The sequence below is a fragment of the Ruditapes philippinarum genome, unplaced genomic scaffold (genome assembly GCF_026571515.1).
Source record: "Ruditapes philippinarum isolate M1 unplaced genomic scaffold, ASM2657151v2 ctg3668_1_1_1_1, whole genome shotgun sequence".
Lineage (NCBI taxonomy): Eukaryota > Metazoa > Mollusca > Bivalvia > Venerida > Veneridae > Ruditapes > Ruditapes philippinarum.
Window position 1 is genome coordinate 56398 of NW_026858450.1, and position 133603 is coordinate 190000.

The following is a 133603-nucleotide window of genomic DNA, read 5'->3' on the forward strand; positions in this document are numbered from 1 at the left end:
TCCTAGCTTTCTAATATAAGGATGTCAATCTCTGATTTCTTTTATCAAAAACATTATTTGCTTAGCCGTTAAAAATTGTGTATTGTTCGCTTCCTATATTATTGATAGTGTTTACTTAATCATAAGACAAACTTTGAGTCCGAGCCATACAAACAATTAAATGCATTTTCATGGTTGTAATATGAAACATAATTTGATACACACATGTCAATATCTCGTTCATATATTAAAAGAGTTTTTTCTGTAGATAGGTGCTTCTGCGCATCGCATTTTCTATTTGCTTCTGCGCATCGCATTTTCTATTTTTCTATCAGTATCACGTAGTAGACAGCACAAAAGGATTAAAAAGCTTAATCAAACTCATCGTTTGTTTATGTGTTTATGTTAAATGCACATTAAATTTTGTACACATATTTTATGTTGTTTGGAACATGGAAAACACAAACATCTAGTCACAGTTTCACATTTATTACGTCATGGTGTATTTAGAATTTTATCTACATGTATTTGAGAAACTAATATGTTGACATACAATCAGTCATTTTTTGATTGGGGTAGTAGAGGCCACTGAGGTTAGAATCTTAACGTAAGGTATTTTTTCACCCCCTCCCGATTTTTACCCCCCCCCCCTTTTTCACCCTTACAGCCATTATCCCTTTAATTCTCATATGGTCCCGTTTTAGTTCTTATTATTTCACACATAACGTGTCTCTCTCGTTTCGCCGTCCTTCAAACGACTGGGGCCGGCTATGAACGAAGCCATCCGACTATGTTGGTTCCCAAACTTAAAAGCGCTGCGCATTTTGGACACGGCAAAGCTGGGGCCACGTTTGAATTTATCGAAAGATTTTGTCAATGGAGGAAAACGGCGATAATCTTGATGTTTATTTCGGCTGTTGCGTTGTTTATATTACCGTTGAAGTTTAAAATTGACCATCATCGTGAAGAATTATATCTTCTGTGTCGATGCACCAAAGGATTATGTGAAAATATTGGAAATGGAATAAAATACATGGTGATTATGACGGTAGGGGTGCGGATTTTTCCGGCGAACATTTTTATCTTGTGTATTATTATAGATGTTGAAATATGATTTTTTTTTTTAAAAACGGCTTATTTTAAGTTTTTTGATATATATGATCAGTACATGTGCTGGGATTGACAAATATGCATTTTATTTGGATTTTAAAGGCGTTTTGAGCTCCAAACCCCAAGTGTCTGTGTACGAGGACACAAACTCTCATTAAATGAATGTAAAGAATAAACAAACTAAACCTGATCCTGAAAATTCAGACGCAGGTAAAACACTTTCGAAATTAAATGAGAGAACTATATCATCTCAGTTGAAATAATGTTTGGACAATTCTTTGTCAAAAAACGTGTAAAAAGCAAAATTAAGGATCAACAAGGTAACAGCAACGTTCACAGGACGCAGCCCCCAACCATCCCCGATACACTCAAACAAGGCACCCAGAAGGCACTATACCGAAAGTGGGAGTGGACACAAACTATTAAGCGACTTTATTGAGCTAAACCATTTACCGACTATGTTGAGCTATGTAATTTAAACAAAGTCCAGAGTCTAGACATTCATAATCTAGACAACTTACCTTAGTAACAGGTCCGCTACTGAATCAATTCTACTGGTGCATCATACCAGGAAGCAGATATTGTTTATGTAAGATTCAGGTCTGTTTCTCTTTGATAACAAGAGCCACCGCCGGGCGGGGGCAACGCTCGACTTTTTACTTTTTCTAAACGCAAACATAGAAAGGTTTGAACATATCTTAATGTTTCCTTTTTATAAATTTAGTTGGTCTGTCTCGTCACAAAAGTTTTGTTTATATATTTTGTATATATATATGAATAGAAACATTAAGCAAATTTCTAAAAATAGCAACATTACGCAATTTCTTAAAATAGCAACATGACGCAATTTCAAAAAATAGAAAAAATGACGCAATTTCTAAAAATAGCTACCATGACGCAATTTCTAAAAATAGCAACAATGATGCAATTTCTAAAAATAGCAACAATGACGCAATTTCTAAAAATAGAAAAAATGACGCAATTTCTTAAAATAGCTACAATGACGCAATTTCTATAAATAGAAACAATGACGCAATTTCTAAAAATAGCAACAATGACGCAATTTCTAAAAATAGAAAAAATGATGCAATTTCTAAAAATAGAAAAAATGATGCAATTTCTAAAAATAGAAAAAAAATGACGCAATTTCTAAAAATAGCAAGAATGACGCAATTTCTATCAATAGAAACATTGATCCAATTTCTAAAAATAGAAAAAATGACGCAATTTCTAAAAATAGCAACAATGATGCTAAAAATAGAAAAAATGACGCAATTTTCTAAAAATAGCAACAATGATGCAATTTTTAAAAATAGAAAAAATGACGCAATTTTTAAAAATAGAAAAAAATGACGCAATTTCTAAAAATAGCAACAATGATGCAATTTCTAAAAATTGCAACAATGATGCTAAAAATAGAAAAAATGACGCAATTTCTAAAAATAGCAACAATGATGCAATTTCTAAAAAAAGAAAAAAATGACGCAATTTCTAAAAAAAGAAACAATGACACAATTTCTAAAAATAGAAAGAATGACGCAATTCTATAAATAGAAACAATGACGCAATTCTATAAATAGAAACAATGACGCAATTGTAGTTGTTGTTGTAAATATATATATATATATATATATAGACACACACACACACACACACACACACACACACACCAATAAATATATAAATTATGGTCATTTAATGCACAAAATCTGAGAAAATTCAGCAATTTAACCTTCAAGGTCAAGGTCATTAAAGAGCCAAGCAAATTTGGGTTTGATAAACAACAAGGTCTGGTCCTTAAGAATGTTCTCTTATAATATGATCCCTTCAATAATAGCAAAGTTACAGTCAGTTTTACCGCCAAAACAATGAAAATTTCAATAATTTGACCTTTCAAAAGACAATGTCATTAAATGAGTGAAGGTCAAGGTCTTTCGGTATATTTTTAACAGTAATCTTTGAAGATTATTATGTTTCAAGTTTCAAGACAATCCATTCAAAAATAACAAAGTTACAGCCAATAAAAGCCAAAAAAATGAAAATTTCAATAATTTGACCTTCAAAGTCAAGGTCATTTATGAGTGAAGGTCAAGGTCTGGCTGGTTATTTTTAAGGGATATCCTTAAACATTATTATGTTCAAGTTTGAAGACAATCCATTCAAAATAACAAAGTTACAGCCTATAACAGCATGAACAAGCAAAAATTGGGACTTTTACCTTGAAGGTCAAAGGTCATTTATGGAATGAAGGTCAAGGTTAGTGTGGTCTACTGAAAGGTCTTGTCCCAAGGGTTGTTGTAGCCAAGTATGAAGACAATACACCAAGAAATAAAAAAGTTATGATACAGGTACAAGTTTGCGGATGCAAACGGCAACGCCGCCGCGACTATAACAGAACCTCTACTTTTTTTTTCAAAAAAAAAAAACGTCGAGCTAAAAATGTACCAAGTGGTGATGCAGCCACTATTGTGGGGTTATGCGAGATGGACTGAAACGTGTTGCTGTAAATCATAAAGGCAAGTCAGTTGGTACTGGCACATATGGTACTAGCACAATGTTAGGAGCCAGCTGATGGTTGGTATTTTTGGATTGCAGCAATAAATGAATATTATCCAGCTGAAGCAGTTCATCTGAAGAAGGCAACAGTATTTGGTATGCCAAGACAAAAAACAAGAAGTTTCAGCAAATTAACTCTTATACAGCTAGGTGACAAAACTTGGTCAACAGTCAAATCAGGTATGATTTAAGCCACCGAGGAATCAGTTGTACTTATGGTTGTGTCCCCAGAAAGTAATAATGAAGAGAAGATGAGTTTAGTCACAGATTTTGTTGACACTTTGAACATGTAAACAAGAATCAATACTGTGTGAAAATAGTAGCGTTTCTGTAGAAATAGATGTACCCGATAAACTTTGAGAGGTAGAAAAAAAACATAGATGATAATGACCGTTCTTACAGAGGGTGATTCTGATTTAAAGTAGAAATTAACACTAATTCTGATGTAAACAACAATGCCTCTGATTTTGAAACATATGAGATGCAAGAGGAGAACGTTGATAGTAACAGTCCTATTCCAGTTTTCCTACTAAAGCCACTCAGACGTAATCAAATATTTAAAAAGTTGAAGAAGCAGAAGAAAGTTATTATAGTGACTGTGACTTCCAGTGGTTCGAGTGGTGGTTCCAGTATTCCTACTTGAATACTGGGGGCGTCCGTTGCCGAGTGGTTAAGGTCGTTGACTTCCAATCACTTGCCCCTCACCGCTGTGGATTTGAATCCTATCCAGCTAGCTTACGGAAAGTCGGTGGTTCTATTCAGGTGCCCGTTCGTGCCTGTAATAATGCACGGAAGGCTCCACCAGTAAAGCTGGAACGTCGCCAAATGACTTATACTGTGTCGGTGTGACGTACAACCCAAAACAAACAAAAACACTTGAATACTGTATAATCACCCTGAGGACATGTTGCCTGCTTTTTAAATTGTCTTTTGACGTCTTGTCTGTGAAATGCAAGCTTCATAACCTCAGACCCCCTTTCAAAATTCCATTTTATTTTGTTCCGCCCATTGTCCTTCGTTTAGGACACATGCATTCTTTTATTTGGGGATCATACACCGATTTTCATTTTCACTACTGTGTCGCATTGAAGGTTCAATGCTAACCGCCGTATGAACACATCTGCGGATTTTTCTAAATTCAAAACTTCACCATTTTCGGGTTTAAATGTTGAATTCTGCTTTAGCCGGTGCTGGCGAGCGTGGGCGGTAACTTTCACTTTTCAGTACCGTCAATGAACAAGCTCAATCAAACCGAGCCTGCAACAATTTCAATTTCGATTTTTTTTGTCGTGATGACAGATTGTTTCCTCCCGGACTTTAAAGCATTTTTCAAAGACTTTATTCTGCTTTTAAATTTTGAATCCATTGCGTTACTGTTCTGTTAGCAATCTCAGAATGTCAAGAAACGCGGCACACTTCATTATATATTGCCTTCCCACTTAGTCCACATTTTGGACGAGCTTTTTTACAAATTTGTTCCCTTTTGTCACAACGTTTATTTGTCATTGCTTTTACTAAGCTACTCGCGTATCGTACTTTCAGACCTCTTTTAATTGTGTAATGAAAATCTGGAAACAAAGTGATCCCTCGGAAGCATTAATCACAACAAAATTACATAAGAATTGCAGACTCGGTTTGATTGAGTCTGTACATGAGGGATAATGAATAAGTGCAACATCCCTCACGCCCCCTAGCACCGGCTTGAGCGGTACTCAATTCTTAACACTCAATAGTGCTGGCATCAATGATCCCGAAGGACCAGAAAAATATAACAACACTGAAGTGAAGTACGGGGCAACTTTTTACAGCTGCCACACAGCACTTGACACCTGCTGTTGTGAAGTATAAAAATCTGGAAACAAAGTGATCCCTCGGAAGCATTAATCACAACAAAATTACATAAGAATTGCAGACTCGGTTTGATTGAGTCTGTACATGAGGGATAATGAATAAGTGCAACATCCCTCACGCCCCCTAGCACCGGCTTGAGCGGTACTCAATTCTTAACACTTAATAGTGCTGGCATCAATGATCCCGAAGGACCAGAAAAATATAACAACACTGAAGTGAAGTACGGGGCAACTTTTTACAGCTGCCACACAGCACTTGACACCTGCTGTTGTGAAGTATAAAAATCTGGAAACAAAGTGATCCCTCGGAAGCATTAATCACAACAAAATTACATAAGAATTGCAGACTCGGTTTGATTGAAATTCGGATATGGGTGTGTCATATACTGTTGGAAAGCTAACATATTGAACTTAAATATTGTATAACTTTGCACGGGTTTTATGAGTTACACGAAAAGTTTTAATGGGAGAGACAGTACATAATGAACGTCCCTCGTATGTACTTACCCGTTTATTCAATTCATCTCCTCTTCATATCGACAAAATTTGTCGATGGATCTTACTAGTTTGAAGATCGTTCAGCACGACATTATTGTTGTGCTTGTGGTATTTTTAGGTTCACTTTTCGGCATTTTCTAGTTGGGTGATTCCAATATTCCTACTTGAATAATGTTGAATCGCCCTTAGGATATGTTGCCTGCTTTTTAAATTTGTCTTTTGACGTCTTATCTGTGATACGCAGGCTTCATAACCTCTGATCCCCTTTCAAAATTCCATTTTATTTGGTTCCGCCCATTGTTTTCTCGTTTAGGGCACACGCTTTTTATTAATTGGGGACCATACGCCGCTTTTCATGGAATGGCACGGAAGTGTCACATTGAAGGTTCCATGGTAACCGCCGTATGAACACATCTGCGGATGTTTCTAAATTCAAAATTTTACTATTTCATGTTTAAATGTTGAATTCTGCTTAAGCCGGTGCTAGGGGGCGTGGACGGTTACTTGCACTTTCCAGTACCGTCCATGAACAGGCTCAGTCAAACCGAGCCTGCAACATTTTCAATTTTGCCGTGTTGAGCTTTCTTTAGGGATTCTGTATGTATCTATTTGAATATAAATTAGATGAAATATATTTACAGCGGCATCTCAAAAAGTGACTTGGAGTAAATAACACACAAATACTTCGTTACAGGCTAGTTTTTTATTACATGATAATTAACTCAAAAATTATGTTGTATAGAAAGATATTTGTTAATATCTCATTCAATTCATTGTTTGAATATAGAATGGATGGCTTAAATACGGCCTACAGAGCCACTATGCTGCACATAGAAGAAATAATTGCGAGCTACCGCCCATTAACTTAATCACCGGCTTGAAGTGGTCTTAATATATAAACATGAAAATGGTGTTTAATCTAGAATTAACAATCAATCACTCGTTTTGTGTTGTTTTAGAAAGTGAAATATTGTAAAAGACCACGCTTGATCAGGACTATCATCAGCTAGAAACATAGAAGTGAAATCATAGTGCCACTAATTCACAGTATAGAAACAAAATAGATAAATACAGAATCCCTAAAGAAAGCCCAACACTCTTTCTGTTATCGAAATAAATGCTCGAATTAAAATATATAGCTCTAAAGAAAGGTACAGTGATCGGTGAAATAACACGTGGTTCTTTGTTTGTTTGGTTTTATGGCGCATTTACATACGTTAGATCATATGACATCGAAACAGGAAAGATGATTTTGGCTTATTTCGTGCATAACAAACTTCAAAGTAATAACAGGGACCAAAACCACCTCACCTGCTAGAGCTTCAATGCGCATAGATTCCAGTACATTAGCCCTATCACTGTACCTTCGTGGTCAGGTGAGCTACAAATGTATGACAAATTAAACTGTTGCCATGTCATGACTGTTAACGAACCGAAAATGAAAAAAGTTTTCAGTTAGTAACATGTGCATTCCATGACTATTTAAGCCTATTTATTCTTTTTCCTTGCTTGGTGACAGAAAGAGTGGGAGAGATATATATTTAGTATATGAATGTGTGTGATAAGGAGTAGTTTGTCAACTTCAAACTTCTGAAGATAAAAAGACATAAAGACAATTACCACAATATTGTTTTTGTGTCGAAAAAAGTATACTATTTTTCTTCTAAAATATGATAAACAAGATCAACAAGGAAAGGCGGGATTCAATGAACGCAACCCCCACCCGACCCAGCAACAAGAGCCAGTGGCAAGGAGCCCAGGAGGACCCGAAAACAAAAACAAGGCAGGGCACAAGGGCATGGGCAGGCTAACCACTAAAATCATGTCATAAGTTACTGATAAGGAACTAAAAGAAAACAAATAAATGATTGAAAAATATGCCCTTAAAGCCAAGGGGCACAGGGGAAGAGGACAGGAGACCCGAAGAAGGGAGTGGATAAATAAAATAAATAAAAACTAGGGGCGAAGGGGAAGATACTTACCGTAGACGAGAAAACAACAAGGGACACAAGTGTCACTAAAACAGTATGAAACAACATAGACATACATCTGAGGAACGCAGGGGCGCCGCCTTGGAAATGGTCAGCAGCATAATAATGACTGCTGGGGAGTTTAAACCGGTTAATGGTGCACCAAATCTCGCTCTTAGCCCCACCATGTTCCTATAAACAAGACAATGTAAATAAAATGAATCCCCGCCAAGTGAAATTCTAATAGTTGTTATGGCTACAAAAGGTTAAATAAGTAAAACACCAAAATGATCATGTAGAAACATATAAAAGTAAACCCAATGACCATAACAAAAGTACTCTTCTAAGTCACGCCGGAAAATGTTATTATGCTTACTTTAAAAAAATCATAACGGAACTGTCCAAAGGAAAAAATTTTATTTCAAAAATTATAATTTGATTTTTATAATAAACATAGTTTTAGTTTGAAATCAAATGAACAAAATTTTAATCTACGCTGCTGTGGTTCTGTATTTTTTGTAACACACTAGAGGTCACATTTTTGACTAAATTGTCATACAAACTTGGCCAGGATGCTTGTCTAAGACATTGCTTGGATGTGGTTGATTGGAGCGATCTAGGGCCATCATGGCCCTTTTTTACAATGTATAAATGATTAATCATTAAATAAAAACAAAGTAATCTAAAATAACAACACTTTAAATTACATGTATAACAAGTGGTTTACTGTGTAAAACCTCGCCACTGACATTTTCTCTCATCCTTTTTGGCCTCATAAACCGGGCTTAAACTCTGTCATTTTGGTAAATGTGAAACGTTTTTTCAATAACAGCATGGAATAGCCCTTCAACCGGACATAACTAGTAATATGATGATTTAATGGAACACATAATAATTATTCATATTCATGCACACAATATTTATACATACTCGTATTTTAACTGTAAATTGTACATAGCAAAAGGGCTATTAGTTAATAATAAATAAGTTCTTATTTCAATCAAATTACATAGAAATTACATAACGATAGACAACATTTTATTAAAAATTAAAATAACGACTTTGAATGTCGGTTGAAATCGTATGGGTAATACACTTATTCTTTAGTTTGGTACAAATTCAATGGAAGTGGCGAAAAGAGAGTATTTTACAAGCTAAATGATAATGAAAAAAAAAATATGAACATGCAATGTGAATTAATATTAAGATTGCATATGCCTGATCAAATGCATGTTGTGATGAATTGAAGCATAAACATTACATTGACAAAAAACAATCACCCATGAGCGATAACATATACGAGAATTCAACAAACTTTATCTGAATTTGTATAAATGTAGTTTTCAAAATAAGATAAAAATGTGGAATTGGCAATAAACTTTGAAATATCAAATTTAAGTCGTAAGGTCATTCTTTTATCAAACTAATCATGCCATGTATAATCCTATTGAAGTTTAGTTCATATTTTCACATTATTAAACTGGAAGGGATTTTGAACCACACATTACCGAAAGCATTGCAATATTATAACGTTACATTTATTTTATGCACCATTTGGGCTGCCTTATATTTATAATGGTCCGCATGGTGTTCTGAAAAACCTCAATTGTATTGATAAGTTGTGCTGATGTTTTATTTAAGATACAAAACATGTATAGGTAATATTCATCTGCTGAACAAGATGACAGGCAAAATATCTACTTTCTTGTACTCTTGGATATACGTTTCCGGTGGAATATTATCGTTCCAATCTAGGCATTAAACTCTTTTTTTTGCAAAATACTTTATAACTTTAGTTGAATGAAAATAGAAATATGAAAATAGAATTTAAGCGTCAAAGAAGAAGAATTACCAACATAACATTATTAGTTAGCTTATTACTTCAAAGATTATCGATTCATATTTCATTTGCATTATAAACAAATGATAGATCGTTTGAATAATTTAGTCTTGTAATACTTTAAGGATTTCGTAGGTGGTATTCCACAGGAAAAGAAGAGCTTGCTAATGATTCGAAAAGAACAGTTGCTTTATAAATCGATTGGTAATTAAACAGAATAAACACGATGATGATAATGATATAAATATCGCTATAATGCCAATGACGATACGGTAGTTACATTACTAGTATGTATGGGGAAATCAATCATAGCCAAAATCGGATGGTTAGTGGATATACACATTTGTTTAATACATTAAATATGAAGTGTGTAAATTTTATTTATCTAACGCATTGCATAATACTGGCTATCAAATTTCTATGACAGCGTTAACTGTGTGTGTGTGTGGGGGGGGGATTCCTTTATCAATTAAATTGTATTTCATATGTAAATACTCTACGCTGACATTTCAAATGTCATTAAGGATAAGAAAAGTGGTACACCTATCAACCCAAAATATTCCAGTTTGTATAATTTTTAGAATATATTATAAACACTTAAACAGGGGTATTAAGTACGTTTACCAAACGAAAAGTTAACAAGTTTTTTTCTTGCATATCAGACTGGCGTTTCCGTTAGTTTTACCCATGCCGGAAATTTCATCTGGCATGGGGGGTTCCAGATGGGTCGCGTGCTGTACAATGGCACGAAAAAGATGACGTCATTTTACCGTTATGAATGATTTTGTAATTCATACGCTGTTGAATGAAACTTGTTACGGTTGTAATGACATAAATTTTCATTGAAAATAAAGGTAAAGAATTTAAAATATAATGGAATATGGTAGGATATGCAAGAAAAGATATCTGACATATATTTGCGGTTCGGATCGGAATATCCGTCCCTCGGTCACCCGCCCATGGGCGGGTCATCTCGGGACGGATATTTCGATCCGAACCGCAAAATATGACAGATATTGTTAATCTATCTCTATGTGACATATACTGAGTACATTTCCAGATAAAAGGGAATGTTAACCACAGCAGTTGAACAAAAGCAAACTCAATGGTGAACAGTCGATAAAAAGCCACATACTCGTAATTCATTATTTGCAAATATTTGCTGTTTTTGTTGTTCAAAGTGTCCTTTTGTTTATGCCTTCTATTTCAGTGTAGCTGAAAACTCATCAGCTGAAAAAGTAGACATAAGTATATGGTTTCTGAAAACTAAGTTAAATCACCATCAAATTTTGATGTAGCTTATTATAATAGTAAACTTGAGCACATTTATGCCATTAAACTTTCATTTTCACATTATGGCAAACACATAATATTCTGTGCCAAACGTATTATTTCCAAAAACACCTTATTTTATTATAACCAAACACATATAATACTATTATGCCAAACATTATTGCCGAAAACATATAATTATATAATGCTTAACATATTATTGAGACACATAACATATTTAATTAGCTTCTGATATAGAGGGTATTAAATGAGTGTAGTTCAATACTAAATTTATTGAACGAGTTGAATAAAATCATATTATGCGAGCCTCTGGCGAGCATAATATAGAGGATATTTGTTTGTTTGTGTGTAAGATGAAATTTTATTTCATCGAGTGGGCTTTAAAAACAGTATTCTCACGAGTGGCGTAGCCACGAGTGAGAATACTGTTTTTAAAGTTCACGAGATGAAATAAAATTACATCTTACACAACAAACAAACAAATTTTCTTTTTATTTTATGCTTAAAAACAAGTTAAAACGAAATTTCCTTAATATTTACGTTAATATTAAAATCTGTTTACCCCATTAAGAGCCTCAAAAAAGTCGAATTTCTCATTAAATACAAGAAGTCATGGGCTGAAAAATAAGTTCCACAATCAACGTTAAATGGTGGTGATAGTATTCATTTTATTAAAAAATATGTCCGATCGCTTGTTTAAATAATTAAAACAAACTATTCTAGTTGGAGAAAAAGTCCAACCATCCATCCATATTTCTGTTACTGACTGCGAATTTATATTAGACCTTGCTTTTTTAAATGTAAGCGGCCGCCATTTTTAAAGTTGTGTATTTCACTGGAGGAACATAATTGTGTTTGATTCAGAGGGATATCATTTGGATTTCTTAGTCATACACCTTTTTAAAAGAAAGAAAACTTATTTGAGGATTGTAACAGACAATAAATAAGTGTTGACAGATGTGTAAACATTCAAAAAAGTGGATAGAAATTGGAAACTTTGGAAGCCTTACGAACGCTGTTTTTTTTTTACATACAATGTATTCTTCGACTGAAAGCTGCCATTGCTTTTCAAGTTTTCATAAAGCATACGGCAGTTATTGCTCGTAGGATACTTAAATATTCCCAAATGTCATCAATAGCAGTTTTGCATGTGGAAGGAATGATTTTTCAGACTGTAAAAATGAAACAAAAAATTAAAGAGACGATATTTGGTGACTGGTATTTTGAATGAATAGAAGTAACATACTGTAAGTTTTCTTCTTTTTATTACTTTTGACATGTAAGTTATATATTAATTTCACTTTTGCTTTTCTTTAAACAGCCTGACATTATCGGAATAATCAGAACAAAAAAAATTGAGGTACCACATGGGGAAAATCTTAAAAAAAGTAGTTTCGTCATTGAAAAGTGTGAAATTATATTTTGATAATTTTCACTGTGAAATTATCAACTATAATTTTCACGGATAAATCAGTAATCCACTGAAAAGCATAAAATAAATTGTTTTATTCAACGAGTTCAATAAATTTAGTATTGAAACTACACGAATATTATATTCTTTTTAACACATATATAAAATAAGAACAGTAAACTGTTGAAATGAGTTATTCTTCAATGGGGCGTTTAAAGTGTAACGCCAACAGCGCGTTTTAACGCTATGTTTCTATATAGCGCAAATGACGTCACGTCAAAGTGTTATTACACTAGTTTAATATCGTTTTTATTAAATGGCTTTATAGAGAATAACAGGTTACTGTCTTTTGAGAAAGGGTTTCTCAGACGAGGTTAGACATATGGTCGCTGGAAGAGTGGCGAGGCTATGCGAGCCCTTCCGGACCATTATCTAGCCGAGTCTAGAGAAATCCCCTTCCTCAAAAGAACAGTAACCTGTTATTCTTTTTATCATGCCTGCTGTTATTATGACTTTGCATCTTTAATTTTTTTAATGTCGGGGCGCTAAATTTCTAGAAAGTACGGATAACCACAAGAGGGTTTTAACGCAACAAAAAAGTAGTCCGAACCAACACCACAAGCACTTTTACCAATAATTTTATAACACACACAATTTTTGGTACAATCTGTTTTACAATTTATTTATCTACATGTATTATCATAAATATTCCAGCAAAGTCAATTAAAACAATACCAACAATAAACATCATCAATGCTGATCTGGCGTAGGAACATAGTGTTCTCAAGTCACTGACTGAGAAAGGTTGATGTTCTCAGACAGGCTTTATCAGGCAGTTGTCATAGTAATGGCATGATAAATTACACTCCTGCGCCGCGGTTTATGTGATAATATACAGATATGTCATGAATACTTTGACCCTCTGAATGTTAATTGTTAATAGTTCTGACAAAACATTAATGTAAACATAATAAAGGCTACCAAAACCTTTTGTAAAAATGCACATACTAAATAAAGAAATATCGTATAATAAAGTATCCACTCAATTGGCGTATGTAATAAATAGAGGATATTGAATGAGTGTAAGTTCAATACTGAATTTATTGCACGAGTTGAATAAAATTATATTATACGAGCCTCTGGCGAGCATAAATATTATTTTAATTCAACGAGTGCAATAAATTCAGTATTTAACTTACACGAATCTTATATTCTATTTATCACATACCCAAAATAAAGACCGTTTAAAGTGAAATAATTGTCATTTTTCATTGACGCGCCTATAGTATAACGCTATCATTTAGCGCGTCTTTACACTATGTTTGTGTAACGCTAATGACGTCACGTCAAAATATATGCACAGCCGTGCAATACCATATTTACGGAGTCGCAACATCAGCACGGGTGTGTGATAAACAGTAAATTAAAAAACGTTCACAATTATGCTTTAAAAAGGATACTCAGGCAAATTAATGACAAACATAGAAGAATGACCTTATGTTCTCAAATCACGCTAAAATGACATTTTAAAGCCCCGCATGAAATTTATGTATACAATCTGTATATTTTGGACTCGAAGCGTAAATATATATATCTAAATTAAGACAGAATCACCGAGTAGTTTTAAAAACATGTCAAATGGCTTGAACAAATCCTGGAAGTTACAATAACTGCTATTGTGGATATTGTATTATTAAAAGTAGCCTAAGTTACCAATATGAAATATATTTATAAAGTTAATGTTTCAAGAGTTCACTGTGACTCTTTTTGTGAAATTGTGACTCTCTAACCGTACCCACGTGGGTCAAGTTAGGAAACTTTTGAATCGTTATATCGGCTTTAAGTTGGTACTATTAATGTTTGTTAGGCATGCTGGGTGTTGTATTTAATTGAAATATAACAAATTACAACGTGTTGTTGCGCTGAGATGTAAAACAAAACGTCTAACATAAAAGTATGATTCACTCTTTCATGTTTCGCTACTTTAAGTACAATAAGCAAAGAATTCCCATCTAAAATGCTTATTCGTGTATCTATGAAGGACCAAAAGGAAAAAAAGAACAATTGCACCTGGAGAAGATTAGTTTATTACTTAAACTTTTAATTATACAATAAAGTAATAAACTTAATATGATTAAATGATTTAGATTTATTTTCATTTATTTTATTACGTCGCAACGTATTACAATATATACACTACTGGACTTCAATTCTAATTTCTATGCTTTGACTGGATTACTTATATATCCATACAAATATTTGATAATTTCACAGCGAAAATCATCAAATATATCTCCACTCTTTTCAACGAAGAGACTACTTTTTTCGCCATTTAACACTCATTTTTTTTACATTTTGTCTTCATGTGATTTTGAGATAGTCGTCAGCAAACGGTGCCTCATGTAGGACAAACAAACTTTAATACGGTATTCAAGATAATTTAGTGAAATGTGATCTTATTTCCTCTCATTGGCTATGTGTTGGAATACTGTTTTGGAGCTCTCTGGATGAAATAGAATTTCATCATTCAAAAAATTAAACAATTATCCTGTATTTATTGTAGAATAATAATTCATCAATGTTATTATTCTATTGATAATACATCGTAGGCACGGGGGTGGAACCCCATATGAATCTCAAAAATGAGCATCGGTAAAAATGATATGTGAATTTCCGCTGCACCAGATGTGAAGCATAACACCAGATGTGACTGGAAAAATAGGCCGATCGCAGGGTAAGTTTTCATCTTTTCAAACATTTATATAAAATTCAATCCTTTTTTTAAGTAAATCGAAATGTGATTCTACCCTCCTGACTCTCCTCTTTTATTACCCGCCCTATTGTTTTGGGTTTCTATGCAGTCTTCATCGAGATATTTCTTTCCGTCGTGGGTTCTGGTGTGTCCAAAACATGCAATCTATGAATGAAGAAATGTCACTTAAACGGACTCGAAAAACATAGATTTTACGAAAATCTTACTACAGGTCGATGCTAAACATTCAAACAAATCCTGGGTAAATATTTATTGAGATTTGGCTACATAAAGGGAATCACTGCTCAAAATTGCAATTTGAGCTCCAGATGTGCTGAAGAGATTCATATGTGCAATAGCCATGAAAAATTAGCAACAATCTAGAATTATTCTATTGTGTATCATTCTGTAATAATTCTAATTAATCCGAATATAGACATCATTTTCACGAGACGAGCTTGAATGAACATAGTATCATAGAGAAAGAGATTAAGACATTCTGCATACGAAAGTTTTTAAAAATACGTAGATATGGTGGGAAGCCTTGCTTATTTTCACTGCCACCACTGCATTAATTAATTAATTAATAATTATTCATCGACTGCACTGTCTGCTTAATGGAGTAATGTGAAGCGTGTTGATCTTGTTATGATGCTGTAAGAAAGTTAGTGATAAATTTTAAAAAAGATCAAAGAAGTTGCATATTTAATTTCCACATTAAAATACGTCCCTGCAGAATATGTTACATGGTTCATTCATCCCACGTCGCAATTATGGGTCATTGCCTATCTGAAAATTCAGCCTGCTCTGTAATTCTTTGAACTGGTTTTAAAGAAACTTTTAAATATCTTAACATATTGAGGGAAAAAAAAAAAACATGCCCCCTGGGGTAAAGCCCCCTCCCCAATAAACGCACAAGATTGTTTCCTGAAAATGTTCAAGTACGCAAAAAGATCAACTGTATCTTATTCTCCTTTATAACTGTTATTTCAGTGGGAACTGTAAATTATAACACTTTCGTAATTCGTATTTCTTTTGTTATTTCAGAAAATGGGTCGTTTCTAGCAAAAAAGGAAAGGTTTAAAACTTTGCAAGAATAAAAACGTCACGTGTATCGTGAAAAGAAGGAAGATAAGCGCTTACATCTCCTTTTTCGCTTTTAAATGTTCGCCCATGTGTCAAACGATCGCGTAATCGCAGACTCCAAGTCCAAAATCAACCAGAAGTGGCATCGGTATTTACTTTTCCAATTTAAAAGAAAAAAGCTTAATATCAATTAACACTATTAGTCCATGAATGTTCTTCCACGAAAAGATTTGAAAAGATAAATAAAATAGTACAATGAACAGATAGGACATTATGATCGAATGGGTTACATAAAAGTAACCGAGGTTTCGGGGTGGGAATTTTATCTTCTGAAGAGAAGCGCATCATAATTGAAATTTTAATGTTTATTAAATTCTCATGTTCTGTTTATCATGCGATACAAACAGTTATAATATATCGAACTCGACTATTATGTAGAAATATCATACCTAGGGCGGCATCTCGGGTTTTCCTTACAGATCAATGTTCTCGTCCATATCCTTGTAAAGAAAAACCTTCGATGCCGCACCAGGGCCATGATATTTACACATAACAGCTCTGTCGATAATAACTATTAACTTGTGGAATAGTTAAAGTGATATATATTTTTATGAAATGTAAAAACATTATAAAGAAACATATATATGACACGATAGCTTTACAAAGTTCAATACTCTCCGTTTGGTTGTCCTAAGTTACATAATCAACATTTTCATGTACTCGGCCTTTTAGTATTTCTAGATGCTATTATAAGCTAGTAACTCTGTCACTCGTGGTAGATCAAACACACTAATGTTTACCATAATTAAACTTTCAGGCCAAAGATGCAAAACCTAATATTGTTTCTATAACATTGGCTATTCAATTGATTTATTATGGAAGCGTGGTCCGTAGTTTGTAGATGGTTTTCTTCTACAATCACTTTTATGAATCTCTTCAAGCAGCATCTGGAAGCTCAAATGCACATATTTTGAGCAGGATTCCCTTGTAATGTAGCCAATCTCAATAAATATTTAAACCAGAATTTGTTTGAAATGGTTAAAGCATCGACCTGTAGTAAAATTTTGTAAAAATCTATGTTTTTCGAGTCGTTTAGTGACATTTTTCTTCAATTCATATTGCATGTTTTGGACACACCACGAAACCCAACGACGGAAAAGAATTATGCTCGATGAAGACTGCATAGAAAATCCGAAAACAACAAGGGGTTAATATAGGAGGAGATTCTCAGGAGGGTATGAATCAACATTCGATTTTCTTAAAAAAAGGATTGAGTTTTATATAAACTGTTTAAAAAGATGAAAAAATTACCCTGCCGATCGGTCTTTTTTCGAGTCACATCTAGGGTGTTATGCTTCACATCTGATACAGCGGAAATTCACATATCATTTTTACCGATGCTTTCATTTTGAGATCAATGGGGTTCATTTATTGTTTTATTTATTGTTGAAAGCATATTATCAATATTTCTTATTATTGCTTCAAATAACATTTATCAAGATTGCTTTATTTGTTATTTCAATAAATTATCATTTGGATTACTTTATTTATTGTAAGCTAAATATCATCAAGATGGCCTAATTTGTTGTTGAAGTACATATCGTTATTAAATATGCGTCAATACAAATATGCATAACTACATTATCTTACTTTACACCTAATCACGCATGGTTTGTGGACATCTTTAAACATTTTACTTCAATCTTAAACATAATTATTCTTTTAAAATACTAATAATTGCCATGTTTTTTATTACATCAAATAAAATAAAATTTATATTTAAACATAGGCAATGTATATTAAATGGACTCTACTTTTATTAAAACATTTTATTGTTTCTGGCTATAAATATAAGATCATACTATCTAAATTCATGAACTTACTAATATTACATATCGTAAAAAGCATAATTATCTTAAAGGAGTTAAAAGATTGATAAACCTTGGTTAATTTCTAGTATGTTTGAATTTAATTTAACTGCTTGATTCAATGTTTGCATACTTTGTCTCTGGTATATTTATAACAGCTGTGACAGCAGTTCAAATTATTTCATATAATATCAGTATTCATTTAATTTTATCCATAAAATATGGTGCTATATCAGTCAAGTACATTTCATATTTTTTAAGAATGAATATGAAATATAAATATGAAAGTGGGCGGAGTCAAACTCATATTTATTTTTATGGACTTCTTTCGCCATTTTGTTTGAAAAAACTGATAAATACAAAACAACTTTTTGTTGAATTTCGTTTTGAAAACTATCTAGAATGATAGAAAATGGTCTAACTAAGAAAATAAATCCGAACACCAATATCTTTAATTCAGTCATTTATAACGCTTTACAGGCGTTTAAAAGGGTTGTTTACGTGACGTCACAATGTAGCGCCAAATATCGCGTGCAAAACAAGACGCATCTATATTACTGCGCGCTGTACAATTGCAGTTGCGTAGCAAGCAAGGGGGTTCGTAGCCATTTTATTTGATAATTAAATTAAATATGTGAAAATATGTGGCAATTGATCATGTTTCGTGAAAATATATTCCATATTTCACTCAGACGAAAAAATATCCTCTAATTATTTTACTTACCTAATCGGAATTGTGTTTTTCATAGATATTATTGGTTTTAACACTTATGTGGATGTGGTAATTTTTAGAATTATTAATTGTTGTAATAATTTTCTTGACATTAGTAATTTATTTCATCTCTTCCCTCAGATATTGGAATGTCAATATCTGATTGCTTGAACCAATACATAATTTGCTTAAACGCAATATAACCGGTATTGCTCATCTTGTATTTATTGATGTTGTTAATCAAAATATTGAAAAGCATGATATTGATACCACTTTCAACTTAATGAACTTTAGTTTGATATGAAACATTATTTATAATATGCCAGTATCTCGTACGAAAAAATTTTTTTTTGTTTTTTATATTTTGTACTTCTGTGCATCTCTAAATTTCTTTTCAGTATTACGTAGTTGACAACACAAAAAAGTAAACATTTTTAAGACCCAATCTTTTATTGTTTAAGGTATGTTTGTCCATTTATGTGTTTGCTTTTAGACAAACATAATGATGTTTAAAAGTGACAACATATTGCTCGAAGCCACAATTAGTTTTATTATTGTACGGATAATGCACGCATTTATCAATTTCCAAGTTCATTGAGGGCTAAAAAGTAAATTTCATTAATAGGAAACTGTGGGCGAGGAATTTCTGAAAACTATAAAATAAGATATGCTTAATCGTAAAGCACTCACTGAAGAAAACCACCTTTGTTCTAAAGGTGACATTTGAAAATAAATGACATATTTGAAATAAACACCTGGTGCTGTCTATGACATGGCTGTACCTTTGAAGTGCCATCATTGTATATTTAAATAACTAAAGAACTTGAAAATAATTATTTCCGTTAGTACACATAGATAAAGACAAAAAATAAAACCAGGAATTCATATACTGGTGGTTTAGGCTGTTTATTTCACAACCTAGCCTTTTGTTATCAGCCTTTGTAATACTGTTATTTTTATTGAACAAATATATATTATGTTCATATTATTGATATGATATTTATTCCAGATACAAAATCAACAGAAAGAAAGAGTCACATAAGATAGCGCATTATTTTATCTAGATATCTTGCTTTTCAGGCACATTTCAATCATTTTCCCCCAAACCGTATATTAATTAAAGTTAAATTGTTAGCACTCATTATTAAGATATACAATTTGTCATCCTGCTAAAATATGTTAACTAGCGGAAGTTGTTATTTCAAGCAAGATTATTTACTTAATTGTTTTTTGCGTGACTTCAAACCGGATATTGGACTTTTTTTTCGAAAAAGCATTCCTCTTGAATTTTATTTAAAACAAACATTAACCCTTAAAAATGAGTATTTTCTATTAAGAAAGGGCAACATGAGTTTAGAAATATACTTTAATAACAGATTAAAAGCATTTTGGACGACGATCATATGAAGAAAGGACAATTGAATTGTATAAATGGAGAGAAATAGAAACAAGGTTGTACATAGATTGCTATCATTATAAATGTACTAAATTATAATATTTAAAAGAAGGTTCAGCTATATGGGCTATTCAAACGTTTTCTGAAACCATAACAACACTCGAACAATAAACAGTTTTAAGAAATAATGTATTTCGTTTTGTAGGGTAAATGAACCTTCAATGTCAATCGTTTTATCATCAAAAGATAAGTTGACTATTCCTTGCTAACTTATTGTTTTATTATAAAACTGTAATTTTCTTTTTACAAAGTTGCAATAAAACAATCTGTAATCCCTTTCGTTTCTTTCATGTCCATTGTTTGGTGAATAAAGTGTTATCAGTGTGAACTACTTTATGTAGCATTGCTTACTATCACAACATTGCTTTAAACAGGCAAAAACCTTAATACAAATGATTCCGGAAATAAAGATAAGAACTGCTATTTTACAATTTGCAACACATGGGCAAATTTGTTTCCATTATCCATTTGGTACCAAGGCTTTGTTCAAATTATATAATTACAAAGTATTTGGCAGGAAAATGAATGAGAATTTCATGAATGTCTTATAGAACATGGATTATGCTTTATAACATAGTACATCCAATTATTATAAAACCAAAACTATTATGTATGTACATGAAAAAGGTTAAGATAATATGATGGGAAAAAGAACACCCATCCCCTAATAAAAAAAACAAACAATGCTTAGTACATTGATATTTAAGTTTGGCATCAATTCAGTGGAATTTGCGTAAAGAAAGTCTTTCATAAGCTAAGTGATATCGATACAAATGTAAATTATGTAAACATGCAATTTGATTGCATATTACTGATATAATGCTAAACTTGTATATTGTAATGAATTTAAGCATAAATATTAAATAATCGCTCATGAGCAATAACACACATGACAATTCGACAAAATGTGTCTAAATTTGCATAAATATAGTTTTCAAAATGAAATAAAAAATGTGTATTTGGTTATTACTGATTGTTTGAACAATAAACTTTCAAATATCAGATTGAAGTCGTAATGCGCTTTTCTATCAAACGCAATGTCCGATAAAATATTTTTGAAGTCAAGTTCATATTTTCCAATTATTAAACTTGAGGGGATGTTGAACCTTAAATTAACAAAAGCAATGCAACATTATAACTTCACATTTATTATATGGGTCAATATCTGGCATTTTTGGCCTGTCCTATACATGTGCCATGTATTTTAATGGTCCACATGGGGTAATAATTAGCTTCAATTGTATGAGTGAGTTATGCCGATGTTTTTATTTTTATTTTTTTGAAATAGAAAAAAATATATAAAGGCTATATTATTCTATTGAACAAGTTTACAAGCAAAATACTAGTAGCTATTTTCTTGTACTCTTCAATTAACGTTTCTGACAGAATATTTTCGTTTAAATCTAGGCATAAAACTTTTTTTTTTGCAAAATATTTCATAACTTGAATTGCCTATAAAATAATGACAATAGAAACAGGAAGATAAAAGCTAAGCGTCAAAGAAATGGAATAACCAACGTTACATTATTAGTTAGGTTATAAGTTTATCGATTCATATTTTAGTTGTATAATTAACAAATAATATATCTTTTGAATTAACTTGTTTTTGTAATACTTTAAAGATTACGTGGGTGGTATTCCATAGGAGTAGTGACTTGGTAATGAGTCGAAAAGAACGGTTGCGTTATAAATCGATTGGTAATTAATTTAACAGAATAAAAACGATGATGATAATGATATAAACATCGTTTCATGTCAATGGCAATACGGTGGTTACATTACTAGTATGGCAACATCAATTAAAATCAAGTAGATATACATGTCTGTTGCATAAATTAATCATAAATTGTGTAAGTTTTATTTATCTAAAGTGTTGCATAATTCAGGTTTTCAAATATCTAAGACAGTGTTAGCTGTGTATATGGTTTTCGTTTATCAATGAAATGGTATTTCATGAATAAAACTACAATGACTTTTCAAATGTCATCAAAGATGAGAACAGTCATACACCTATTCACCCCAAAACATGCCAGTTATATATACGAGGAAATATATGATTTTCAGAATAATTTATAAAATCTTACACACTGGTAATAAGTACGTCTGCATAACAAAAATTTCAAATCTCTATGAGACAGATATTGAGTACATTACCAGATATAAGGGAATGTTAATCACATCAGTTGAACAAAAGCAAATTCAATGGTGAACAATCAATAAATAACTTGTAAATATTTGTTGTTTTTACTCTTTGTACTCTTACATGTTGTTTGAGTTGGTAAACAATCTTTTACATCAAAAGTTTTTTTCCTATTTTATTTGGCTATTTCTATTGCAGTGTAGCTTAATATTCATAGGGATGTTACAGTAATATTCGACCTAAAGCGTATCGTTTCTGAAGATTAAGATAAATTCAAATTGCATGCACAAACACTTTTTTGATGTAGCAAAGTATATAAATGAACTTGATAACATTTTATGCCATTTACTTTCTCTTTCATATTAAGGACAATCAAATATTATTATAGTATGCCACGCATATCATTGCTTAACATAGTATTGCCCATATTAACCAAACATATAATTGCCAAACACATATCATTATATAATGCTTATTAATAAGATGTAATCGCCAAACATATTTTGTTATATTATGCTAAACAAACTGCATATTATTGCCAAACACATATTATTATACGGCATATACATGTTAAAACAGGTCATTGAACAGATTGGATAGAATTGTCAATTTAATTATATTTAAAACTCTGAATTCAATTTGTTACATGTTTTGACAATTGCGGCTCATTTGTATATTTATATATTTAAATTTCTTCCATTGCTCATTTATCACACTTATCACGACTGTATTGACTCTAACTTAACCTGATTAAAGCGAATGTGTGTAAAATTTAATGTTCTCAAAAAGTATATTGTGTGAAAGAAATACACGAGAAACTAAAAAGATCTAAAAACAAAATGTAAGAAAAGAAAAAATGCTTTTTTCAGGAATCGAACAAGGGTCTCTACACGGACGAAGCCAACACGTAAAAATCAATTTTCTAAACCGTTATAACTTTAACTTTAAATTGTACAAAATATTAAATAAATCACAGGTTTATTAAAGAGAATACGAAAAGACACAAAAATTACTGCACAATTGCAGATTTGAACGAGAAAAATAAATGACTTTCTAATAATCGGAACTCTCTCACCACTACGCTACTCAGTTTTATGTGTCCATGACCACTTTTTAACCAGGTTTTCAACGCAAACCGGGTTATTGTAATGCCGAGGTCAGCGTGCGGGCAGGCGGGTTGGTGTGCGGGCAGGAGCAAGGTCAAGGTCATTTGCTTACAAAAGAATTTTTAGCTTCTACCCAATACCTTCAGTGCACTTTGACCTATTGATTGCTGTCACATCAAAACTTGGTCGTTGTTGAAAATCTGGTTTTCGTCGCATAGCGGCGCTTCTTGTATTTTCCATATTGCAATAAAAATGCAAAATGTTATAACTGAAGAACTTCCTCAACCCATTATGTCATTATAGTACGACCGATTAATGTAAACGTTATCGTGTTCGACTTATACATCATTAACGATCATTTTGAACTATGTTTTGAGCTATTGTCTGACTGTTTGATTTAGAAAGTCCCTCTGACAATAAGGTTACTAGTAGGACAAACAAGCTTTCATATGCAAGATAATTTAAAGAAATGTGATTTAACCTTATAATTAAGGATACAAGTTTCTTTCATCTTATGACCTTCAGGTGAGAAAACTGTTTTGGACATCACTGGACCAAATAAATTTCATCTTACACAAAGACAAACAAATATCCTCTATTTATTGTAGGATTATAATTCATCAATTTTGCTTTATTTATTTTATTAATTATATATCGTAAGGATTGTCTTGATTTATTGTTGGATAGCATATCACCAAGATTTCCTTATTTAATGTTTATTAAAATATCAGCATGATTGTCGTATTTATTGTTAATTAAATGTCCCAAAGATTGCCTAATGTTTTGTTGAATAACAAATCTATAACCAAGATTGTCTTATTTATTGTTTGAAAAATATCTATTTAAATAGAAGTTTAATTGTTGGCACTCATTTTTATTTTCTTTATGAACACATTGACATCATGTTAAAGTACATCACAACACAGCATAGTCACTGTTTACAGCACAACAATTTCATAAACATTTCATTTGTCATTGGGCATGCATTAATAACAATATTTTGGTTCGGATTTGAATAGTCAAAATTATTTGACATCCTATGGAAAGCGGTGGTGTTAGATCTATACAAAAAAGAATAAATGTGCTTTTAACGTGAAAACATTGGTAGAACTACGCAAATTGGAGTTTTTATAGAAAATATCATGAATATGATACCCTGTGAACATATTCCTGAAGTGATTGAACAGTAATAAACCAAAAGTACTTAAAGCAACTTAAACATCAGTTTAAACATATTTACATATTTATTTCCTGAATATATACATTTGCATATATACATATATAATACAAATCAAACATTTCATATTCAGGAAAAGGATAAGAACGACAGACTAAGTCTTTAAAAATCCTTTTTCCTATAACATTCACTAAAAACCCAAAAAAAACCCATAACGTTACAAAACCAAAGGAACAAAGTAATTACAAAAAATATTTGATAGAATCAAAAACGTGTTAATTTGACAATACATTACATAGTTAGGTTTGTGGATTTATTACAATCATTATATATCAGGATGAAATTGTATTAAGCTTTTGCTTCATTACCAAACGTACGAGTTCACGAACGCATCAGGTGCTTCTTTAAAACAAATAACAGCTTCTCTGACTGCTGATTTATCATTTTCATATCAAACACTGTAGAAAACATCATAAACCGTACTTTATTTTCAATTGCTTTCATATTTCTGTCTGAATAATATCAGTAATACACTCCTAAAATTGTAACATCCATACTGTTTCATACTAGAAAACATTTAAGTTATTTAAATTGATTTGTTAAGAAATGTAAAAAAAGTTTAATGTATACATATGTTCTGATTTAAATCAATCTAGAAAATAAGAAACTTTTGCAGGAAATTTCAAAACATTTACAAAACTACCATTTATAACAGCTTCTCTGACTGCTGATTTTCCTTTTCTTTTAGAAATCATAAAACCGTACTTTATTTAAAATTGCTTTTATATTTTTGTCTGAATAGTAACAGTTATACACTCCAAAAATTGTAACATTTCATATTATTACCCCTCACTTTTTTCGTAATGTTAATTTCCCATAGGCCTATGGGAGTTATTCTTACTGTTAATGCAAGTGTACAACGTGACTAAGAATTTTGTACTGTTACATAGGTAACAGTATTTTTCAACAGTATAAAATCTGGTCACGTGGTCTATTTTCTAAATAAAATGAAATAAAATGGCCGCCATTTTTCTCTCGATTAATTCTTATTTTCGACGATAGGGCCTAGGGCATCACCAAAGTAACTATAACTCTCATACAATTTAGTTCTTTGCACCCTAGAGTTCTTTTCGCGTATAAAATATCTTTTTGTTGAATAGCCAAAAAGTAAACATCCGAGTTGGTGGACAGACATCTGTAGGACATCATCGTTATTTTGTAAATGCACTTTGTAAAAAAAACATGCGAAGAATATTCTGGATACAAAAGGATCAGATTTAGATTTCACAGATCATAACCTTATAAATTGGTTCGTGTTTTGTTTTGTTTTCTAAATAAATCACAGCTTATTGTATGTTTATGACTGGAAGATACCATTAATTGCTTAAAGAATAAAAGAAAAACAGCTTCTCAAGTATGCCTACAGTACACTTGCAATGTAAGGGCAGTTTAGTTATTGCTACTCTTGGATTATTTTGTTACAGTTAGATATGTTTACAAATTCAGATCATCTCAGTATTTGTTCGGGGTTATAAAATAAATAACTCATGGGTTTGTGTGTAACAGTAAAAATTATCATCCCTCGTAAAAGTACTTTCCTCTGTATGATATTGTTACTGTTACCCACAAACCCATGTGTTATTTATATACTGTTTCATACTGAAAGTTATTTAGGTTATTTAAATTGATTTGTTTAGAAATGTACAAATGTATACATATGGTCTGATTTAAATCAATCTAAAAAACAAGAAACATTTGCGGGAAATTTCAAAACATCTACAAAACTACAATTTATTTAATTCATGAATGTACTGGATTAGAAAAATTTCATATTAATTTACTAAAAATAACATTTATTTGACGTGAATTCAAACGAGGATATGACGTTTTATGGACTCAAAAGCATTCTTCTGAACTGATATTGAAAGAAACATTAACTCCTAGAAATTAGTAAATCTTTATTACGAAGGGCAAACATGTAATTAAAAATATATTTTAATTACGGATTACAAGCATTTTGGACGACAATCATGTGAAGAAAGTAGAGCTGCATTGTATAAATGGAGAGAAATAGAAATAAAATAGTACATAAATCGCTTTATTGATGTAATAAAGTATAAGATCCGAAAGAAATAAAAGAAGGTTCAGCCATATGGGCAATTACAACGTTTTCTGAAACAATTACAAATCTCCAAATATTAAACAGTTTTAAGAAAATGAAATATTTCTCAATTTGTAGATTAAACGAACTTTTTAATGTCACTCGTTTTATCTTCTCATGATAAGTTAACAAACTACTCCCTGCTAGAGTTATTGTTAAGATTATATTTCAAACACCTGAAAAATATGAAGTTGCAATAAAGAAACAATCTGTATTCGTCTTTCGTTTCTTTCATTTTGATTGCTTGGTGAAATACAGTGTTATAAGTGTGAAATACTTTAAGTAGCATTTTCTGCTATTAAGAACTTCATTTCTTTTAACAGGCAAAAACCTGAATACAAATGATCCTGATAATAAAGATAAGGGCTGCTATTTTATGTTTTGCGACAAATTAATAAATTTATTTCCATTATCCTCTTTGTTACAAAAACTTTAAATAAATTATATAATTACAAATCATTTTGCAAAGAATCAATGTTTAATACACTTATATTTAAGTTTGCTACAAATTCATTGAAATTGGCGTAAAAAAGTATTTTACAAGGTAACTTATATTACGAGTTGAATAAAATCATATTATGCGAGCCTCTGGCGAGCATAATATTGTTTTATTCAACGAGTTCAATAAATTTAGTATTGAAACTACACGAATATAATATTCTTTTTAACACATATATAAAATAAGAACAGTAAACTGTTGAAATGAGTTATTTTTCAATGGGGCGTTTATAGTGTAACGCTAACAGCGCGCTTTAACGCTATGTTTCTATATAGCGCAAATGACGTCACGTCAAAGTGTTATTACACTAGTGTAATATCGTTTTGATTAAATGGCTTTATTACACTCCTGCGCCGCGGTTTATGTGATAATATACAGATATGTCATGAATACTTTGACCCTCTGAATGTTAATTGTTAATAGTTCTGACAAAAGCTTAATGTAAACATAATAAAGGCTACCAAAGCCTTTTGTAAAAATGCACATACTAAATAAAGAAATATCTTATAAAAAAGTATCCACTCAATTGGCGTATGTAATAAATAGAGGATATTGAATGAGTGTAAGTTCAATACTGAATTTATTGCACGAGTTGAATAAAATTATATTATGCGAGCCTCTGGCGAGCATAATATTATTTTATTCAACGAGTGCAATAAATTCAGTATTGAACTTACACGAATTTTATATTCTATTTATCACATACCCAAAATAAAGACCGTTTAATGTGAAATAATTGTCATTTTTCATTGACGCGCCTATAGTATAACGCTAACATTTAGCGCGTCTTTACACTATGTTTGTATAACGCTAATGACGTCACGTCAAAATATATGCACGGCCGTGCAATACCATATTTACGGAGTCGCAAAATCGGCACGGGTGTGTGATAAACAGTAAATAAAAAACTTTCACAATTATGCTTTAAAAGGATACTCAGGCAAATTAATGACAAACATAGTAGAATGACCTTATGTTCTCAAATCACGCTAAAATGACATTTTAAAGCCCAGCATAAATTTATGTATAAAATCTGTATATTTTGGACTCGAAGCGTAAATATATATATCTAAATTTAGACAGAATCACCGAGTAGTTTTAAAAACATGTCTTATGGCTTGAACAAATCCTGGAAGTTACAATAACTGCTATTGTGGATATTGTATTATTAAAAGTAGCCTAAGTTATCAATATGAAATATATTTATAAAGTTAATGTTTCAAGAGTTCACTGTGACACTTTTTGTGAAATTGTGACTCTCTAACCTGACCTACGTGGGTCAAGTTAGGAAACCGCAAGTTTATTCTTTATAAGGAGAAAAGTTTTGTTCCTGTGTCTGCCTAGTGTATTCATTTGGAGGACATTTATAGAAAAATGACTGAAAAAAATCAAAATGAAGGAATGAAAACTTTGCCTGTGTCTCCCTTTAAAAGGTGAAGATGTATTCTAACTTTTGAATCGTTATATCGGCTTTAAGTTGGTAGTATCAATGTTTGTTAGGCATGCTGGGTGTTGTATTTAATTGAAATATAACAAATTACAACGTGTTGTTGCGCTGAGATGTAAAACAAAACGTCTAACATAAAAGTATGATTCACTCTTTCATGTTTCGCTACTTTAAGTACAATAAGCAAAAAATTCCCATCTAAAATGTTTATTCGTGTATCTATGAAGGACCAAAAGGAAAAAAAGAACAATTGCACCTGGAGAAGATTAGTTTATTACTTAAACTTTTAATTATACAATAAAGTAATAAACTTAATATGATTAAATGATTTAGATTTATTTTCATTTATTTTATTACGTCGCAACGTATTACAATATATACACTACTGGACATCAATTCTAATTTCTATGCTTTGACTGGATTACTTATATATCCATAAAACATATTTGATAATTTCACAGCGAGAATCATCAAATATATCTCCACACTTTTCAACGAAGAGACTACATGTTTCGCCATTTAACAATCATTTTAAAAAATTGTACTTTTTGTCTTCATGTGTTTTTGATATAGTCGTCAGCAAACGGTGCCTCATGTAGGACAAACAGACTTTAACACGGTATTCAAGATAATTTAGTGTAATGATATCTTATTTCCTCTCATGGGCTATATGTTGGAATACTGTTTTGGAGCTCTCTGGATGAAATAGAATTTCATCATTCACAAAATTAAACAATTATCCTGTATTTATTGTAGAATTATGGTTCATCAATGTTGCTTTATTTATTCTATTAATAATACATCGTAGGGATTGTCTTTATTTATTGTTGAATAGCATATCATCAATATTTCCTTATTTATTGTTCAATACATTATAATCAAGATTGCTTTATTTATTATTCAATAAATTATCATTTGGATTACTTTATTTATTGTAAGCTAAATATCATCAAGATGGCCTAATTTGTTGTTGAAGTACATATCGTTATTAAATATGCGTCAATACAAATATGCATAACTACATTATCTTACTTTACACCTAATCACGCATGGTTTGTGGCATCTTTAAACATTTTACTTCAATCTTAAACATAATTATTCTTTTTAAAATACTAATAATTGCCATGTTTGTTATTACATCAAATAAAATAAAATTTATATTTAAACATAGGCAATGTATATTAAATGGACTCTACTTTTATTAAAACATTTATTGTTTCTGGCTATAAATATAAGATCATACTATCTAAATTCATGAACTTACTAATATTACATATCGTAAAAGCATTATTATCTTAAAGGAGTTAAAAGATTGATAAACCTTGGTTAATTTCTAGTATGTTTGAATTTAATTTAACTGCTTGACATATTCAATGTTTGCATACTTTGTCTCTGGTATATTTATAACAGCTGTGACAGCAGTTCAAATTATTTCATATAATATCAGTATTCATTTAATTTTATCCATAAAATATGGTGCTATATCAGTCAAGTACATTTCATATTTTTTAAGAATAAATATGAAATATAAATATGAAAGTGGGCGGAGTCAAAACTCATATTTATTTTTATGGACTTCTTTCGCCATTTTGTTTGAAAAAACTGATAAATACAAAACGCTGTACAATTGCAGTTGCGTAGCAAGCAAGGGGGTTCGTAACCATTTTCTTTGATAATTAAATTAAATATGTGAAAATATGTGGCATTTTATCATGTTTCGTGAAAATATATTCCATATTTCACTCAAACGAAAAAATATCCTCTAATTATTTTACTTACCTAATCGGAATTGTGTTTTCATAGATATTATTGGTTTTAACACTTATGTGGAGGTGGTAATTTTTAGAATTATTAATTGTTGTAATAATTTTCTTGACATTAGTAATTTATTTCATCTCTTCCCTCAGATATTGGAATGTCAATATCTGTTTGCTTGAACCAATACATAATTTGCTTAAACGCAATATAACCGGTATTGCTCATCTTGTATTTATTGATATTGTTAATCAAAACATTGAAAAAGCATGATATTGATACCACTTTCAACTTAATGAACTTTAGTTTGATATGAAACATAATTTATAATATGCCAGTATCTCGTACGAAAAAAATGTTTTTTGTTTTTTATATTTTGTACTTCTGTGCATCTCTAAATTTCTTTTCAGTATTACGTAGTTGACAACACAAAAAAGTAAACATTTTTAAGACCCAATCTTTTATTGTTTAAGGTATGTTTGTCCATTTATGTGTTTGCTTTTAGACAAACATAATGATGTTTAAAAGTGACAACATATTGCTCGAAGCCACAATTAGTTTTATTATTGTACGGATAATGCACGCATTTATCAATTTCCAAGTTCATTGAGAGCTAAAAAGTAAATTTCATTAATATGAAACTGTGGGCGAGGAATTTCTGAAAACTATAAAATAAGATATGCTTAATCGTAAAGCACTCACTGCAGGAAACCACCTTTGTTCTAAAGGTGACATTTGAAAATAAATGACATATTTGAAATAAACACCTGGTGCTGTCTATGACATGGCTGTACCTTTGAAGTGCCATCATTGTATATCTCAATAACTAAAGAACTTGAAAAAAAACTAAACCAGGAATTCATATACTGGTGGTTTAGGCTGTTTATTTCACAACCCTAGCCTTTTGTTATCAGCCTTTGTAATACTGTTATTTTTATTCATATTATGTTCATATTATTGATATGATATTTATTCCAGATACAAAATCAACAGTAAGAAAAAGTCACATAAGATAACGCATTATTTTATCTTAATATCTTGCTTTTCAGGCACATTTCAATCATTTCCCCCAAAACCGTATATAAATTAAAGTTAAATTGTTAGCACTCATTATTAAGATATACAATGTCATCCTGCTAAAATATGTTAACTAGCGGAAGTTGTTATTTCAAGCAAGATTATTTACTTAACTGTTTTTGGCGTGACTTCAAACCGGATATTGGACTTTTTTTTCGAAAAAGCATTCCTCTTGAATTTTATTTAAAACAAACATTTACCCTTAGAAATGAGTATTTTCTATTAAGAAAGGGCAACATGAGTTTAGAAATATACTTTAATAACAGATTAAAAGCATTTTGGACGACGATCATATGAAGAAAGGACAATTGAATTGTATAAATGGAGAGAAATAGAAACAGGGTTGTACATAGATTGCTATCATTATAAATGTACTAAATTATAATATTTAAAAGAAGCAAAAGAAGGTTCAGCTATATGGGCTATTCAAACGTTTTCTGAAACCATAACAACACTCGAACAATAAACAGTTTTAAGAAATAATGTAAATCGTTTTGTAGGGTAAATGAACCTTCAATGTCAATCGTTTTATCATCAAAAGATAAGTTGACTATTCCTTGCTAACTTATTGTTTTATTATAAAACTGTAATTTTTTTTTTACAAAGTTGCAATAAAACAATCTGTAATCCCTTTCGTTTCTTTCATGTCCATTGTTTGGTGAATTAAGTGTTATCAGTGTGAACTACTTTATGTAGCATTGCTTACTATCACAACATTGCTTTAAACAGGCAAAAACCTTAATACAAATGATTCCGTAAATAAAAATAAGAACTGCTATTTTACAATTTGCAACACATTGGCAAATTTGTTTCCATTATCCATTTGGCACCAAGGCTTTGTTCAAATTATATAATTACAAAGTATTTGGTAGGAAAATGAATGAGAATTTCATGAATGTCTTATTGTAAGTTTGAATATAGAAATCAACTCCAGTTTCAATTTAAAAATGTAATTATTTTATTTGAACGTTTATACAACGTTTCGACTCAAAAGTCTTCATCAGGTATACTTTGTTTACAGGAAATGACGTCAACGTCATATGACGTCAAGGACAACAACGTCAAAATGTAATACATAATTTGGCGTATAAATGTTATATGTAGGATCTTTATAAAAGATACAAAACACTGGTGGAGATGCAGTAAAAAGCAATGTAAAATAAGAAAACCAGCATAAACTACATAATGACATGAACTTAGTTTTAAGTCATATTAAGCGGAACTCTCTCACCACTACGCTACTCAGATTTATGTGTCCATGACCACTTTTTAACCAGGTTTTCAACGCAAACCGGGTGATTGTAATGCCGTGGTCAGCGTGCGGGCAGGCGGGTTGGTGTGCGGGCAGGAGCAAGGTCAAGGTCATTTGCTTACAAAAGAATTTTTAGCTTCTACCCAATAACTTCAGTGCACTTTGACCTATTGATTGCTGTCACATCAAAACTTGGTCGTTGTTGAAAATCTGGTTTTCGTCGCAGAGCGGCGCTTCTTGTATTTTCCATATTGCAATAAAAATGCAAAATTTTATAACTGAAGAACTTCCTCAACCCATTATGTCATTATAGTACGACCAATTAATGTAAACGTTATCGTGTTCGACTTATACATCATTAACGATATTTTTGAACTATGTTTTGAGCTATTGTCTAACTGTTTGATTTAGAAAGTCCCTCTGACAATAAGGTTACTAGTAGGACAAACAAGCTTTCATATGCAAGATAATTTAAAGAAATGTGATTTAACCTTATAATTAAGGATACAAGTTTCTTTCATCTTATGAGCTTCAGGTAAGAAAACTGTTTTGGACATCACTGGACCAAATAAATTTCATCTTACACAAAGACAAACAAATATCCTCTATTTATTGTAGGATTATAATTCATCAATTTTGCTTTATTTATTTTATTAATTATATATCGTAAGGATTGTCTTGATTTATTGTTGGATAGCATATCACCAAGATTTCCTTATTTAATGTTTATTAAAATATCAGCATGATTGTCGTATTTATTGTTAATTAAATGTCCCAAAGATTGCCTAATGTTTTGTTGAATAACAAATCTATAACCAAGATTGTCTTATTTATTGTTTGAAAAATATCTATTTAAATAGAAGTATAATTGTTGGCACTCATTTTTATTTTCTTTATGAACACATTGACATCATGTTAAAGTGCATCACAACACAGCATAGTCACTGTTTACAAAACAATTTCATAAACATTTCATTTGTCATTGGGCATGCATTAATAACAATATTTTGGTTCGGATTTGAATAGTCAAAATTATTTGACATCCTATGGAAAGCGGTGGTGTTAGATCTAGACAAAAAAGGATAAATGTGCTTTTAACGTGAAAACATTGGTAGAACTACGCAAATTGGAGTTTTTTTTTTAGAAAATATCATGAATATGATACCCTGTGAACATATTCCTGAAGTGATTGAACAGTAATAAAACAAGAGTACTTAAAGCAACTTAAACATCAGTTTAAACATATTTACATATTTATTTCCTGAATATATACATTTGCATATATACATATACAATACAAATCAAACATTTCATATTCAGGAAAAGGATAAGAACGACAGACTAAGTCTTTAAAAATCCTTTTTCCTATAACATTCACTAAAAAAACCAAAAAAAACCCGTAACGTTACAAAACCAAAGGAACAAAGTAATTACAAAAAATATTTGATAGAATCAAAAACGTATTTGACAATACATTACATAGTTAGGTTTGTGGATTTATTACAATCATTATATATCAGGATGAAATTGTATTAAGCTTTTGCTTCATTACCAAACGTACGAGTTCACGAACGCATCAGGTGCTTCTTTAAAACAAATAACAGCTTCTCTGACTGCTGATTTATCATTTCCATATCAAACACTGTAGAAAACATCATAAACCGTACTTTATTTTCAATTGCTTTCATATTTCTGTCTGAATAATATCAGTAATACACTCCTAAAATTGTAACATCCATACTGTTTCATACTAGAAAACATTTAAGTTATTTAAATTGATTTGTTAAGAAATGTAAAAAAAGTTTAATGTATACATATGTTCTGATTTAAATCAATCTAGAAAATAAGAAACTTTTTCAGGAAATTTCAAATTTACAAAACTACCATTTATAACAGCTTCTCTGACTGCTGATTTTCCTTTTCTTTTAGAAATCATAAAACCGTACTTTATTTAAAATTGCTTTTATATTTTTGTCTGAATAGTAACAGTTATACACTCCAAAAATTGTAACATTTCATATTATTACCCCTCACTTTTTTCGTAATGTTAATTTCCCATAGGCCTATGGGAGTTATTCTTACTGTTAATGCAAGTGTACAACGTGACTAAGAATTTTGTACTGTTACATAGGTAACAGTTTTTTTCAACAGTATAAAATCTGGTCACGTGGTCTATTTTCTAAATAAAATGAAATAAAATGGCCGCCATTTTTCTCTCGATTAATTCTTATTTTCGACGATAGGGCCTAGGGCATCACCAAAGTAACTATAACTCTCATACAATTTAGTTCTTTGCACCCTAGAGTTCTTTTCGTGTATAAAATATCTTTTTGTTGAATAGCCAAAAGTAAACATCCGAGTTGGTGGACAGACATCTGTAGGACATCATCGTTATTTTGTAAATGCACTTTGTAAAAAAAACATGCGAAGAATATTCTGGATACAAAAGGATCAGATTTCACAGATCATAACCTTATAAATGGGTTCGGGTTTTGTTTTGTTTTCTAAATAAAACACAGCTTATTGTATGTTTATGACTGGAAGATACCATTAATTGCTTAAAGAATAAAAGAAAAACAGCTTCTCAAGTATGCCTACAGTACACTTGCAATGTAAGGGCAGTTTAGTTATTGCTACTCTTGGTTTATTTTGTTACAGTTAGATATGTTTACAAATTCAGATCATCTCAGTATTTGTTCGGGGTTATAAAATAAATAACTCATGGGTTTGTGTGTAACAGTAAAAATTATCATCCCTCGTAAAAGTACTTTCCTCGGGATGATATTGTTACTGTTACCCACAAACCCATGTGTTATTTATATACTGTTTCATACTGAAAGTTATTTAGGTTATTTAAATTGATTTGTTTAGAAATGTACAAATGTATACATATGGTCTGATTTAAATCAATCTAAAAAACAAGAAACATTTGCAGGAAATTTCAAAACATCTACAAAACTACAATTTATTTAATTCATGAATGTACTGGATTAGAAAATTTTCATATTAATTTACTAAAAATAACATTTATTTGACGTGAATTCAAACGAGGATATGACGTTTTATGGACTCAAAAGCATTCTTCTGAACTGATATTGAAAGAAACATTAACTCCTAGAAATCTTTATTACGAAGGGCAAACATGTAATTAAAAATATATTTTAATTACGGATTACAAGCATTTTGGACGACAATCATGTGAAGAAAGTAGAGCTGCATTGTATAAATGGAGAGAAATAGAAATAAAATAGTACATAAATCGCTTTATTAATGTAATAAAGTATAAGATCCGAAAGAAGCATACGAACCTTAAGCCATATGGACAATTAAATAAATGGACGTTTTCTGAAACTTCAAAAATAAACTATTTTAAGAAAATAAAATATTTCTCAATTTGTAGATTAAACGAACTTTTTAATGTCACTCGTTTTATCTTCACATGATAAGTTAACAAACTACTCCCTGCTAGATTTATTGTTAAGATAATATTTCAAACACCTGAAAAATATAAAGTTGCAATAAACAATCAATCTGTATTCGTCTTTCGTTTCTTTCATGTTGATTGCTTGGTGAAATACAGTGTTATCAGTGTGAAATACTTTAAGTAGCATTATCTTTAAACAGGCAAAAACCTAAATAAAAATGATCTGATAATAAAGATAAAGGCTGCTATTTCATATTTTGCGACAAATGATTAAATTTATTTCCATTATCCTCTTTGTTACAAAAACTTTAAATAAATTATATAATTACAAATCATTTTGCAAAGAATCAATGTTTAATACACTAATATTTAAGTTTGCCACAAAAGTTCATTGGAATTGGCGTAAAAAAGTATTTTACAAGGTAAGGTATATTGATAAAAATGTATAATATATGAACATGCATTGAGATTGCATCTGCCTCATCAAATGTTTAACTTACATGTTCGGATGAATTTAACATTACATTGACTATGATAAATAGCACACGTGAGAATTCAACAAAACATTTCTAAATTTGCATTTATATAATTTTCAAAATTGAATAAAGAATGTAAAATTGGTTATATCAGATTTGAGCCGTCAGACCCTTCTTTTATCTTAAACGAATAAAGATACAATTACAAAATATAATTGAAGTTAAGTTTATATTTCCCCATTATTACACTTGAGGGGATGTTGAACCTAACATTAACAAAAGCACTGCGATATTATAACTTTACATTTATTTTATGGGTCAATATCTGGCATCATTTGGCCTGTCTTATACATGCGCTAGTTCTTTTAAACGGTCCGTATGGGGTACTGAATATCCTCAATTGTATAGATGAGTCCTGCTGATGATGTTTTTTCTTTTGAAAAATAGAAAAAAAATGTAAAGGCAATATTCTTTTTTTTGAACAAGTTGACAAACAAAATAGATACTTTATGTCACTCTTGGATATACGTTTCTGACAACATACAAGTAACAAATGATAGATCTTTTGAATAATCTTGTGTCTAAGAATATTTTAAGGATTACGTGGGTGGTATTCCATAGGAGTAGTAACTTCAGAAAGAACAGTTGCTTTATAAATCGTCTGGTAATTAATTTAACAGAATAAATACGATGATGATAATGATTTAAACATCGTTACATGTCAATGACGATACGTTAGTTATATCACTAGTATGTATGGAAAAATCAATCAGAGCCAAAATCAGATGGATAGTGGTTAAACACGTTTGTTTGAAACATTATTCATAAGGTTTGTATGTTTTATTTATCTAACATGTTGCATAATGGTTTTTAGATTTCCGAGACAGAATTAACTGTGGCTGTGGTTTTCCTTTATCAATGTTATTTAATACGCTGACCTTTCAAATGTCATTAAAGATGAGAGCAGTCGTGCACCTATCAACCCCAAAACATACCAGTATATATATATGATTTTTAAAATATTTTATAAAACTCAGACACTTGCGTTAAGTACGTCTGCCAAACGAAAAGTTCAAACTTATATTATATTTCTCTCTTTCTCTTTGTGACAGATATTGAGTACATTTTCAGATAAAAGGGAATGTTAATCATATCAGTTGAACAAAAGCAAATTAATGGTGAACAGTCGATAAAAAGCCACATATTTCAAGACTTGAAATATTTGTTGTTGTTTTTTTCACAATTATTTATGCTCTTACGTTGTTTGAGTCTGTAAACAATATTGTACACCAAAAAGACACTTTTCCTTTTTTTGTCTATTTCTATTGCAGTAAAGCTGAAAATTCATGAGGCTGATATATTCGACTTGCAGCATATCTTTTTTAAAGACTAAGATAAAGTAAAATTGCAGGCACAAACACTTCTTTGATGTAGCAAGGTATATTAATGAACATGATTACATTTTATGCCATTTAACTTTCTCTTTCATATTATGGCCAAACACATATAATATTATACCAAACATATTAGTGTCAATCACACATTGTTTTATTATGCCAATCATATTATTGCTTAACATATTTTTGCCAAACACAAAATATTATATCATGCCGCCAAACATATCATTGCCAAACACATATCATAATATTATGCTAAACATGTAGCCAAAAACACATATTGTTATATTATGCTAAACGTATTATTGCCAAACACATATTACTAGTATTTTGCGACATAAACATATTAAAACAGCTTCTGATTAAGACATCAAAGCACTTTTTTTGAAATAGATATAATAGATATATTGACCTTCTCATTATTTAATTGTTAATATTTCTGATCAAAGCTTTATGTAAACATAAAAAGTCTACAGCAAATTTTGTAAATATGCACATACTGAATAAAGAAAATATATTATTAAATTATCTACTAAATTGACGTATGAAATAAACAACAAATAAACAACTTCCACAATACTGCATATATATTAGCAGACATATTCTAATCTTTGACAAGGCAGTTATATCCTGAAAGTATTTAATCGTTATGTCAGCTTTAAGTTGGTTAATATAATGCTTGTTGGGCGTACTTGGTGGTTGACTTGATTATAATATAAGAAATATATTACGATGTGCTGTTGTGCTGAGCAGTAAAATAATATTTTCTGGGATTAAGGAAAGATTCACTCTTTCATGTCAGGATACAATATGTACAATATGTAAAAATCGCATCTAAAACATTTATTCGCGTATCTACTCGAATACAGCCCTAAAAGGAAACAAAACAATAAGTGGACCTTGATAAGATCAGTTTATTACTTTTAATCTTATTATTATACAATAAACTTAATGCACTTAATATGATTATTTGATTTAGATTTCCATTCATTATATTACCTGATTATGTATAACCGAATACGCACTTCTGAGCAAAAAGTCTAATTTGTTAGTGAGTTTCTCCAGGAATTGTAATAGTGGTTTTTTACTTGTCTGCCTCCTAGATTAGTTATTGTGGTTATTTATCTAATTTTAATATCGAGACATTTCCCTTTAATTTTTAGGATAGCAATTTGTCACCAAAGAAATGTTATTTTGTTCTCATTTCAAGACATTTACAAAAATGTAACATACCTGTCTCAACTATAGCAGATGACACTACAGTTATGTAACAAAGCCAATCTATATCTTCAACATGAAATAATTTGCTACTGTTGGAGGTTTTTTCTTTATCATTCATATTATATAACAATTAGAATTTCCTCATATTCTATGCTTTGAGTAAATCTCTGATCTATCCATAAAAGGTATTTAATAATTTCACAGCAAAAATCATCTTAATATGATTTCACATTTTACCATGAAGATACTACTTATTTTTATCGCAATCTTACGATCATTTTGAACTTATATTTTGAGCTCTTTTCTTAATGTTTTCTAACTCTTCTTTTAGACATTTAGGATGATTTATAATTCAAACATACATAGGATGTTATGTGTTTAGTAAAATGAAAAGTTGTAATAAAACTATTTGTATTCCTCTTTCGTGTCTTTTATGTCGATCGTTTGGTGCATAGATTGTTATCAGTTTGAAATACTTGAAGTAGCATTGCCGACTAAGGAAATAATTGCTTTAAAAAGGCATAAAGCTAAATACAAATCGTTCCGGGAATGAAGTTAATAGCTCCTATTTTACAGTTTGCAGCAAATGGTTAATTTTCCCCTTTGCTACCAAAACTTTAAAGAAATTATGTAATTACAAACATACCAGGAAAATGTATAAGAGTTTCAGGAATGTCTTTTAGAAAATGGACTTCTCTTTTACATTTTGTACATAAATAAAGAATGATAAAAACAAAACTTATATTTTCCCTTACTTTGTAATGTGTTCATGACAAACATGTTATGATTCTTAATCTTAATAACGGTATAATAGTATCAATAAAATCAGAAATTAACAGTGTCATTGCCCTTATTTCGTTGCGGTCAAATCCTGAACTAGGCTTACATTCTGTCATTAGAGTAATTAATATTTTCTTCACATCAGCTTAAACTCAAAGCAGATAGTGAGAATTTGTAATCTGTTAGCATAATTAAAGCACGACAAGTGGTCAATAAATATGATGACTCTTTAGACAAAATATTTATTATTAATAAAAATGAAAATAAGTCATACAATTATTTTTTATCCAAATGTTCAGTTCTACAACTTAATTCAATTGATAATATATTGACTAGTTCCAATCAAGAAAAAATAAAGATAGACCTGTTTTATTTCCATTGCAAATAATACGAGAGCGAGTGTAAGCTCTGATCTTGTACTTCTATCATGTTTGGCCCCGAAGGAGAATTGGCGTATAGAAAGTATCATGTATGCTAAGTGATATCGATAAGAATATGAAATAGATAATAATCAAATGACGAACTTGCATGGTAGAATGAATGGAAGCTTAACATAACATTGATAATAAACAATCGGTCAAGAGCGATAGCACAATTGAGAATTCAATAAAACTTTGCATAAATGTATTTTTCAAAATTAAATAAACAATTATTGGAAAATATGTAAAATGTAATATTACTTACGAATTTAATAATATGTTGTTAAATCCTGAATTGTACGATTATTCATTTTTCAAATAAAGATCTAAACAAAATATTTGGTCATTTCTTACTCTAATAAAAGGCAAATTTTGTCTATTATTATCCTTGATTTTTCTAGAAAATAAAAAAATTACAATGAAGAACCGCATATTGACATTGGTTCATTGTTATGAGTTTAGATCAATTCACGTTAAAGAAAACAGGAATAACCTTATGTGCTTTCAGTTCGCTTATTAATGGCTTGATTGCGTAACAAAAATAAAAATCTATCAAATGAAAAACAATTAATTCGGTCATTTAATAAAAGTTCTTGTTGAACATTTCTGTGAATTTTCTTAGGCTACGGTATATATCACAATAGCCACGTGCAAAGTTTAATATACTTAATCATCATAGAAGACAGTTTAAAATCCATATAGAGCAGGGAAGCTATTTTTGCAGAATATTATTTTGTTAATTTTAAACAACCTGACAGGCAAAAAACTATTTGGGAAAGAATAAATTGCCGTTTTCTGGCAGTTTTGATTTAGGTTTCCGATAACTTGTAACTTTATGCACAACCATTTGCAAAAAAAAATATTTTTTTCGCAAAATCTTCATTTGCCACTAAAAAAATATATACAGAAGTAAGACGACAAACGCAGACTGTAAAAAGCTGAAAACAATAGTTTGCGTCACAGTTTAAAGAATGTGAATACTTGTATCACGCGCATAACTTACATATAGTATATATATTTTGTTAAAATCTTGAGTCTCAGTGAGTGTGCTATGCAAATTTTGTGGGTGGTATATCACAGGAAGTTATTGTTTATCTATGCGGAAAGAATAAGTGTTGCCAAATTATGGTAATTAGTTTCTCGGAATAAATACGATGATGAAAATGCTATTAGCATATCTGTACATATAAATGCAGATATTGGAGTTAAACACAAATATTGAAACCCGATAACAAATAATTGTCCTGTTTTCGATATTATTATGAAACAATCAATAAATAATTACCCGTACAACAGAATATTTATTTAGAAGTACAAAGGGCAAATTACAAAAAACGGCCTTTGGGTACATAGCCACAACTTATCGACTTATCAAAACTATTCAAATATTTCAATCTAAAGGATACCTTTGCATTCACGTTTTTTGGTTCTTTTTTGAGAAAAAGTTTAATAATGGAATTTATGTTTTGTAACTTTCAAATAAATTATGGTTGATACAATCTCCTGTACTTTATAATTAGAAATGTTAAACAAAACATTACAGATATTTCACAGAAAGAACAACAGTATTAGAAGAACACAAACGAACTGTCTTTACAATTTTATGATTGTTTAACCTAGCTCTTTAAATAAAAAACGACAAAATGTGAAGATTATAGCAATATTTTGAAAACAGTTGAAACAAGAAGTATCTTTAGAAAGATACTCCGTCAAATCAACATGTAAACCTATGCTATTTCAAAGTTTTCAATACAAAAAGAAATGTTCGCAATGCTTGCTTAATAATGACATAATAAACAATTCGTGTAGCTAAGAAAAAACCCATTTTGTAAACGTTGAAATAAAATTATAGCATATTGATATTGATATTTTTTTCAAAGTAGGACAACTTCTATTTAAGGTGTCCCTTTTAATTGTTTTATGTTTGTCTTTATAAATTTTGTAATCATTTACAAATTAAACTAAAAGATAAAGAACTATACTTATTCCTTTACATTTTATTTTAGAACTATCCTTTACATTTTATTTTATAGCCTTACATTTTATATAAGATCTATTCTTAAAATTTCATTTTAGAACGGTTATAACTATCCTTTTTTATTTTATTTTAGAATAGTTAGAACCGTCCTTTACATTTTATTTTTGAATGGCCAATGAGATTCACCGACTTCAGATTGTAATTTTAAAATGACCAATGAAACTTCTTCTCATATTTAGTACTTCCCTGTTAATTTTACAGAAAGTCAAACTGATAACAGATGGACTTTGTCCGAACAGTGTCGGATTTATATACATTTTGTACTTGAATTCGCAAACCTACCACGGCATGTATTTTTGCTATTATTTCAATTCACTTCAACAGTTTTATATTGCACCGAAATGGTGTTCCTAAAGAACAGACCTGTTTTTTTAACTAAACCACAAGGCCATGTTTGACATTTGCAAGGATTAGTTTTCTAAAAGATAAATACACTTGCGAGCTGCAGGTGGAAAATCAGCGAGTTTTTATATATTAAACATATTTCTTAGGAACTGTTTCTTTATAGAGAAAAATCTGATTACTAAATTGTTTTTGAATATAAATAAGGTGTGTTGAATCTTTAATAGAAAAAAAACCCACATTTAGATAATGTTCTTTCAGTAATAAGTAAACATTTATTTGATGAATGCATTGGTACATTGTATAGAAGAGTTGCGGTGTAAATATGTTGCAAAGCATTCATTATGAATATATATTTTCTGTTTTTTATATAAATATGGAATCAACAGAACTAGTTGAGAACAAATGCTACATTACGACCTTTCCGTTCTCGGTAAAGCAGGTTGATCTGGTTCTACAAATGAAGTAATCTAAAGTACTCTTATGTACAACATGTGATCTAATGTAATGAAGACATTGTGGTTAACTATTATTAGTTCAAGTTATCGTATACAAGAATGAAGCTTTTCCCTATCACGCTTTATATCTTAAATGTACTTGTCCAACTTTCATTCAGGACAAAACCATTTATCATTTTGAGCGACATTTTTTAAATAAAGAGCTTACTGTGTTTCCGTGATTAGACAGGTGCAGATAACCCGCCTGATCTAAGTCTGCAATTGTCGCATGGTTATAATTATTTGTCGGCAGCAAGTTAGAGGTTTGTGGGAATCATCAACCATGTTCTAAATGCACTAAATAATAGAAGTAAATAACAGAAAGAAAATGGTTAGTGTAATCAATTAATCAATCCGGTGCACGTGATTGCTGGTATAAAACAACGTAACATCTTGATGTCATTTCTGACTTTAAGTGTATCAGACATTCTGTTGATTCTCTTTTAAAAACAAATGTCCTTGACACTCTGTAGAACGTAGATTATGATAGGTTTTTTTAGGAAAGTAATTATAACTGGATATATAGAGCACCAATCTTGTTGTTTCTGAAATGTCTGGGACTACATTGCATTTCTCTTGATGTTATTACTTAAGCCAAAATCAGGTGAATAGTGGATGTACATGTATGTTGTACGCATGAATCATAAAGCTAGTTTGTAAGTTTTCTATGATCCTCGGTATAATTTATCAAGACATAGATACCGGTATTGATCACAACTTAGACAAACTTTGTATCTCTATCTATGTGACAGATCTAGGTAAAGGGAGTGTTAATCACATCATTTTACAAGTACCACATTTAATGGTGAACAGCTTAGTCGAAGATACGCCTTACAATTCATAACTTGTAAATGCTCGTTTTGTTTTAAAAAAGTATGTGTGCTTTATCATGTTGTTGATTCTGTAAAGAATGCCTTAAATACCTGTTAAAATGAATATATACCTTTCATTACATCAAAGTTTATTTTTGTATTTTACTTCTATTGCTAGTGTACTTTAAAGTTGATTACGACTGGAATATATACATAAAATCATATCAAATTGCAGACAGAAACAAATGTTTGTTCTGGCAATATACAATAATATACTTTACATGTTTTCATCTATTTAACTTTCTTATTCACATTATAACCGCAAAGCTCCTGAACAGCACTGGTTTAGAAATTATGTAAGACATTAGGTTTTTACCCTTCTGCTTATCTTATTGTTAATAATTCTGACAAAAAGGCGTAAAAAACATTGAAAAGTTACCCAATACTTTACTTCAGTGATGTTATATTTGTCTGATCTTTCGGGTTCTGCGGGATAACAAATGTGGATGAGGAGAAAGGAATTTCATTCCTTGTGTTAATTTATACTAAATAGTGTGTATTTTTGGTTATCATCGTTTATTTTTGTTATTTGATAGAATTTCAAGATCCGGTGGTTATTATAATGAAATTTCATTATTACTTATGTACTGACTCTAACAAACCAAGTCTGCAATTTTCATCAATTGTGTTGTGATTAATGACTCCGAAGGATTAATCTTTTTCTAGATTTCTTTGCATAAAACATTTCAAATTCAGCCAGTTTACAAATTGTGAATGCATATTGCGTTACTAAGTATTTCAAATACTGACACCATCTTAAACATGTTAGTAAAATGATATATGTTATAAACAGATCGGTTAAAGAATATTAAAGAATTCAACAATTCCTCATATAAAGTGAATTTTTTTTAGTTGTAATCTAACCTTTGGCAATTCAGGCATATGCTAAATGTATTGAATCATTATGTCGGCTTTAAATTGGTCATGCAATGTCTGTGGTGGAATTGATTAACATATCAGAACATGCAGATGTATAAAATATAATTTTCTTACATTAAAGTATGAATCACTCTTTTATGTCTTGGTACAATAATTAAAAAATTCTGAACAAAAAATGTTTATCCGCATATTAACAAAATCCCAACAGAGGACAAAACGACAAGTATTCCTTGGTGAGATCAGATTATTATTTTAAACCTTTTTGTACAATAAACGTAATATAATTAGATGATTTAGATTCATTATTCTTTTATTATTTTGCACTTTTGCACTAGGGTGGGTCAATATTTAATGTAATTCTAATTATTTTTCTAATTCAGCTATTGATTCTTGTGTCTGTGTGAATTATGCAATGCTTCAGAGCATCTGCTTTCTAATAGAATGATACTTACATCATGTTTTAGTCAACCGAAATAGAATTTTATTGAAATTTACGAATACGTTTCATAAGTAACTTCATGTAATACTACCTTACATAAAACCTCGGGCTTAACTACGAAAATTTGCTATTAATGTTTATAATGATATTTGTAGTATGTATGGCAACAATGAAGTATCGCATGCAACTGTTTCGATGTGGATGCATAAATTATATAAAAAAGTCACTAGTTAATTAAAGATGCCAGTAAGACTGGAAGAAAACGCCCCAAAGTTACTGACAAAAGCATTCATAAAGTCAAGCTTATCAATGACAAAGATGCTAGACTTTCACTTACCAAGATAGCCAATATAGCATGGATATCAAAAATATAACTCATAATATTCTGAAGAATCACGCAAATAACTGCCAGAAAGATACCTTCATTTGCTAACATCTGACCAGGAGAACAGCGAGGTTAATGTGCTCGAAAATTACTGAAAAATGTTTCCCAAATATGATTGTTGTTTTTTTAATATTGTGGCCGTTTCACTATTTTGTTTATTATCTTTTACTACTTTTAGTGTAACAATAAGATTAGGACCACCACAAATGTTCGTCGAGCATGAATGAACGACAATTATAGTGTGTAAACCCTCTAATGCAAGAAGTTTTCTTTAACTGATGAATAATAAAATGTATCTTAAAAAAAATACTCGGCAGAGGTAAATGTACTTTTTCTCTCAAAAATTTATTTTGGATTGTATATTTATGATGAAATGTAAGCAATGCTTTTTTGATGGTGTAATTATGACACTTATTACTTGTTCAAATTCAAAATTGTAATTGCTAAGCTCTCGGTAGGCCTAGTCTAACAAACTGTACTACGAGTTGATGTATTGTTTTTCATGTATGAGTAGTATCACTCTTATGGAAGCGATTTTCAACAGAGAACAAAACGTACTGGCTTTAAATATTGAAATATTGTGACTATCAGAAGGCCCTGGAGCTCATGGATCAATTACTCTTTGACCAAAGTTTCCATGAGTCAAATCATTTTTTTTTCATGGATGTATCTCAAAAGTCAACGGTTTTTGTTATATTTTTGACATAACGTTATGTTTTCTTATGAAAGCGATACTTATATTATTATTAATAATTATAATTATTAAACAATATTAATTTATTTGTATATTGAAACTCATATTGACGAATCAAAAAAAAATCTTTACCTATTATTCCATACAAACTTAAATCCATAAGCAAAGATCGAAGACGTCACCACGTTCACAGTTCGTTGATTTTAATAAGTTTATTTGTACTCAAAACAAAAAATGTCGCTGAAATTCGTGTATATCGTGTTTAGATGATGAATGTCTGGTTAAATCTAAACAGAATTTGTTTAGCAATGTGTGTATAATTCTGAATGTATTTTTAGATTTAAAGAGAATCGCTTTTACATTGAATTTTAGTAAATTTGAAATTTTAATAGTAAGTGTATTTCCGACAATAATACCGTAACCTTACTGTGTTGTCTTAAAACAAATACAACCATCAAAGGCAGTTATATAACTATTTTCTTAATATATTTCTTACATATGCAAAAATATATAGAGGATATTTGTTTGTTTGTGTGTAAGATGAAATTTTATTTCATCGAGTGGGCTTTAAAAACAGTATTCTCACGAGTGGCGAAGCCACGAGTGAGAATACTGTTTTTAAAGTTCACGAGATGAAATAAAATTACATCTTACACAACAAACAGACAAATTTTCTTTTTATTTTATGCTTTAAAACAAGTTAAAACGAAATTTCCATAATTTTAACGTTAATATTAAAATATGTTTCCCCCATTGAGAGCCCCATTCAGAGGGAATTACTCTTTAAAAACAAGAAGTCTTGAGCTGAGAAATAAGTCCGCCAATCAAGGTTAAATGACGGTGATATTTATTCATTTTATTAAAAAATATGAATGATCGCTTGTTTTAATAATAAAAACAAACAATTCTTGTTGGAGAAAAAGTCCAACCATCCATCCATATTTCTGTTACTTACTGCGAATTTATATTAGACCTGGCTTTGTAAAATGTAAGCGGCAGCCATTTTTTAAAGTTGTGTATTTCATGGGAGGAAAATAATTGTGTAAGATTCAGAAGGATATAATTTGGATTTGTTAGTCATACACCTTTTTAAAAGAAAGAAAACTTATTTGAGGATTGTAACAGACAAAAAATAAGTGTTGACAGAAGTGAAAACATTCAGAAAAGGAGGTAGGAAAATGGAAAACTTGGAAGCTTGCTAAGGCATTGTAAGGAACGCTGGGTTGTTTTAACTTATTTTACGAGTGATGGCTGTCAATGCTTTTCAATTTTTCATAAAGCATACGGCAGTTATTGCTCGTAGGATACTTTAATATGCCCAAATGTCATCAAGAGCAGTTTAGCATGGGGAAGGAATGTATTTTTCAGACTGTAAAAACGAAACAAAAAAATTTAGAGACGAAATTTTGTGATTGGAATTTGAAGGAAGTATTTCGCTTGGAAAATTATAAACTGAAATAAAATAGACAAACAAAGTTTTATCATCAACGTTTTCAAAATTCGTTATTCTCAAAATGTTTCTACAAACGGTAGATTTAACGACATTTTTTTTTCAACCCATTGGAACAGCCTTTAAAGAACGTTTCTATTGTAAACTCTGAGGCGAAAACAAATTTAACCGCCAAACATAAAGACCAACTTTATAATGATAATTATATTTTTTCTTGACGTGTTAGAATGGAAATAGATATTAATTCTTCGTGCATTATTGTATAATAATGCACGTTTTTCGTTCAAATGCTTTGTAATTAATCACTCAGGCCTATCGGCCTTCGTGATTATATTACTTCGCATTTGAACTCAACCCGTGCATTATTCTACAACAATGCACTCAGAATTGATATCTATTTCCTAACTATACGAAGATGTTGTCTAATAATTATAAATAACGTTCAGCATCTAAATAAATCTATACAGTATAATATTACAAACGATAATTTATAAACGGATTAATGTCAATAGATTCTTATTTGATACTAATACAAGGGGACAGAACTCGAATACTAATAAAACGGTCATTATTGACGGATGAGACGGACTTGCTTTATACTATCAAGTATGAATACTCTTTGACTTTTCAAATATTGCCGGTCAAATAACCGTACGCAACTGAATTTAACTGGTCGCCGCCCGTTTTATTAGTCCACGTGATCTAAAACAACCAATGGATAGAGTCTCAGAAAGAGGGGTGTGACCCTTCTAACCAATGAATAACTTTTCGGCCACCGTTAGCCAATGAAATCAATGAACGGTAAACGGCAGGAATTACAAGCAACCTGTCATTTTCTGAGACTCCTTACATGATATAATGACTTTTACCCATCAACAGTAAGTTATATGCATGTAAAACTTATAAAATACAATTCTTGGTAAAATAACAATCATTTTGATATACAACAGTATGACAAAAAGTGACTGATCTTCATATAATCAACGAAATAGGTTACTGAATGGTGGCTGAGTTACAGACGCTTTGCAATTCAAAAGCAAAATCGTAAAATATAACAATAATTCATAATTTCAAGTGACTGTGAAGTGTTTTTGAGACAAAATAATATTAAGGCATATTTTCTTAGGGCTAACTCAGTCCTATAATGATTAATTATCACATTAACGTAAAAATTGCAGAGTCACCAACTACAACGACAACAACAAAAATGTCAGCCTCCATACTCATTTTGTAATTGTTTTTCATTTTAAGAATTAAGAATGATTATGATTGCAACATTTATGTTTATTATCATTTAACACTAACACCAGGATTGCTTTATTTATTACTGAACTTAGATAACTTGATTGTTTTATTTATTTTTGGATAAAATATCGAAATATTGCTGTATTTGTTAAAAACTGTAGTCAATAAAACTACTGTCCTGTCTATCATATAAACCACGATGCAGAAGTGCAATAAACCCATTTTATAAAAACGATATTACACTAGTGCAATAACACTTTGACGTGACGCCACTTGCCTGATATACACACATAGTGTTAGAGCACGCTAATGCTAGCGTTAAGAAATAAGCTCGTTAACGACAAATGACCCTTTTTAACTGTTAACCGTTATGTTAAAAATAGAATATTATAGTCGTGTAAATTCAATCCGAAATTTGTTTAAATCGTTGAATAAAACCATAAACTAGTAACGCTCGACAGAAGTTCGTATATTATGATTTTATTTAACCTCGTTTATAGCAGCTTTTGTAAGGTCATGCTATTCGTGATAGAGAATGCTAGTAGTAATTCAGATAACATTAGGACAGATATATCAAAGGGATCTAAATATATGTTAAAATCTTTTAAATGGCAAATGTTCTTCATGTTCAATGTTATCTTGTTGCTGCTCAGCTTGTTAAGAGTTTATGTCCATATTGTTTGCTAATGCAACACAAAATTTAGACAAATTGGGAATAAAAACAACAGCAACAAACTCTAATCAGCTTTGTATCGACCTAAGATAAGTTTAATCTGATCTGAAAGAAGTGCGTGTAATTTGATAATTATGGAACAAACGCTTCTAACTGAGACCAATATCAAAGAATTTTCATAAAAATTTCCTTTATTGTCAACGTTTCTAGACTGTTGCACAGAATGATGTGCTTATTTGTTGTTCTTTATTGCGCATTTTAGTTGAGTAATTTACTGAGTTTTTAATAGGATACATACAAATTTTGCTGCAATAACTCTATCTGTATGGTTATGTCTGCAAACGGGAACAAAAAAATCCTCATTACTTTCCAAACAAGAATGTACGTGTCATTGTTAAGATGTGCAATATTGCAAGCAAATCATTGCAAATAAGCATAAAAACGTTTGCTCAGCCCATAAACGTCAAAACACAAATTATTGTCAAGTGACATTCATACATTAAACAGGCCCATGCCATGAATTATAGCAAATGAAATTCTTAAAGTATTTGATATAAATGAAATTTAGAAGATTTTAAATACTTCAATACCACGTTGCACAGGTAGTCTTATTTAATTGACACGATTGTCTTTGTATAAGTTAATTAAATAATACATTGTTTTTTCTTACAATAAATGAAATGTATCGGAATTATATGAATAGTATGTTCCATTACCGTCCATGAACAGACTCAGTCAAACTGAGCCTGCAACATTTTCAATTTTGCCGTTTTGGGCGTTCTTTAGGGATTCTATTTTTTTGTAAATTTAGTATGCATACGATACGATACGATTTCATTTGATTTTTAGATAATATGTTACTTAAGATGAATAATAAACTGATTTTATATTGAGGTAAGAATCTAGCAATTTCTAATTCCATTACCGTCTTTTGTTTGAATCATATTCAAAACTTCAGTGGTTCTGCCAAACATACTTTTAAAAAGAAATGCTGGACAAATTTGGTCTCCAATTGCATTGACATTTACTGTATCATGGTGTGGCGCACTTTACAAAGACTTTCATGACATCAATCACGTGTTTTGAAAAAAAAAACATACTCATAGACACAGACCTTCTTCCAGAATTAAATTCCAATGAAAGGATTACTTGGATTGTTTTTTTTTTCGTGGAATACTGTATCAGTTTACCTTTTAATAAATTCATTGAATGAAAGATATTATGTTGTACATATATTTCTTTTTATTATTTGTAATTTAAGTGACTTTATTTTTTTACAATACCAGCTGGTCTCATTTATATAATGTAAGACAGACGTTAAAAATAGTCTTATTTATATGGTTATTAAAAGTGTACTCTTGATATTTTTGTATTTCTATTTAAATTTAGATTATATCAATCGTTTATAAATGAATACGTTTCAGAGTACATACAGTACATACTGAGAATAATGGAAATTCAATAAGTCTGAGATTCCATTGTTTTCCGACTGTTATAGATTTGAACTAAGTCTTAACAAGTGCTTTCTACGACTGATGGCGAGTGCACAATTATTTTATGTAGGTGGATATTATACATTTTAATTATAAAAATGTTTATCATGTTATGCTGTAGAACAATACAAAGTTGGGGAAGAGCCAACAACAAGATGTTTACACATCCTGTTATCCGATGGGTTGTGATAATTTGTGCTTTTTTTGTTTTTGTTTGTTGTTGTTGTTTTTATGTTTTATTTTGTTATTTATGTTAGACTATTTGCAGGGTTGGTTGGATAAGGGATTACCAATACTTGGACAATGAAAGTTAAAACAACCTTACGGGTTATTTTGAATTAGAAGCAAAATGCTAATAGCAACTGTTAAACTTGCCTTAAATAAACAAGTGTAAGAATGTATTGGTAATACATTTCCTTATTTCAATATTTTTTGTGTTTCATTTTATTACCTATTTTTAAGTACATTTCATTTTTATGTGTATTCCCAAGGGCAAAAAATAAATAATATTCTTGGACTAATTTTTGACATAACATAGTCTTATTTGCTATAAGAATATCAATGTTAAATTAATTCTAGTGACTAAGGTTGAGTGTTGAGATCATTGATATATGTTACAATAGTTTATTATATTAAACATTAAAGTGTTTAAATGAGATGGTTTTTAATAACTTAAGTTTGATCTTTAAGGGGACGCCAAGTGTGGAAAATTTTAAGTTTTGTCCTCTCTTAAGTTAATATTTTAATTACAAAAACAAATCTTGAAATCTATGATATTCTAACTGAATATGTCTAATTTGAAGAAAAGGACGAACAAACTATATATGGGAAGCTGCGTTTCCTATTACAGGTCAAGTAATGTTCGTATTTTATTTATTTACAAAAACTGCCAGATGTTTTTTAAATGTCACTTTATATTCTGATTGTGACAACCTTTAGTGTGTAGAGTTTAAACATATGTACTTTGTGTGAAGTCAAAACATACTTATTATATATTTTTAAAGAGATTGTGCAGCAATAATTAATAGTTTCTAATACCATATTTGAGCATTATTTTACTTCGAAATTCTTCAGTCAAAATTTGATAAGGCAAGTTAAGAAGCAGTGCTGAATGCAATCCTTTTCATATTCACTTTTCGCATAGAATACATGATCTAAATCAAAGTGATATGGTCTATAGCGGAAAGTCTGTATTATAATAAATAAGTACCATTACCCTGTGCAAATTTAAGAATTGACTATTGTATAATGAATGTTTATTTAATTAACAAATAATTACACTACATGATAGATTTATAATTTATTATTCTGGATAGATGTTCAGAAAGTTATGCACATCAAAAGTCATTGACAGAATTGATGTTCCCATAATATGCAAGGCAAGCATTTGTGGTAAATTAAATTATTTTCTAATGAAACATTTTCCGTATATAAATGCTTGCGCAGTCTGCCTGCCAATATTCATCTGCTGACACTTGCATTCACAATATCTGACAGCATTTAACATAGTACTATTTATCCATCAATATCAACTTATAAAGGATTTGAAAAAAATATATAAAAACTCAAAAGTTAAACTTTAAGATTATTGAAGAACAAAATTGAGCAAAATGGGAGTGGAAGCATTCATTGGAAGTTGGAGGGAAGAAATTAAAATTGGATATGACGAGATGGCAACAGCCTTAGGTAAATTAAATATGATTGATAATTATCATTATTTTTTTCTAATTTATTATACAAATATTTAATGAAAATCTTTATTTAGATATATGAAAATGAATATTGTAAATTGATTTTGTTTTGACATGGAATTGGTAGATGTTTTTTAAACAGTTTGACAGTTGAAGCAATTAAAATTCATGCCATATCTTTAAGAATAGAATAAACACTCATCAATTAATTGATGACGATATTTCCTATTAAATCATTCTTTAAAAGTAATTAGATTTGTAAACTTCTTTATCATTTATCATTTTAAAGATCTGTATTTAAACACTAACTTACCCACAAACCTTCTCAAAAAATCCTCTTTATTTCGTTCCGCATATTGTTTTGTCATTTAGGACACATACAAAAAACCATGTCGTATGAACATCTGAACATAATTTTCTGTCAAGGGAATGAACTGTTAAAATGATTTACCCAGTGTTTGAAATAAGAAGATTCAAATTCACCCGATCCTGTGACATTTTAAGACGGTTATTCCATCATTAAGTCTGCTTTTAAATCGAATAAATGATTATGTAAAAGTTTAACTGATAAAATCTTACTATTTCATGCAAATCCTAATAGTAATATGTGTAAATATGAAAGAATGCTATTGATGAACCTTTACCAAGCCAAATTTCTGAAATACACGTGTCCATCGTTCAATCTGGACAAAATCATAAATCCTTTGAAAGGGAAAACTAGGATCAGTTGCTGTTAGCTAACCTGATGGCGAAGAATGTAAATAGAAAATGACAAAGAAAATATACTTGTAAATAACGAAGTGTTTCAATTGGAACAATACCGCATTAAAGAACATAGCATGTACTCGTGTACATTAGATCGGTTGTGTCACACATTTTGATATTCTTTAAGACTCTTATTGCAATATTGTTAGATATAAACATTGATTCATTGTTTTATTGTTGAATTATATTTAATATGATGAATGTTTTTGTTGTCTTTGTTTTATCATAATTATTTCTATTCATCTTTATTAATGAAGGAATATGTAAAAAAATACATACTTTGCAATGTATATTAATTTAATATTATCAAAAACAAAGGCAAATTTTGAAAGTGTACGTTTTTTTTCATGTAAAATTATTCAATTAAAATAATAATAATAATAATTCAAATTTTTAAAAATAGATTTTTCAAATGTAATTCAATGGGATTTTTATGGAGGTTTTAATTCCATCATGAAATGTAGACGTTTTGATTGGATTTTTTTTTAAAATTTATATCAAATAGTTAAATAGTTGTATATACGTTTTTTGATTGAAACATACTCTTTTTGGACTATAAAAAGCATGACTATTTTGAAGATTTTTTTTTTGTTCATACTTTCTGTACTTAAAATCTTCAGTTCTTCTTCCCTTCCATGGCTAAAATGTCAAACGTGATATCAAAAAGGTATGCTGTCGCGTTATTTTATAAAGTTTCAAATACCATACCGCAGGTTCAGACAGACGAGACAGGGGAGTTATTACTTTTGATTATTTATTCGTCTGCTTGTAAAGTTACAATTAATTGGCTCTCTTAGTGTTAAACATTGTAGTACATCGTGATAACAAGTTACAGGTTAAATATTTATAGTAAAGTTGCATTTTGACGGCAACTGAATTTACCCATACGACAAGTGAGGAACACGATCAGACGAAAATTATAATGGTAACTTCCATATACTTTTTTTAACTAATAACTGCATTTATGAAAACTTGGATATTTACTCACATTTCATTTTTCTTTGTATAATTATCAACGATTGAATTGATTTGCATTCTGCATGCATTTTAAATGTCCAAGATGAACCACAAATGAAATTTGCAACGCAGTATACAAACTCGGACTTAGAATCCCAAGAAAATTGATTTTCAGTTTAATTATCTGTATACCTCTTTATATCCTTTGCATACTTTGCCGTTTTAAGTACTTCACACTTGATCTATTAAAGAGTTGATGTTTTTTTAGTTTTTTTTACCACATTGTGCTCCTTAATTGATCTGTTGCTCTTTCAAGTACATCGTGTACCAAATATTGTTATAGTCATCAACAAAATCAAATTTAGTTGTATATTGTAACAGATTACACAGTTTTATTATATAAGCAACATAAATTCTATTACCATAATGACAGATGAATAAACTATATAAAGGTAACCTATATAAGGAGCACACAAATTTAACGCTTTTATATCATTCTCGTTTATTTCAATATAATAATATTATTCAAAATTGTTTCGATACAAACCATGCAAGAATATTCAATGCTTTATTTTATTTTTTCTTATTTCTGAATTTTTTTTAATTCATGTGTCCTGTTACAGTTTCCAAAAAGATATTCATTGGCCACATAGTTTAGCCATATTTTGCCTCCTTTTGAGTGTTGGTAATTAGTACTAGTATAATGATTTAGTGTTTTGTATGGAAGTCAAAGTATCTCTTTGTTTACATTATGTTATCTATCTGACCATTGTTTTCACATTCAGCTATATTTACTACATTTGATAAGCATCTCACATATTCTGAATCAATTATTACAACATTGTCAAATATGTATTACCATTTTCTACAAAATGTGCCTCAAAAATACACAAAAAGACAATGTCAAACCACAGTTTGTAACTGCCTATGCCGTTTTCATCTTTGTTATAAATTTCTTAACAATGTTGAACAATTGTTTGAAGCCTTTTCATGACGTTTTACCTTTCGTCATCAATTAAACAAAAGGAAGTCTGGATGCTAGATGAAAGGAAGAGAGTTTTTTTATTCTGAAATATGTACCCAGGCCATCTTTACAACATCCGTAAACAATAAGATTTGCGATGAAAAACAGCCACAAAACCTTTCAGAATTTCGATGCGATGGCAGATGCTGTCTGCGAGAAAATTACATATTACATTAAGATATATTTTATTGACATATTACTTTAATCTATAAAAACAACAATACTCCGGTTTCTATACGAAATGACATTCCTTCGATCAATGTAACTAAAGGTAAGCTATTTTTACAATTTTATAACGAGTTTCATTGTATAAAATAATCGAAACTAATTTAACCACTTAAAAGTATCCAATTTTTAAAAATATACTCGTAGTTATGCATATGACACGTGTGACACAGTATAAGTGTGAGCGCGAGGTCGTCTGTCAATTCCCGGCTTGGTCGCACATGTACCATGTTCATTTCTCCGTACACACAGGCGCGGAACTATTTGTGTTGCAATATGAATAATTCTGAATATCCTTTTAGATTTAAAGAGAATCGCTTAATCATTTTAGTTAACATAAATGCGAAATGTTAAAAGTAAGAGTATTTCAGACACTTAAAATCCGGGAAAAAATGTGAATTATAGTCAATAAATTTTTCTAAAATATGTTCTTAAATATGCAAAATTATATGATAACTATAAACTTTATATCAATTGAACAATTTTAGTAATTTTTGAGAATTACCAACAAGTCCAAGATTATTTTGTAATTTTAAATGGACCAATGAACATTCTACTTATATTAGTTCCTCTCTGTAAATTTCAAAGGAAGTCACAAGTATTTTAGACGACCTTCGGCTGAAAAATATTATAGACGATTTACCATAAGTCTTAACCAAGTAAAAACAAGATAACTAAATCTGCACAAATAAGCAATTAATACATAACACATTAAAGCGCGTGTCTAAATGAATTAAAATAGCTTTTGTGTCTCTTCCATTAGTTCTTGTGGTTAAATAACTTATTTTCAGTATCAAGACATTTCCTTATAATTCTTGAGGATCATAATTTATCACCAAGAAATACTATTTTGCCCTCATTTTCAGAAAAATACATACAATAAAACAAACCTTTCTCAACTTTAGCAGACGCCAAGCAATGACCATCAATTTGCATTCATTCATATCTTTAGAATGAAATATTTGGCTTTTTTTCTCATGTAATTTTTTATAACACAGGAACATATTATTTTTTGTTATCTAACCATTTAGTTCAGAACTGAAAAGCAGCCACAGTTCGATCGAAATTATCATATGTATATACTTGTTTGCATGTGTTTTTTTCTCTTTTTCTCGGATTGTATAATGATGATTGCCTTAATACACTCATTATTTAATTGTTTTTCGTTTTAACAATAAGGAATGATTATGATTGCATCATTTATTTTTATACCAGGATTGCCTTATTTGTTACTGAAGTTAGATAACATGATTGTTTTATTTATTTTTTTGATAAAATATCGAAGGTCTGCTGTATTTGTTAAACACTGCAGTTAATAAAACTACTGTCTATCATATAAGCCACTACGCAGGAGTGCAATAAACCCATTTTATAAAAACGATATCACACAAGTGCAATAACACGTTGACGGGACGCCATTTGCATTATATACGAGTACGCTAATGCTGGCGTTAAACAATAAGCTCGTCAACGAAAAATCGCCATTTCTTACTGTTAACCGTTTATATGTTATATATGTAATAGATAGAATTTTATAGTTGTGTAGAATCAATCCGAAATTAATTTAACTCGTTGAATAAAACCATATATAAGTAACGCTCGACAGACGCTCGTGTATTATGATTTAATTTAACCTCGTTCATATCAGTTTTTTAAAGGGCTTGTTATTTGTCATAGAAATGCAACTAGTAATTCAGATAACACTTGGACAGATATATCAAAGGGATCTAAAAAGATGTTAACATTTTTTAAATGGTAACTGATATTCATGTTCAATGTTATCTTTTTTTTGCTCAGCTTGTTACGAGTTTATGTTCCATATTATTTGTGAAATATGTTTCATGTTAATGACAATGCAACACAAAATTTTAGATAAATTTGTAATTAAAACAACAGCAACAAACTCTAATCAGCTGTGTCGACTTAAAATAATTTGAATCGTTTCATGATCTGAAAGAAGTTTGTGTTATTTAGCAATATCTAAATGGCATTTATGGAACAAACGCTTCCAACTGGGACCCGTGTCAAAAAAGTTTCATAAACATTTTCTTTTATTGTTAACGTTTCTAAACTGTTGCACAGATATGCTTATTTGTTGTTCTTTATTGCACATTTTAGTAAAGTATTTTACTGGGTTCTTAATAGGATATGTATACATTTTTCTGCAATTAACCTTTTTGTTTGATTATGTCTGCAAACGGGAACAGAAGAATACTCATTACTTTCCAAACAAATATGTACCTGTTACTGTTAAGATGTGCAATACTGCAAGCAAATCATTGCACATTAGCATAAAAACGTTTGCGCAGTCAGTAAACATCAAAACGCAAATAATTGTCAAATTACATCCATACATTTAACAAGCAAACGCCATAATTTAATGCAAATGAAAATCTTTAAGTATTTAACATAACTGAAAATTAGAAGATTTTAAATACTCCAAAAACACGTTGCACAGGTAGTCTTATTGAATTGACACGGTTGTCTTTGTATAAGTCATTTAAATAATACATCGTTTTACTTAAAATTACAGAAATGTATCGAAATTAGATGAATAGAATGTTCCAGTATCCATGATCAGGCACAGTCAAAGCGAGCCTGAAGCATTTTCAATTTTGCCTTTTTGGGCGTTTTTTGGGAATTATTAAGTATGAATACTATAAAAAAACTGTTTCTTTTTCATTTGATTCTTAAGATAATAATGCATATTAATTACTAAAGATAAATAATAAACTGATTTTGTATTTGGGTAAAAATCTAGAAATTTCTAATTCTATCACCGTCTTTTATTTGAATAATACTCAAAACTTCAGTGGTTCTGCCAAACATACAATCATTTAAAAAGAAATACTCGACAAATTTTGACTCCAGTTGCATTGGTAGCAAGAGTTTTGTCAATTGACATTTACTGTATCACGGTGTGAAGCACTTTACAAAGGCGTTCATGAAATCAATCACATGTTTAAAAAAATCTCTTAGACATAAACTTTCTTCAAAAAATAAATTCCAAGGAAAAGGATTACTTGGATGTTGTTTTGTTGTCGTGATAGACTGTATCAGTTAACATGAATTCATTGAATGAAAGACATTGTGCTGTACATATATTACATTTTGCAATTTCTCATTTAAGTGACTTTAATTTTTTTACAAAGCTGATCCCATTTATATAATTTAAGACAGACGTAAAAACTAGCCTTTTCAATATGCTTATTAAAAGTATACTCTTGATATATTTGCCTTCTATTTAAATTTAGATTATATTATTAGTCGTTTATAAGAAAATAAGTTGCAGAGTACATTCAGTACAACGGAGAATAATTGAAATTCAATTAGTCTGCGAGTCTATTGTTGTCAGACTGTTATAGATTTGAACTAAGTCTTAACAAGTGCTTTCTACGACTGATGGCGAGTGCACAATTATTTTATGTAGGTGGATATTTCACATTCAATTTAAAAAAATGTTTATGTTATGCTGTAGAACAATACAAAGTTGGGGAAGAGCCAACAACAAGATGTTTACACATCCTGTTATCCGATGGGTTGTGATAATTTGTGGGTTTTTGTTTGTTGTTGTTGTTTTTATGTTTTATTTTGTTATTTATGTTAAAATGTTTGCAGGGTTGGAGTGATAAGAGATTACCAATGCTTGAACAATGAAAGTTAAAACCAGCCTTACGGGCTATTTTGAATAAGAAGCAAATTGCTAATAGCAACTGTTAAACTTGCCTTAAATAAACAAGTCTAAGAATTTATTGGTAAAACATTTCCTTATTTCAATATTTTTTGTGTTTCATTTTATTACCTATTTAAAAGTACATTTCTTGTTTTAATGTGTATTCCCAAGGAAAAGAAAACAAAATAAATATTCTTGGACTAATTTTTGACAAAACATAGTCTTATTTACTGAAGTAAATAATAGTGACTAAGGTTGATTGCTGAGATTGATCTATGAAACAATAGTTTACTATATAAATCATCAAAGTATTTAAATGAGATGAGTTTTGAACAACTTAAAGTTTGATCTTTAAGAGGACGCCAAGTGTGGTATGTTTTGTTCACCCTTAAGTAATAAAACAAATCTTGAAGTCTATGATATTCTAACTGAATATGACTAATTGGAATAAAAGAACGAACAAACTATATATGGGAAGCTGCGTTCCCTATTACAAGTCAAATAATGTTCGTTTTTTCTTTATTTTCAAAAGTATCCATATATACGAGTTTTTTTTTTGTTTTGACAACCTGTAGTGTGTGTAGTTTAAACATATGTACTTTGTGTGAAGTCAAAACATATTTATTATATATTTTTATGGGACTGTGCAGCAATTTTTAATAGGTTCTAATACCATATTTGAGCATTAATTTAATTCGAAATCCATCAGTCAAGATTTGATTAGGCCAGTCAAAAAGCAGTGTTGAATGCAATCCTATTGATATTCACTTTTCGCATAGAATACATGATTTAAATCAAAGTGATATGGTCCATAACGGAAAGTCTGTATTATAATAAATAATAATCATTACCCTGTGCAAATTTTAGAATTGGCTGTTGTTAAATGAATGTATATTATAATATATAAAATCAACAAATATTAACACTACATGAAAGGTTTATAATTTATTATTCCGAATAGATATTCAGAAAGTAATGCACATCAAAAGTCATTGACATAAATGATGTTCCCATAATATGCAAGGCAAGCATTTGTGGTAAATTAAATTATTTTCTAATGAAACATCTTCCGTATATAAATGCTTGCGCAGTCTGCCTGCCAATATTCATCTGCTGACAATTGCTTTCACAATATCTGGCGGCATTTAACATAGTACTATTCAACTATCAATATCAACTTATAAAGGATTTGAAAATTTTATATAAAAAGTCAAATAGTAAAGTTTTAGATTGTTGAAGAACAAAATTGAGCAAAATGGGAGTTGAGGCATTCATTGGAAGTTGGAGGGAAGAAATAAAAATTGGATATGACGAGATGGCAACAGCATTAGGTAAATTAAATATGATAAATAATAATCATTATATTTTCTAATTTATTAGACAGAAATTTAATGAAAATTTTTATTTAGATATCTTATAAATATTGTAAATTGATTTAAAACGGTCTTTTGGCATGAAATTGGTAAATATTTTCTTTCACAGTTTGTGAGTTAAAGTAGTTATATGCCAAATCTTTAAGAATCAATAAACACTCATCAATAAATTGATCATTATTTTGTTTTTCATTAAATCGTTCTAAAATAGTTAAATATTTACATGAATCGTGGATTTTTTTACTGATTTATCATTTTGCTGTTTAGAGATCTGTGTTGAATAAACTTTTAACCCATAAACATTCTCAAAATCCACTTTATTTCGTTCCGCAAATTGTGACGCCATTAAGGACACATACAAAAACCAATTCGTATGAACATCTGAATATAATTCTCTGTCAAGGTAATGAACTTCAAAATGAATTACCCACTGTTGGAAATAAAAAGACTCAAATAAACCGATCCTCCGACGTTTTAACATTGTTGTTCAATCATGCAACATTTTTTTATGTAAATCAGTTTACGCCTTAAGCCTGCTTGTAATCTATTATAGTAATATAAAGAAATTAACATTAACCACGCCAGTCTGAGTGTACATAATCATTTAATGTTTTGAAGGGGAAACTTTCAGTCACTGTACTTTCTGATAAATGAATAATGCACACCTTGTGCTGGCTGATCTTTGTCTACACTGGCTGCATGGATCAGTTGCTTTTAGCAAACCTGAGGGCGTAGAAAGTAAACAAAAACCTGGGGAAAGAAATATACTTGCAAATCATTAGGTGTATGAAGAAATATGTAAGAAATACATATTGATGCATTGCATATCTTTCCAATATAATTTTAATATCATATTGATATGACCGCTTATTGTTGTTTAATATAAAATAGCCTTGCTTATGAACTTTCCGGACAACCCTTTAAATACCCTCGTAATATTAAAAAATTTCTTTACGTCAGTCTTCGGCTTAATAACTCAAGCAACAATAGCAGAAACAAAGGCACATTTTGAAAATGTACGTAATAATTTCATATAAAATTATTCAGTTAAAATAATAATTCAATTATTTTAAAAATACATTTTTTTTCAAATGAACTTTAATGTGATCTATATAGAAGGTTTTAATTCCAACATGAAATATAGATGTTTTGATTGGATAAATCTTTTAATTTATATTAAAGAGTTGAGTATAATGTTTAGATTGAAAGATTCCTTTTTTGGTTTACAAAAAGCAAGGATATTTTTAAGAATTGCTTTTTATTCTTACTTTCCTTACTTGAAATCTTGCGTTCTCCTTCCCGGATGAAACATAACATGGCTCAAATTCCTTGAGATCTTTGTTCCTTCCAAATGTCAAAAGTCAAAACAAAAAGGTATGCTGTCGCGTAATTTTACACTGTTTTAAATACCATACCGCAGGGTTCAGACAGAACATGATACTTTTTTATTACTTTTGAATTTGTTTGGTTGTATAGTTAGAATTAATGCATATTAAATGTGTGTGTGTGTGTGTGTGTGTTTTAGATAAAAATAGTAAGCTGAAAAAGCTCAACGGGTTTACATTCAGGTTTATATGATGGGATATTTATTTCCCGAGATCTTGGCACAATTTGATGTGGATCTGTGCAAATGTTTAAATCATTCTTATATAATTTGCATAGTTTGCCGTTTTAAGTACTTCACACTAAAGTCTTGATCTTTTAAAGAATTATTGTTTTTTAGGGTTCTTTGATCACATTTGGGTTCATTTAATTGATCTCTTTCTCTTTCAGGTATATCGTGTACCAATTATTGTAATAATCATCAACATAAACGAATTCAGCTGCATATTGTAACAGATTACATAATTTTATTTTATAAGCAACATAACTTTTTACGTATATATGTGTTAACGACATCTGAAATTAATGTTTTTGAAAAAGGAAATATTCACAGTAAGCATCAATATTTTATCGTTGAATTTCAAATTATTTGAATTTGTAACACTTTTTTACCTGTTTGAGTAAATCATATTATTTTATATCAATATCTAGTTTTGATTCATCAGACAATTAGAAAACAAATATGCATATTTTCGTCTTTGCAAAGACAGTTATAATTTCTGATAGTATTAACTTGCTGTTTAAATCATTATTTGGTCGGACATTTCTTTAAATATGTAATTCTTTTATCACCATTATGACAGATGAACAAACTATATAAAGGTAGCATATATAAGGAACAAACAAATTCAACTCTTTTATATCATTTTCGTTTATTTCAGTATAATAATATATTCAAGATTGTTTCAATACAAACCATGCTAAGATAAACTTTGGTGTATAACATACATATTTATGTTTCTTCACAGTAGAACGAGTAAGTTTAAATTAGAATTTTTAATGCTGTATTTTTTTAATTCTCAAAGCTTTTTTGTATAACATGTGCCCTGTTACAATCTCCGAAACGATGTTCATTGGCCACATAGTTTAGCTTTTGAGTGTTGGTAATTAGTACAAGTCTAATGATTTAGTGTTTTGTATGGAAGTCAAAGCATCACTTTGTTTACATTATGTTACCTGTCAGACCATTGTTTTTACAACACTATATACTTTATTTGATAAGCATCTCACATATTTGGAATCAATTATTACAGCATTGTCAAACATATATTACAAATTTTCTACAAAATGTGCCTCATAAATACACATAAAGACAACGTGAAAGCAAAGCTTGTATTTACCAATACAGTTTTCATCTTTATTATAAATTTCTGAAAAAAGATGAACAATTGTTTGAAGCCATTTCATAACGTTTTACCTATCCTCGTCATTAACAACCAAGCAAGTCTGGATGCTAGACAGAATTTTTTTATTATTCTGAAATATGTACCCAGGTCACCTTTACAACATCCGTAAATATTAAGATTTGCGATGAAAACAGCCACAGAACCTTAAGGAATTACAATGCGATGCCAGATGCTGTCTGTGAGGAAATTAAACATTACATTAAAATATATTTTAGACATATTATTTTAATCTATCAACTCAAGATAAAACCAACAGTACACTCCGGTTCCTACACTAAATGACATTCTTTCGATCAATGTTACTAAAGTTAAACAATTTTACAATTCTATAACTGGTTTCATTGTACAAAAAAAAACAATCTTAACAAATTTAACCAATTAAAAAGTACCCAATGTTTACAAATATATTCGTAGTTTTGCATATGACACGTGTAACATAATAGTAGAGTGTGCGCGAAGTCGTCGGTCGATTCCCGGCTTGCTCGCACATGTACCATGTTCATATCTTAATAGATATTTAAACTTTTGTTGCTTTCTATGATATATCCCGCTTATGATTGTGTCAATACGGCTGACAGATATAAAACGATTATTGAACAGTAAGCCCTTGAATATGATGTGATATTCATCGGTTTTTATCATATTGACGGAGGCGATAGCCGAGGTCAGTATGCATTTTACCAATGAATATTATATCAAATTTAATGTCATTAGTAAATATTTTTTTTATTAAATGATAAACCTTAAATATAAAATCACAAAAAGTGCCTAGTACGTACGGATGAACAAAAAAAGTGTAAGTCTTTTTCAAGCTCTTCAAGAAAAAGAATCCGTCAGTAAGAAGTTCAATTGCTACGCTATTGCCGCGTAAACAAAAGTAACCAATGCACTTATCATCGCTAAGTAACTATTTTTTGTGCGTTATTTGATTTGACTCGATAAATTTCCAAAACAGTACAAACTCCAACAATTAGTTTTATGCACATAGTCTCTGCCCTGTGGCCATTTGATAAAATTCTGATTCTATTTTCATATAGGGAAAATCCGAGAGATATTAAGCCAGTGAATATGCTACAACACCAAGTATATGAGCCATGCCATGTCTAAAGCAACATAGTGGGTTTGCGACCAGCATGGATCCAGACCAGCCTGCGCATCCGCGCTGTCTGATCAGGATCCATGCTGTTCGCTATCAGTTTCTCTACTTATAATATGGTGTGTAAGCGAACAGCATGGATCCTGATCAGACTGCGCGGAGGCGCAGGCTGGTCTGGATCCATGCTGGTCGCAAACGCACTTTGTTGGTTTTGTCGTAACGCGGCTCATATATGGTTTACACACGCGTAGTTATTACTCTTTGTTGTAAAGTCATTGAATAAGAGCCTGCTTTATTTTGAATTATTTTTATTTATTATTCAGCAAGTGAATATGATACTAAACTCAAAGAATATGGTTTTATCATTTGTTCTGTTGACTACGGTTGGGACAATGATCTTTTTTAGAAATGTAATTATGTTAGATATTTCTCATAAAATGTTTTGAAAATTCAAGAAGCAATAAAACAGTGTGATTTATAATTTTGTACACTTCCTATTTTTCAAACCGATGTAACGTATTTTTACTTGTCAATGAATTTTATTCGTATAACTATTTTGTACTAAATGCTAAATATGGGCTAAATTTGTATACTTCCCATGTGTGCTTACAAATCTTTATAGTTTGAAAATAAAAAAAAGAAATATATGATTTTGCAAAAGTGTTTTAGTATTCAAGACTAAAACGTGTGCTTTCAGAAGACCCTCTGCTATTCTGTTAAAAAACATATAGAAAATTGGTGGAGCCAGCCTCTTACAAATACATTTTTGTACTAACACACACCTGTATGTAATAGTCATAAAACAAGGTATTGCTTCCTGCGGTAAATTGTTTCAAATTGTTGCCTTTACCTTCAATTAAAGCTAAATGTTTTCTGATATATAGAGACTTGAAATACATATTTGTGTCTATGTCCATTGCAAACTAAATATTTTAAAATTTATGAAAGGGAAATATCATTCTAAAGTTATTCAGTGCATAAAAGTCTGTAAATGAATGACTTGATACTCTGATAATGTTTTAGAAACATTTTGCACTATTGACTGATTTGACATTCATTTTTTTTCATTAAAATTTTGTAAAATGGCTATTAAATCCAATGGCTCACTGCTCAATAATTGTATTATATCTGCAAACCTTATTGACACAATCATATGTGAACAAAATCATAAGAAGCAACAACATGTTGCATGTGTGGTATGCATAACTACGACTATATTTTAAAACATCGGACACTATTTTAACATTCCTCAAGCTGTAAATCTGGAAGGGTCGCCATATTACATTGAAAATATCGGTGCGATACAAAATCCAAGAAAGGAAAGAAATAAACAAACATTTGGTATAATAGGATTACTGGATAACTGGAGGATTGCATTTGAAATTACTGTTGATAATTCTTTTCAGTCTAATTATCTTGCCCGTAATGGCTTTAGCAAAAGCTGGCACAAGTTCAAGTAAAATGGACATGAAATTTCATCTCATTAGGTTTGTTATTTTTAGCTCACCTGAGCACGAAGTGCTCAAGGGTGAGCTTTTGTCATCACTCTGCGTCCGTCGTGCGTCGTGCGTCCTTCAAAAAATGGCGTCAAACCTTTCAAACAACATCTCCTCCTAAACCAAATGGCCAATTGCAACCAAACTTTACAGAAATGATCCTTAGGTGGACCCCTTTCAAAGTTGTTCAAAAATTTGAATTCCATTAAAAACTCCATGGCAACCAATAGGAAAAACTTAAAAAATCTTCTTTAAAAAAACCCTAAGAGCTAGAGCTTAGATATTTGGCATGAAACATCTTCTAATGAGTGTCTACCAAGTTTGTTCAAAGCCCAGGGGGTCATTAATTATCCTTATATGCATACAGTAAAAACTTAAAAAATCTTCTTTTAAAGAACTCAAAGAGCTAGAGCTAAGATATTTAGCATGAAACATGTTCTAATGGGTGTCTACCAAGTTTGTTCAAATAAAAGTCCTGGGGTCAAAATTGGCCCCGCCCCAGGGGGTCATTGATTTTCCTTATATGTGTTTAGCAAAAACTTAAAAAATCTTCTTTGAAAAAACCCAAATAGCTAGAGTTTAGATATTAAGCATAAAACATCTTCTACTAATGTGTGTCCACCAAGTTTGTTCAAATAAAAGCCTAGGGTCAAAATTGGCACGCGCCCCAGGGGTCTTTGATTTCCCTATATGCATATAGTAAAACTTAAAAAATCTGCTTTTAAAGAACCCAAAGAGCTAGAGCTAAGATTTTTAGCCATGCAACATCTTCTAAATGAGTGTCTACCAAGTTTGTTCAAATAAAAGCCCTAGGGTCAAAATTGGCCCCGCCACAGGGGGTCATTGATTTTCCTATATGCATATAGTAAAAAACTTAAAAAATCTTCTTTTAAAGAACCCAAAAGAAGCTAGAGCTAAGATATTTAGCATGAAACATTTTCTAGTGAGTGTCTACCAAGTTTGTTCAAATAAAAGCCCTGGGGTCAAAATTGGCCCCGCCCCAGGGGTTCTTTGCTTTTCCCTATATGCATATAGTAAAAACTTAAAAAATCTTCTTTAAAAGAACTCAAAGAGCTAGAGCTAAGATATTTAGCATGAAACATCTTCTAATAAGTGTCTACCAAGTTTGTTCAAATAAAAGCCCTAGGGTCAAAATTGGCCCCGCCCCAGGGGGTCTTTGCTTTTCCCTATATGCATAAACTAAAAAGTTAAAAAATCTGCTTTTAAAGAACCCAAAGAGCTAGAGCTAAGATATTTAGAATGCAACATCTTCTAATGAGTGTCTACCAAGTTTGTTCAAATAAAAGCCCTAGGGTCAAAATTGGCTCCGCCCCAGGGGGTCATTGATTTTCCCTATATGCATATAGTAAAAACTTAAAAAATCTTCTTTTAAAGAACTCAAAGAGCTAGAGCTAAGATATTTAGCATGAAACATGTTCTTATGGGTGTCTAACAAGTTTGTTCAAATAAAAGCCCTTGGGTCAAAATTGGCCCCGCGCCAGGGGGTCATTGATTGTCCTTATATGTGTATAGCAAAAACTTAAAAAAATCTTCTTTAAAAAAACCCAAATAGCTGGAGTTAAAATATTAAGCATGAAACATCTTCTAGTGAATGTCTACAAAGTTTGTTCAAATAAAAGCCCTGGGGTCAAAATTGGCCCCGCCCCGGAGGTCATTGATTTTCCTTATATGTGTATAGCAAAAACTTAAAAATCTTCTTTTAAAAAACCCAAATAGCTAGAGTTTAGATATTAAGCATGAAACATCTTCTAGTGAATGTCTACCAAGTTTGTCCCAAATAAAAGCCCTAGGGTTGAAAAATTGGCCCCGCCCCAGGGGGTCCTTTGATTTTCCCTAAATGCCATATAGTTAAAACTTAAAAATTTCTTTTAAAGGAACTCAAAGAGCTAGAGCTAAAGATAATTATAAGCAAAGAAAACATGTTCTAATGGGTGTCTACCAAGTTTGTTCAATAAAAAGCCATGGGTAAAAATTGGCCCGCGCCCCGGGGGTCATAATGTTTTCGCTTAATAATGTTGTATAGCAAAAAACTTAAAAAAATATTTTTTGAAAAAAAAAAAAAAAAAAAACCAAATAAGCTAGAGTTATAAGATATTAAGCATGAAGCATCTTCTAGTCATGTGTCCTACAAAAGTTTGTCAAATAAAAAAGCCCTGGGGTCAAAATTTGCCCTGCCCCAGGGGGTTAGTTGATGTTTGTCATATGCGTACAGTAAAAAAACTTAAAAATATCTTCTTTAAAGAAACTCAAAGAGCCAAGAGCTAAGATATTTAGCATAAAACATGTTCTATATTGGTGTGCTACCAAGTTTGTTTAAATAAAAGCCCTGGTGTTCAAAATTGGCCCCGCCCCGGGGGTCATTGATTTTTCCTATATTTGTATGAAGCAAAAATTAAATCTTCTTTGAAAAAACCCAAATAGCTGGAGTTTAGATATTAAGCATGAAACATCTTCTAGTGAGTGTCTACCAAGTTTTGTTTCAAATAAAAGCCCTAGGGTCAAAATGGCCCCGCCCAGGGGGTCAATTGATTTTTCCCTAATATGCAAACTAACCTAAAAACTTAAAAAAATCTTGCTTATTAAAGAACCCAAAGAGCTAGAGCTAAGATATTTAGCAAGAACACATGTTCTAATGAGTGTCTACCCAAGTTTGTTCAAATAAAAGGCCCTAGGGTCAAAAATTGGCCCCGCCCTCAGGGGGTCATTGATTTTCCCTATATGCATATAGTAAAAACTTAAAAAATCTTCTTTTAAAGAACTCAAAGAGCTAGAGCTAAGATATTTAGCATGAAACATGTTCTAATGGGTGTCTACCAAGTTTGTTCAAATAAAAGCCCTGGGGTTTAAACTGGCCCCGCTCCGGGGGCCTTTATACATGTGAGCGACTTCAGGGCTATCATGGCCCTCTTGTTATTATTATGAATACAAGTTATTCAAACCATAATAAGAAAATAATATTCTATATTCCTTTTCTTTTTTATACTTCAGAGTATTATGTTTTATGTTTAATGTATCAATTTCATCTTATGAAATAAAACAACTTTGCATCAAAGAAGTGATCGATAAACAATTCATTGATTCAGTAATTTATTCCATTGCCATTATAACATCGATGTTTGTTATAAAGAAGCGTTTATCAAAATGATATTATATACTTCTTGTCGAAATTTATTAGTCTGTAGCACTGTTAAATCTGCCAGATAATAGTTATATTGCACATGTAGCTTATTGTCGGAGTTGTAATTCATAATTGGTTCATATGAATAATGAATTTATTGTATCAGTTTTTCTTCTGTCTAATTTAATGAAATATTCCAAAGTTACAAAAACCGAAAACAACATTGTACGTTACTCGTATATATATATAATTTTGCTGGTGATTATCAAAAAGAGGAGCTGTCATTGTCTTTTCATTAGCGAATAACTTTGCACACATACAATTGAAGGAATCTTTCACGAACGTTTTCAAAATATTCTTAGGTTATTTTAATGTAAGAAAATGTTTGATCAAAATGTTTCTGAAGGAGTTCAATAGAAAAAGATATGTCATTTAAAAGAATCTGGAAAAAAATGGTGATATAAAGTCAACTTTCAAAAAGATATCTGATTAGAAAAAAAAAAACAATTGAAATAATCTTATTTGCACTTATAGAACTGATTAGGGTTTAATTTATTTGGTAAAAGTACATTAAACTAAAGCCGATGATAATAGAATACAAACAAAAACAAAAAATGTAAGTTTTTTCTTCTTTGACATGTTCAAATGTTCTTTATTTACTTTGACGTGAATATTTTGTTTTGTTTAGAAAGTATTAATAAAGATTGTGGCTAATTTGTGCCATTTCGTGTTTTCGCCCCGCGACCCCGCCAAGCGAAAAGTCGAGAATTAAAAAATAAAAATGGCAGGGGTGCAGAGCGAAGTCTCGCGAATTAGCGGGGACGCGGGGCGAAAAGTCGAGATTTTAACAACTAAAACGGCGGGGACGCAGTGCGAAAAGTCGAGCTTTTTTAGAATAATTTGTCGGGGCGCGGACAACAGCACACAAATTAGCGACATATAACAATAAATATTTCGCTTCGCGGCCCGACGTTTTACAATTAAATCTTGACCTTTTGCTTGGTTGGGTCGCGGGGCGAAAGCAATTTTTTTCAATTTCAAATTTTATTGCCTGAAACATTATACAATGTTTATAGAAGATAAACAATATAAACATATATACCTGTCCAATTGATAAGACATGAAGTAAACAATTAACAAGAGCTTAACAAACAGACAAAGAGAAACATTTCAATACAATATTACATGTATTATCAGAATATGATGCCTTAAAGAATGCGAATTTTATTTGCAGAACAAATAAATTTAGCTATGTTATATAACGTATTTTTTGATGATGAATACATGATATTTTCAAATTTGTTTAAAGATGGTCAGTGACAATATTAACTTTAAAATTTACTTCTAAGTGTTTAAAATTTGGACAAAATTTACATTTGCTATTAAACCATAACTGATTTTCGTATTTAATTTTGAACTTTTTGTTATTTATCTTACCGAATACAGTTTCAGCTGCTTAATGATTGAGAAGTAAATTTGTGAATTGTGTGGCAGATTCATTGACGTCAACACAACTAAAATTTCGTAAAAGGCAATAAAAAGAGTTTACCTTATTTGTGTCAAAAACTATTGTTTTAATATCATTTTGAGTGTTTTCTGATTTCGTACCGTCAATCTCTAATGTCACACTGAATTTAGACTTTAATTCAAAAGACATACACGCATGATCGGAGAATCCATTGAAATCATTTATAGAAAAATTGTCCATATATTTGAAAGTATCATATTTAAGTAAAAGATAGTCTAAACTCTGGCACTTTTAACGTTACAAAAAGTAAAACCTCCTGAAGTATCATTTATTTATGAAAATAATAAAATCGTAATCATCAGAAGTCACCAATAATGAGAACATGGCCTAAGTTTTCATAATGAACAATATTTGATTCTAAACACTCAAAAAAGTCAAAAGCATTTTTTTCTAATACAAACGAATAATTACTTGTGGGTCTCTTGTAAACATGGCACAGATAAATATCAGTATGCTGTGAAAAAAAGAGTCTATATTTTAATTTTAATTTTGTCTATTTTTATCTAAAATAGTCCATTGATGTTTTTTTTTCAATTAAACTTATTTTATCTTTAAGATATGTTTTATGATATAGAGAAATACCTCCCGGAAAACGTCCAGTTTTTTTGTGTTTCGATTTAATTCCATATAAATGAATACTTTCAAAACTATCAATGTTAAGATTTGTTCCATTTTCACTAGAAATCCACGTCTCACTTAAAAAATAATTTTAAAACACTTGATATAGTCAATAATGTCCCCTAACTTCCGTTTTAATCCGTTGATAATCCATGCTCCTACGCTAAGGGATAGCTATTGACCCCCCCTAAATGGAGTCCATGTGCTCATGGGTCGCTGAAGTGTACGGTCGTCCGTTGATAAAAAGCTCCTTACCGGTAATTTAACGTTTTTGTCAGTATTTTTGCCTGCCGCATTACGCCATACAAGGGTTTGCGTGAATCTCGAACCTCTTTAGGGAGTTGAGTCCCTATGCCAATGTTAGCTTCCTTCAGGGAAGTATTCTTCTTAAAAGATGTCTTACGCACCAGCTCACGTTGCTTGTTATAGTGAAACGTAGCTATTATAGGGCGAGGTTCAGAGAAAACAGAAATTGCACTAATCTTTCTTGTTTCAATTTATTTGCTCTTTCTGTATGACATTAATTAAGAACCTTTGTGATATCTTTTTCTTTCTATAATAAATACCTGGTACATGCAATATATTCATATAACAGATCTGCCATGAGAAGCATGATTTGTTATTAAGTATAAAATGTTCACAAAAAAACTTAAAACGGTTTTACTTACAAATCTACCATATTGGCGATATATCACTAGGTTCCAGTCTCCAAATAACTTTTAACGAACGAAAAAGGAATTTGTTTGTTTAATAAAACTGATGAAAAAAATATGTAATGCTAAATAGCACGGTTAATTAAAAACACGTGAATTTGCCACTTGTACAAAAACATTACAGATGGGATTAAACATGATTCACAAATCAATTCATCTGATTATTTTGCGGTGTTGAAATTGGAACTCCAATTCATTAAATTTCCACTGACTTATGATAAAGGAAGATTTCATTTAGATGCATACATTTTGTAGGAGCGCCATAAAAAAATAAAGAAATATTTTTAATGTATCTCCTGCGTAGGAAGTTGATTGAAGATAAAAATCCTTATCTTTTTTTACATCATAAAAATCTAAAACTTAATATCCAGCATGCAAAATGTATAGAATATTAAGTGCTTCTATACTTATTTAATGTTTTTACTGCGGTTAGTTTGAAGTCAACAAACTTTCCTATGACATGCTTTATAACTGCATACCTTTACACAGAGTTAAATAAAAATCAAAATACTTTTCGGCGTTTTTGAAACAAACGTCTTACAGAAAAGTTAATATGAACATCATTTTTGTTGAATAAAAATAAACATGTTTAAGTATTACTGTATTAGCATTTGCAGATGATTAACTGATATGTTTTTCGAAACTCAATTTACATTCTTGTTATTTTATTTGTAAAGAAATTCTATTAAGGAAACTTATTTTTCTATAAAACAATATCTTTAGTGTTAGACTGATAGTGTTTAATTTTGAAGACTTAATACTACATGTACTTAGGAACGCAATTATTTCCCTCAAAACAACTAAGTAACTTATTTTTCTGATCCAACGATATTTCAGTTTTAAAACCTTTTAATAACTGATAACAGTTTTCGGTCTGAAACTCTTAATAAAAATGACTTTTAACCGATTCTAAGGTATAATGGATATCACAAGACAAAAGCTTACTGAAAATCTCTCTATTGATACAAATATACTTTAATCAAGACAAAGCCTACTAACTGCTTTCTTACCTAATGTAAAATAAATGTGCGTTATATCATTCTGCAAATCAGTTTATCGAATCTGAAAGGTGTATTTTGGAACTTCATGTGATTCCCACTGGGACTTTCTCTCAGTAAGCAAGACACTTTCGTTGAAAAAAAGATTTTATGAAAACATTTTTGTACCAATTAACGTCTGTATTATATGAAAATCAATACGCCAAAGTGCAATATCTGGATTGCTGTAAATTACATCAAACATTCCTCACATACCTTTAAGATGCCTTCAAAAAATGAAAGAACAAGGACAAAAACTACTCACCTGATAAGATAGTCTGCTGTTAGATTATCAAACTTCAGTTATTTAGTACTGGTGCGAACCTGTCAATTTCGGTATTATGATTATATGACAATTATCATTGACATGCTTATACAAGGTAACATATAATGGTCCTTCAATTATCCTGTTAAACAAAAGTATTCAACTTCTTCCTTCAACCCATTAATACTATGATTCTATTCATGATATTTTGCTCATCTAAGTATCTTTCAGATACAAATTATAAAGAATAGATATGTTTTGATAAGATGAAAATTTAAATAGAATGCAGTTTTGAGGTTTCTGCAGCATGGCACCAGTACATTTACTCTACTCCATGGATATTATATTCTTCAGTCTGGCTTCAAAGATTTTTTTATATATTACATATAAAGTTGTAACCGTTAATTATTAATGCTGCACTTTTATCTAAGACCTTTTTACATTTGTATATATACCTCTTATAATTAACTTCATTGTGAACCTTCCTTTTGATATATCGACATAAGGCTATTGCAACAATTTTGCCAAATCATCCGGCATATATGAAAGCTTTCTACATGCAATGAACACGTACATATAAACTGCTAACATTAAAAGGCTTTGACTGCAGAAGTCAACTTTTTAACATTGTTCATAGTATCATTTTAAAGCATGCCCAGCTGAAATGGACGAATATTAAAAAAATCTCAAACCCATCTTTACTCATATATATTATTTTTACCTGACATTCCTGCAATGCGAACAGTCTTTCACGGTCTGCAATGTTTGATAAATTTAGTTCTATCAAAATTTCCTGTAAGCGATTAACCCTAACCTGATAATTATTATATTAGCATTCTAAAATTTTCTTTTAGTGTAGTTGATTGAGTGTAGTAAGATGTAAAGCACATAAAAACCTTATTGATCCTGATGAAACATATTGAATCAGGAAAATAGAAAAATTCGCATGCAACATGTTTATGAATATTGATAAGAGTGTTTTTTTTCTGAACCAATCATAAGTCAATAAACCGGTTATCAATTTTGTCAAATACTTTAGAAATGAAATGTTACTAATTACTCTCACTAAATTGACCAATAAGCAATAACGATATGGATAAAATTATCTTTTTTTTCTATGGCATGACTTGCTTAAAATATATGTACGTTGTAGCAAAAATAACACTAAATCACTGCACCAGAGTCTATGTTTTTCCACAGAAAAAAGTTTCATAAACAGGCCTTACACAATTATTGTTTACAGTAACATGAATGAGTCTATTCTTAAAAAACAATTTTCTTTGATGAAATTGTTATAACAACTAATATTTTTAATATTAATCTTCATATGTTTTAATAAATAGTAATAATACCTTTCAGATCTCAATAATTCGCCACCAATAAAATCATTTATTAATGTACCTTTGAAGGCATGAAGCAAGGTATGGTCAATATCGTTAACAGTATTCTTTTGCGCCCAGTCTTCAAAGGAAAATGTGGTGTATGTCACTCTGGCAAGAAATAATCTTGCATTGCAAGTTAACCGATTAAAAAACATGCATATCACCATAATTACCTTACATAAGATCCAAATTCGATTTACCTTTTTCTAAAAACATTTAATATTCCATGGAAATAATAGCAGAGAGTATATGTTAACAGTTTTTAGTCATTTATTGCATAACATTGTTATTTCCGTTTAACATCTGGAGTTTCCGCTTTCCACGGTATTCGAAGAAATGCAAATAAGCCCAAATGAACCTTTATTTTCCATAAATAATTGTAATTTTTCACCTTATATTATTCCAAATTATATTATCAGTGGACTGATGTATAACTTCATCATGATCATTCCATGTGATATAGCGAGTGAATAATATGGCAATACCCTATAAATTGTCTAAGTCATTGGAAGCTGTACGTATGACGGCCTTAGGAGATTCCATTTTTTCTCTATTCAAAGGTTACAATTGCAGTATTTGAATTAAATACAAGAAAGGTTGTCCAAAACAGCAAAATTGAAACTGTTGAACGCATGGTTTGTTTGCGGATGTTTCTAAATGTTTCTTAATTTCAAAAATTCAATATTTTCATGGTTTAATGTTGAATCCTTCTAAAACCAGACGTAGGGGCATGAACAGTAACTTGCACTTTCCAGTACTGCCCATGAACAGACTTAATCAAATTATTCTCGTTTTGGGCGTTCTTGAGGAATTCCGTTTTCACCTTTATTTGATTGAGCCCATTAGTTGACGGCAATGACAATTGCAATCTACGACTACGCCCCTTTCCATCAGATTTAAAAAGGTTTAACATTTACACATTGAAATGGCAATAACTTTGTATAAATAAATCTAAAAGCCGAGAAAATAAAAAGAAACATGATCAATTCAAGTGGAATTTAATACCAGTTTATTTTGAATATAACTTTTTCTTTGAACAAAATGATTGCAAGAACACATTAAAAAGAAACTCGCGAGTATGATGTCAAAGCTACAAACAGTTGTACAGGGTAGGAATTTCCTTTCGTGTAGTTTTCAAATATAGAACTAGTCGAATACTAGCATTATTTTTCTATCTGAACGTATAGTGTTTTCTGCATATAAAAGTTATTTGTTTAGCATATCATTAAAAATGCTAAAGTGTGTTTGTCTATAATTTTACAAGTGTTAAGTTAAAAAAATAATTCATTTACTGAACAAGACTTAATGTTCCAATGGAAATCTAACAAACAACACAAACAGTCAATAATGGTTTATGCTTATCTATGCAGTGGTTTGTTCTGAATTGAGGGATGATCAAAAATAAACCGGACTGTGACTGGCAATTGAAGAATTTTCATCCTATTACTTATTGTTATATATCACACTTAATCGGAAAACAATACCTGTAAACTGATACTATATCTAACCTGATAACGCAAATAGCTTGTCCGTAACAGCGAATTCAAAAACCATGGTAACGCACACCCGGCGAGTGCGTAAATTCGCCTTGACATGAGACGCTTAATGCTGCGTGTATTTTACAATATGGTAACATTTAGATTTCAAAATACGTCAAAACGTCATGTAACCATATCTTTTGACGTTGTTCAGTAAAAATGACTTCATTAAACCATATTTTATATTACAATCACAATTCAAACGTCACATGTTAATGAAATACTCGCGTTAAAACTATGTCGTCGGAAATGTATCGGAAAAATCGATCAATAGGAAAGATTTGTCAAATGTAAGACGAGAAACTGTTTAAAACGTAGAAAAAGATTATGGCTATCAAGGGAAAAGTTCCCCAGAAAGCCACACATATTTTTTGATTAGCTTAAAAGATTAAGAAAGGAGAAATAGAAACAAGTAAGGGAGAGACAGAAAAAATACATTTTCAAGGACGTTGGTGACGTCAATCGCCAAGACGTTGAAAAATGACAGTCGATTGACTGCGACATTGTCAACGATGTTCGACAGTAACTACGGGACGGTGCAGTCAACTTTGAGGATATTAAATTGATAATAGTTAACGCATTAATTACATGTATTGTATTCTTGGTTTACAATTGTATCAATTAATTTCTAATTTTACGCAGTAGTCTTATGGAGAAATTGTGTTAACAATTTAACAGCCACTGTTCAAATTGGCTATGCGTTTTATTCATTTTGAAATAATGACAATTTTGATCATAGTTTTATTATTCTGTTATTTTTTCGTATGTATGATACATCATCATTCAGCAACATTATTTTACATTATTTGTAATACATAATATAGTTAATGGCATGTGCGATTTTTTCAACAATCAAGTTACATAAGGAAATAACGGAAGTTTGCGTCATTACAGGAGCTCTTTATCATCATTCATTCTATTACACTACAATATGATACCCACTTGTACAGAAATATATATAGGCAGGGGAACCGCATCATCAATAGCATGACTGTACCACATATTGGCCTACTCCGTGAATGAGTAAAAATCTGCTCCATTAAGGACAATACACTTGTGACGTCGTTAACGTCAATTTTAAAGTTATACCGGGCGCCGCATTGCTTTACATGTGCATGCCAATAACAGCATAACTTTTTTCTTTGTTAATATTTCTTGTTGGTACTTTTTGTATCATTTAGGGGATAGATTCCGATTTATTTTCCGTGTATTGTTATGTAAATTCATTTAACAGGTTAAGAATCATTTACAAAGTCCGGTTAATTTTTGATCATCCCTCGTATTAAACTGATGCTTCAATGTGTTAATATTGTTCTATTCCGAAGTTAAAATAAACAAGACTTGTAAAATTTGCATTCATATATGAACTTTATCATACTTTCAGCACGCACATAAATATCCCATAGTAAGAAGAATTAGTTATATCTATCAAATGATTTGTGGCTTTTTCTATTGCAAGAAGTTGTGTTTGATATAAATCTACATTGATTGTAACACATTCCATTGGGAGCTTACAAAATTCTTTACATTTTAGTTTTTAGTTACTTGTACCTGTAGATATATAAAGATATGATAAAAAGTATATTATTTAACACCATGGGAAGCATTTAATGTGTCTATAATTAACACACACGTGCACATTCATGGATGCATATATGCATGGTAATCTAACATGCCAAAGTCGTATTCAAAATCCATTAACGTTTTTGTAAAGAAATACCTTTGATATCAAATGGATAATGTTATGATAGCGAGAACCTATACACAGTATTTAAGTAATTTACAGGAAGACACTGCTAAATATATGCCGTATTACATACTTAGTCTAACAGTCCGAACGTTTGAAAGTTGTTATTATGAAGACAAAGATCAATTTTGATAGAATACTCAATAATAGCAGTAAACAAATCTTTAATCACGATAACTTTAAAATGCATTTTTCCATTTTGTTCTATTATAACCTTTCGAAAAAACAACTTTAACTCAGATATTAAGTTTTTATTCACAGTTTTTACAATGCCAACGTTTAATAAAAACCGCAATTAAGTAATTGACAAAACTCGTAATGATCTTAACATCGTTTTTGTTATTTACCATAACCTGATAAATTCATGTTCACAAGAATGCTGTTTTTGAGTTGACAATTTCGAAGATGATAACATATAAAAAGCAACTCAAATTAACGATGATTGTTTCTAAATATATATATTCAAATATGATTTCTTGTAAAAAAAAGTTATCAGAAACAAATACGTGATAAAGTATTTTTAGCAAAATGCTCATTCAAGACTTTCCGAAGTTTTAATTTGACAATTTAAGTTATCTTAAAAACAACCCCGGTTATAAAAAATTGAAAAAATTTCGGGTATTCGATAAAGTATTTGTTTAAATGTCTTTAGCTTAAAAACTTTTCTTAACAAATTTTAATTGAAATTATTGCAAGTGTATGATCTAAGGGCTCCCCAAAAAATCTAAATTTGCGATCTTTTTATTAACTACTTTTCATGAATAAAAATTGTAATATTTTCCCTTTGGGGTTTTTTTTTTCAGCAAAAATGTAAATGGCTTTTTATATGTTGTTTTACATAAACCCAAAGCTCAAAAATTCTAAATTTTATGTGATTAAAAAATGGAAAAAACTAGTAAAAAGTATACAATTTTCAATTTTTGTTTCCCCCGGTTTCAAAAAGTCAATTTTTTCACTTTTATTTTTTTTTTCCCTAGTTGTTAGTTTTCTTTTGTATGTTTTTTCTATATTTTATAAATATCACATCCCACTGAGTGTGCAAGAACGAACTATTCATCAGAAATAAGTGATGTTAATATAGTTTCATTCGAGACATTGTAAAGACGTCACTTCTCATCACTTTTTTATGTTGACTTTTAGTAATTTAAATTTCTAAAGTGAGATAACATCTTGTTTTTAATTTAGATAAATCTAAATATTTGAATAGCAAAAAAATGAACAAAATTTGCATAACCGTTTACATACTTTTTTAAGTATGCATTAAACCAGTTTGGTTGCACATTGAAATGTTTCACTAGGACACAGATGCCCCCACAATCTATGTTTTATCAATCTACTGGCTCTAGGTCAAATATATTTGGGCTACGCGCGACACAACTTAAAAATTGCAAAATCTTTTACTAAGTCAAGGGCAATTAATCTCAAATACTGAATAAATCCACAAGCAAGCACCCTGATGCACAATAACACATGACCAACCAACATTCATGTGAAGTTTCATGACTTAAGGTCAAATACTTTTTGAGCTACGCGCGAGACAAATTGAAAATTGCCAATTTCAATAAATCAAGGACAATGACAAAAGTGAATGCACGCGCGCAAGCACGGACGGAAGGACGGACAATGATTACTCTAAAAATATGCAATATTGTTCAAAGGTTAAGTTGGAATATTTGTATGTACATATACATGTATAAGTTTGTTTAAAAAATATTCCATCTGAAGAAAGGAAAACTATCAAACGTTTAAAACGATTTGAAAAAGGTTAACTGCTATCTAAACTTTGTTTTAAAACGAAAAAGCAAAATACTTCCGTTAAGGAAGGGAACTAAGTATTATCGATGTACCTGTTTCAAATTTAAAACTGATAATCGAACGTGTAATATTTTGTTAACGTGTATATTAGGTCACAAATTGGAGCAATTCATTTTATAATTTGTTCCACAGACTTATGCATACTTTATTTAGTCATATGCATAGCTAAAGGTTACAGATACACACTCTATTGTGACTGAACTTCATGAAGAAAGAAATGTTTAATATCAATCTAACTTTATTATAACAGTTTGGTGGAATCTTGTAAGTTCAGATTTCAAATCAGGTAATAAATGATATGAATACATTTTGAAAAACGTTGTTGTAATTTTGTTCTTTAGGCTAATAAGTCAAACGATTGCTTGAATATTCATTTAAGCAAGCGTACATGAAAAATTAACATACTAAGGTTATAATAAAAGACAATTAGATATATCTAAATCTCTACATTCTTACATCAAATAATGATTTTAATAAAAGCGCGTCATGCACATAGTATTTCAGTTATTCGCTGCATGGCATCGATAAATCCTTTCAACACCCCGAATATTTTCTTCCGCCTGACTTCAAAGAAACCGAGATCTACCCCACATGAAGTTATTACCCTCAATGATTAACAATACACTTTTATCTTAGGGATGTATCCATTTCTGTATATGTAACTTAACATTGGCTTCATTGCAAACTTTTCTTTTAATATATCGACAGATATTGCAATAGACATGCCGTATTTTAAAACAGTATGTATCATTAAAAGTTGTTTTGCATGTACTTACACGTTTTGCTTATATCTGAACTAATTATACTTTAATTATCAATTTTATTGTTTTACATGACGAATTCTCCTTTTCTGAAATTATTTAACAACACACTCATCATAGCGTTTGAATTGAAGCATACACGTTTAATTTTTTTTTGCAAATAACCAAAAAATGATTGATTCATTGACATGTAAATTTAGTGTTTTGATGAATTATTTGAATTTGCTTTTCATAATGCTCCCTATCTTTTTTATAAGAATACATTCGCCTATGTTTGTCGTAACCTTTCGAAACTTGTACAGGATGTCATGATTGGGTATGTTATGAAATAAGGTAGGCTCTCAGAGACATTGTTTCTATTTTTGTGCATATTCTTGCTGCAATCTACATTCATTTTTTTCTTCTTGTCTTTCTGTATAATTTTGATCTTTTACGAGAATTTCTAATAAAGATATCATCAGCGTACACATATACTAAGAATAAAGATCAACAAGGCAAAGGCAACGGTCACAGGACGCCGCCCCCGGACACACCCAAGCAGGACATCCTGAAGGCACCAAAAAGTACCTGGAGTGGACACAAGGGCGAAAGGGGCGGGATGTAATGAAGACAAAAATTGGATTTAAGAGATGAATTGCTTATATAAACTATTGATTACAAAGTAAGTAACAAGCAGTGATATCAAGTAAAGAAAATACTTAACGAATAACTTACTACATGTATAGTGTGATTTAGTTTAATAGATAGTTCTGAAGGTATTACTGATGCATTCTTGATGTATTGTTGTTATAAACAGACTGAAGAACAAGTGTAAATGTACCGCTGCACCTGTTTCTAATATAAAATAGATGCATTAACATGTGTGTATGTTACATATCTCTAAAAAATGAATACATTTTATTTCAATATATTCTATATCAAATGCGTACTGCAATAACAGTAATTACAGTAAAATGAATATCGTACAAAGTATGACTTGAAAGTAGTGTTATGTGGTCGGTTTACAGGGATTATGAACTACTATGGCAAACCAGCAACGCATTTTTATCAATTTACACATTTATGGCAACATAAGAAAGGTACGTGATATCCAAATTCAAATAATGTATCTTTTCCTAAATTATAACAGTGCACTTGTATCTTTGACCTTTATTCCTCTTTTTGTACAAGGAACTTTATATTGTTTCCTTCATCATAGATATTGTTCATATCTCGGCAAATTGTTATTGCAACAATTTCGTCGCATGTGCACTTCATAGCGTCCTACTTTATAAAAGCGGTACTGCAAGAATTGAATTTTAAATAGGTACCGTATTTAGCTTCTTTACGAACACTAAAAAAATGAAGATGATTAAATATGAAATGATTTGTTTGAACAGTTTGTTTTGAACGAGTTTCTGTTACAGTAACAGAAAGAAGTGTAAATGTTTTGTTGTACCTGTTTCTTATAAAGAATTTTTTAAGTTTTCGCGTATATGTAATTTGTGATGCACAATATGAAATATACAGGTCTTATTCAATTTGCATAATGGCATTACCTTTATTATACTTTTGTAACATTGATACACTATAATTTTAAGTATTGGTTATACTTGCAACATTTTTGTGGCTTCTTCTATTGCACAATGATTGTTTGAGATAGATATACCTACCTGTAGATTTAACCACACTCAGGTAGGAGCTCGTAAATCCTGTCTTTTAAATCCTGTATTAATATAAAAATATAAATAAAGAGATTTAGTGCTACTCTGTATTGAATCAAATTTTAGTTACAAAGTATTATTTAATATAATGTCGTTAAGATCACTAGGGCAAACACGTACCTGTACATGCAGTCATGGGCACATAAATGACAACATAACAAACCTAAATTGTTTCTAAATCCAATTGAGATATCTCTATAAAAATGCAAGTTTAAAAACAATTGTATGCTATTATGACGAGAGAAATGGCTATATTTAAAATCGTTTGGTGGCATTACTTTTTATCTCACGGTAGACGTTGACCTATAGCATACATACTTATACGCTTATTTATATACTTGCATGCTGACAGAAATAGTTTTTAGTCATAATCTTTTCAAACTTGTGTTTTAATGAAATAGAACATCATTTTACTAAAAGTCCGTCAATGACTATTGTCAGTTTCTAATTGTTCTTCTTCGAGTCTTTTTTGAAGAAGATATAATTCATTTAAACAAGAGCGTAAAACAAATAAAACCTTTTAATCTAGATATAAAAAAGGAGTATGTGACACCATTTACCGCGGGATATTACAGCTGACATAGTATTTGTATTCTATATCTGATTTAATAAAAATGACTTAGATTTATTTTGTTAATGTATCGATTTGTTTAATAAAAGAAAGTACTTTCAAGTAACTGATGATGATAATCATGTGTATGGTGAATTTGTAGTTTGTATTCCGTCGTGTGTCAAGGCGTTAAGTGTTACGAGTCAAGATGCTCAGAGAATTAAAAGATATTCTAAATATTTGCTATATAACATCAGTACTGTTACTCTTTAATATGCTTATATTATTTCGTCTGGTCTTATAAATCTACCTACCCAACAAGTACTTATCTGCTTCCAAAATGAATGGTGCAGTTTTGTTCTTTACTTCATATGCAACTCATTGGCTTTATCTTGAATTTACATTTAATATGATGTAAGGTGGCTTGCTTGTAACACAATGTAAAGGTTTCATTGCACGCGTGTGTTTAAAAAGTGTTCTATATATTAAAGATCTCATAAACAGCTCTTATGCAATTTGCATTATGATCTAGACATTATATTACTTCATAAAATTACCTTTGATTCTCCACAGTTGCAAGATTTAGCTATGCCTGTAAAATGTGTCTGTGATTATTCAGCAAGGTGTGTTGAAATACACTTCAACTGTTATAGTGCATTCCGGTGGTACTTTGTAAATTCTCTACATTAATTCCTAGTACCAACATCCCTTTACAAATTTACAATTGAATTAAATATCGATCATTTTTCATTATTTATTGAGCATAACAAAGTATACTTATACTGAGTAATTGTTGAAAACACGCAAAGCATGTCACACATAGATCGTATACAAAATCATAGACTATATCATGAGAGAGAAATACACTGAGAATGCAATGATAAAGAACATTTAAGGCACTGACCTTATAAGAAAATTTGACGAGTTTGGAAATAGCCTCGTTTTGACAAGAGTCTCGTTTTAAAATCTGACGTATTTTGAAATGTTTAAACATTTTCAATAAACAAGCTGCTTTTAACGTGTAGTTGTATAAAACACGTAAAATGAATCACACGTTTTTGTTATTTTCTTTTTTTTTTTTTGATAAAGTAAATACAATTCTTGAATACTGTTGAAAGAAATGCTCACGATGTAGCACACAAGCAATTTAGAATTATTATACCTTCATCAACAAATAAGTGTTGCAACATACTACTGGGAGTTATGGTTTACTGCACATAATTGATGAACATTGTCTCAAGAATATCATAAACTGATATCTATTGTGTTCTATACTTTTGATTTCTAGAGGTGAAATTAAAAATACTTATAATGATTAACACGGACAGGCAACCAATGGTTAAATAGACTGGAGTGTTTTCAACACATAAATCTTAATATTTCCTGAAACAAAATGCAAATAATTCATTGCACCTGTGTCTTATATAAACTATAATCTGGATTTATACAATTTGCACTGTTACACCAAATTTATTACACATTTATAAATCATAGAAATGCCTCGTAGTAGGAAGAATTAGTCTTACCTTCAGTTAGTGCCTGTATCTAATTTTTATGACAGCGATATATGTTTGTTATCTATCTTTCTCTTGTGAAACACATTTCGGTGGTAGGTTGTGAATTATTTGCACTTGAAAGCATTATCCAAATTGAACAAAGTATTGAATATTTTGAGATAGATATATATTTTTTACAATTGTAACGTGTTTTTTATGAAACACAGTATTCGGGAGGAAGATGATCTCTGTTAATGTGACGTATATATTCATAACGGCACAAGTTCTGGTCTTATCCATTTACTTCATTTTGAAAGATACATTCATATGAGACACACATGGTTATAAAACACATATGCATCGAAAGAAAATTAAAGATATACTATGCTCAAATTTGATTTATATGATTAATATAATTTGAAAATATTGATAATTTCTACAGTCTCTTTGTAAATATAAAATGAACATGTTTTGACTTCACATAAAGTAGATATGTTTAAACTTTTACACACTTTATATGGTTACAATATGAATATATAGCGTCATTAATTACTGGCAGTTTTTTAAAGAAAAGACCAACTTTACTCGACCTGCAATAAGGAACACAGCTTCCAATACATGGTTTATTCATTCTTTAATTCAATACAAATTGTATAGATTTCAATGAATTTCTGTGATAAAAATGCCTTATTAAAACATGAGCATAGTATATCTTTAAAAAGATATCTGTATATATTTTGTTAGTATGTTTGTGTTTCAATTTCATAATAAACTCGTTAATATTAAAGTAACAACATTACATAAATGCAGAACATAAGAAAATACAACATGTTATGTAACCGCTATCTGTCTCATATTACGCCAGAGTTGGTTGAAATACTTCCCCATGTATAGATGCGTGTGATATGAACATTTTTCATATCTAATTTGTATTGATTTGTTTCTATATAAATTAATCTATTTGTACATGCTTTGATTGTTAATGATCTTTTTTTTTAATTCAATTTGGTTCAGTTATCTTGGACACTGATTATGTATACAAATTAATTAATTGAAACTTTTAAAAATGTAATAATTATTCTTGTAAATATTTTTGTACTTATTTACTTGAAATCATTACTTTTCCGTTGCTCTGTATGTGTATTTTATAAAACGTCTTAGTAGGTACAATGTACTCCATTTTTTAATTAAAGGTATAATAATAACAATAAGAAAGAATATCGTTTATAAAAGATCGAGGCAACCTAGCAACGACAAAAGATTAAAGTTCAACATTTTACTAATTTTGTGTTATGTTTAAAATATTATGAATAGCTTCCTTTTGTGAACTCAGCACTCGTTTCATCTTTTCTGTAATACTTTAGTATCTCTGTATTTAGTAGTGCTACATGCGTTTTGATATTGACACGAATTAACGAACAAACAAAAGAAGACGAAGTATTAAAAAAAAGCAACCAAAATAATGCAACTATGAAAGGAAAAGAAAAAAACACGACAAAGAAAAACAACAAAAAACCAAACAAACAAAGAACTGATAAGAAAATTATAGAGATTTGTTCACACAGATCAAACACACAGCGTTGACATTATTTCGACAGTGCACATCAACAAGAGGGCCATGATGGCCCTGAAGTCGCTCACTCTGTATATAGGCCCTCGTAGCGCGGCCAGTTTTAACCCCAGGCTTTTTATTTGAACAAACTTGGTAGACACCCGTTAGAAAGATGTTTCATGCTAAACATCTAAGGTCTAGCTGGTCAAGTTTTTTCTTTACACATATAGTTAAAAAACAATGACACACCTGGGGCAGGGCCAGTTTGGACCCAAGGCTTTTTTTTGAACAATCTTTGTAGACACTTACTAGAAATGTTTCATGCTTAATATCTGAACTCTAGCTATTCGGATTTTTAGAAGAAGATTTTTAAAGTTTTGCTATACACATATAAGGAAAATCAATGACCACCGGAATGGGGCTAATTTTGACCCCAGGGCTTTTATTTGAACACACTTTATAGACACTTACTAGAAGATGATTCATGTTTAATATCTAAACTCTAGCTATTAAGGTTTTTTCAAAGAAGATTTTTAAGTTTTTGCTATACACATATAAGGAAAATCAATGTCCCCTGGGGCGGGACCAATTTAGACCCCAGCGCTTTTATTTGAACAAACTTTGCAGACACTCACTAGAAGATGATTCGAGCTTAATATCTAAACTCTAGCTATTTGAGTTTTTTCAAAGAAGATTTTTAAAGTTTTTGTTATACACATATAAGGAAAATGAATGACCCCCGGGCGGGGCCAATTTTGCCCCCAGGGCTTTTATTTGAATAAACTTGTTAGACACTCACTCGAAGATGTTTCATGCTTAGTATCTAAACTCTAGCTATTTGGTTTTTTTCAAAGAAAATTTTTAAGTTTTTGCTATACACATTAAAGGAAAATCAATGACCTCCGGGGCGGAGCCAATTTTGACCCCAGGGCTTTTATTTGAACAAACTTGGTAGACATCCATTAGAACATGTTTCATGTTAAATATCTTAGCTCTAGCTCTTTGGGTTCTTTAAAAGAAGATTTTTTAAGTTTTTACTATATGCATATAGGGAAAATCAATGACCCCCTGGGGCGGGGCCAATTTTGACCCCGGGCTTTTATTTGAACAAACTTGGTAGACACCCATTAGAAGATGTTTCATGCTAAATTACATAGCTCTAGCTCTTTGGGTTCTTTAAAAGAAGAATTTTTAAGTTTTTACCATATGCATATAGGGAAAATCAATGACCCCTGGGGCGGGGCGTATTTTGACCCCAGGTCTTTTATTTGAATAAAGTTGGTAGACACTCACTAGAAGATGTTTCATGCCAAATATCTAAGCTCTAGCTCTTTGGGTGTTTTAAAAGAAGGTATTTAAAGTTTTTTTCTTTTGGTTGCCATGGCAACCAGAGTTCTGCATGGAATGGAATTCTTTGAACAACTTTGTTAAGGCTTCACACAAGGAACATCCCTGTGAAGTTTCATTATGATCTGCCTTATGGTTTCAGAGGAGATGTCGTTTTAAAAGTGTGAACGGACAACGGACGACAGACGACGGACGAAGAGTGATCCTAATAGCTCACCCTGAGCATTTGCTCAGGTGAGCTAAAATAGAGGTTTGAGTTCATGTTTGCAAATGCATCGGAACGTATTTTGATAGAAAAATCAATAAACAAAAACAAAAAAAAGTTGCGTTTTTATACAATTTATCAACTGTGTATCAAAGAGTGAGGTAGGTAATCCTTAGGAAATATCTTTATAATGCTTTTTTGCTGTTTCTGTTGCAACGGGAATCTGTTTAATACGAATCTGTCTTTTCATGCATTCCAGTGGTATCTCAAGGATATCTAACATTATTACAAACAAACATTATACCTAGCCTACCTTTCAGATGTGGTGTTATATATTAACGCTGAGTCACTAATATATTTGATATTCAAACATTTCATGTACAACCAAAATGTCTCTGTTGTAGAAACATGGTATTTAAAACAGTAATTAGACATGCACTTAAATTGGTTAAAATGAGTAAATGCAGTTAAAAGGACAAAGACTTTGTGTTTGTGCATTTTTTTGCTTTTTTGTCAAGAACATATGTTATACAAAAAACGGCAGATTTAATTTGCCTTATTGCTGCTCTTATCGTCCTTTTGCATTTTGAGCAAGATCAACATTGAAATGACTTAAAGTATCCAAAAGAACCTTAACTGATAGCCTTCTATTTGTTAATTTCCGATGAAGCGGATTTGCATTCGCAATATCATCCGCATATTGTTATTTAGTAAAATGGCATTTAAATATAGTGTTAAGGTAGTACACACCTAATGATCACTATAAGGAACTGTAAAATTAACAACATAGGACAGTTATATGCCTAAAATGTCACCTGTATGCAAAATTTAAGCAATATTTACCGTGTGGTTTATGAGTTATGGACATTTTTCTGAACTAAAACTTTTCCATTAGGTGCTTTTTTTTTCAGAAATGAGGACACTATAATAATCTATCATACCATCATTGTGAAAAATGTTTTCCTATTGCTCATTGTTAAGAAACAAACAATAACATCCAGGTAACAAATTAAACGAGCAAAATGATTGTCACTAAACGAAATGTTTTAAATATATACAAAAATGTAACCCTACCCCATCCACTTTAAACACTTATTTGACCATTTCCCTATGTAACAAGCCTTATTTGAAATATCCCAAAAGTTTTCCACAATGAGGGGCAGTTTGCCTAAATTTTCGTAAATGTATATTGGTTGGTCTTGCAAAATATAAAATACTTTTACCGTGCAGTTTTTATTTTAATAAATTTTGAAAATATCTGGTATCATATTTGCTATTAAATTTGGCATTATTTAGAAAATAAATACCTACAATAATTATATATTAATTAAAAATAAACACTTTTTCCTTCCGTTAGGGATCTGCAAAATTCATAAAAAATGTTAAAAAGAAATAAAAAAGAAGGAAAAAAAGTTGCCCCTTTTTAGGTTTGAACCCACGCCCCTCAGTTTCAATTCACCTGACTGTGATTCTAGCCTATTTGAATACTCTTCAACATGGAGATAGCGCATTAGGGGAGTACTACCCTAAGTATAATTTTCTTATACACGTATAAAGCATTATTATGCATTGCATTTAATGTAATTTTATTTAGATATTACCACATCTATATTAAAACAGCATGATGTTACTGCTTTTATAAAATATTGTTTCGTATATTTTGCCATTATGTAACCCTTATCCTGCATTATTGCTTGAATATTTTAACCGGACTTTCTTTGATAAAAGTCTGATCCTATGACTTCCAAATGTTACAAAATTTCACATGAGTGGCCTACTCCGTTTTTTTTATTTGATCGAGAACAATTTTCATTTAGAAATATTATTAAAAAAAATACAAAGGCATTTAACACTTGAACTCAAATACAAATATGATTCGATGATATTTAAAATTATAATTAAATTGGATAATTGGATAATTTTGGAATTGTGCATTTCGTGATTCTCATTTGCATATATTTCCTTTAACCGTATCTTACACCCAATATGTTGTAAGCAAATCAATTAATGTAATGTTGTTCTGATTTTAGACCTCAGTTAAATCGTTCAAAACTAATTGATAAAGCAAAATGACATTCTATAGAACGTTAATCCTTATGGATTATATTACAATCTCTCAAAACCCTATCGCACTACTTGACAGATCTTTAAAATTTCGTTTGAAATGAAGACAGCCAACAGTACAATTTATCTCACTACATTAAATGACAATTATGGTGAACCATTATTTCTATTTCGGTTTATCAACAAATGATATAGAATATTTTTAGAAATTAGATAATCATCTCTTTGAATGAGATTGAAAATGTTTCTGTTGCCGTGAATCAAATTTGAAATATAGTCAAGTCTTTGCCAGAGATGAAATGATGAATGTACTCCATCGTAATTGTTTTCCTTAATGGGTGTTTTTTTTAATACAAACGACACAGTGGCTTTCGATCATATATGTAGTTTATTAAATCCGATTTTCAAAAAACAATACATCGCACAAACAGACGTTTAAATATTGTTCAAATAGGTATGTTTAAAACTGTGTATCTAGTGATTTATTTCAACATATAAAGTGATTTTCTGTCACTATTAATAAAATTATGCATACTGTACCCACAATATAAGTACAATACAAGAGTAAACAAAGCTACATTTCGCTTCGTTATTTTCTTTATAATAACGGCATGCGTTTCTGATCGTAATTTATAATTCAGAATAAAAATGACATAACACGTCTTTTGCAAAACTTATTACATTTAGGCATTTTGTCAAGGTATTATTTTTATGTTATTTTGCATTTTGTATATATTATAATATGAACGGAAATGTCACTGATGCATAAAGAACATATAAGTGTCTGTAATATCAATACTTTTGCACCTGCAGCAAAATATGTTAGTGGTTTCATTTACTACCATTAAAACAAGAGATATGGGATATACCAGTATCCTCTAGTGCTTTGACTGGTTAACCGAAAAATGTATAATGAGAATGTTTATATAGGATTGTCTATGTTTAAAAGAGACGTTGGCACTATACAGTTAGAGCTATTTATCTTTGATTTTGGTTTCTTTACTATATATGCAATTCTTATTTATTTCGTATTAAGTATAAGACTAACTTACAAGTAAAGCACTACTTTTGTTAACTTTTTATTTCATTGCCTGCATATATCCTTTTTTATAATATAAGTTTCATGGAAGCTGACGGTATAGATTCTGTTGACAGGGCTTTTTTCTGATTGGAAGTTTTATAATGGCACATGGGGAAAGTTAAATGTTTTCTATTATCCAAATGTAATGTATTCGTTACTTCTAAGCTCGAAAATTGTATATAGAACAACTACGAATGCGCTCAGTATGTTATGCAATATGAAGTGTATTTTTTAGCTCATGATTCTTATGTTTGTGTAAATTGTGTTATGCCTCAATGCATCCATTTTCAAATAATACTACAATACTGAGTGCAATCAACCAATAAAGAATTTTATTAAGATTTAAAAATACCTTACACGGTACATGAGTTACTTCATGTAAGATATGCCATATAAAGCTCAGTTAATTTTGCTGAAATAAGGGCATAAAACTCAAGCAGAACAAGAAAAATATGCTACAAATATTTATAATGATATTTGTTATATTTATGGTAACAATGGATTATCTAATGCAACTAATGTAACTGTTTCAAGGTTGATTCAAAACTGAAAGATATCGTCTGAAAGTCTGAAAGAAAACGTCCCATAGTTACAGACAAAAATATTCATCAAGTCAAGTTTATCGTTGACAAAGATGCCCTAACCCATATCAAATGGGTAAGCTCATATGATTCTAAAAAATCATTTGAAAGGTAGGGTAATAACTGCAAGATGGATATCCAATTCGCTTACATGTGACCAGAAGAATTTACTGAAAATTACAGTCGTTTCTTCTTCTTATATTGTAACTGGTAATGAAAGCTGATTTAAATAATTCACGCTAGTTTTACAAGAATTTTTGGACCACCAAAATCGTTCGTCGGCCATTCATTGCCAAGCGATTGATAAATGACAAGAAAATATGTACGTTACTTTTTCAATACTTATAATTCTGTTTCTGTCACCTCCAAGTATCATAGCGGTGTCATGTTAAAAAAAATTTGAACACAACACTTCAATAAATGTCGTCCTTCGACTGGTATGAAAGGTTTGTATTTTCTGCATAACAACGCTCCTGAACATTGTAATTGATTTTATTTCGAGAAAAACGAAAGACTGTCCTTACTCATTCACAGTTTTCTTCAGAATTGGCTACAAGAGAAGAAATGGACTTGGATTGGCCGTTTATAGTAATTGAAAGGTATACCCATGGAGAACTGACTATGATTAAGCATTTACAAAATGGATCAATTTTTAAACGTCTGATACTTAGAGTTTCATATGGAGGAGATAATTTCGAAGGGTTGAAAAAGAAAATTGTAAAATATATGTTTCTTTTGTTAAACATACTGACTTTATTGCATTAGATATTGACCCATCTTAGTAAATATGAAAATAACAATTAAGCTTCTGTTCCTTATGTAATCATTACACATGTTAAATCTGAAGAGGGGAGCCTTTTAAGATTTAATTAAAAAAATGACATGAAATTATATAATATATTCATGTATTATTTCACACCGTGGACACTGTTTATCTCATTTACAATCATGCGATATCAACAATGTACTCATTTCAATAGAATTTGACATATTGGACAGACCTACTGGTATATTAGAAAGGCAAACAAACGTGCAACAATATTTTGTATATATTATTCTTACTTTAACATAATAATAATCGAAAGCACTGCTCATATCAAAACAGAAACCGAACAAATTATAAACCCTGCATCTGTCTCTTTTCATAAACAAGAATATATTTGAACTAAGAAACCTTGTTGGAGATTACTTGTTTACATCAAATGAAAATCCATTCTTTTGATTAAAGTTGCTCTTAATCACACCCGCATGGTTTGTGTTATAGAGTAACGACCGACTAGCCAAGTCCATTTAATTGCGAGGTTATTGGTTTGAGAGGTTTGATTTTAAACTTACATTTGAGATAAATGCATTTTGCACTAGAATAAGTTACCTCATGAAAGACACTGTAAAGAATGATCGTCTATTTAATAATATACAATTTGTATTTTTCCATCAGTCCGAAACTTTTGATTGTCGAGGAGAATAATATCTAGTATATCATGTTATCACATCTTATGAATGTATCCATACTTATTAAAAATAATTGGGATGAAGAGTGATAATGCAAAAACTATGGAAATATAAAGAAGCAGTTGAAGTAAAAGTATCGGTTTTATTGAGTCTGTTCACGAGATAACAAACACCATACCCACCAGCATAGATATGTACAAACGGTTGGAGCCAATGGCCACGAAAGACTTAAAAGATATAGCAACACTCACATTGTGTGGGTTTTTTTTGAAACGGGTTTATAATGTATTTAAAACATTATTTAAATACTTATTTAGATCGTTGTAATTTTACAATGTCTTAAGTTTGGAAAATAGGACTTTTTGGAGAAAATATGATTTCAAACATTTTACATCATGATATGATAAAAATATGAAAAATGTTTTATTGAACGCCGTCCTTCCTTGTTGATCTTGTTTATCATATTTTAAAATAGAACACACTCCTAAGCATTAGAAAATCAAAGCGTTTATCGTTAAATAACAATACAAAATTGGTTTCTCTAAAATAACTGCTTTACGTTATTATGTACTTTAAGTGGTTAAGGTACACCTGTAAACCCCTGTATAATATTATGTTTGTCTTAAATTAAAACATGATTTTAGAGTGGAAAAGTAATCCAGAAATAAAGTATTAAACAATGTCCTTTCAATCATAGATAATGTTGCTTTTAAACCTCAATATTGCTTCGTGTATATAATATTGTCTAGAATAATAATTCTTATGTACTTGTAAAATATGCAGGTGGATTCTCTTTTTGCAATAAAACATAAGAGTAAAAATCACCTGCGTGTGGTAAACCGTTGTAAAGTGCATCATTTTCTACTCTGCTGTGTGAATAAAATTTTAAGTGAAACTGTGGCTTTTTAAATCTTTTTAAACAATGTTGTCAATACTTAGATATCTGTATGTCAATAAAATAAGACGAATATTAAATCTACAGTTGAAAACCGGCTTTTTTCGTTTGTTTAGTTTTGGTCCGAGACAGAAAAGATAATTTTAGCTTACTTCGGGTGTTACAAATTTAAAGCAACACCAGGGCTCAAAACCACATCACTTGCTGGATGATGTACAAACAGTGATGCATAGACTCCACATGTTATAAGTCGCCTCTTACGATCACAAAGGGACAAACGGTGGTTCAGATTATAATGCCTCAACCCTTTAAGGCAACCCGGCTGCCACAAGGGGTTGGATAATATGTTCTTTGATATATGTTCTATGACATATCATATCCTTTACTACGGTAGAAGTTGACCAATAGCATACTTATTTATATACTTACTTATATACTTGCATACTTACAGAAATAGTTGTCAGTCATTTAAACTACAGCGTAAAACAGATAATAACTTTTAATTTAGATATAAAAAGGAGTATGTAACACCATTTATCGCGAGAAATGACACCTAACATAGTATTTGTGTTCTATATCTGGTTTAATAAATGTGACTTGAATAATTTGATGTTGTATTCATTTGTTTAATAAGAGGAAATACTTTAAAGTAACAGATGATAACAATCATTCGTATGGTGAATTTATAGTTTGTATTCCGTCGTGTGTCAAGTCGTTAAGTGTCACGAATCAAGATGCTCAGATAATTAAAAAAATCTGAATATTTGTTGTATAACATCAGTACTGTTACTCTTTACTATGCTTATATTATTTCGTCTACTCAACAAGTACTAACCTGCTTCCAAAATGAATGGTGCAGTTTTGTATTATTCTTTTAATCTTTACTTGATATGCAACGCATTGCAGGTTTTATTTAATTTGAATAATTATCTAGACATTATATTACTACATAATATTACCTTTGATTCTCCACAGTTGCAAGATGTAGCTATGCCTGTAAAATGTGTCTGTGGTTTTTCAGCAAGGTGTGTTGAAATACATTTCACCTGTTGTAATGCATTCCGGTGGTAGTTTGTAAATTCTCTACATTTATTTCTAGGACCATCATGTCTTTACAAATTTACAGTTGAATCAAAGATCGATCATTATTTATGATTTATTGAGAAAATCTAATATACTTAAACTTTGTAATTGTTGAAAACTTACACTGTGCTAGACTTTGAAACATTACCTTGCACATTCCCACCGCACGAAAAGCATGTCACATATAGACCTTATACAAAATCATAGACTATATCATGAGAGAGAAATACACTGAGAATGCAATGATAAAGAACAATTTAAGACACTGACCTTATAAGAACATTTGACAAGCTTGGAAATAGCCTCTTTTTGAAAAGAGTCTTGTTTCAAAATCTGGCGTATTTTGTAATGTTTAAAAAATTTCCGTAAACATGCTGCCCTTAACGGGTAGTTTCATAAAACACGTAAAATTGAACAAACGTTTTTGTTATTTTCTTCTTTTGTTTGATAAAGTAAGTACAATTCTTGAAAACTGTTGAAAGAAATGCTCACGATGAAGCATACAAGCAATTTAGAATCATTATATCTTCATCATCAAATAAGTGTTGCAACACACTACTGGGAGTTATGGTTTTCTGCACAAAATTGATTAACATTGTTTCAAGAATATCATTACTGATAATCCATTGTGTTCTATACTTTTGATCTCTAGAGGTGAGATTAAAAATACTTACAATGATTAACACGGACAGGAAACCAATGGTTAAATAGACTGGAGTGATTTCAACACATAAATATTAATGTTTCCTGAAACAAAATGCAAACAATTCATTGCACCTGTGTCTTATATAAAATATTTTCTGTATTTATACAATTTGCACAGTTACACCAAATATATTACACATTAATAAATCAGACACATGCCTCGAAGTAGGAAGAATTAATCTTACCTTCAGTAAGTGCCTGTATCTAATTTGTATGACAGCGATATATGTTTATTATCAATCTTTCTCTTTTGAAACACATTTTCATGGTAGCTTGTGAATTATTTGCATTTCAAAGCATTATCCAAATTTAATAACGATTTGTATATTTTGAGATAGATAAATATTTTTTACAATTGTAACGTGTTTTGGGGAGCAAGATGATCTCTGTTAGTGTGACGTATATATTCATAACGGCATTAGTTCTGGTCTTATCCAACTAATTCAACATTTATTCATGGTTATGAGTCAAACATGGTTATTTAACACATATGCATTGCATTGAAAGAAGCATAAAGATATACTATAATCAAATTTGATATTAGAAAATACTGATAATTGCTACACAGGCTCTTTGTAAATATAAAGTAAACATGTTTTGATTTCACACAATATAGATATGTTATTTTAAAAAATTTACACACTTTAACACACTATATATAGTTACAATATGAATATATGGCGTCATTAAAAATGGCAGTTTTTTTTTAAGAAAAAAAAAGACCAACTTTACTCGACCTTGTTATCAGGAACGCAGCTTCCAATACATCGTTAATTCATTCTTTTATTCAAATTAAATATATTCAATACACATTAATTTTTATAGATTTCAATGAATTTCTGTGATAGAAATATTTTATTAAAAAAAGAGTATAGTATATCTATTTTCGTTTTTATTATCTACTCGGTGATAATTAAGTTACAATATAACAAAAATATAGAAAAACAGACAATACATCATGTCATGTAAACGCTATCTTGTCTCATAATACGCCAGAGTTGGTTGAAATATTTCCCCATGTTAACAAATATAAATTGTTATAAATTTTGAATCAATATAATATTAATATAAAATATTATTTATACATGCTTTGATTTTTAATTTCTTTTTTTTATTATTATAAGTTTGATACAGCTATCTTTTAACATATTTGGACACTTCAAGCTGATTATTATTAAAATTTTTAAAAAATGTAAAATAATTATTTTTGTACTTTTTTCGCTCGAAATCATTACTTTTCTTTTTCCGTTGCTCTGTATGTTTTTTTTAATTAGTAGGTACTCCATTTTTTAATTGAAAGTATAATAATAACAATAAGAAAAAACATCGCTTATAAATGATTGAGGCAACATAGCAACGATACAATATTTTACAAATTCTGTTGTATGTTTAAAATATTATTAATAGCTCACTTTGTGACCTCAGCACCCGTATTACCTTTTCTGTAATATTTTAGTTTGCCTGTTTAGTAGAGTTACATGCTTGTTAATTACGGCAGGAATGAGCGAACGAACGAGCGAAAAAGACAACGCAATTTAAAAAAACATAACATTAACAAAAGACAAAAACAAACAAACAAAGAAGTGATAAAATAAATATAGAGATTCACACAGAACACACACACAGATTTCTTTCGACACTACAAATTAAAAGCAGTGGTGTGAGTACATGTTTGCAAATGTAGCGGAACGTATTTTGATAGAAAAATCAATAAACAAAAACGAAAAAAAAGATTTGCGTTTTTCTACAGTTTATTAAGAATGAGGTATGTAATCCTTAGGAAATATCTTTATAATGTTTTTTGCTTTTTCTGTTGCAACGGGAAAATGTATTACACGGATCTATATTTTGATGCATTCCAGTAGTATCTCAAGGATATCTAACATTATTACAAAAGAACATTATACCTATCCTACCTTACAGATGTGGTGTTATGTTATTAACGCTGAGTCACTAATATATTGCATGTTCAAACGTTCATCAAATAACTAAAATTTTTCTATTGTAGAAACATGGTATTTTAGAATAGCACTTAAAGTGATTTAAAATGAGTAAATGCAAATATATATATATTACTTTTTTTGCATTTTTGATTATTGTCCTGATCAAAATCAACCTTAAAATACCTTAAAGTATCCAAACGTACCTTAATTGATAGCCTTCTATTTGTTAACTTCCGATTATGGAGATTTGCAAGAGCAAAAGCATCCGTATATAGTTATTTAGTAAAATGGCGTTAAGAATAATTTTCTTATACACGTATATACCTGTATATCATTATTATGCATTGCATTAAATATATTACAATGTATTGTTATAATTATTGCCTTAAGATATTACCACAGGTATACTAAAACAGCATGATGTAACTGATTTTATGAAATATTGTAGCGTATATTTTGCCATGATTTAAGTCTTATCCTGCTCTATTGCTTAAATTTATTAACCAGGCTTTTCTTTGATAAAAGTCGGATCCAGTAACTTCCAAATGTTACAAAATTTTAGGTCGGTCGCTCTCTCCGTTTTTTATGCCCCCCCCCAAAGTTGGGAGCATATAGCGTTGCACTTGTCCGTCCGTCCGTACGTCTGTCTGTCCGTACAAACCAGAGCTACATTATGGGGTTTGGTCTATTGTTCTCATAACAATAGATGTCTTTGATGTCATTCCTTCCGTTTCTCTTGTGGGGTTATTTTCTGCATTATGGGGTTAAAAAGAACAAAAGTAATAACAAAAGAAAACCCCATAATGTAGCTCTGGTATGAACATCCGTCCGTACGTCTGTCCGTCCGAGCAAACATTTTGGGTTTAGGGGCTATATAACAGTAAAGAGAACAGAAGAGAACAATAGGTTTATTCCGTGATCAAAGGGTTGTAGGGCTAGTAGCCCTTAAGAAAACAAAGAAAATAACAAAGAAAATAGCCTCTAAACCCAAAATGTTGGAACACAACAAAAAACAAAAGTATTTAACACTTGAACTCAAATGGAGCTATGATTCGATGACATTTACAATTATCATTAAATTGGATAACTGGGCAATCTTGGAATTGTGTATTTCGTGATTCTCTTTTGCATATCTTTCCTTTAACCATATCTTACCCCCAATATTTTGTTGTAAGCAAATCAATTAATGTAATGTTGTTCTGATTTTAGACCTCAGTTAAACTCGTTCAAAAATAAAAGATAAAGCAAAATGACATTCTATAGAACGATAATCCTTATGGATTATATTACAATCTCTCAAAACCCTATCGCACTACTTGACAGATCTTTAAAATTTGTTTGAAATGAAGACAGCCTACAGTGCATTTTATCTCACTACATCAAATGACAATTATGGTGAACCATTATTTCTATTTCTGTTTATCAACAAATGATATAGAATATTTATAGAAATTAGATAATCATCTGTTTGAATGAAAATATAAATGTCTCTGTTGCCGTGAATCAATTTTGTTTTTATATTGAAATAAACTCAAATCTTTGCCAGAGATGCAATTATTAATGTACTCAATCTTAAACGATTCTTTAACGGGTGCTATATTTGATAATAACCACAAAATACATAATATGTGTAGCTTATTATCTCCGATGTTTAGACACAAACATATATATTTATATGTTGTTCAAATAGGCCTGTTTTAAATTCTTTATCTAGCATTTTAATTGCGCAAAGTTCCTATTGATGTAAAGTGATAAGCTATCACCACTAATACAATTATATGAAAACTGTGCCCACAATATACGTACGATTAAAGAATAAACATGACAGCTGTTTGCTTCGTTATTTAATATAGTAACAGTATGCATTTCTGATAGTAATTCAGCACATATCATTTTCAGGGTTAAAATGATTAAGGACATAACACGACTTTAACAAAACTTGATGCATTTACGTTTTGTTTTTATTATACCAATAGATAAATAGTACGATGTATAGTTTTATTTTATTTTACATTTGTTATATATTATAATATTTACGGAAATGTCACTGATGCATTAAGAACATAATAGTATCTGTAATATTAATACTTTTGTACCTGCAAAATGTGTTAGTGGTTTCATTTACATACCATAAAGAACAATAGGTATGGGATTTACCAGCATCCTAATGGTAAAGGGGTTTACCAGAACATATATATGCAATAAGAATGTTTAAATGGGATTTATGGGATTGCCAATGTTTAAAAAAGATTTTAGCACTATACAGTAAGAGCTATTAATCTTTGATTTCGGTGTCTTTATTTTATATAAAATTATAATTTTCATCGTATAAAGTATAAGACAAACTTATACCGAAAGCACTACTTTTGTTACATTTTTATTTCATTGCCTACATGTATCCGTTTGTATAATATAAGTTTCATGGAAGCGGACGTTATGGATTCTGTTCACTGTGCTTTTTTCTGATTGTACACAGGGGTCAAGTTAAATTCATTCTTATTATACAGCAAAGGGAAGATTTCAAAAATTTAAAAGCCCAAAAATTTTATGGAAAACAACTAAAGAGCGCGCTCAAAAAGAATGCAATAAAGAAGTATATATTTTAAAGATTTTAAACTCTGATTCTTTGTTTGTGTAAAATTTTGTTATTTTTCAAATCATTCAAATAATACAATAATGATGTGTGTAATCAACCAATTAAGAACTTTATTTACATTTAAAAATACCTTGCACGGTACATGAAAAACCTTATGCAAGATATAGCCGTGTAATGCTCAGTTAATTTTGCTGAAATACTGACATAAAAGCTCAGGCAGAACAAGAAAAATATGATATAAATGTTTATAATGATATTTGTTATATTTATTATAATAATGGAGTTTCTTATGCAACTTTTTCAAGGTGGATGATTGAATCCAAAAATTGGGCACGTGTCAAATAAATATGCCTGTAATTATTAATGAAAACGTTCCATAGTTACTTACAAAAACATTCATAAGCTAAAGCTTATCATTGACAAAGATACTCTTACGCATATCAAAAGGGTAAACTCATACGACTTTCAAGAATCATTTAAAAGTAGGCGAATAACTGCTAGATGGATGCCCTTTGCTAAACCCGACCAGAAAAAAAGGGGGATTTATCGCTAAAGACTGAAAAAATTTTTCCTTTTTATAAGAGCGCCCTTTTTTTAATTTTTGACAAGTGATTTAATTTTTGCCCTTTTTCAATTTACAAAAATTTTTGGACTGCAAAAATTTGTTTTGTCGACCTCTTGCAAACTTGATAAAAACAAGAAAAAATGTACGTTCCTTTTTAAATACCCTTGTACTGTTTTAAAAATTCTGTTTTGTCAAAACCAAGTATTATAGAGGTCCTTTTAAAAAACTGAAACGATTCAAAAAGTCGTCCTTTGATGGGAGAAAGTTTGTATTTTTGCTACAAAGCTCCGGAAATTGAAATAAAACTATTTTAAGAAAAAGGAATATTGTCCCCTACCATCATTTTCAGATTTTGGGAATTTTTGTTTTCCCATTCCCAGATTAGAAACTTGAAAGGGCTAAAGGACATGGATGGCGATATTTTAAAGGTATCCCGGAGGGCTGACTTGTTGAACCCTTTAAAAAACGACTGACACTTTGAATTTCATTTGGAGGAGACTATTTCGAATGGTTGAGAAGAAAATTGTAAAGTATATGTTCTTTTGGTAAACATACTGACTATATTGCATTAGATATTGACCCATCCTAGTATATATGAAAAATGCTAATGTAGCTTTTTTATTCCTTATGTAAGCATTAAATATGTTAAATTGAAGGGAGCCTTTTAAAATGTAATTTTAAATAAATTTTGAATTTATATAATATATTCATGTTGTCAATTATTCCACACCTTGGACATTGTTTATCTCATTTACAATCTAGGCGATAGCAGCAATATTTTATAAATTATCTTTACTTTAATATAGTAATAATTGAAAAGACTGCTCATATCAAAACAGAAACCGAACAAATTATAAACTCTGCATCTGTCTCTTTTCATAAACAAGAAAATATTTGAACTAACGAACCTTGATGGAGATGACTTGTTTACATCAAATGAAAATCCATTCTTTTGATTAAAGTGGTTCTTAATCACAACTACATGGTTTGTGTTGTAGAGTAACGACCAACCAGCCAATTCCATTTAATTCCTAGGTAATTTGTTTAAGAGGTTTGAGTTTAAACATACATTTGAGAAAAATGCATTTTGCACTAAAATAAATTACCTCATTAAAAACACTGTGCTGAATGATCGTCTATTTAACAATATACCATTTGTATTTTTCCATCAGTCCGAGAATATTTGGAATAAAGGGAGAAAATGCAAAAATTATATAAATAAAAAGTAGCAGTTGAAAATCAAAGTCTAGGCTTTATTGAGTCTGTTCATGAGAAAACAAACACCATTACAACCAACATAGGTATTCCAGGATCTTCAATACAAACGGATGTAGTCAATGGTCTTGAAGAACTGAAAAGATATAGCAACACTCACACTGTGTGGGTTTTGAAATGCGGACTTATAAAGTAAGGATGTTAAAATTATTTAAGTACCGATTTAGATCGTTGTAATTTTACAATGTCATTAATTTGGAAAATAGGACGATCTTATTGGAGAAAATATGATTTCAAAAATTTTAAATCATGATATAATAAAAATATGAAAACATTGTGTTAAAATAGAACACAATTTCTAAGATTTACCAAATCAAAGCGTCCATCGTTAAATTATAACAATAAAAAATTCACTTCTCTAAAATAACTGTTTTACATTATTATGTACTTAAAGTGGTGAATGTTTGCATACACCTGACAACACCTGCAAAATATTATGTTTGTCTTAAATTAAAACATTTTAAAGTGGAAAATGATCCAGAAATAAAGTATTTAACAATGTGTTTTCAATCATTGATAATGTTGCTTTTAAACCTCAATATTGCTTCGAGTATATAATGTTGTCTAGAAGAATAATTCTTATGTAGTTGTAAATGTGCAGGTGGATTCTCTTATTGCAATAAAACAAAGAAGTAAAATTCACCAGCGTGTGGTTAACCGTTGTAAAGTTCATCATTTTCTACTCTGTTAATTGTGTAAGAACATGTTGATCGAAACTTAAGCTTTTTTACACCTATTTAAATAATGTATTCAATACTTATATATTTGTATATTAATGAAAAAAGTCGAACTTTAAAGTCTAAATTTGAAAACCGGCCTTTTTTGTCTGGTTTTGGTCCGAAACAGGAACGGTTATTTTGGCTAACCTCTGGTGTTACAAATTTAAAGCAACACCAGGGATCAAAACCACCTTACCTGCTGGATAAGTGATGCATAGACTACAAATGTTATTCAAACCCAATAAGTAGCCTCTTAGTTATAAGCTCACACAGGTGGCTGCAATCCTGATGCCTCAACCCTTTAAGGCAACCCGGCAGCCACCAGGGGTTGGATAATATGTCCTTTGATATATGGCTAATGATATCTTTTTATATTTTGAATGAGTATAAGTGGAAATGTTTCCAAGTTTGCGCTTCTTTATATAAAACTAAAAACAACAATATTATTTCTTTCCAACTGACGTCTACCGATAAAATCCAAAATTCTGCTAATGCTGTTGCTGCTGCTGATGATGATAATCATGGTGATAATAATGATGCTAATAATAAATGTTATTATGATAATTATGATGATTGTTATAATGCTATTTGTAATGATGACAACGATAAAAGTAACAATACGAGACAAGAATAAAGATCAACAAGGCAAAGGCAACGTTCACAGGACGCAGCCCCCGACACACCCAAGTAGGACGATGATGATAATTATGATGATGATGATTGTGACGATAGTGATAATAATGATTATGTTAATAATAATAATAATGATGATGATAAATCAAGAGTGAAAGGCATTAAAAGATGACAGCAAAAATATTAAATATAACAAATAACAAATAATTTGAAATAAACAATCTTTACGTCCGAACAATAACTAAACAATTAGGTAATTATGTTTGCAACTAACAATATAATATCTGAATACAATATATTCTTCCTTATAGTGATAGCAGGCGGAATGATGTTCGCACAGGAAATAAATACTAATTTCTGATGACAACAACCAATCAAAAATAGTGAAAAGGAAACCATTTAGTACCATTTTATTATCTAACAGCAATGCTCTTTTCAGATCATTTACTCTATTGAAAAATAATGCATACACATACTCAGAGAAAAAGAAAACGATGGTAAAAAATACGAAATGAAAAGTATAAATCTCTCTCATAAATGTCTTGGAATTGGCAGCACTCATATAAAAACAAAACGAATTTATGACAATAAGCATATATCAATGTCGTTTAAGAATGCCACACACTTATATATAACGGTTAACCAGTATTTACCGATTTGAACCTACAAAAGATTACTCAGTACATCCGCAACGTATAATTAAAACACTTTTCTTTTCTTTGACAATACTTACAAAACATTTTCATTTTTTTATTTTAATATACAAATAATTTTTGGGGGGAGGATGGGGGTCAATCAAGAGTGTCTGTAATCTTTTTAACGTTTGATGTGGTTAGTACGTGTGATTCACGATGTTAAATCACCGCATATTTATCTTTACATCATTTCATTCTTGCTAGACGGAATTGATGATAAGGAAGTAAATATATTCTAAAGATTTATATTTCCTCACAGCGAGTAATTGGCGTTGCACTATTTGACCGAATGTTCCTCTGTATATATATATACAGCGCGTGCTGTCTATTTTAATATAATGATCGTCTGCTAGTATCTGTAGGTTGGATGAAATTATTGCGTAACCGAATTACTAGCTTTCATTACATATCAGTTTTAGAAAAGAGTAGACGTTTATCACACGTTGCGTTCTACGCGATTTTATTAGTGTCAATATATATACTATTTAAAAGGATTAAAATTTCGTTACTAAATTTAGATAAATGGCTGGACTTCAGGCGTTTGTTGGGAGTTGGAGAGAAGAAGAAAAGGCTGGGTTTAATGAAATGGCAGACGCTCTAGGTATTTGCTATACATTTATGATTTTAAGTTAAAATTATCAATTAAAAGTAATACATGTATTACAGACAATGGTGGTACAAAATCTGCCTAAAACTTAGTCCTCGAAAAATTTGACTAATATATCAATACAAATAATGTCATGTGTAATTGTTATGTAATCTTTATGCTGATAAATAAAACATTTGTAAACAAATAACTGTTCATAGTGACATATATTCGCTTGGTTTTTCTGAAAAATCAGAAAACGTCATATTGAATTACGATCTTCTAAATTGTATCTAATGATATGACCTGAATTAGGGACAGCATTAAGCTGTCTACATAACGTTTTGTTATGCTCTGTCTAAATTCCCATTGTATCATGTTCGTATGATATCGTTATTCAATGAATCAAATCAATAATAAAAGTTATATAATCAAGAATATTTCGGTTGCCATACGAGTTAAGATTAAGCTGTTTAGTTGATAATATGCTGTAAAATTTGTAAAATCACGATAACTTAAGATTGTTAAGTTTATACAAGGAATTTATATTGTTTTTTAAGATTTTATTTATTTATTTATGTTTATTTCATAACAAAACGGAATTTTACGCGATACTGATAATTTAATAAACATATGCAAAATTAAGAACTTTATTATTAACATACTAGTATTTTCTTTTGTTAGTAATCAACATTTGTAACTAATCCTTTATCTTTTATAGAAATATGTGTAACTACTGATCAATATTGTCTGATAATTGAAGACATGTTGATGTGATTCATATTGAACACGACAGCAGTGCTCGATAAATATGATATTTGATATCTTGAGAAATTTCAAGATCTTGAATGTTTACAACCAAGATGTTTATTCAAACTTCAATAAGCAATTTTCATTTAGTTATGTTGTGAGTAGTGAATTACTCTTTCTGCAGCTATTTTTGTTCTTAACAATGCTTCTTTCGTCACAGGCTGCAGTTTAAAAATATATTTTTTGTTGTTTTAATTGCTTTGGAGGGATCTCCACTTTACCAGTGTTTTACATTGAAATTTGAACAAAGTTATACAATAATAAGTAATATACTTATTTTACAGACATAATATATACATACATCATTATGAGGGAAAATTCCAGTAACTACAAATCGCGTATTCAAACAAATCAGTGGAGGTATGTTTTAAAGTATTGAAGTCTTCTGTATCTCTTGGTATAACAAGTATAAGCTGGTGCAAGAGGGGTAGACGGTAACTTTCCAGTACCGTCCATGAACAGGCTCAATTAAACCGAGCCTGCAACATTTTCAATTGTGTCCTGCTGGGCTTTCTTCAGGGATTCTGTTTTTCTCTGTTTAATAGTTTTGTATAAGAGTATTTATTGTTAAAAGCTATAATGCTATATAACTCTATTTGTCAGCATCCGGAATGCAGTCGTATTTAAAGAACCTTTATTGAATTAATATCATAGCAGTTGTAATATTCAAATAATTAAAGAGGGTGGTTTTTGTGCGAAATCATTGCCAAACCAAATTTTATAGTTTGTAAAGAATCGTTTTACTCTACATATCTTTTTAATAAAAAAACTAGCATAAAGATCAACAGGACCAAGGCAACGTTCATATCTGTAAATAACAGGAACACATTTGGCCAAACCTTAAATAAGGTAGATCTTTGATTGTTCTATTTGTTGGTATATGGACGGTCCCTACTTATTTAAATTATTAATAATTTTAAGAAAATATTTAAAAAAAATAAATAAATAAACAAAAAAATAAATAAATAAAATCATTTTGAAAGATTTGGTTAAAAATCGATTCCTCACTCGAATTTTGATTCCAGAAAAAGGTAATATTTCTTAATTGTAAAATTTATTGTGTTTTTCAAGTTAAAGTCAAATAATTGCTTCCTGAAATATATGATTTGATACTGACAATGACTGATTCAATATTTAAGACCTTCTGACGCTATCCAGATTCAGTTCAACAGCAGTGATAGGTATGTCTATATATAAACCCCTAAGTAAATAAAATTGTTTTCACGAAATTGTAACTTAAACTTCTTAACAAAGCTTACATCGAAACGTTAACAAAGTTATACGGATCCAATATATAACAATGTTAGTAATGTTGTAAACAGATCTAACAGACATATAAAAGAGCCATAAATCATTACCAGGGAAAATTGCCAGTTACTGCAAATTGCCTCTACAAACAAATCTAGAGGGTTGTTTAAAGATATGAAAGAATTTTCGTACTATAAGTCTTACTAAACAAAAATACTTGGAATTTGCTTTGAATATCGTTATTAGCTATTGTTAAAAATACTTGGAATTTGCTTTGATTATTGTAATTAGCTATTGTTATTTTTGTTTTTAACTGCTAGAATGTATGACGGAATACTTGATAAAATTGTTTTAAAAAAACTTGGTGAGAACAATGTCTGTAAATTTCGGATAAAGTAAAATAGCATTTGAATACTTCGTTAAGGAGCGTATTATTCAAGAGTCAAGTATTTTAATTGCTAGAAACACATTACGCTTAAACTCTCACACGTTGTTAACAACTATTTACAAGTTAAAAATGAATGTTCATGCCTTCGTTTTAGTCTCGTCTCTCCAGGTAAAAAAATATTAAAACAGGACAACTTTGGTAAGTCGTAGGTGAAGTAATTGAAATATATCGACACAACAAATCAATTATTTTAAAAACAAAGTTTTGAGACGTCGATTTTTACAAGTGAGTCACAAATGGCGTTACACATGGAAATTGCAAAAACTAAACCAGCCTTTAGTAAATATGTTAGCCATCTACTTATTTCATACATCTTCGTTATGTTGTAACACTGTTTAAATTGACCGCTTCAAAAACACCTGTCTGTGGGCAGGTACATCTTTAACATTTCCGCCAAGAAATAAGGTCCTGGAGAGTACAAAAAAAATAATAAAAAATAAACATATTACGCCATCATATAATACTCAAAACTACACAGATGCAATAAATTCAATAAATATTTCCAATCAAACTAAACAGGACTTACATAAGAGCACCTTAAAATGTTCAACAACTATTTTCTGGACTACAAAGGATTGGGTCTAATTCCGTACCGAGGTGACATCTAACATCACATAAAAAATACTCAATATATATCATAAGCCTTGTAATAATTTATTGTTACTGATATATTTCCAGAATTAATGTTTATCATTCATTTTGTCACAACTGCAGAAAACTGTCCTTATAGACATGTTTTAACAGCTTTTCTATCTTTTTCATATTTCATCATGTGCACTACAAATTGTCATCGCATGTACTATATTGTTTAATCGTAAGCACTCTACTATTCAATATAGTTTCTTATTAGCATTTGATTTGCAACTGATAATCGCATAAAACTGGTACTTTGTGTTTGATTTGTCAAACGGTTAATATCATTTAACATGTGACAAGGTTATCCAAAAATAACCTATCCTAAAACTACCCATATCAGAAAATTTATTTTTAATAAGGAGTGACTCCCTGGTTCATTTTGAGTTAGATCAATGATTGGTATTTTCCAACATGGCAATGTAAAACTATGAATTGTACATTTTGTACATTTTGTCTACAATTCTTCGTCATAGTCTGATTCGTTCAGTGAACAGTTTACTAACTATATTTATTTTACAAAATAACGTACAGATGTACTATGCTCATCATTGAGTAATACATTTTAAATGCAAAATATTATTGAAATCTTTAAAATTCTTAATAAATATTTTTGTTTGTTTTTAGATTGTTTATCCTTGCTTAATAAAGTAAGGCCATAAATGTGGATTTGTATTTTCATGTGTGATATTTATAGTCCCTGCATAATTTTAAATGTAATTGACATACAAGTAAAAGCATTTTTGTAATCTGATGGTTTCCCTTGTTGTTCATGGCTTTTGTTTAGTTCCTTTCTACAACTTATTTAAGGAGAAGGGTCAGTCATGTCCCTTTTGCATTGCATGATTGAATAAAATGTTTGAACAATTGTCTTAATGAATAAAGTATAAGAATAAATTGCTGATGTTGCAGAAACGTACGTAAACAGCCTAGTATAAATGATCAAATGCATTCATTTCCCAATGGGGTTTCTTTCTGAAAATATTTTCTACTAATTACATAATGCATTTTATGCAGGATGATTCATATCCGCTAATTGGAAGTAAACCAAATATCAAACCTTTGATCGCAGATGATTGTTTTAAGCGCTCAGCATCATTTCCTAGCGATATTCCTCCAAAATATTTGATGTTTGATAACTTAGAGAAGGAGATATAGCTTTCCGTGCAGATTGATGAAAATGAAAGTAAGAATAAAACGATATATTTGAAAGTAAATCATGGGAGACTTGGTTCAAAGACGGATATGGGTCCAATGTGTTACCATCCGCGACCCCTACGACCAGGTCAAGTAGAATATAAATTTGTGATAAGAATTTACATTCATCCGCAGATGTGGTTAGTCATACGTTAACAAATGTTGAACAAATCATTTCTTTCCATCACAAGCGTCATAATTTCGAAATCGCTATGTGTGAAATAGAATAAAATGGAATAAATATTTCAGAATGTATGTCCGATCTGTCATATCTTACTGATATTCGCATAATATCAAACTTATGAAACAAATATATTGTCTTATACATAAATAACTGTTAACATGCTATTAGTAAGAAAAATCCATATGCATGTATCTTTCATTTTTTGTCATATAAAACTCACCTGGAAATCTCGTTTAATACAACAGGTAAATTACAGTGAGGAATAATTAATCCTTATGTACCTGTAAAACTGTCTAATGTCTCTCCCTGCTCCAAATCATGAGTTTAATTGGATACATAATAGTTTGTGTGTGGTACTATAATCTTATTTCATGTTCATAGTTTTCTATCATTTAATCGTAAACAAAGGTATGTTGGAATGACATTATGCTTTGGCATTGTTTACTCTTCCGTAAGATTGTCTTTTATCTGTATAACATGCCTTATAACTTAAGCACTGTTTAACAGTTTTAAAATGTTCAACAATATCAGATCAAATCACTGTTCGTATATAGATAAAAACGTTTTAATGAATATGTTATGGTTATTGTATTTGCTATTTATTAATTACCGTTATAAAGTCATTTGATAATATATCAATTATATTTATGAAAACGATATCTGGAAAAATGTCAACAATGTTGATTCTGATGTATAATAACGATACCTTATCAAAATTTTCAATTGTAATTGACAAAAAATTATTTAAAAATGCAACTGGTACTTTCGCACAAGGCAATGTATTTATATTTATCATAAAAACGATTTAAAATGAATTATTTTTATCATAAAATAACGATTTAAAATTTATAGAAAAATAAAAACCTGACATCTACATTTCTTATGCATGTTTTAAATCAGTTTCACTAATTACCTTTGTAATAATGATTATATTAGACAACTCGTTTGTTGTTGGGTTTTTTTTCATGTGATATAAAGTTGTTAAAGGTAAACAAGAGGGATATTTAAAAATGTACTTGGTCCATGTAAATCTGCTGTTACTTGCACAAATTATTTCGGGTTTTTGTTTGGTATTCATGAAGAAATAATAGTAATTCAAAGTTTTCATTGCAAATAATTAGGTAGTAGTGTAAGTCCAACAAACTGTTCTACAAGTTGATTTTTTGTGACAACATTTAATATATGAGCAATGTCTCCTCTCTACGACGTAGAAGCGATATTTCAACAGAGAAAAAAGTATTGTACCCCAGAAACTAGCTTTGGATATTGAAATCATTTGACTATCAGAAGGTTCTGGATAACTCAAGTCAGTTCGTTTCCGGAACTCCCTTTGATTAATTGGAAATTAGACGCGTAAACCATTTCAGAAATTAGATTATTCATTTGTTTTGAACGGTAAAAGAGATTCCCATATTTCAGTTTGTAATTTTAAAATGACCAATGGAAATTCTACTTATGTTCAGTTCTTCCCTGTTAGTTTTTCAGGAAGTCAATCTGATTTTATAGGCCTTTGGGCGAAATCTTAAAATATTCGGATGATTGATAGACTATTTTAACGAAACATCCTGTGCTGTGATAGACTATTTTAACGAAACATCCTGTGCAAACTTAGTCTTACCAAATAACTAACCAAAATAGCTAGTATACGATCGTAGAAGGGAGAAGGGAGAAGACGGTGATCACGTTTAAGACAATTAATAAGTATGAAGATAGGATATAAATTTATTTAGCATGACGAGTTTTTATGAAGTGGAAAGGGCAAGGTTGAATGAAATGGCACATTGTCTCTATTTCAATAGAAGAAGTTGCAAGTTGTTCCCGCATAATTTTATTATGCATGTCGAACTCATATGTGTGGAAAATGACCTTTTATGTAAGATAACTAATCTGACGCAGGCATTGAAATAAGTGGAAAAGAAAGTCAATGCATACGTTTGATTACAAATTCAAGTTTTGTTTCATGCTCATATTTTTCATCGTCAAGTTAAATTTTGACTTTATACTTCAACGGATGGACTTTGACTGAATGATTTTTGAGTCCCAAGCATTGATATAAATCTGCTTAAAATAAAAACAAAATAAATAAATATAGACTGCCTCTTTTTTACAAATTCAAAGTTACCCATAGACGTCGAATCACAGTTTGTAAATGTTCGTGGGTCACATTAATCTTTTTTTGCTAAGTAAAGTTTAAAACAGTTATTGAAAAATGTAAAGATATTCTTTTAACTTTTGCCTGAGCATTCACCATTGACACTTAGATGGACATAAAGTTACTTTAATATTTTATCATCTAATGACCCTAGTAGGCTAATGGAAATATGCACATATGTGCATTCTACTTAAAACTATTATGTTTAGATTTTTCAAGGGGTATTCATGCATTTTATTTACATTCAGACTGTTTTATTTAGTCTGTTTGTTTTTGACAATTCATTCTTTTGACTGATCCATTTAGCCATTTGAACCTTGGATTTAGATCAAGCTTGGTCTTTAATGAAAAACAGTTTATTATTAACACACGTTATTATTAGTTTCATAGTCAGTAAGCTATTCAAACTAATGACGATTGTTAATTTTTTGTTACTTTTGATTTTTGCTGTTCTGCTTATTGTTGCATGTTCGTAGCTGTTAGGCGAAATAATTGTGGAAATCAAAAATACATCAGCTGCATTAATATACCTTTATTAAAAGTGTAACCATTTTTAAATATGAACTATTTTTGGCATATTTAACATCTCTTTCGATTGAGAAAAAAATGCAATGTCCATATACACTTCATTGAAATTTTATATGTCTACCTATAAATATGGTGTAATTGCTATTAATAACTATGTTCTCAAGTTACAAAGGCAGAAAATGCAAAGCATAATTTATCAAATGCATTTTTGTTCCCACGAGGATGTTTAAATACAATGTTCTCATATTTACTATATTATACATCTATACACTGGGTGACTCAAACTCCCTAATTGGTCGTATAATGAACAAAACATTTGCATTCAATTGATCGCAATTACAAACTAGCATCATTTATAACGATATAACATCATATGTTGCATGTTATAACATGTTATAGTACGAATTATGTTGTAATTTTTATGCAATGCAAAGGTGGTGTTTTTATTCCAATATCATATCGTTTGCCATTCTTGCACAGTATTTATTCTAATATAGCGCCTGTAGTAAACTTGTATTGGTTCGCGTTAAAAGTTGATAAAGCGTTCTGTAAACACTGGGTGTGTGAATGATTGATATGTTACAAATATTGCTTTTCTGGTTAAATCAATGTCTTATCTTATCTTGACAGGTTTTTGATACATATCGGAGATGGTGACCTGTACTAAGCTATGATCATATTAATTCAAAATATGACGCATTAACACAAATAAATGGCGTACTTAATTTGATAGATATGCAAAGCTGTATAAGTCATAAAGCATTAGTTAAATAAAATCCGTCATATGTATAGAATAATATTTTTCCTTTCTAATTATTGTTTTAACAAGAACTATACTTATCAATACCTTAGCAACTGTAATGGTCTATTTGGTTTTTATATAAACATTCCTTAAAGTTGTCATGTTTCTCAGTTTTGTTTCATGTCTCTTAGAAGAAATAATAACAAGACTCTTGAGTTTTAAGATAAATAATAAAATAGCACTAATATTGTAGACATTTTCATCAACATTTTTCACATTTATTTGTATATTGTTTTACTTTTGCATAGTTTAATATTGGCAATATCAACCAGTATCATCGTCTCGCTTCAGGTCTTCCACCAGAGAAAAAAGAATTCTTCAAAAACGCTAAAACAGAAATAACCTACGCCCAAGATGGAGATAAATGGGTGATCACAGTTGGAATGCAAGGTGTTCCGAATACTAGAACATTCCAATTTAAACTTGGAGAAGAATACCAGTCAGCATCCCTTGACGGATCGCCGCTTACGGTATAAAAGTTTAGGATATTAAATATATGACCAGTTTCAAAGCAAAACATTTTTCTCATAGCGAATCCTGATTATAAGTAGTTAAATCATTTAAGGAATTCATCGTATAAAATACATACAGAAGTAGATAATAGATAAGGCTGAAAGGAATGCCGACTAAATATAGAAAACCTTCCGGAGAAGAACAATGCTCTCTCAGTCTTAATAGCTCTATCTGCTTAATGTTCCCGATTTGACAGAAAGTTAAACATTTAAATCTTAACCGTATTAAATACCACAAGTACAAGTACAAGAAATTTAAAGAGACAATTATACACATTAATACTTTATAAAACAAATTTTACATGATTGGAAGTGACAAGACGGAATATTACAATAAAAAATATGTTCACAAATAATATTTTCAGAGTAAGATGACGGCTGACGGAGACAAGTTTTTAGAAGAACACGTAGATGAAAGTATGAATAACATGAAAATGTTGATAAGCAGGCATATAGAAGGGGATAAAATGGTTGTGGTAGGGAACCTAATTTCATTTTTTAACAGCCAGTGAAGCGATTGAATGAAGTGGCCTGATCCATAACTTATTGTTGTCATGTTGCTCAGGTCCATTAAAACAATCTTAGCTCTTTGTGTCGCAATTTGCTTAAACATGTGTCTGCTGTCGAGTCAAATGATACACTTTGTTTTGTTTTTTTTTTAATTTTAAGTCAGTTGGTAAAGGTTAGATTGCGAATTGTTAGCTTATATGTCCAGGAAGTATCAATTGCATGCATTATTTAAGGCTTAGAAGATCAGAGTTTAAATCAATATCTTAACTAAAATTTCTTGACGTACAACTGTTGCTGATTGTTCTTGTTGTTTTTTTTCTCTCTTTCAAAAATATCTCATTACTTCTGAATTGAGTGTTCTTCTCATCAATATCATCATAAGTTTCGGATAACTTTAACAACGGTACTTTTATAAGAAAAATCTGATTATGATCATTTTGCAAAAGAACATACAGTTTCATACATTGACTATGTAAACATTTTTATTTTGTACACTTGAGCATACGAGCTTTTATTTGAAAATATACATCTGTAAAATTGCAATATGTTGTGGTTTCATATTGAATTATGTTCAAATTCTAAAGATTTTAAAGTGCATTAATACTTACTTAAATTTGTGTTTTTGTTTTCAGGTAACAAAAGTTGGAAACTTAGAAATGCAATCAAAATATGGAAGAATATGAACGCATTGCCTAGCAAATTTATTTAATTAAATTAAAGAAAGCATTGTGGCTTATAGAACATTTCGCTTCAAAAAACTATATCAGTTCGAGAAGATTGTTAAATAATTGTGATATGAAATATTTATTTGTATCATGCGTCAGAAATCTGATAAAATGTTTAAAAATACAATCTACGAAAGAAAAAGAAAAATATTATATCTGTGTATTAATGTGAAAAAAGAAAGAAATCAAAAATTTAAAATTTGGTTTATAACTTGCCTTGTTTGCTCTTTTAAGCTATTACCACAAGGATATGGATATCTCGTGAAATATAGATGTATAATTGTATTGCTTTTTATGTTGTTATATTTCATTATTTATTTCTCATTTCTATACTATAATATTCTAGGACCATACCACATCAATAAAACCAAGCAGTTTTATAAAAATTGCCATCATTGTGTCTATGTTATTTTTCGTTAATTGATATTAAATGTCTGCAATCATGTTCCGTCTATTTTATTTCTTTCGTAATACTCATTTGTCCCACGTGTGTTTTCGGTGGACGAATAAAACTCGATTCATTTTGTACTTTATTTCATTAGTAAAGATTCCTCTTTAAAGGGGTTGGAAAATCAACAAGCAAACTCGCTCAATTTGACATAACAACGATTGAGAACATTGCACTGGACAAGATGTACGATTGTCGACAAGTGGCCAAAGTTTTGTACTTTTACTTTTATAAAGTATAAAATAAAACCCTATAAAATATTTGTAACTGTTTTCACCAAAATGTAACTTGATATTTTTACACACAATTTGCATTGAAAGCTTTACAGTTGAACGGATCCAATATCGGAATGTTAGTAATGTTGTTAAAAGTTCTTACAGACGTATAAAAGAGCCATAAATCATTATCAGGGGAAAATTGCCAGTAACTGCAAATTTCCTCTTCAAACAAATATAGAGGGTTGCTTATAGGTTTGTAGACTTTCATTTCTAAACACACAACATTCGAAAATTTCTTTGAGACGATTATCGCAATTAGCTATTGTTTCGATTTCGTCTTTAACTGCAGAATGTATGTCAGCATCCTTGACAATATTGTTTGAAAATAACATGTGAGAATAATGAGAACAATAACAATTAAATATTTTATGTAAAATAAACACATTACGGTAAAGCTCTCAGTTGAACCAACTTTTCAACATTTTAAAGTTGAATGCTTTTGGCTTCGTTTGATTCTCCCGGGGGGGGGGTATAATATATTATAGCTGTAAATGCTGCTTTAGACGGTGTAAGCGGGTAGCTTAGATGATTGTCACAAAAACATAACATGAACATGACTTATTTTTATACTTCACAACAACAGATGTCCAGTGCTGTGTGGCAGCTGTAAAAAGTTGACCCGTACTTCACTTTAGTGTTGTTATTTTTTCTGGTCCTTCGGGATCATTGATGCCAGCACTATTAAATGTTGAGAATTGAGTACCGCGCAAGCCGGTGCTAGGGGGCGTGAGGGATTTGCATTTATTCAGTATCCCTCATGTACATACTCAATCAAACAGAGTCTGCAATTCTTATGTAATTTTGTTGTGATTAATGCTTCCGAGGGATCACTTTGTTCCAAGATTTTTAATCAAAACAACAAGAATGAAGATCAACAAGGCATAGGCAATGTTCACAGGACACCGCCCCCAGACACACCCAAGTGGACACAAGGGCAAAAGGATCAAGTCTCAAGTATTCAAAGTCTTTTAATAATTTCTTGTTACTGATATACCATGTTCAGAATTGATGTTAATCACTGTAAACACTGCATAACACTGTACTTGTAGACGTGTGTTAACATTCTTTCGTCTTTTTTTCATCGTGTTTACTACCTATTTTCATTTTTTATAGTATGCATAGTATGCTCTATCTGTTTTATCGTATTACTATTTAATATAGTTTCTCATTATGAACATTTGGTTTTAAACAGATAATTTAATGGTACTGGTAATTTGTGTTGTATTGGCCGTTAAACATCGGACACGGTTATGCAAAAACAAACTCCGCATGATCTTTGAAATAATATAATAATACTTCCCATAACAGAAAATACGTTTTTTTATAAGCAGTGCGTTTTTTTATGAATTGTTTCTTTTATTGCCTCCAAGGAATCACACCTTTTCTGGATTTGTTTGTACTTCAAAACGGCACAGAAATACTGATCTTTTCCATGATCCCCATAAGCAGACTCAATAAAGCTGAGTCTACAAATTCCATGTAATTTTGTTGTTTTCATTGTTTTCGAACCCCTTTTCCATATTATTTTAGCCTTGCTAAATATGTGGTAATATTAAGCAAGGCAATGGTCTACAGCGATAACTGTGGCGTCTGAACTTTCATTAGCTTGCACAATGAAAGATGTTATTGATATACATTTGTACCTGTACATGATTTGTTGATAATCTTATCCTTTGTTGTTCATGGCTTTCATATCCCTTTTCTATTGTCTGGTTCAATAAAATGTTTGAAACAAAAAGTGCCTTATGATTTAAGTATAGGAATAAATTTAGTTGTTGCAGAGACGTAACAAAACTAGTATAAATGATCAAATGCATTGTTTTCCCTTTAGTGTTTCGATCTGAAAATATTCCCTGCTATTTCATAATGAATTTTAACCACTGACAGGATGATTCAAATCCACTAGTTGGACGCATGCTATATACTATCAACTAATTGGAAGTTAACTAAATATAAAACGTTTGTTCACAGTTGGCTGTTGAAATCTCTCAGTATCCTTTGTAGCGACATTCGTCCATATTACTTTATGTATGAGAGTTCACACCGTTTATCCGTGCTTGATCGTAAGAGGCCACTAACTGGGTTTGAATTTCTGAGGTAAATGCAACTCTTAGCTCTAGCAGGTGAGGTTGTTCTTACCCTCGATATGGTTTGTAACTCTCGAGGTTAGCCAACATTATCTTTCATGTAACGGCGCCATATGACCTAAATGATGTTCAATTGTAATGTAATGTAATTGTAATGGCAAGAAATGAATTGAAACAAAAAAAAAAACGATTAATACATGACAGTCGCATAATTCAATTGTTTAACTGAATTTATATTTCCTACACTAGTTTAAACATCTCATTTTTAAGTCAATTTCATATACAGTTTTACAAAAGTCATGCACTTACTTTGTGCGTACAAATGGTAATTACGAAAACCCTTTTAATACATTTTATTTTCACTCATCTATGCCATTAACAATGTTGGTATTATTGTCAATGATAAAAAGTACATTTTCCTAAAATATTCGTAATGGACTGATGATGCACGTTTTGAACAAACTTTCCTTTGAAATTATTAAAGATTTACCAGATGGCATACCACAATGGCTTGTATAGAAGTATAGTCATGTTTCAGACGAATAATTAGTGTGAAGGTATAAATCTTTAAGCTTGATTAAGACATAAATAGCCGTAATGCAGAGGCGTGTTTTTGATGAGCAGGAAACGATAATATTTAATGAACTGGCATTTTGTCTCCAATTAAATAAATGTAGTGGCTTATTGTAAATACACACATTTTATTATGTACGTTGAAATCCTATATTTCAAACATGATTTCTTATTCAATAGTTCTTATATTATGCAGTCAAAAAACAACTTTCACAAAAGAGTCAAAACATACTTCTGATTTGAAATTAAGATATATTATCATATAAAATATATCTATTAATTGCCCTGGAAAGATAATAGACATATGTGCATATGCAAAATATATTAATTATCGTATATTCTGTTCAGAGATTTTTCTGGTTGTATTGATGTAAAAAATATAGAATCAATCTGATTTACTTTTGACAATTCTTTTTTCTGATAAAACATCCATTTGGAAATGTGATTTAAAAATAGATCCATTAATCTCAAAAAGGATAGGATATAAGAATTCTTTTTTCAAAGATTTAATTATTTGATGCCAACTGTTTATCTTTAACAATTATCTGAAGTTGAAAACACTTACTATAAGTATCGTGGTCTATAAGCAATAAAGAACAATGCCATATGTAGTGTTTCTATTTCTTTCTTATATATTCAGTTTTTGGGTTTTTTTTACATTTGAATGTTAAAATTATGTTTGAAACATAATAGGTAATTTACAAACATTACCGGTACTTTCGTACACCGTTTTACGACCACATTGTAAAATTTGATTCTCTTTAAAGACGTGTAGTCGGAAATGATGAATTCTATAATTTTCACTGAAGTACCATTTCCATCCATCAACAAATTCGATCAAATCGAAGCCGTGTTGATGTAGATTTAACAGTGTTATATGACATTGTTTATCAATTACAATTTTTTTCGACAAATTATGAGAAATAATAGTTTTGAAATAGACCAGCGGCTTTTTTAACGTGTAAAGAGTCCAAAGAAATAATGAATAAGAATATTTTATATTTCATTCGATTGAAGTAAATACAATTTTGTAAAACCCAACATGGTAATAGATACTTGATGTCTACATATTTTTACGGTTCAGAATTCCTGAGTTTGCTATTAATAACATGTTCTCACTTAACGAAAACAACAAAAGAATGCATAACATAATTGCTTAAATGCATTTTGTTCCCGTGAGGGTTTTTATATACAATGTTTTCGTATCTAATATATTATGCATCTATACCCTAATTGGTCTTATAATGAAGAAGATATTTGCATTCAATTGATCGCAGTTACAAACTTGTATCATTTAAAACGATTTAACTTCACATGTTGCATGTTATGATATGTTATAATGAAAAATAAATTATGTTGTCTGTTATTCTATGTAAGGACGGAATTGATTTCCTACATTTTATATTCTGTCGTTTAAGATTCTTTAAGTATTATTTCTATGCCAACATGTATAAACTTTAGTCACAATGATATTGATTTTATGAAAAACAACCAACCTTCTTTCACTAATAACTTAGTATCCTTTGTAGCGAAATTCGTCCATATTATTTTATGTATGAGAGTTTACACCGTTTATCCCTGCTTGATCGTAAGAGGCGACTAACTGAGTTCAAATTACTCTAGTCAAGGCAACTCTTTGCTCCAGCAGGTGAAGTTGTTTTGACCCCGGGTGTTGCTTGCAGTTTGTAACTCTCGAGGTTAGCCAAAATCATCTTTCTTGTTTCGGCGCCATATGACCTAAATTGTTTTCAAATTTAATTGATACAAGAAACAACAGAACAACCAACAAACAAAAAATAAAAAAAACGATTGATACATAATATTCGCATACCTCACTCTTTTTATAAAATATTATTTCATCATATAAAACTTAATTTACATTTCCTACAAATGTTTTAAAAACTCCTTTCAAGTCAATTTCATATACATTTTTTACAAAAGTCATGTAATAACTTTGTGCGTACAAATGGTTTTAACGACAACTCTTTTAATGCATCTTATTTTCATTCGTCTATGCCATTAAAAATGTTGGTCTTATTGATGATGATAAAACATATTTTACTAAAATATTCGTAATGATGAGGTACGTTTTGAACGAATCATCCTTTGAAAGAATAATAGATGAACCTGATGGCATATCGCAATAGCTTGTATAGAAGTATTGTCGTGTTTCAGACGAATAATTAGTGTGAAGATATAAATATTATAAGCTTGATTAAGACATAAATAGCCGTAATGCAGAGGCGGGTGTTTTTATGAGCAGAACACGAGAAAGTTTAATGAACTGGCATTTTGTCTCCAATTAAAAAATATAGTTGCTAATTGTTACTACATAAATTTTATTATGCATGTTGAAATTCCATTTTTGGAAAATACTTTTTATTAAATATCTCTCATATTATGCAGTCATATAAAAAACTGCACAAAAGAGTCAATACATACTTCTGATTTAAACAAAATTAAAGGCCAATAGATATACTATTAAGTACATATGTACATATTTTTTTGAAGTATATTCTGTTCAGTTTTTTTCCTGGTTGTATTAATGTAACTTAAAGCGATTCTAAATGTTTAAACAAGTGTTTCCTTTCTTTCTTATTGTTAGGTATTTGTTTTTTAAATTTGATTTTTAAAATTCTGTTTGAAACAAAACAGATCATTTACCAACACTAAACTTTCCACATAAGTACAATTTATATTTCCACCCATAAACAAATTTGATCAAATGAAAGTGGCGTTATTTAAATTTTCAACGTGAATTGTGACCTTTTTTATCTTTTACGATTTTATCGATCAACATAGTAGAGATAATTGTGAAATTTGAAATAGATCAGTTGAACGCGTATCTATTTTAAATATGACCTATTTATCCGTTAAGGTTTTATTGATCAATAGCTGCATTGACTTTTTTGGAACGTGTATTTTTGGTTTATGGAAATGAAACAGTCTAAAGATACAATGTATTTGAATATTTGATATTTCATTCGATTGAAGTTAATGTAAATGTAATACCCAATATGGTAATAGACACCAGATGTCTACATATTGTTGGGGCTCAAAAATCATGAAATTGCTATTTATAACAATAACGTTACGAAAACAACAAAAGAATGCATGACATAATTGAAATTGATCAAACGTATTTTTGTTCCCAAAAGGGTTTTTACATAAAACGTTGTCCTATCTACTGTAGTAGGCATCTATACACGGGGTGAATTACACTCAAATTTAATGAACACACTTTTTGCATTCAACTGATAGCAGTTACAAACCTTATTATTTAAAAAGATATAACCTCACATGTTGCATGCTATCATATGTTATAATGAGAAATAAAATATGTTGTGTATTATGTTTTGCAAGGGCGGTTTTGATTATAACATTTTATGTTTTATCGTTTGACATTCTTTCAGTATTATGTCCACACAACCGTTTATAACCAGAATTTAGTACATAGCAATAAAAGATTATAGATTGTAAATAATCTAATGCCTCAGATTTTGAAAAATAACGTTTCGGATTGTTGGCGGGTCAGCGTAACAGTAAGACTACCTTAACTGCTATACACATGTAATTGACATTTTTACTGATCTTTTTTTCCCCAATTTCAATGTGAAATAATTATAAACCTTCTTTCATTCACTCTTTACTTAGAATTAAAACAGTGCTCTAAATAACATTGACACAAGTAGGGAAAAGAAACCCAGCAATATCACGTTATGAAGTTATATAAGCGCTAAATAAATATTCTGTAGTCTATAAGTACACATATACTGCATGTTTCTAAGGAACACAGCTTCATGTTTCCATTTGCTTCTATTTAATAATTACTGCTGTATAAAGCACATTTGCAGAAGTTTCAAATTCTTACTCGAAAACCATTTGATATTTAGGTTATTGGCATGCTATATGGCAGATATAAACGATTGCTTGCGTTTTCCATAATCAGGCTTTAGAATTCTTTATTGTACGGTTCTGTATGCAAACAACCTATTCTATAGGATCATATAGCTTGTCAGGAATCGTTTTAACTACATACTATATACTATATGTGTCTCAAAAATATGCTGACATTAATGTATATTGAAGAATAAAAACAAATAAGAAGGTTTTCTTGCAAGAGGTTGAATTTAAATTAAGAATGCAAATATTAATTTTCTATCGTTGTGCTGATGTATCTGAGTATTGTGAGATAACATGTTAAAGATTTATTGTGCTGATTTCTAAGAAATAATTGTCTGAAAGTGAAAACATGCAGGTGTTGCAAAGCATCATTAAAACGCTAATTCAGTGGAGTGTAAATTACTTCAAAATATCTCTTACATCTGTATTTGATATCACAATCAACACTCGGTGCAGCGTTTTGTTTGCTTCCAGTGAATTTGTTTGTTTGAACAGTTTTTTATCCTACAGAGATGAATTCTCGTATCTCTCATAATTAATCATAAATTAATCATTATGTTACACTATGCAAATCGTCAGAACATGGAAACATGATTAAAATTATTATCATAGGAGAATGCGTATAGTAATATCAGATAAAACCAACACATTGATATGTTTATTTATTGTTTGAAACAATGCGCGGCGTGTTAAAAAGCCACAAGTTTTCAAATAAGATAAAGATTCCTCACTAAACATGGACAAAGTGGACCAAAAAATTGAAATCGCTCATTATTTTTATCCGATCATTATTGTTGTTTGTACTGTTATTTCTCATTTTGTTTTTCAAACCTTGGTTGTTTTCATCGTAATTTGACATATTTTTTCTTTTTTGTACTGTAAGTAAGTAAATGAGTGAGTGAGTGAGTGAGTGAGTGAGTGAGTAAGTGGGTGAGTGGGTGAGTTAGTGAGTGAGTGAATTCTTTATTATAGTGACATGCGTTATACGTATATACATACACATAAATACACAAAGATGAACACCCGGCCCATAGGACCTATAAGTCACCTTAACAAAATATCATAATCTGAGCATGTGTTATAGTTTTTAACATGTTATTAACATAAAAGTAAATTCATATCAATACATGTTATGCATTTACGGACAGTTCAATTTGATTCAAACGGAATTGAATATTGATACTGATTCTTTGTTTGACAAACATCCTGTTTTTCTGAATCAGAATTGACAACATTCACTATTTGCAAATAAAAAAAAAAGTTTCATGTTTCATGTTTCATTCACTAAAAAGCAAGAAATAATTCCTGTGTTGATTATTATAATTGTTATTTTAATATGTTATTTTAATCTTATGATTTGATTTGAAACTTGTTAATGAAATACTTTCTTTGAATGCAATAAATCACATCTGTATAAGGACATAGCTCATACATGTAACACGATAAATAGATTCTGATGCTAAATTAATGATTTCCGATTAACAAATTTCCAGCAACAGTTTACTTGTAATAATACGTGTTAAGATTCGATTTAGCGTTCTGTAAACACTGGGTATGTGTGAATGATTGATATATAACAACTATTGCCTCTCTGGTTAAATCAATTTCTTATCTTGACAGTTTTTGATATATATCAGAGATGGTGATCTACACTAAGTAAGCTATGACCATTTTAACTTCAAATATGACTCAAAAAGAATGACATTATGACATGGCGTACGTAATTTGTGATTGATATGCAAATTTGTATACGTTCTAAAGCATTTCATTAACAAGATCAACACGGAAAGGTGGCGTTCAATGATTGAAGTAATCCGGAAAAAAGTCTTCATTATGTTTGGAATAATATTTTTCCACAAGAAATCATGTTCCGACTTTTTTTTATTTATTTTGCAATAGTCTTTTTTTGCAAGTGTGTTTACAATGGACGAATTACTATTGATTTATTTTGAACTATATTCCGTTAGAAGTGAATCATCTAAAATAGGTTGAAAAATGAACACACGGTCTTATTCTATCGAAATGTGCAACAATATGTTTGCTATGCTGTAAAACATTAAAAAGTTATCCGACTAAATATTATGTAAATATGATATACACATAATAAGGAACTTACATTGAACTACTTTAAGAAAAGGTCTCAACATTTTTCATTTTGTAACATCTCTTCTTTAAAATGTGATATCCTTCCTTGAATGCTAGAATGAAAGCAGAAAATATCAATTCTTTTACAAGTGAAACTATACTCATTTCATTTTCAAGTTGTGCTAAATTGACTCTATATATCAAATGATGGACTGTTAAAATGGTGATTGACCAACATTTTATATTGGAAAATGTTTAGGATAAAAATTAAATCTGCCTTAAATATAAAAAAACTATCTTTTTTATTTTGAATTGAACACAACAGTAAATTCCCGATATATATTTACATAAATTGCCGTGGGTCACGTGAGTTATTATTCGTTTATGCAAATTAAATTTTTATTTGTAAGGTACATGTATTATGTATTAAACCCTTTTCCGACTTTCACCTGTTAACTAACTATATACCCTTAAATAGGCATAATAACAATTTAACAAAGTTATTGCTAATTATTTTATTATATTATTATGTTTTCGTACATTTTATATGAGATCAAAGAGATACAATAATTAATGAAAATCTCATTCACCATTTTGTTATAATATTGAATGTCTATATATTGCTGAAATTCAGTTATCCAGTTGTTCCTAATGATGGTAGATACACAGAAAATGCATAACATAAATTATCAGTTGCATATTTGTATCAATGGAAGTCTTGTATTAAAAGGTTTCTGAATCTTTACAGCGCATATTCCCTTATGAGTCGTTAAACGAACAAGACATTTTTATTCAATTCATGTCAATAAAAATCTAATATAATTGGTGACGAACTTATGATATTTCTCCATAGGCTGCATACCTTAGTTAAACGAAAATAATTTCTACAATCTTGTTCGAAATCATGACTCTTTCAATAATTATTTAGTAGTTGATCAAATATTTACCATTCCTATTACGTAATTCACACTCAAACAATGACTTATATAAGTAATAAAATTAATTCGTCTCATGCTTTAAAGGTAATTTTGTTGAATATACACTGATTATATTAGTGTAAAACATAGAGTGCGTCAAAGCATTAAGGGACATATGATTAAGAGAAATTACCTACGGAAACTATTAATATTTCTATTATCAACAAACACCAGAAAATTATAGTGAATCTATATCATCAAGAACAGTAATATATTTTTCTGGAGGTCCTTAAGATAAACTATAAGAAAAAATGTACCAAATCTTCCAATTGTTATATACAAAATTAACGAATAAAGCTGTATAATTTCAGAGATAAGTGAAGAAAACCAGTTTCCAATGTCGTCATCTAAATGTGATAAATAACTATATAACTTATGTAAGACAAAGACCACTCTGCAAAGAAACTGTCAATATGTTTTTGATGGTGTGATATACGTTTATGTTTTGATGAAAAATTGCGATTGTTAGTTAAATGAAAAATTCAGATTAAGTTTTGACTTGAAAACTTGTGCGTTGTAAGGTTAATGCTAAACCATTTAAAATAGTCAAACAACAGCAATTAATTTATATTTTAAAGTGACATTATATATATATTTTTCATTGCATAGATGAGCTGAGTTGACTATATTGTTAAGATTGACTGTTTTAATGGTGATTGACCTACAGTTGATATCGCAAAATATTTAGGATAAAATATAAATGTGTCTATAATATAAAAATACTGTCCAACTCTTTTTATAAATTGAACGTAACAGGTTAGTTCCGATTGATATTTTTTTAATGTTCTTGTGCCCTGTGAGTTATTTATAGTTCATGCGAAATTAATTATAAAATTGAAAGGAGTAATGCAAAATGTAAACTGAATTAACTTGCACCTATTCACTCACTATATACCACTGGATATGCCTATGTCACTAAAATAATAAGTATAGTGTTGTATCTAGATTGAAAATGGTGTAGGGCACACGTGATAAAGGGCAGGGCACTAAATATTAATGGGACGGAGTGCACTTTAATAGAATCTATGAATTCTTTGACTATCTAAAATATTTTAAGTATTAAGAAAATGTTGACATAAAGTTTAACAAGTATATATATATATAAAATAAGAAAATGACTGTTTTTATATGATTCCGTTGTCGAAGTCAAACACCTCTCTATAGGAACCTTTGAATTATCATTTCTAGGATTTTATCTGTAAGCGAGAAGCAATTGCAACTTCTGTTCATAGAAATTTTCTGTCTAGCCTAGTTTTACCACATGTTTCTTAAATGCTGTAGGAATTTATGGCATGCAGGAATAATTACTTACACTATTATCTAATTGGATATAATTACTTCATGACCCAGTTATAAGAAACAATCTAGATGCTTTAGCATATATGAAACCATATGCTATTTAAATGTTTCTGAACATGCGACATACTCAAGGACGCACAAATAGAAATAAATTCATTTCAAGAAATAATTGACAGCATTTATTTAAAGAATTTATTTTATCATTTTGTCAAAATTAACTTCAAGTCTTTCTTTGTATATTTCCTGTCGAGAAATTTTAATTTTGAAAATCTGAATGATACATTTGCCAATCATTTCAAATAGTCTTTAAACAAATCAAGAGAGTTTTTATTATTTTTATAAGTTTTTTTACAATAGTTATTCATACCCAACATTGGGTAACCACATTCATTTGCTCCTACACATATTCATTTATGGACGGAAGTGCATAAAAAGGGGGTATACCAGAAGTGAAACTGAAGTGAAAAAATACATAAATATAAAATCATGAAACATTCTTGGTAGTGAAATGAATACATGATTAAGTCAGGGGTGAAAGCAAAAGAGATTTTATAACAGCAATTTTACCAATTAGTGCGAAAAAAAATTTTTTTCCAATGTTGAATAAAATTTCGAATAGTTGATATTGTTTTGTGATAGTTTAGATATTTATTTTTACTTAAGTCAACAGGAAAATGTATGCCGTAACATTTTAGATTTTTTACGATATAAAATTGTTCTATCTGTCTTTGATTGCCAGAATGTTTGACAGCTAGTTAAACATTGCTTCAAATAAACTATATTGTCAGAACAATGTCCATCAATTTTAAATGAAGCAGGTAGCGTTTGTTCAAAATCATCTCTAACTCTATAAACTAGCTTTGGAATATATTTTACGGAATAGTTATGCTGGAACACGCAGTTGATATGACCAAAGGGATATGAAAATGATTTGATTGTACGGTCTGAAATCCATATACATGTAATATACATGTAATATATTCAACCTTTAATTCTTTGCACTTTTATAATCTGAAATGTATGTTTTATTTACTGTCATCCACTAATCAAATTTTAGAATTTAATGCTGTTGCCTTCCGTTGGGCCACTAAAAATATGATGATAGTATAACCGCTCTGAATGTTGATTAAACGGTGTAAGGGGAAACTTAATGTTGTTTTATCATAACAGTATCAGCACATGAAATATACTCACACTAAGCAAGCCTACAATATCCAAGGCATTGTAATCATTTCTTCTACAGACTGTTTCATTTTCAAAATGTTCATCATTGTGAAAAGTGCATGATGCCGTACTTGTAGACATGTATAATTATTTCTCCAGACCTTGTGACCAATAGAATGTACTATATGATATATTTACTTATTCCGAACATTTGCTTTTACTTAGTAGTGTTTCCCTAGAACGTTTCTTTCCTAGTCAATTTTAGACAAACATTGTTGTTTTTAACCAAAGCAATGTAAATAATCTTTGCTTAATATATGCTTAATGTTAATACGTTAAACGAGTATAGATTACTGTATTGTTTTTTGATTAAATTCACATTTGAGCCAATTATTTTTGCCTGTACAAATCATGTCATGGAATATCATAAAAATATGTAAACTTATAGGTTTATAAGTTGTGTAGGGCTTTAATTTGTTTTCTCTCTAGATCTCATTTAAGTAGGCAGGGTCATTCATGCCCCTTTTGCACTAAACATTTGAAAAGAATTCGCTATATGCATAAAGAATAAGAATAAATACTGATGTTTCAGAAATGTAAAACGAAGTCGAGAGAAATGATCAAATGCAAGGGTCACCACTTGGGTTCATTTCTATAACATACTGATTACATAGGATGATTCATATCAATTGATTTGAAGTATACTAAATATAAAACCTGTGATCGCAGTTAATTGTTATAAGCGCTGCTTTCTTTGTTGCGATTTTCCCCAAAAAATATCTTATCCCTGATAATAAGAAAATCGGAATAGGCTTTTCTATGATAAAAAATAATATAAAGGGAACCGCTGTAATTAAATAATTGAAAATGATATAGACTTAGTTCGATTAAACTTGTCAGTCATAAACAGACAGTCATAGTTATTCATGATGTCTTAGATCACTTGCAAAATGTTAAGAATGTTTATTTATCCGCAGATGTGGTCGGTCTTACTGCGATTAACATTTTACCATTAATTTATTGAAACAATATCAATCATGTTATTTCATAAAAGGGGCATACAGTTAAAAGCAGTGTGTTTAAATAGATTGGAATTGAATTATAACATGCAAACAACACACCCTTAAAATGACAAAGTTTAATCGTATGATATATAATAACTTTTGATAACTGTAAATCCCAGAGGAGTTCCTCCATCTAGATACAAGCTTGACTAAACTACTATTCATTAATACCCGTTACAGATGCAAGTTAAAATAATACACCTTATTATGTGAGCAAATATATAAAATAACATCTATTAATACAAATACTATTGTTTAAACGCAAAAGATTTGTTTAACGCTCATGAAAGAATAAAATGAAATATAAACTATGCATCTCGATTTTGTGCAAAACAAAAAGATGATTTGAAGTTGATTTCGGAGATATCATTGATACATTTACTTTACAATTTAGTTTAGCCAAAAGCTTAATAATGTCATCATCAGCCGCGCTAAAAACATAGTTAAAATAGTACATTATCAGGATTATAAATCTCTTATTTGACAACATTAAAAATATTATAATAAATGATATGTGATACACAACTGTCGTACAATGTCATAAATTTTATGATACGTTTCAATAGAAAATTCCCATAATAAGAAGTAAGGCCTTTATTTCCTCTAAAATACTGAGAAATTCCATTTTGATATTAAAAAAAATCTCGTTTTTTTATATTAACGAAGCCCAAAGAACGAAATTTAAAATGCCGCAGGCCTACACGTTTTTCTACAATTCGAAGTATATCAGAACTGGATAAAGCAGGATAACTTTAAAAATGAATATTTACATTGCTATTTGACCATGATATTGGCACAGTCAATTTCTAACACTTTTTACGATACGATTTTTTATATCATATTGCGACATTTTAGTAATATCAGACAACCGTTTTTATCTATCGTTTTTCTTTCTTTAATGTCATTTACAATGTAAGATGATTTTATCATTAATGACAAAAAAGGTTTCCTGAAATAGTTATTATTTCTTATCATTAGTGATCGAAAATGCACTATTTGAACGAATCATCCTCGGAAATAAATCATAGAAAACCATAATAACATCATGTTTTATAAGGAAGACGATAGTCATGTCTCAGACAAATAATTATATAATAAGTGTGAATCCATAAATCAAAACATAGAATATATATTTTAAAGTCATGATTTAGAAATAAATAATTGTATGCAGAGGCGGTTTGTTTTAGCACAAAAAAGGTGGGTTGCATAACTTGACATTTTGCCTACAATTTATTAAAATAAATGTAGTTGCCGATTGTTAATTTACAAAAAAAATTATTGTGCATGATAAAATGGTACTAAAGAAGATTGTTTAAATCAAGCCGACATATAGAAATAACATTAAAATGAATTTTCAAAACATTTCTGGCAGTCAATGAGTACTTTTGATATTATCGTCTAAACATGTCTATAAATAACCTTGTACACTTTTGTTGAAGAACATTCCGAATCTTTTTCAATGAATCTGTTTCACGCTTTATTTTTCATTCTCCTGATAAAAGTAATTAAGATCGTTTCAGCCAATTTTAACCGGGATTTAGAACAAACTCCATTATACTTAAATAACGGAAGGGCAGATAAATGTTTTCCAACCAACGATATTTAGTGTTTGTGGTAATGATTGATCTATCTTGGTCTTTACAAACGCTTTTCACCTTTAGAACAAATTTTCTTTATTCAGTTTATGTGACAAATCATGTACTGACTCAGATTATTCACCAGCTATTTCAACGTTTTCTTACATCTTATGACAGGAATCTTGTGAAAATAGATTTCCAAGAAACAACATGTGATAAAAATGATATTAAGTCTGAGAAAATTCCAACTTTGTCTTTCAAGGAATAATAATATCTGTCATATGTAACGGTTCGGACCGGAATATCCGTCTCGAGGGGACCCGCCCATTGGGCGGTAACGAGGCTTGCTACATTTGTACTTTCTATTTGAGTCTTTGAATTGTCATTTTTATGTTCTTTTTCCGCCAATTTCATTTGATAGAGAAATAATAGTTTCAGCTTCTATTCATAGAACTAGGTTAACTACCCCAAGTTTACCACATGTTTCTTAAGTGGTGTAGGAATTTATGTTATGCAGGAATAATTATGTACACCATTATATAATATTGATATAATTACTTTATGACCTAGTTATAAGAGGCAATGAGAGGTACATATTATGACATAAAGTATAAAAATTATTCTGTTATGTAAGGGAAACTGTATGCATCTTTCTCAAGGACGTACAATTGAAGAAAACATATATTATAAAAAAAATAATCGACCGCATTTCTTTACAGAACTTATTGTATGTTTGCATCGTAGATTATCTTCAGATTAGTTTCAAGATTTTAATTTGAATTTAAGGAGAAAAAATATTCAATCATATACTTAATGTTTTGGATTTAATTAATAGAAGATTTTCATTATACCCCCACAAACGAAGTTTAGGGGGGTATATAGGAGTCAGCTTGTCGGTTGGTCCGTCGGTCGGTCCGTCGGCGGTCCACATCATGGTTTCCGGACGATAACTAGAGTTTGGTTTTGCTTTATAGCAACCTTATGTGTAACTCCGGTTGGTATTGCAATTGGACTCCCTTGGGTCAAATTCAAGGTCACCGTTACTAAAAATAAAAAAAAAGGTTTCTGGACAATAACTAGAGTTAGGAATAAGATATTGTTATCAAACTTTGCATATAGCAAGCTTATATGGAGACCTGGGTTTGTATTGCATTTAGGCCCCCTGGGGTCAAATTCAAGGTCATTGTTACTAAATAAAATGGTTTCTGGACAATAACTCGAGTTAGGAATGAGATCTTGTAATCAAACTTGGTGTATAGCAAGCTTATATGAAGACCTGGGTTGGTATGTCATCGTTACTTAAAATAGAAAAATGGTTTCCGGACAATAACTTCAGTTAGGAATGAGATATTTTTTATCAAACTTGGTGTATAGCAAGCTTACATGAAGACCTATTGCTGCTATTGCATTTGGGCCCCCTGGGGTCAAGGTCAATCTCACCGTTACTTAAAAAAGAAAAATGGTTTCCGGACAATAACTAGGGTTAGGAATGAGAAATTGTTATCACATTTTGCGTAAAGCAAGCATATATGAAGACCTACGTTGGTATTGCATTTGCCCCCCCCCCCCCTGGAGTCAAGGTCAATGTCACCGTTACTAAAAACAGAACAATGATTTCCGGACAATAACTAGAGTTAGGGATGAGATATTGTTATCAAACTTGGTGTATAGCAAGCTTATATAAAGACCTGGGTTGGAATTGCATTTGGACCCCCTAGAGTCAAGGTCACCTTTACAGTGTTACTAAAAATAGAAAAATGGTTTCTGGACAATAACGAGTTAGGAATGAGATACTGTGATCAAACGTTGTGAAAAGCAAGCTTATTTGGAGACCCCAGTTGGGATTACAATTAATTGAAATATTTCTTTATACACAGTTGATAGTTTGTGTTTAAATTTTTCTTCAGACTACTTATTTTTCAAAAAGTCAAAGTTGCTGGTGGGGGTATTAATCACCTTCAGTGATAGGTCTAGTTTCAAAAGTTTTTGTTGCTTATACACCATACATTTTCAAGTATTTATAAATAACTTCAATAAGCATGCGCTCTGCTAAGCTGTAGTGTGATTGACTGATTGATATGTAGCTATTATAACTTCTCTGTCTGTTTCATGAATTTCCAAAATTGAAGATTTTGATACATTTATAGAAAAAGAATGTATTTCGCTCATCACAAATAATCACAAATATGATTTAAAGCAGACAATTGCGTGGTTATTGCATTATATATGGCAAACGGTTTGCATCAATATATATCTTACAAAGTTTCCAATCCCCTTACGTTTGTATTAATATTTTCCCTATCAAAATTTTGAAAACATAACAAGACACATTTAATTGTTGGCACTTTTGTTGATTTCTGCTAGAATCACCAAGTACAATAATTTTGAAATTGAAGATTAATCACTTTAAAAATAACAATATAACTATGATGCGCGGAACTTCATTGTACATAAGTAGAAGTGAAACCTTGGACATGTAGCTCGCTACTGGTTCATTGTTCAATATTGTCAATTTTTTACCAATATGTATTTTTCTCGCGAGAGAAAGAATAGTAATACTGAAATAACCTTTATGCTGGGGCTGCGTTCATTACGCGCCTTACCTTGTTTATGTTGTTTTAATCATATTTTTTAGTCCAAATTGCTACAGTTTTCTATTCATTACATATCCGAAATAAGAACTGTTTCAAAATCAAACAGAATCACGTTTCGATTGACGCGCTCAAATGGTAAAACTTCAATTAGCTTTATGTGCATAACGTGAAAAAATATGCACGGTCGTGCAATACCGTTTTTACAGAGTCGCAAAAGTGTCACGGTTTTATAATAAGATATTATAGTAAGTACAATATGTTAATTACCCTTAGCCTTAGAGAAACCTAATATTACCATCATGTGCATATCAAGATCAATCGGCAAGTAAGTTATTAATGCAACACTTATTTTGAGATTTTCCTTTGAGGTGATGCATAATAATTGTCCATTTAAAAGATTAACACGTCTATTTAAGATATGTTAAGGAACACAATTGAAATACATACCTCAAATGATCTATGAAATATGCTTACATTGATAAAAGTTGACTCGGAGCAAGCTGTTATTCTGTGTAAAGTACATTTGGCTTTTCTTTTTCTTTTTTTGAATTCCAGGTATGCGGGTTTTGTGTATTAAAGATTCAAAAGATATATTATTGATAGATTGAATAAGACAGATTTCTTTGAATGCCTTTTTCTCATGCTGATTTATCTGCATAAAGTGAGATACCATGTGAAATATTCATTGTGCTGATTTCCTGGCAATTATCTGAACGTGAAAGCACGCA

At 30.3% G+C, this 133603-nt stretch overlaps 1 protein-coding gene across 3 annotated transcripts; it reads left to right on the forward strand.

Moving 5' to 3' along the window:
* The first annotated feature begins 53305 nt into the window (after positions 1 to 53305).
* On the forward strand, positions 53306 to 115271 carry LOC132753207 (fatty acid-binding protein type 2-like). Of its 3 annotated transcripts, none has more exons than XM_060743651.1 (4): positions 53306 to 53405; positions 113371 to 113549; positions 113957 to 114067; positions 114734 to 115271. In XM_060743651.1, the coding sequence occupies exons 1-4, from the start codon at positions 53330 to 53332 to the stop codon at positions 114782 to 114784; spliced, it is 417 nt and encodes a 138-aa protein (XP_060599634.1). In that variant the 5' UTR covers positions 53306 to 53329; the 3' UTR covers positions 114785 to 115271. The 3 variants fall into 3 exon arrangements, with proteins under 3 accessions (XP_060599634.1, XP_060599633.1, XP_060599632.1); XM_060743650.1 differs by lacking the exon at positions 53306 to 53405 and adding an exon at positions 61173 to 61385; XM_060743649.1 differs by lacking the exon at positions 53306 to 53405 and adding an exon at positions 104808 to 105092.
* The last annotated feature ends 18332 nt before the right edge of the window (positions 115272 to 133603 follow it).

Coding starts and splice junctions, on each gene's coding strand:
- LOC132753207 (XM_060743649.1), top strand. CDS start 105,014: ATGGCTGGACTTCAGGCGTTTGTTGGGAGTTGGAGAGAAGAAGAAAAG. Junction 113,550..113,956: donor TTGACGGATCGCCGCTTACG/GTATAAAAGTTT, acceptor TAATATTTTCAG/AGTAAGATGACGGCTGACGG. Junction 114,068..114,733: donor AAGGGGATAAAATGGTTGTG/GTAGGGAACCTA, acceptor TTTTGTTTTCAG/GTAACAAAAGTTGGAAACTT.